Raw genomic sequence first — 116,335 nt, 5'->3', positions numbered from 1 at the left:
GACCTCCATGCATTTTCAATGAAAAAGGAGCAACAAAATTTCAGTCCAAGGGCAGAAGTACTTCCACCTTGGCTAGCTGGTGGCCCACCACCACATATGGATCTCACCTCATCAATCTTCACCACAAGGTCATTAGATCAAGAATTCACACCTACCCAAGACTTAAGAGTACTGAATCAAAACCCAAACCCTAACCCTAATCTTGGACCTAGCCTGCCACCTTACCATCCAACAGGCATCCCACACATGTCTGCAACTGCATTGCTGCAAAAAGCAACTCAGATGGGTGCAACCATGAGCAGCAATATTACTTGCTCACCACACTCACAGGCCATGATGAGGCCCCATCAAGGTCAACACATGTCTGCTGGTTCTGGCAACAATACAACTGGCTTTGGTCTAAATCTGTCTTCTTGTGAAGAGAATATGACAAGTGGGGTTGTACATGGCTTGGCTCCTTTTGGGAATAAGGCTGCAAGTATTGCAGGACCAACAGGTGCTTCAGGTTCAGGTTCAGGTGCACCCCCTTCTCTTCTTCAAGACATGATGATGAATTCTCTTTCTTCTGCAAATATTCATCACTTTGATGGGTCTTCCTTTGATGATGATGCATTTGGTGATATACTGAATTCAAAAAAAGATGGTGGTTTCCATGAAACTCTCTCAAAGACAACAACCCATCATCATTTTGGTAGGGCTGAGGAAGGTGGTGGTAATGGTGGTGGTGGTGGTGGTAATGGTGGTGGTGGTGGTGGTGGAAATGATGGTATGACAAGAGACTTCTTGGGACTAAGACCACTCTCTCATAGTGACATTCTCAAAATAACTGGTTTTGGTAATTGCATGAGCAGTCCTCATGAGAATGGAAATGATCAATCCCAAAAGTCATGGCAAGGTTAGCTAGCTAGTTCTTAATTAAGCACACCCTTTAATTTTGTTTTCTAAAACTTCTAGACATCTTTTGAAACCCTAATGTGTTAGCTATATATTCCATGAATGTTCTTTAAAAGTCCTTTCTTTTGAAAGTAATTATTTGTAGCTTTTCACCTGTGGTTAAACATAATAAAGAAACCAGGAAGGGGAACCCTAGCCTTTTTGTTACTTAAAGATAGTTAATATGTATAGTGACATTTTCATATGCTTTGGTGCTTTATTTGGATGAATTTTATTGCCTATATAATATGTTGTGTATCTTCTTGTTTTGGGGGTTATAAAACTATTCCTTACTTATTGAAAAATAAAAGTTTTATTGAGGTAGATAGATATCTTGATATAGCTTTTCATTTAATATATATATATTTTTGTCATCTTTATCTTTTTTTTTTATTTTTTTATTTTTATTGATATTGCTTTTATCCAATTGAATAATCACGCAATGGAAGTTGTGGTGAGTTTAATGAGAGTTCTACCTTCCCAAAGGTTCTGATGACTGGTATATATACACCATTTTGTTCGGGAAAGAATGGTTTACACTTCTTCTTTTTCACTATGTAATTTATTAATTGGGGTGAGTTTTATTTTTTAGTACTATACGTCAAATGCAATGCTTTATCACTATATAACTTGTTAATTGAAGTGGGTTTAATTTTTAGTACTACAAACGCAATGCTCTATGGTAATGGTGTACGTGGTTCAATTATTAGGCACATCTTCATCAATGCAAACATGTGTACTGTCAGTTCTTATCATCAGATAAAATAGTGTTTTAAAGTAATTAAAAGTTTGGATATACGAATATATATATATATATATATATATATATATATATATAATCTCTATATATATAATACGGATTACATTTTAGGTCGAAGTTGGGATATACGGTTGATGAGTATAAAAACATAGGATTCTCTCTCAAAGAAAGATATGGAACATAGATATCCAAATTAGCATGGTTGAATATGTTGTTTATTTGCAGATTAATTTTAATTTTTATTTTTAAAAAAAGATGCTGTACTTTGGCCTGTGATGCGGGTGGAAGTGGGATTCAATCCCGAGGAAAGATGAGTTTGATGTCGATGAGGCTGACTATACACTTGTGTCTGTAAGAAGGGGATGTCTAGTCTCTGTCTTTCTAATATATATTCCATTCTACCATTACTTATATATATATATACACATATGTATGTATAGTACTACCAAAAACTTTCCACATGTGATTCATTTTCTGATACGTACATACAATACAGTATAATATAAAGAGAGATTACACACACAGATATTAATGTAACATCAATGTCAATCTTTAGGAAATAGAGTTGGTTTTTCCACTGTTGATGAAATTTAATGATCAAGACTTTGGTTTAAGTGGTGTTTTTTCTCGCCTAAAAAGAGAGGCAATTGATGTAGCAGAGAAACTATCATGAACTTCTGTGCACTGTATATATAAAAGATGGAGTGAATAAGATAGCCAAATATATATCAGCGACCGAATCAGAAAATTAATTATTTGAGCGGGACGGCCTTGAACAATAATATATAAATAAAATTCAATTGGACCAAACCAAAAAAACTGCATGCATTATAGCAAAATGAAAAAAATTCAGTGGCGGTGTCCGCCCCCACTAAGCCCCACATGTAACTCAATCCCCGGCACATATAGATGAATTAGGTGCAGCAAACAGCCTTTGATTCCTCTCTCTCCAAATGAAATAATGCACGCGGAGAGAAAGTGAATTCACAAATAGTGATCATGCAAGAAATTCAATTTCATTTATATCATCAACCGATCATCCGCCAAATATGTCATTGTTGTGTAAGAATATTAGATTCCCATTAATTATTATTTTTGTCAACAAGTCGTGCGCATGTATGAATTTTATAATTTAATTTAGTTAATATATATATCTTCTCGGGATTTAGAATATTGAATCTTACATTAATTACTTTATCATAAAATCCTTGGAACTTGTAATGTATAGAAGACATTGTGAGAATAAGTAATCATATATTCATATGTAATGTTTTTTGGTAAGGTATGATTAGCCTATAGTCAAATAAAGTAGCTACTCCTATGTAAAACTTTAGAATCTCTGCAAATATTCCTGTGGTAGGTCAATTTAGATGTGTGTGTTATGTGTGGGCCTAACCTCAAAAGGTGGTATTAGGGCTTGTGTTTTTTATTTGAAAATTTGGTTTTTAACTATGAAAATGGAACATGCAAAAAATTCCTCTAAACCCACTACTGATCTGTTGATGTTACTATATTCTTAAGAGAGAGAGAGAGGAATGGACACATATCTTTTATTGCCATCTCCAAAGCTAGGAAATTAAGAATGCATGGCATGTTTGTCACTTGCTTTCTTTTTCCTCTCTCCAGGGAAATGTGTTTGATATTAATGTTGGTATATTTCTCTCTAAAGTGTGTGTATATATATATATATATATATTCATTTATATATAATATACATAGATAACAAGAATGGCATGCATGTTTGTGTTTGTATAAAGTATGTTTGCGGCACATGTGTGTGTAGTACGTGCACACACGAGTGGGGGAAAAGCCTAGCTTGCTAGACAGGCGGATGATCACAGAAAGGCTTAGAGAGAGAGAGGGAGATACAGAGAGAGAGAGAGAGAGAGAGAGAGAGAGCGCACGCTTCCCAAACCAACTAGTAGTGAGTTAGATCTTTTGGTGCTTTAATTTGTTGGGGTGCTTTTTGTCCCGTGGACTTAGAAAAAGAAAAACAATGTATGGTGGCATCTTCAAAAGCTGATTATGATCCATCACACTCTTGGAGCTTGCAGCTGGAATGAATGGATATTTTGTTGTGTTTGTGAAATTAATTACATGGTGCATGCCATGAATTCTTGATTTGCACTCACGTATTAGTTACGATAATGATCGCAGTGTAACAAATTCGATGAATATCGATATAAACTGGTTAAGTTAGTCAGTTTATGAGTGCGAAACGATATCAAACCATTGAAAAAAAATTACGAATTAAATAATACTAATTGAGCCGGTCAACCGATACCGCGAATCCGCTGCATAACAAGTTTTATGTTAGTGGACTTGTCATGTCCAAAAGCATTGTAAAGATGTTGGCCTCCCTTTGTGTTAATAATACCAACTTTTGTATTTGATACTCTCAGATCTCTCTCCAAGAAAATAATGGAAGAAAGAACATGCTAATGCTTCACAATTCATTATATTCCTTTCTGTACTTTTTTTTGTAGTATATTACCATCACATCTGCAGTTATATATCTATATATATATCTATATATATCAACAAATAAGCACCATAGCCATTAATTAACAAGTACAGCCAACACAAATTCCCAATTATTGTCCTTTAGTTGCACCATCAGTTAAAGAAATAGTAAGACAATCAATGCGTCCCTCATGCTCATGCATGTCGAGAGTGATATATTCGTTCTCTTTTATGGACCACTGAATTAAAACCAATTCTGATATTTGCCTTTAAAACCAATTCTGAGCTTATAACTATTATCAAAAGAGAACTCTTAATAATATTTTATATATTTAATTTATATATTAATTAACTAGTGTATCTACCGTGAAATCAAGAGTTATAATTTAGTAATAATTTCTAACCTTTCAAAATAAAAGATTGGGTAATCGAGTCTCTCCGTAGAAGACCTAATGGATGGTACTGCCATGGTTATGATGATGATATATATATGCTTTCAAGAATTGTATAACCTCAGAGTGGTACTTGTGTTTGAATCTCCTAACATCAATTTTTTTTTTTTTTTTGAAAGACAAAGCAAAGTAGAGAATAAAGAGTCACATAGGCTCAGCATATTGGACTAAGCCCAAAAACAAAACAAAACAAAACAATTTTCTAGAGTTTAGCCCAGAAACATATCAACAAAAGAAGATACATAGGCCTTGACTTGGCCCAATCCATTCCAACTTTAATCCCCATATAGCCCAAATGATGTAACGTTTGTGTGGAGTTGTGGATTAACAAACTGCAGTCACACCAAGACCTTTCTTTGATTGCCTGCCAAGCATTCTTGCTTACCGTGTACGTCGGAAAATAAGTGGAATACTTCTAAACTAACATCTTTAAATTCACGATACCACATCTTAAAATTATTTATGATTACGTAAATATATTAAATTATTAATTTAATAATGTTGCTTCTTTGATCCATTTTGTGTTAGGTGTTGTATATGTGATTTAAATGTGTTTTGTATGTAATGATGTAGTATATTGCACTGGTGATCATGAAAATGAAAGAAAATGATTTTATTTATTTATTTTTATTTAACAACAAATAAAAGAATTAAGGAAACATACAAGTCTAAGGCATTTTTTATTTTTTATTTTTTTATGGTAAAAAAGTTGAGGATTAGAAATAAAGGAAGAATGTAAGACTTAACTATTCAAATAATAAGAAACAACACAACACATATTATTTTAATCAGTTAAAACTCCAACTTGGTTTATAATATCATTGTATTGTAATTTTTTTTTTTTTTTTTTTCGGTAAATACAAATTTATTGAAAATCATGTTTACATCAGGAAATTTTTTTTTTTTTTTTTGAACTGTGACATTAGGAATTATTTTACTAACATATATATATGAATTATTTTAATATTCATCCAACTTCTTCTTCGCACGTTATGTTATTGGCTCCGAAAAAGCCGAATGATGTCCAAACAATGAGAACCGGACAGAAGAAGAAGAATAGTAATGGTCTGAGTGCAGTGACTGTTAGGAGATGGTCAACAATGGCGAGAAGGCGAAGCATCACAACAACGACGATCTTCATCTTCCTTCTCTCTCTAGTCGCCTTCGGATCTTTTGCTCATCTCCCTTCTTTCTCCTCACATTCTTCCCACCCCAAGAAAGTAAGCCATTTTTCTCTCTCTAAAACCCTAGTCTGAGTGGGAACTCCAATTGTAGTTTATTTATTGACTTGTTTTGGTTTTCGCTCCGTTTCTTGCATTACAGAATGCTTTTTCTGGAACATTAAATTGGAATGTAATTGTATGACTAATCATTTCCTTCTGGTGGATGGGAAAATTCAGCGAAAAAAAAAAAGCATAGTTTTTCCCCCTACTTATTTGAATTGGTTGAGCTGTACGAGTCATTTCCGATAGTTTGAAAACGTAAATGGTACAAATCATTGGATTCAGAATTCAGTGTGAACTCCACTTGTTGTTTCTTAATTGAATTACTTTTTTTCTTCCATTTCGGGAAGAATTCGGATGGATATGTGTTATGTATAAGTAATCATTTCAATCAGTGGCTGGGGAAATGTGGGAAAAGAAAAATGGAAGTATACATTATCGGGCTTATCTTCTCACTATTATTTAAATAAGTTGAGTGGAATGACTCTTTTCATTTCTTTGGAAACCTCACCATATGAATCTTTGGAATCAGAGTTGAGTGTTAATTTTTTTTTTTTTTTTTGGGGTCTGTTTTCATGACAATGAATTTGGCATTTGGTGAGCATTACAAGCAAATTTCGCAATCATAATCTTGATCACATGCTTTTCCCATGCAAGCCATGATGCTGATTCATATTTCATTTCTTAAAGCTGCCTTTGATCGTGTTAATGCTAGTTGCAGTTATTATGCTTACTTTTTTCTGGGTTTGAAGCATTTTCAAGTTTTATTTATTTATTTATTATATATATATATATATGGTGTCAATGGTTCTATTTGTTGATTGTAATCAGGTGCATGCTCAAAAATTTGAGATTGCTGATGACATGTTCTGGAAAGATGGTAAACCTTTCCAAATTATTGGTGGGGACTTGCATTATTTCCGGGTTCTTCCTGAGGTATTTCTTTTCAATGGTTTTTTAGTTGCTGTTCCAGTAGGTTGGATTCTAAAATATGGTTGGTCGTGGCCACATTATAATACTTTTATTGTGTAAATAACTGCCTAGTAACCTCCTATTTAAGAATATTTTAGAACAAGACATGTTGTGAATGAAGGAAAATACATCAAGTGCAATATGACATACAAGCTAATGCATCAGTAAAAAATATGAATAAGATTTTGCTTGATATTTCTTGATGACATTCAGTTATCTAAAATTATTCCAGAAAATAGTCAGTGAAATTAAAGAGAGCCGTAGATTGTTTCTATGAGCAAGATCTTTAAGAATTATATTATGATTTGTAGGATTTCAGAAAGAAGAAGGGACTTTGTAGGACTAACTCTTTAGAAATTTCCTGTTTGTACATAGAAAATGTAAATCGATCAATGATATACAGATGGCAGTTCCCCAGGCCTGTCATGCTTCCAAGCACTATGATGAATTTACTGAATTTTGATTATTGTACTTTATATAATTTTGTTAGTGATGTTGTGATGGGATGTTTATTTTTCATGAATGTAGTACTGGGAAGATAGGCTCTTAAGGGCAAAGGCATTAGGTTTGAACACCATTCAGACTTATGTTCCATGGAATCTGCATGAACCAAATCCGGGCCAAGTGGTTTTTGAGGGTATTGCAGATATTGTATCATTCTTAAAACTCTGTCAGAAGCTGGATTTCCTGGTTATGCTTCGACCTGGGCCATATATATGTGCAGGTGAGCCAAGAGTCAATCTCTTCCTTTCGGTACATGCTTTTGTTAATTAATTGTGACCCTGATCTGGTTTTTCAAAACAGTATGCATCATCTAAATTTTGTGGTTTAACAACATGCAATTTGTCTCCTCATATGTGTTGAGAAATAAATTCTAGTAAACTTTTTTTTTTTTTTTTTTTTTTTTTTTTTTCATTGGCAAGAAACACACACACACACACCCACTTTGCTCCTTTGGGGACTCGAACCCTCACCATCCACTTTGGGAGATAGAGGAGATGCCACTAGGCCACAAGACCTTTGGTAATTCTAGTAAACTTTGTTTTGCATGATAATAGACGAAACATTGGATAGTTGTAGAACTTTGGTTAGCTTCTTCTTCTAAATACATTTTCTTGTTCTGCACATTCTTAATGGAATTAATTCTTCTAAATACAATTTCTTATTTTGCACATCCTTGAGGAAAAATGTGCTATAGATAAACTTTATATTCATAATACATATATTATATTGTATAATGTACACACTTTCCAAGTAACCTCTGAGAAGCTGGTCAGGCCTTTTGCTCTTATTTATATGATGAGTATTATCACATGATCTAAACAAGAGTTAAAACATTACATATTCACTGTTGTTAATTTGATATTCCCCACTGAGAATTGCTTCTTGTTGCAGAGTGGGATCTTGGGGGTTTCCCTGCTTGGTTACTTGCCATACAACCAGCTCTCCGGCTAAGGTCATCAGACCCTGCTTTCCTTAACTTCGTATGTTTTCCAATCTGTATATGATTCATAAGTTGGCAATATTTCGTATACAAATCATTTGTTAAAAGATTGTCAATGTACTCCTTTAGGATGCCATTGATATCATTGAATAATAATAGTTGATCTTTCTGTTGAAAGGAGAGTCTACTTTTCTGAGAGCTGGGGAGAGAGAGAAATATCCTCTATAAGAAATGACACAAAATTCAATAGAAGGAAGAGAGAATGTAGTGAACTAAAAAATTTGGAGAATAAGATGTATACTTTAATCATGATTTTCCTTCTGTTCACGTAAAAATACAACAATTGAAAGACTAAAAAATTTGGAGAATAAGATGTATACTTTAAATCATGATTTTCCTTCTGTTCACGTAAAAATACAACAATTGAAAGTTAAATCATTACTTTTTATTTGGAAAAAATGATAGAAAGGAAGTTAATTCTGTCTGTTTTCTCCTCGTAGAGATTATTCAGTTCAGTTTCTCATCTAAACCGTTGGATGTACCTCTATGTATTTTGACTGTGAATTGAAAAATGCAGTCCATGTTGTTGGGTGAGATGCAATGTTCTGTCATGGTTTGCTTAGTCCCTGACTCCCAATTTGCTTGATATTATAGTGAAACACTTCTCCAAATGCACATACTTAGTGTTTCTTCTATTAATAAAGGGTAAAGGGTGATTAATAGTTTTATAATGAACTGTCACAGGTGGAAAGATGGTGGGGAAGCCTACTTCCAAAAGTAACTCCTCTTCTTTATGGGAATGGAGGTCCTATCATCATGGTTCAGGTGGGATGATTTATTGCTCATCTTCTATGAATATATTCTTTGATACTTAAGAATCCAAGAATATGAGAAATTACATAGTGCATAAAAAATAAATTTCCAATTTGGAACATATTTACCTCATATCACTTGTTAAGTTTTAAATTTTTTATAGTTCCTTGGTTGGAGGAGCACATTCTGAGACTCATTTTATGTATTTAACCATAACAGCATTTATAGTATGGAGTAATAACTTCTTAGTATTTAGTGCAGTAGGAAGAGCTGGGATTGTCATGCATGAAAATTGTGGGTTTGAATCTTAAGATCATCCACTTTGTGCAATTAATGCCAAATATTATGTTTTTTTATGGTCTACCCCTTCCAACACCCTCAATTATGAAAATGGCTGATGGTCCTTTCTCAAGTCTTATTAAGGAGCATATTATTCTACTTTATACAATTATTTCAACCAAACTGGATAATGATAGATCTTTGAAGTTATGTATTAGTCTTCTAGTTTCTAGCACAGTTCCAGAAAATCCTTTAAACTAATCCTTGGCCAACCATGTCGAGCTGGTGTTGGAGTAGGTGCCCTTCAGTCTCCTGCACTCCACTTATTAGAATGCCTCTCAGGATCGGACTGAAGATTATTATTATTGATTTTTCCCGAACCAAGTGTTTCACTTGCATGCTTTTATGTTTTGATAAAAATTTCATAGAACAATTATTCAAATTTTTTATGAAATGATACTGTTTTCCTTTTATCCTTGAAAATTGTATGCTGAGAGCAAGCTCGAACTTCTCTCTCTATTTTTGTATGTCTGACACCCGGACTGGGTGTGTTCTTTGGATTACCAACTGGGCTAAGGCTTCTCGTCTTTCATGTATGAGTTTGTGATATTCTCAAAAACTTTACTTTTGAGGGTGAGTCGAAGAAATTGTAGATATAATTGTGTATAAAATTTTGGATAAGGTTTCTAAACACCTGGTAATGTTTGAATTTCATAAGCATCTTGTTTATATCGAAAGATGCACACCCAGAAGACTCCTAATTTAATAGAAGGCATTATCACGTGTCATAACTCATGGAATATTGACTGAAATTCATTATATCCAAATAAATATGTGAAAATGATGCAAGTGGGAAGTGCCAGTATGCAGGTAATGTTTGAACCATCTCCTTTAAAAGTTTAAGCTATCAGAGACGATGGAACTGAAATGTCTTGTTGTCGACATGTCTCTCTCACATGTAGCCAGATTCCTTTTATGAGTGGACCAAATATACACTATAACTATTAAGTAGTCGGTCAAATACATAACCATCCTGAACTCTGTTAACAACTGACTCCTCGAAAAGCTTAAGATTCTGAGGAGGTGTAACTGGACTATTTTTATCGTCATTAAAATATGTCTAATTGCTAATCTTCATCATTTACATAATTTTTGTGTAACACTTGCCTAATTCTGGTAAAATAGTGCATTACGTATACGTGGTAGTGTTTGTGTCACCTGTCTGGATGCTAGAAGGGAAAGATTAGAGACAGGCTTGCCCTTTGGCATTATTTTGCACATAGTGGTTCTGTCATACTTGAACTTATGGCCTCATTTTAAAGAATTTTTACCCTTACACCAAGCAATTACACCTTATATATTTTTTATGATTCTACTATATATATCAATCTGAAGGCACAACATTTTGACTTTATATTTTCAGTTTCTTATTCACTCGGTATGTTTTCTAATCATGTAATACTATAAGTACATTTGTTTCCTTAAATCTGCAGTCATATATATTTTTATCTTATGCTAAATTATAGGGCAAACCCAGAGCATGAGGTTCCCACCCTCGCGTGGTCTGGGGAGGGTTAAATGTTACGTTTACAGAGTTTCAAGATTGCCTTATGTATAATTTTTGACTTAAAAATGATCGTACTGATGTTTCAGTGAGAAAAATTCGTGACCTACACTGTCCTGCAGCCATGACTAGTAATAATATCATCTCATCCATCAATAAGGCTTCATAATTTAAGACCGTCACTAATAGTTAATCAAATGGATGAGCCTGTTCTCTCTCAAACAAGAGTTACATGAATAAAGAGATGATGGGCCCTCCTCCTTGTATTTCCATTTTTAGATGCTTCCTTTTCTGATGATCTTAACGTCCCTATTTCACTGAAAAAGAAATTTTCAAAGGAAGTGCCTTGAAAAGATTTTGTTATGTAAAATTTCACCACTGCTCTCTTGGTTGCATCTGCTGTACTCGTCTCCAGTCAGCTTAAGGCTTACCAAGTAAGTCCATGTAAGGCGTTCTATATAATCTCTGAGGCATCTTAGCTCTCGTTAAAGGTATAATTGCAAATTCCAGACATGTTATTTTCGGAAGTGTCATATTTTCAATGTTCAGTGCTCAAGACGTTCTGCTTAAAGGAGTTCATATTGATAAAACCTTTTTGATTGAGCATTTACATTCAAAGGTTTAAACATTTTATTATTTTATTCTTTTTATATACTGTCAATATTCAACTTTAAACATATTCCTATAAATGGGAATTATTATGTCAGATTGAAAACGAGTATGGTTCATATGGAAATGACAAAGCTTATCTTCATTATCTGGTCAAATTAGCCAGAGGACACCTTGGAGATGATATAATTTTGTAAGTGGTTTTATGTCTGTTAATCTATGATTATTATTCTGTAGAGAATTATTTTTTATTTATTTATTTTATCTGATTGCATATTTGTTTCATGGAACGACTTCAGGCATGACAAATTAGTATAAACTGTTTTCTTCTTCTTTATTTTATTCATTATTGTTGAAGGATTTATATATTTAAGTTACACCATCTCTAACAGCTTAAGCTTTTGGAGTAGATGGTTGTTAACATGGTATCAAAGCCAAATGTTTCAAGTTCAAACCTCACCGTCACCCTAATTAAGAAATTGAAAAACACGTGTTGGACCAAAAGACGGCCACACATGAGGGGGCGTGTCGAAAGATTTATATATTTAAGTTTCTTAAGCTTTTGGAGTAGATGTTTGTTAACAATTATAATCTTTGAAGTATATTTGAGTTACGACTGATGCATTGTCACTTGCATATGAGATATTCTCAGTCTCATTGTTCTTTTCCAATTGACTTAACTACCCTTTTATTATATAAATTTATGAAACCATATCCGAATCAGCAGATATGGACTTGGATATAGTTGCAAACTTATGTGATTGGCCAAACTAATTGTTTCTCTTCCCCTTTTCTTTTCTGTGGGTAGGCAGGGGGCTTGTCAGATGATATGAATTATCTACCTGCTACTTGCAAACACCAGGATTTAAAAAATAAAACTCATTGTATAGAGAAGAAAAAAATTAATCCACTCGCTTCTCTTGCTAACTTATCAAGTGCCAAGCAGGTTTTTTGACAATTATTTTCTTTTCCTTTTTCCTTTTTCCTTTTCTTCTTGTGGGTATTTGTACCACATCTCCACATGTCTTCTAGATGGAAATCTACATGGCGTTTTTCATCCCACCAACTCACTACATGGCACTCCACATAAAGAAAAGTCTCCATTCTGCAGTTGATTCATGGAATTTTTTTTCCTCCATCATATTGGAAAAACATTATAATCCTAGGTTCCAGATTCTTAGTTGAGAATTTCCTTTGTTGATTTACCTCTGATTAAGTCTTACACCTAAACCTTGTCATAAAAAGTCTTGTAACTGTCTTGGTTAATGATTTTGCCCCCATGTAGTCTGTGTTTCTTGAAGTGATTGCCAGTGGACTGTTCCTTTTCTATGAGCCTTCCCTAGGCAGCAATGAGTCCACTGTATGACTTTGTTAGACAACGAATTGCTATAAAACCTTAAGTTGTGAAGGAATGGACTTAATAATGAATATCAAGCTTTAACAGCCTCCCTTACATATAACTATAGTCCTTTGCACTGACCAAGTCTCAACAACTACTTTGAGTTCCGCTCACTGAGATATCGGTGCAAATAGAATCACACGAGACTTGTCCGAGTCCTTGGGGAATTGGCCAAGTCTTGGCGCAGTCCCAAGAGAATTGGCCAAGGATCTTCCTAGTACCTAAGGACTCAGGTGAGTCAATATTTTATGGTGTGCAAGGTTTTTCTTAAAATTTCACAACCGCAATAACCGATATTGTTTCGTTTTGACTGCTATGACTCTGCTTCGGTGGTCACATCCATGTCTTTGAATCATGTGTATAATTCTATCTTGCACATGGAGATGCAAGCAGATAGACCAAATTGAACTGAGCATACGGTTTCACAACAGAAGGGGGAGCATATGCATAGGTGGAGACTTGAAGGCCTTTCGAAATCAAAAACTTTAATACCATGTTACACTACCAATTGTCTAAAAAGTTCTAGTTGTTAGAGAATGAGTCCAACAATGAAGATGAAGCTCTAAAACCCTGTCTCAAGTGCAATCATCCCGCTTGCACTTAGTGAGGCAAACAAACCAAACCAACAAGGTGCAACATGCCGCCAAATCAGGAAACAAATATGGACACTTAGCTCTGATACCAAGTTAGATTACCAATTGCCTCCCAAATTTAGGCTGTTAGAAAATGGACCCAACATTTTAAATTATGCTGCAACGTATGTTAGAACACCAATTGGCCTGAATGTTTAAGTTCTTAGAGAAGGAGCCCAGCAATAGAGATATCAAGTTCTAGCCTCTACCACATTGCCCCTCTATTACCCCCCTATATGGGAATCTAGCAACAGTCCAAATAAGTTGAGTCTTCACGATTTAGTGCAAAGACGTGATAAAAAGATTTGCTGTTTGTTGTTCTTCCTTTGTCACCAATCAAAGCACCTAGAATAACATAGGGAGCATACACAATTTCTCTAACAGTTCTCTCAGTCTTTCTCTTGAAGTCCTATTGAAGGAACACTTATGGTGTTTATATAATATTTAGACACATTTTTCTCTATTGAACATGGTTTTTAAAAACCTTTTTGTATTTGGAAAACATAATTTATTAGAAGTTGGTAGCTAACCATCAGAGCTAGGTAGTTGAGCATTAGTGCTCAAGCCCCCACCAAGGCAAGCAAATAATCATTTGAGCATTGGTGCCTCTTTCGAGTTGAGCAGCAGTACTCACCATTGATTCTATTTCACTAAAAGCATGATCGTAGCAACTAAAAAGCTTTAGGACGCGGTCTTAGGCCCTTGGCTGGTTAAAACTTTTGGAAACACTTTAAACAAAATTCTCTCCAATTAAGCCTAAGTCCAAGCAGTCGAATTTACAAGTCCTAAGTTGTGGATGATCCATCACGATGGTCAGTTCCTTATCCTCATGCAATCACAATAATATCTTCATGATCTTCAAGCAGTCATTTATAACAACTCAATTACTCATATAAATATGCGAATTAACACGACTGCCTGGCCTAGACGGACTCGAAAAACTAACATAAAGTTGATGCTTGCAACTCTTGTTTTGGCCACAGAAGTCTCAAAAACAATAACAATCGTTGGTAGATGGACCCACTTGTCGATGGTCATGGAAATTGTCGAATAGATTGGACCACAACATTCTTGTCATGGCGATATTAGATAAATAGTTGGTAGGTTTTTCATTACAGAACTTCAATATATTTCTATCTTTTGTCAATCTGAAAACTGTGAACTATACTTGTGAACTTAGAAGAAAGTCTGCAATTTGCTTTCATTATATAGAAGACAGATGCACATGTACTCTCTCATCTCATCCTTTCTTCACAATTAACTCTATGCATGCATGAACAATACATGAAATACATATCTCTACAATATTAGGCGTGCGGATATCTTTTTTTAATATAGTTCTTTTGTCTATGGTTTATCGGAGAGGTTTTTGAGGTCATAAGATGATAGCATCTCAAATGGAGGTTCTAGAGAAATATTTTTCTTTGATCACCAGTCCTTTTGTTGACTGGATAAGGATGATTTGCAGGTATACTACAGATGGAGGTTCTAGAGAAACTCTTGAGAAAGGAACGATTCGTGGAGATACTGTCTTTTCAGGTAATTGAAGGAACATTTATCACATGCAAAATCTGAGAAAATTTGACTCAAAATTCTACCATAGTAGGTATACAAGAAGCTGTACATGAAAGTTTAATGAATTTGAAAGAAATTATATTGAGAAGTAATCTGTTTGGAACTTGCGACACAATAATTTGTGTCAAATGGTCCTGGCTATGTAATTGCTCAAGCCAATTATTTTTCTTCATTTGTGTGTGTGTGTTGGTGGGGGGTGGTTGGTGTTCCCTTTATATGTACTTCTCCTTTTCTTTTATTGCTAAATTTATATTTGATTAGCATTTTGAAAGTATCATGTCATTTCTGAAATCTAGAATGATTTGAGTTTTTGCTTTCAAAACTGATAAGCTCAATCCCAACAGTGCCTCAAACTATGTAATTAGTATTTTGGAATTGTTTCACTTACTAAGGGGAAAAAAAGAAGAAGACAAAAAAAAAAGTCAAGGCAACGCATATATATATATATATATATATATATATTTGATAAGCAAGCAATTTTATTAATAAAGGAAACTAGCCATTAGATGGTGTTCAAAGAAATGACGTTAGAAACTAGAGGAGAAAAATACCCAGGCCCAGACCAAGAGAGAAACAGAGAGCCCCAAAAGGATCCAAGTACAGATGAAATGCATATATAAGAAACTAATACTTCTAAACCAAAAAACTACCGGGGGGTGGGGGGTTGTAGGTGTTCCCTTTATATGTACTTCTCCTTTTCTTTTATTGCTAAATTTATATTTGATTAGTATTTTGAAAGTATCATCTCATTTCTGAAATCTAGAATGATTTGGGATTTTGCTTTCAAAACTGATAAGCTCAATCCCAACAGTGCCTTGAACTATTTAATTAGTATTTTGGAATTGTTTCACTTACTATAGGGAAAAAAAGTAGAAGTAGAAAAAAAGTCAAGGCAACGCATATATATATATATATATATATATATATATATATATATATATTTGATAAGCAAGCAATTTTATTAATAAAGGAAACTAGCCATTAGATGGTGTTCAAAGAAATGACGTTAGAAACTAGAGGAGAAAAAAACCCAAGCCCAGACCAAAAGAGAAACAGAGAGCCCCAAAAGGATCCAAGTACAGATGAAATGCATATATAAGAAACCAATATTTCTAAACAAAAATACAACCAGTTAGTCAGTGCTTATGCTCATGTAAGGACTTTGATTCATAACTGCAATAATGATCAGAACAAATTTGCATAACCAGAAGTGCACTCCAATAGCAGTAGCAAGAATACAGAGAAGCAGATCACTTAGACTATACAAAAGTTTCCAAGACCCATGGAAATACAACAATCACAGCACCCTAAAGCAGATCACTCAAATTCTTATATTTTCCAAAGCTAGAAAAATGCTTTCAATCAATAAACTAACCAAACAGGCATCAATTGGAAGAAAAATAAAGTGATTATTGTTGTATTCATTGATATGAACTTATGACTGGGATTTACTGCTTTACTGATCTATGCTTTAGCTGGCAGAAGGTCAATATATATTCTATGCTTAACTGCTGCTTGTATATGGTGCCTAGATGTTTGTTGAAGTTTCATTGCCTTGTAAGATGATCTCACTCTCTTTTTTTTTTTTTTTTTGAATTGTAGACTTTATTTATCTGCACTGGAATTAACGAGAATATTGTACACATTCCGAGGTGCAGAGAGAGAGAGAGAGAGCATCAGTAATAGATCCATTTAAGAGTCTGCCTAAATCAGCATGACTGGAGGATTCCACGACATATGATTTATATATATGTAATATCTTTCTTTAAATGTTAAAAAATTAATGTGCATTACATGAAGGAGAAGAGTATCAAGTGGTCTATCTGATGCTTATATATTGTTGATGGGAGCATAGAATACAAATTTTATATCTCAACATGAGCTTAATTGATGGGCATGTTGTTTAATTCTGTCTTTATAAGGGCCTGCTGTTGTTGAGCCAAAGTAAGATGGCGTGTATCAACCATTGAAAAGATTAGCTATTATTCCAAGTTGTCTGTCTCCATGGTTACTAGTGGGGGCAATGTGTAGTAGTGTAAATGATTATCTAGGTGGTGAGAGTAGAACAGTTTCCATCATTAATAGTAGGTTTGCTTATGCTCATTGATGCGGTAAAAAAGATCCTTATATTTCAATTGTTGGGAAAAGTATTAAAAACCTTAAGCTTTTATATGCCAAGTATATTAGTGAACCTTTTTACCTAGGAAGTGTGAGGGAAGTTGTAGGATGTTACAAAGATTTAGCATCAGATTAATTTATACAATATTTTATGGTTGCATAGCATGTTTTGCTAGTTGAATTAACAATTTCTGACCTTGATTCTTAATTTGTAGCTGTTGACTTCTCAACTGGTGATGATCCGTGGCCTATCTTTAAGTTGCAAAAGGAGTTTAATGCCCCGGGGAAATCACCACCTCTTTCTGCGTCAGTGACTCATTTTGTTTTTTTAATTTTATCTGTTATCTGTGTGGTTTGATGATGCTCATAATATTTGTTATTTCAGGGAATTCTATACTGGTTGGCTTACACACTGGGGAGAGGATATTGCAAAGACAGATGCTGATTTTACAGCAGCTGCCCTTGAAAAGATATTGTCTCGGAATGGTTCTGCTGTGCTTTATGTATGTTCTAAATTTCAACATTTTTCCTGCTTGCAAGTGGTCACTAAGATGCAAATGGTATGAATTTTTATGCCTCTCTTTTTCTAGATGGCACATGGTGGAACTAACTTTGGATTTTATAATGGTGCAAATACTGGTGCAAATGAGTCTGATTACAAGCCTGACCTTACTTCCTATGATTATGTGAGGATGATCTAGACATGTTTCTCATAACTTATTTACAAAATTCATCTTACCTATCCAGTTCCCATATCAATCTTTCACCGTTTTATACTAGGATGCACCTATCAAGGAATCTGGTGATGTGGATAATGCAAAGTTCAAAGGTGTGCCTTTAATTATTTGATCTTTTGTGATACTTTTTTTTTTCGTCTTTTTCTTTCATGTTAAATTTGAATTGATAATATGTTTTTCAATTCTCTTTTTCTTCATCTGGTATGATAAATGATTTTATAGATGGATGCTAGTCCACTTTTCTAAATTGAAGTACACATGTAATTCTATGGCGCTGCTCCTGCTGCTGCTTAAGTTTCAAGAAATGTGTCGAATAAGGGCTTCAAATTTAGAAAATAATTTTTTTCTTTCTATCAGCATTTTAATTACCTGGTGCATGATCTTCTAGCATGCTCTAAATGTAGAATGGATCAGTGTATTCTACTTATTGCACTTGAATTTGGGTGTGTCTATAAGACTGTTATGCAGGACCTGTTGATTGAGGATTGTGAGATTTGGTTTCCTGGACAAAAAGTCCTTTTTATCTATAATGAAAGGTTTGATTCAATTAAAAATATCTCCGGAGATTCTATCTACTCCTTTTCAAAGTCAGTGACTGGTAAATTGAAACAAAATGGGGAGACTCGTTATGGTGACGTTGTGTGAGCAATATAATATTATTTACTGTGCTAGGAGTTGGTTTTGGGGGAAGACCCAAAAGGGTTGGAAAGACCAGAAAAGTTGGCAGTCTGACTTCTTAGCAGTTTATGAGGCTTCAGTGGTTTAGTGGCTTTGCTTAGTTGGGAAGCAAGATAGTTTGCAAAGGTCTATAATGGCATTGGAATATTGTTTTGATATGAAGGGTGGCAAAATGAGGATTTTGTATCGCCTTCTTGCTGTTGTCTGTGGAGAACATTTTTTATATGAGTGACAATTTTGAGTGGGTTAGTATGTATAGATAAGTTCCAAACCCTGGTCCAATATCAACTACTCATGCATTACAGAACTTAGCTAGCTGGCAAGGTTATTGTACATTTGATATAGCTACAAATATATGGTTTAATTCATCGCTGCTTTATGCAATATTATCTAACATATTGCCTATGATTTCATGAGGATTTGGTAGTTTATTGATTTCTTAAATTTTATATTGCAAGTTAAGATTGTAATTCACTAAAACGATCTACTAATGAATATGGTACTGGTTTCAGCATTGCGGAAGGTTATAAATCAATATAATGCGGCATCTCTTTCTTCAGTTCCATCCAATAATGAAAAGACAGGATATGGACTCATCCAGTTACAAAAAACTTCATTTTTATTCGATACATTTTACATCAAAGATCAAATTGACGTGGTTGAATCTGAAAACCCAATTTCAATGGAGTCTGCAGGCCAGGTATATAAATCATGGTCTTGTTTCTTGTAAAAGTTCATCGTTACGGCTGCTTTAAATAGTCAAAATGACTGAACAACTCATTCAGTCGCACTTGAATATCTCATTCCAGATGTTTGGATTTCTATTATATGTATCTGAATACACTGCAAAATACAATGGAAGCATTCTGTTTATACCGAAGGTACTCCCTTTCCTTTATATATATGTATTATATTTTAACTAATTCATTTGGTATCATTTGTGTGGCACCTTTTAATTTTGGGGTTGCAAATGCTTTGGACTTGAGTTTTTGTTCTGTAATAGGTGGGGCCCACAAGCATTGTAGTTCTTTTATTTGTCTAGAGATACTTTTATTTTATTTTATTTTTTTTTTTGGGGATGAGAGTACGATAAATTTGTATCTTAACTGGGCTTTAACCTTGGAGTTCCCCCTTTGGGGTGGCGGATATGCTACTCAAGTTAAGAGCTGGTGGTAAGGAGGATAAAAGACTTCAAGGAGTGTGTAAGCATTTACTGGTGTTGCCTGCCTGTACCCCCCTAATAACGTTGGTTGCTTTTCTGCTATGCATGAGAATGAGGGTTAGTGTCTGAGGGCAGCCACTTTTTGGAAAGTCGTGTTAAAGGTTAGATCTGTAAGCAGTACACTCCTCCCATTACCCTATGCATGTCCGACTCTCAAGTTTCCCTCATTTTCTCTTATGTGTCTTGTGGATGTAACGTGGAATCAAAGCCCACTAAACCCCCCAACCCTAGTATTTGTTTTTCCCTGGTAATTTCCCAACCCTAGTTTGCATCCTCACTTTCCTCACTTCTTCTTCCTATTTTTTTTTTCCTTATCTTTCCCTTTCTTCTTATCCTATAAAGCCAGAGAAGTGAATCTGGTTCTGGTAGGTCAGAGCAGCAAACAGAAGATCATCAGCACATGCTACAGATGTTTCCTGTACAGTCACATGTTTTGATTTATGGTCTGTATCCAGTTGAAGTGAACGTTGAAAGCCATAGATACATCTGGCCCCTGTCTTGGACAAAAAGTTCTATTTTCTACAAGCTCGAATGCTTAAGCCTAATGATATAAAAGATGCATGTGGCACTGTAAGATTAAAAAGAAAGTGCCACTGTGGTGGGCAACTGGAATTTTTTTTTTATAATAATTATTATTATTTTTTATTTTTATTTTTTCCCAGTTTGGATTTCTTAGTTTCAGTTTTCTACTTCATGTATCTAGTACCATCTGTTATGGCATGCATTTGTATCTTATGTTACATGCTGCACGTGTCTAGAAGTTCGATTTGTCTAACTCTCATACCTTACTAAGTAAGAAAACTTGGACACATCATTTAAAAGAAAAGCAGTATTTTCATGCAATAAACGAGAATGAGAGGAGAAGCATAACAACCTGGCAAATTGGAATGTCTGAGAATCACAAGGGACCATAACTGGACCCATGTTGTGCCATGTTGACATGGGTAAGATTGCAAATTGATCTGGATAATGAGACTTTCCATTTTGTGATCTTATGCTGATGTTCTGCTTTGTTGACATGCTTTAATTTCATTACCCACATCCTATTTGTCTTCATGTTTTCCATTTTCCATTCAATGGTAATGCTTTTATTCTGCGTGCTTATTTGATATTTCAAATAGTTCGCATTAAAGTCTCTCTATCTAATTGGTGTCATTTAATCTATATCTCAAAATTTTAAAAGTTTGTCTCTAAATACTACAAATTGCAGGTGCATGATAGGGCACAAGTATTTATTTCATGCCCTTCTGAAGAGTATGATAGAAGACCAAGATATGTTGGCACAGTTGAGAGATGGTCCAACAGACCACTCAGACTTCCCTACACTAAATGTGTTTCGGACATTAGCTTATATATTTTGGTACATTGCTCTCTCTTTTCCCTTTCTGACAAAATGACCTAGGGTTTTGGGTTACTCATTCTGTGTAGTTAGTTCCTTATCATGTATAAAAGGTAGAGAGCAATAAATCCTGGAAGAACAACCGATAACTGAAGTAGCACCTTCCTTAAAAATTCGTACTGAAATGTGATGTGACCTCAGCATTCCTTTCTGTGTTTTTTACATCTTAAACATCATTTATCTTATTCTTTTCTTTTTCCAAATCTTTTAACATATTCTGCTGATATCTTTTTTATTTAATGGTATTAAGCAATGGATTTTTTCTTTATTGTTAATCTCTTTTTCCTTTCTAACGAAATGCCTTGTGGTTTCTGGTTACTCATTCTGTTTAAATCTATATCAAGTATGAAAGATGGTAAGCTCAAAAGTCCCCGAAGGACAACTAATAATTGAAGCAGCTTCTTGTTTAAAAATTTGTAGTTGAATGTGATAAGACCTGAAGTTTCCTTATGTTGTTTTTACTATTTGAACATCATTTAACATAATCTGCACATGCCTATTTTGCTCAGTGTCACTTGTTTTTTCCTTATTAATTTCTTTTGAGGGGAATAAGCATTGGGATTTGTAAGGGAGCTTGGTTCAAGTTGGTATATAATATACTATTTTCAGTTTTCTTTTGGCTGGGGGGCAATGAAGGTTTATTGACTTGCGGATTTATGGTCCTTTGGAAGGAGGGAATAGTGGGAGGAAGGGAAATGGGGAAGGGAGGAGGGGAGGGAAGGATGAACTCTCCATGGTTTGATGGGAGGGGAAGGAATATAGGAGGAAAGGAAGAGAGTTTCTCTGGGACCACGATATTTCTTCCTCCAAAAAGTGTAAATAAAGGACAGAAAAGACTTCTCATTTTTATGAATTTTTTGACCTTTAGAAGAATCTTATTTTAAAAAGGGTAGGTTATAATGGAAAAATCAAATAATTCCCCTTCTCTTTCTCCTTGCTTTCTTACTCAACCAAACAAAAGATACAAAGGTCCCTTTCCCTTGTGAAACCCCTTCCATCTCTTGTACCTTTCTTTCTATATTCCTCCCTCATAATCAAATTTTGTTTCATTACATATATGGAAACACTTTTTAAGAATCCAAAATTATTTTGCTTCACATATGGCTCTGATATTACACTGGGTAACTGAAACTGCAAAAAGAACGACATGGACGTTTTTGAAAGCACTGATTTGGATATAGTTAAAGGTCTTAGGAATTCAATTCTAACTTCTTAAGATGAAATGTTCTACGAAAACAATGACTTGCATGTAACATTGGGTCCAGATTTTCATACCTACTAACATTTGGGCCTACTTCTTGTTTATTTTGGTTTTGGAGACAAGCAAGTGGACAATTGAAGTTACAAACTTTTTATCATTGGATTTGGTTGGCTGTATGATGTAGATTCTTGTTAACCAAACCTTTTTAATGATTAAGTAGGAAAAAGTTTCTTTTCTTTTCTTTTTTAGAGAATACGGTAAAAATATTTTATGCATCAGCTTAGCTTCAAAGTGGTGTGCATATTTCAGTCGAAGTACCCATGAAATTCTATGGATATTTAATTCTACCAGCATGCTAAGTATCTATTAGTATTATTGTAGTGTATAATGTTGTACTCTATAATACAGGGGATTAATACAGATTAATCCATAAAATTCTCTCAATATATGCAGATATAATTCTATAAATTTAACATACATAGCATCCAATTTTATTTCTTTAGTGCATCTAATAATTGTTCGGATCAACATAAGACAATTTGAAGGCAACTCTTATTCTTAAACACAACATAGTTTATATATATGTATGTATATTTTTCCTAGTTCTAGTTGCTATATCCAATTAGTGAGTGCAAATACTGTATAATAAGAGGTTATCTTCAATTTTTATTATTGTTAGTTCTTTTATCAGGGTTGTCAGTTTGGGTACTTTAAGGACTGAATGTAGTGTCCTTGTTTTTGATAGAATCCTTTTTTCTTCTGCTGTAGGTTGAAAACATGGGTCGAGTTAACTATGGACAATATATGTTTGACAGGAAGGTAAAGTTTCTAATTAAACAATTGCGCGCCCTCTGCATGTGTTTTTGTGTCCATATCCTCACATGCACATCCAAGTCTCATGTGTGATCTCTTAATTTCTCAGCATGTACATACTTATCATTTATATGCTCTTATTAAACAATCTTGGTGTTGCTTATTGTCAGCATTTGGTGGCCTTGATTAAAATTTTAATGCTCTTTTGGATGCCTAAGTGTATTACTGAAGGTTTTATGATTCCCATGTCTTAATTATGTTTTATTCACCGGTGTTAATTTTAATGTAAGTCAAATCGGTGTGTTTGACGGCTTGAGGCGTGCTTGTCATGTTGAACTTACTCTTAATTTTCCTGGTGCATCATGGTACTCACTTTTCTAGCCACACCTTAGTGTTTTTATATTTTATTTAACGTTTACCATTTATAATGTCATTTTTTTACAGTAAAAACTTAAAAAACAGTGAAATTTGTGACAAAGTGTAAAAAACATTAGTTGTGTGACCACCAAGTGTCTAGCCTAGTGATCTCTCTCTCTACTCTCAAATGGGAGGTTGAGGGTTCAACTTGATTAATTTCTTCCAGACATTTCAAACTCCATATTTATAGTGATAAGCACACTTTGTGCCATAACCTGTCATCTTATTAATTTATTGCTTCTTCATTTTAATGTTTAATGTTTTCCTTTTAAGATACGAACATGAGCTTCATACTTTGCTTAATAAACAAATATGCTTTTGCAAATTGATGAATGCATTTTGCAATACTTTGTGGGCTGACAGTTCTTTCCATGTCCAAGAATCTCAAGATATGGGATGAATATGGCTTCTAAAATTATACCTAGTCCATACACCCACACTGCCACACCCAAGCCCCAACCCTTTGTGCGTGGCTTTTGAGTGATTTGCCGCATGTATTCCCTCCTTTGTTTTTCATTTTTTTTCTCTATCTCCCTTTGATGATTCCGTCTCTGGTGCGTCGATTGATTTCTATTCAAACTCTGTTTCATATAATTTATGCAAAGAAAGGGCAAATAAGTAGTGATCTTCACCATCTTGATTGTTGATGTTCCAGTTGTGATTTGACAATACAAATCACAACTTGAATGGTTAGATCAATCATTTTACTTTTCTTGCACATAGACACATTAATTTCAAAAGTTCTAAAATGTGCTTTTTCAATCAATGAAAATCAACACAAACTTTACGCCCAAATTTGAAATGCCTGAATTTTAGAAGATTTTGTATTTTTGGCTTAATTTGTTCCGAATTTCAGCCTAGTTTGGAAAATTAGTCCAACATTTTGGCTGAATCAATAATAATAATACTCCCTTCGTCTCATATTAATTGTCCACCTTTCTATTTTTAGCTGTCCCAAAATAGTTGTTCCAATTGAAAAGTCAATGTACTATTTTTTGTAACATAACCAATTTAACCTTCTTGCATTGAACTTATAGAAACATCTAAAGGATAAAGCATCACATCACTATGGACCCACTATGGGTAGAATTGGTAATTCATTCACTCCCAATATGAAAGAAAAAAAAATACTAAAAAATATCATCTTAAAAAGTTAGGTTCCCAAATCAGGACAATTAAAATGGGATGGAGGGAGTAATGAATACTAGGTAGCCATCTTTTCCTAAAATTTGAATCAGAAATTTCCTGGATTTTGCCAAATATTCTGATCTCATGGCTAAATTTTGTTTTCCTGAGTTTGGTCAGTTAAGATTCCGACACCTAGTCTCCAAATTGAGCTAATATATGAGTTAGCTTGTTGAATTCTAAAACCATGTTATTATGTTTATAATAGTAGAATCTATATCTCATTTAGTCCTGAATTTAGAATATATCTCATTTAGTCCTGAATTTAGAATATAATCATGTAATTTATACATATGGTATTACCTCTATGAGGTAATTGGATGACTACATTTCCCACTTCAGGGTAGTATGCTTTTCATCCTTTCTACTTGAAGTTTGTAGAAGCTAGTGCATCCTTGGTGACAAATATTATTGATGGTCAATTATCTACTGTTTTCTTTTACAGGGTATTTTATCTTCTGTTTATTTAGATGGAAAGCTTCTACACGGGTGGAAAATGTTTTCAGTTCCTTTTCACAAGCTAAATGAGGTGCAGAAAATCAATCCGGTCATTGATGTTGCATATTCTGAGTTCACTAAAATTCATACCCGAAAAAAATTGAAAGATAGATCCGGTATGTTCTCAATTCTTAATAAAATACATTTAAGTAGCAGAAACTGTTTGAGAGGAGCATTATGTTCAGTATAGATTTATTTATTTTTTATTATTATTTATTTTTATCAATTATCTTTATTCCTGATCTACTTTTGGCTTTTCTATGGTCGAATTTTCATGTTCCTGTGACATGATGAGCTTAATTTCTCAATCAACAAGAAGATCATGAATAATGGGTAGCAAACAGTGATTAAATTCCATTGTTTTTTTTTATTTATTTATTTATTTTTTTTTTGGTGCAGGGAACTCGTCTAAAGAACCAGCTTTCTATGCTGGTCGTTTTGTTATTGACAAAATAAACCAAATTAATGACACATTCTTATCATTCCGTGGCTGGGGAAAAGGGATTGCATTTGTCAATGATTTCAATATAGGAAGATTTTGGCCGGTAAACTGTGCTGTGATATAATTTTCCCTCTAAAGATTGAGTTATTTGATATCATGTTAGTACACATCTTTATGAAACCGTTGTGTAACCTCTTTTTCTTTTTCTTTTTTTTCCCCTTAATGCAGTCATTTGGACCACAGTGCAACCTTTATGTTCCTGCCCCAGTCCTTAAGCATGGCGAAAATGTTGTGGTAGGAAACACCAAATGCTATATGCGTGTGGGTGCGCGAATGTTGTGTTATATATTAAAAGATTTTTAGTGTGCATCGGTTCTTCACATTTCAGGCCAAACTATGTAGACACACACAAATATAAATATGTTAGAATGTTTTATATATATATGTTGGGTCATTATGTAATTACATATAGTTGGTAGGGTCCTTGTGTTATTAAGTAAATCTTGTACACTTTATATAAGCCTACATAGGCTTATTAGGGTTTAGTGTGTTGAATATACAAGAAATATATATATGTCTGCTCTCTCTCTCTCACACATGATTTTGAACATGGTATCAGAGCTACACAATCATGGGTGTGAGAGTCTGTAATTAGGTTGTTCTTATATAAGATCGGAATCGCGATTGTGGTGTTGGTGTCTCTGCCGGCAGCTCCTCGTTCGTCGTCATCGGCAGCTTCTCATTCACCGTCGTCAGATCTGCAGCCTCGTTCATCGTCATCAGATCTGAAGCTTGTTCGTCGTCGCCGGCAGCTCCTCTTTGGTTGTCAGCGAGCTCGCCGACATCTGCCGTCTCGATTTGCAGAGGTGAGGTTAATCGATTCGCGTTTTTTAGCCGGAAGTTGCAGCTGTCGCTGCTTATTGATTCGGCCATTGCTTGTGATTGGGTTGCCGTCGCCTAAGCTGCATTATTCACCGGCGTTTGTGAAGGTGTGAAGAAGAAGACCCGTGTTTGGCTACACGGTTATGTTATTCCAACCCTGGGATAGTTATTCCAACCTTGGTTCACTAAACCTGGGATAGCCCAGATCCGGCTGGTTTGCCCAGATCCGGCCCGTTTTCAGGTTTGGCCGGAATACAAATTCTGCATTTTTTTTTTTTTTTTCTTCTTTGTTTTACTGGATTCAACATGACATCCAGTTCAGATTTGCTTTCTCCCACATCCAGTCTTCATTCTCCTATGACTTCAGTTAAACTCAATGGGAAGAATTACATACTGTGGGCTAAAACTGTTGCAATTTTTCTCAAAGGCAGAGGTCTTGGTACTCATCTGACTAAAGATAAACTCAAGGAAACTGATACTTCTTTTGATGCATGGGAAAAGGAAGATGCTCAGATCATCTCTGTAATGTTAAACAGTATTGAACCCCAAATCAGTTCAACTTTGCTTTATTTGGATACTGCCAAGGAGATATGGAACAAATTGCAACAATTGTATTATGGGACAGGTAATATCACTCGTGTTTATGAGCTTTGTAAGCAATACTTTAATCTTGAACAAGGTAATCACAGTACAGAAGAGTATTATTCCAAAGTTATGGGAGTCTGTGAGGAGCTGAATATGTATTAGCCCATTACTGCTGATGGTCGAAGTATGCAACAACAGCGTGAGGACTTTAATATTGTCCGTTTTCTTATTGGTTTGTCATCAGCATATGAGTCTTTTCGTGCACAGATTATGGGCAGTCCCATACTTCCATCTCTTGCTGAGATGTTTTCTCGACTTCAGCGCGCTACACTTGCAAGTGACACCTCAAATTTGAATACTAGGCAGAGTGGTGAGCGTTCAGCATTGAACATAATGCTTATCGTGGAGGTCGTGGGGGATGCTCCACACGTGGTAGTCGTGATTCACGGGGAGGACGTGGTCACGTGGCCGTGGCAGGGAATCACGAAAATGTACTCATTATGGCCTTTCTAATCATACTGTGAATTTTTGTTGGGACCTTCATGGCAAACCATCTAGTTATGCAAATCAAGTTTCCTCCTCTCCGAATGATGTTGATTCTGGATCTCACAACGTAGCTGAATCAGATACGGTCCCTGTTCTACGTGACGAGTATACTTAGTTTTTGTCTTATAAGCAAGCATCTAATTCATCTTCCACGGCTATCTTTGCCCAGTCAGGTACTGCACACACATGTCTATTGTCTTCCACTCGCAGTCCTTGGATCATAGACACTGGAGCATCCGATCATATGACTGGATGTTCTTCTCTCCTGTCTGATTTTAATTCTGTATCTCCTTCTCAAAGTGTTACTCTTGCTAATGGTTCATCCACTAAGGTTTCAAGTCTGGGGACAAATCAACTTAGTGATTCCTTGTCTCTCTCGTCTGTTTTATATGTTCCTCAGTTTCCCTTTAATTTAATGTCTATCAGTAAGCTTACTAAATCTCTTCAGTGCTCTATTACATTTTATCCTACTACTTGTGTGTTTCAGGATCTCAAGACGAAGAAGACGATTGGTATGGGGTATGAAGCTGGTGGCTTATATTTCTTTGATTTGGAACCTTATCCTGTGGCTCTTCAGTCTTCTCTGTCTCGATTCCAGTGGCACTGTCGTCTTGGTCACCTATCACTTCAAGTTTTGCAGGGTCAAGTTCCTAGTCCTAGTCATTTGAAATTCTTGTCATGTGAAGTTTGCCAACTTAGTAAGCACCATCGCATGTCTTTCAAGTCTAGGGTTAATAATCGTGTCTCTAGTCCTTTTCATTTGGTTCATTCAGATGTATGGGGTCCAATAAAGCATTCTTCAATCAATAAATTTCATTATTTTGTGACATTTGTGGATGATTATTCTCGCCTGACTTGGTTATTTCTAATGAAAGATCGTTCTGAGTTATTTTTAATTTTTCAAAAATTTCGAAAAGAAATCAAAACTCAGTTTGGATGCCCAATTTGTATTCTACGTTCTGATAATGCTAAGGAATATTCTTCAACTCCCTTTGATACATATCTTAGTGATAAAGGAATTATTCATCAAAATTCATGTGTTTATACTCCTCAACAGAATGGAGTTGCAGAACGTAAGAATCGACCCCTCTTAGAAGTAACCCGTGCTCTATTGTGTCATATGCGTATGCCTAAACGGTTTTGGGGTGATGCTGTTCTTACTGCCTGTCATCTTATTAACTGTATGCCGTCATCTGTATTAAATGGCAAATCTCCATATTCTATTTTATTTCCTGATTCTCCCTTGTTTTCTCTTCCTCCTAGAGTTTTTGGATGTGTATGTTATGTCCACAATCTTGGTCCTGGTTTTGATAAAATAGACCCACGTGCTACAAAGTGTGTATTTCTTGGATACTCTCGTTCTCATAAAGGTTATTGCTACTATAGTCCTGTTTCTCAACGGTACTTTATTAGCGCGGATGTAACCTTTTGTGAGTCCATCCCATATTTTTCAGATAGTGATTCACTTCTTAATATCACTCCTGAGTCGCCTCTTCCTGCGGTTCCTCTTCCCTCACTTTCTCTTCAACTTAGATCTCCTTCGCCTGCCCCGTTACAGGTGTACACTCGAAGACCAAAGCCATCTGTTGTCGTGCCTCCTCCATCATCTTTATAGTCTTTGGATCCAACACCATCTACTGTGTCTGATTCCTTGCCTATTGCACTTCGTAAAGGTACTCGCTCGTGTGTCACTAATCATCCTATTGCTAATTATGTCTCTAATAATTCCTTATCGCCATCATTCTCATGTTTTTCCTCTCAGTTGTCTACTACATTTGTTCTTAAGACTGTGCAGGATGCTTTGTCTAATTCGGGCCGGAGGAAAGCCATGCAAGATGAAATGGATGCTTTGCATCAGAATGACACGTGGAATCTTGTTCCATTACCTCCAGGTGCCAAACCTGTTGGTTGTCGCTGGGTATATACTGTAAAGTATCTTCCAGATGGGTTCGTTGAGCGTTTAAAAGCACATCTTATTGCCAAAGGTTATACTCAGACTTATGGTATTGACTATGATGAGACATTTGCCCCCGTTGCTAAGATTTCTTCTATTTGTGTTTGATTTCTCTTGCTGCTAATCGACATTGGCCTCTATTTCAGTTAGACGTTAAAAATGCCTTTTTGTATGGTGACTTAACAGAAGAGGTTTATATGGAGCAACCACCTGGGTTTGTTGCTCAGGGGGAGTATCTTCACACTGTTTGTCGCCTTAAAAAGGCCCTGTATGGATTGAAACAATCTCCACGTGCTTGGTTTGGAAAATTCTCTGAGGCGGCGTTAAAATTTGATCTTAATAGATGTCAGACCGACTATTCGGTATTTCACCAGCGTACTAAAGCTGGCTTCATATTTCTTGTGGTATATGTAGATGATATTGTGATCACAGGTGATGATTCTGAAGGCATTGCTAAGTTGAAGTTGTTTTTGCAATATTGATTCCACACTAAAGACTTGGGTAAACTTAGGTATTTCTTGGGTATTGAAGTTACTAGATCCAAGAAGGGTATAAGTTTATCCTAACGAAAATATGTGTTGGACTTATTAGAAGAAACAGGTATGTTAGGTGGTCATCTGGTTGATGCTCCTATGGATTCAAATGCAAAACTTGTGTCTGATGAGGGTGACCTATTTAATGACCCGGGCAGATTTCATCGCCTTGTTGGAAAATTAATTTATCTCACTATCACTCGACTTGATATTTCATATGCAGTTAGTGTTGTAAGTCAATTCATAGGAGCCCCTAGAATGCCACATTGGATTGCTGTTCTTCGGATTATCCGATATCTTAAGCAAGCTCCAAGTTTTGGGTTATTATATAAATCAAATGGTCATCTCAGGGTGGAAGGTTTTACAGATGCCGATTGGGCTGGTTCTCCTTCAGATAGGAGATCTACTACAGGCTACTGCACATTTGTAGGAGGAAATCTTGTTACATGGCAAAGTAAAAAGCAAACGGTGGTAGCTCGATCTAGTGCTGAAGCTGAGTATATGGCAATGGCCCATACCACTAGTGAGTTGACATGGATACAACATTTTCTAAAAGAACTTGGGTTGACAGTTGAAGCTCCTACTCCATTGTTCTGTGATAATCAAGCAGCAGTTCATATTGCATCAAATCATGTGTTTCATGAGAGGACCAAACATATTGAAGTTGATTGTCACTTCATTCGAGAAAAAATATTACGTGGGAGCATCTCTACTCCATTCATGAAGTCTGAAGATCAATTAGCTGATATGTTTACCAAAGCATTCGGTCATAACCGGTTAAGAACTATCTGTTCTAAGCTGGGATTATTTGATATATATTCTCCAGCTTGAGGGGGAGTGTTAGAATGTTATATATATATATATGTGTGTGTGTGTGTGTGTGTGTGTGTTGGGTCATTATGTAATTACATATAGTTGGTAGGGCCCTTGTGTTATTAAGTAAATCTTGTACACTTTATATAAGCCTACATAGGCTTATTAGGGTTTAGTGTGTTGAATATACAAGAAATATAAATATGTCTGCGCGCTCTCTCTCTCTCTCATGATTTTGAACCAAAAATAAAAAATAAAAATCCCTGAATAACAACATGGTAATTGTCCATCTTTATTTTCTTTATCGTTCATATGGACTAGGACTTATTAAGTCAGGTTCCTAAAGCAATTCTCTTTTCAGGTTTTAACTACTGAAGGACTTTTTGGAGTAATGCCTTGTGCTACCTTTTTGAGTTGTTTGGAAAAAACAATGTGGATTCTACTTCTTTCTGTGCCATTGTTTGCTTTTGGATTATACTTCTTTCTGGACCATTGTTAACCTATACATCTAACCTATTCTTCTTCTTGACATCCTGCATATTCGATTGATGCATCTACCTCGGAGCTTAGAAAATAGTGATTGTCTTCCTGGACTCCTTTCATTGGTCAATAGATAGCAGGAATTGAGAGTTGATAGATGATATCTTGGGGGTTTCTTTTCATACAGGAATTCAAAGATTTCTTGGGAGCTAGGGATCATAGCTGTTTTGTCTTTCACTGAGGTTTAGATTTTGATGCTTATTCAGGAGCTTATGGAATGCAAACACAATGAATTGGGAAGGATGCTGAGATGGCAATTCACTAATGCATGCTGGGTTTGACCGGTAGAAATGAATTGTGTTTAAACTTGTGGGATTTAGTTGGATTTTAAAGCTCATTATTTCACATTATATATAAGAAATTTAGCCATACTTAATAGGGAAAAATGTTCATCTAAAAATCAGCATATACATTAAATGAGCTGTTTTAAATGTCAATGATATGTGGCAATATAAGAAACAATAAATTTGTGTGAAAGCATTAATGAGACAGTTGAAGACTTGAAGTAGTACTAATTAGAGATGCATGAGAGAATCTATTAACATGGTTTGGTCATGTTCAGTGAAGAGAAGACCACTAACATTACCAGTGAGAAAGATGTGGTCCATACTGAGGGTAATGTTAGGGGAATAATACAAAAACTAACATGTGCTGAGATAGTAAGGAAAAGTATGAAAATATGTGGTTGATTGTGGTTATGACATGAACAAGTGGAATGGAATTCATGTAGCTGGCCGAAAATAGTTGGAGATGGCTTTATTGAGATCAGTTGAATTTATTGTTCATATAAATAAAGATATTTAATGGAAAACAAAAGAATAGTGTTATTTGGTCTTCCCCGAAAGTAGGACTCCTCCGGTTGGATACAGTAGAATATGTATTACGTGTAATTATCATGCTCCTGGATTGCTCTTTAACGTGATTCTATTATTTTCATATCATATATATTCTGTAGATTGTTACTAATGACTTCCCATTTGACGAATGATGTCTGTTTTAACTTCTTTCTGTTTATTGTTGCTTAGGTCATACTTGAGTTGGATTCTCCAAGCCATGACCTTGTGATTCGCTCAGTTGATCAGCCCAATTTCATGTGTGGTTCAAGCATTTCGAAGATCCACATGCTTTGACTGCACTCATTTATTGAAATCCTCTGAGTGATGCCTGAGGTTTGTTACATCATCATTTGAACCTCCTACACTTTCTCCCTGCATGATTGCTTCCAAGAAAAGAGTGTGTTTCAGATATTGCCTTAAGGAGAACAACTATGTGATAGAGAAAACAGAATGGAAACTTAATAAAATGACGGTGAAAAAAGAAATGGTGAGAGAGTTGGGGCAAGAGGAACAATTATGGCTTTCTCTTGGCTGGATTGCTTGAAGAAAAAGCATCAGGGGATTTTACATGGCACTGCTTACAATTTTCACATATGACTGCTTGTTTGCCATCCAACTAAGCAGGGTCCTTCCAACTTTGAAAAATATGCATGGTTGTTTGGCCATATCCTCCTGTTTGTTTTGTTTTTTCCTTCATTTTCTTCTATTTTTTTATTTTGTATTTAGTCGTGTCCTTTAAATCCTCACATTCAATCACTCCAAGTCAATAATTTTTTCTCCATTTATGTTGTTGTTACAGCTTTAAATAGTTTCTTAGCAATTCTGGAACATGTACATTCAATTGGTGTTGAAGGTACCTGTTATTCAACATAATAACGTATGTACCTCTTGGAAATTGGAAGTTATTTCTAATCACATGTTTTGGGATTGCAATTCAATGGGGCAATATGACTGGTCAAATTCGATATTTCAATAGTAAAGGTGAAATTCGACATTTCATAGCAAAATTAACCGGTTGGATAAGGATATTGGGATAATATGATCAGTTTTTTAAATGTATAGGGTTTTTTGAAACAGGTTGGAGATTTATGATCAAAATTTGAAAGTAGTGGGAAGTTTTTGAAATTAGCCCTTGTAATAATTGGGGTCTACAATGCAATTGGGAGAATTGAACCATTTCATTCTGAAAAAAGAGGTCATGTAATACCACTGGAGTCTGAAGTTGTTAAGTTGCCATAATGATAAAACTAATCGAATTAACTCAACAAAGCTAAAATTCTAACCCAAAAAAAACCGCTAAATCATTCTTAGCTCAACAAATCTAACAAATTCATTGTCAAAAACATTTCTTTTCTCCAAAGCTAAAACCTAATGTTAGGGATGGCTTAAAATGAAAGACAGGACAAGAGGGTGAGAGAAGGTGGAAAATTTTGGTATCAAACTGCAACACAAAAAAGTATGGAATATTAAAAAGTTAATCATTCTTACCTAAACAAATTTCTGTTGATCCTTGTTAAAGAATACAAAGAAATTGCATTGCATAATCCTTAATTCCCAAGTCCAAGTGTTTTTTTTTTTTTTTTTTTTTTTTTTTTTTGCCAAATTATGAGAACTCACTCTGGAAATAACAGCCCAATCCCAAAAATCCCCACTTAAATGGGCCATCCCAAGCCCAATTAAAGTAGTGTATGAACAGAACTAGATCACTAGGGCTCCAAACAAAGTTAGCACTAGTAACATTCATCGTGTCCGGTGGTTGCGCAGGGAAGGGAGATCCCAATTCCGGCACAATGCTATCTATGCTAGAAGCTTCTGGGCAGTCAAACTTCACAAAGGAGACCAATTTATTCCTAATCGCTGAAATGGTGGTTCTGTGCAATAGGGCATTTCCGGAAAGATGAGGTGCAAAAATCACATCTTTTAAAGGAAACCAAAGCTTAAAATTCCCATTGTTTTGATCATTGAATATTGATATTTATCATCCTCTGATTTATATACAATATAAAATTTCTTTTATTCCATTGTTGGTGCGTTAAAAAATCTAAATCTATTAGGAAGGATTGCTTAAAGTGAGAGAAAGAATGCAAGGAAGAGGAAAGTTGGAAAGTTTTTGTATCAAATTGCAGCACAAACAAGTAAGGAATATTAAAAAGTAAATTAATACCTGTAAAAGATCTTGGAAGTGTAATTTGAATACAAGTAAAGAATGGCTTACTCCAAATTCAACTTCTTTATAATCCTTTATTCAATTTTTGTTATTTCACATTTGCATCTTTCCTTAGACTTGTCTAAAGCTATTAACTTTTTCATTTGCTTTACTTGTGAATTACCAATATATTCTTTCTTGATACCTTTGAAGAAGATATTCTTATGCTTTAGTTTTACAATTAGAACAAGTTTTTAGAGGGACAGGTTGTGTATAAATATTGGCCATGGCTATTCATAGAGGCAGTGTGCCACTTACATACAACTTCCTTCTTCAAGAGTGCTTAATTAATTTTCTTCTAGCCTTGATCCACACCCACAGTACTAGCCACTAAAAAAGTAATGGCAGAAGCAATTGTTTCTGAAATTGTAATCCCATTATTGAAGAAATTGGGCCTTCCAGCTCTCCAGGAGTTTCAATTGGCGTATGGCATTGAAAGTGAGTCTCTCAAATTGGAGAGCACAATTTGCACGCTCAAAGAAGTACTTCTTGATGCAGAGCAGCAACAGGTGTCAAACAACGAGGTTAGAGTTTGGCTCGAAAATCTCAAAGACGTGGTCTATGATGCTGATGATTTGCTGGATGACTTCTCCACAGAAGCTTTGCGGCGAAAAGTGATGACTCAGAATAAACGCACCAAGAAGGTACGAATTTTTTTCTCAAACTCAAATCAGCTTGTTTTTAGTCTTAAGATGGGTCATAAAGTTAAGGTCATCCGTGAGAGACTAGATACCATAGCAGTAGATAAGAGCAAATTCCACTTTACTGATAGGGCTCTTGAGATGGGAGTTGAGAAAGAGAAGAGGGAGAGTCACTCTTTTGTGCGCGCGGAAAAAGTTATTGGGAGGGATGATGATAAAAAGGCAATTATGGGATTATTGATGGACAAAAATGTTCTAGAGAATGTGTCAATTATTGCAATAGTTGGAATCGGGGGACTAGGAAAGACCGAACTTACAAAATTGGTATACAATGATGAGAATGTCACTAAACATTTTGAGCGTAAGATGTGGGTGTGTGTTTCTGATGTCTTTGATGTAAAACAAATTGCAGAAAAGATGATAGAAAGTGCAATGGGCAGTAAACCAGGAAATCTTGAGACGGAAGGTGTGCAAAATCAGCTTAGGAGAGAAATAGATGGAATAAATTTTTGCCGTTGGATGACGTGTGGAATGAGAATCGGGACCTATGGATAGAACTGTGAGATCTTTTGATGGGTGGTGCTAAGGGAAGTAAGATTTTGATAACCACCCATAGTAAATTAGTGGCAGCTGTTTCTGGGACAAATTCATTGTATCCTTTAAAAGGCTTGTCTAACGAAGAGTCTTGGTCTCTATTTAAGCAAATGGCGTTTAAAGAAGGGATAGAGCCTGAGAATCCATGTCTAGTGGAAATAGGAAAGGAAATTGTGGAGAAGTGTGTAGGAGTTCCATTAGCCATAAGAGTTTTAGGAAGTCTATTATATTCTAGAGATACAGTGAAGGAATGGTTGATTTTTAAAGATAAAAATATGACCAAAATAGCTCAAGAGGAGAATGCTATTCTACCAATTTTGAGGTTGAGCTATGATCACCTTCCCTGGTATCTAAAGCAATGCTTCGCATTTTGTTGCTTATATCCTAAAGATCATGTAATTAATAAGCAACAACTGATCCAATTGTGGATGGCAAATGGATTTATTCAGCTGTCGGATAAAAATCAAGATATGGAGGATGTTGGAGATTCTTATTTTATGAATTTACTAAGGAGGTCATTTTTTCAAGATGATTTAACAGACGAATTTGGTAGTACAATAAGTTGTAAAATGCATGATCTTATGCATGACCTTGCACAATCGACTGCGGCAAGTGAGAGTTCCATGGTGAATTTAGATGCAAATGATGTTTCTACAAGAACCCGTCATGTGTCATTTGATGTGTCATTTGATTCATCTCTATGTACAGAGTTTTCATTAAAAATTCCTAACCCCTTGCTTGGAGCTGTCAAGGTAAGAACATTTTTTTTGCCAGCTGCAATACAATCCCCTCTGTTGAAATTGGAGGAATCAGTATTTGAAACGATTGTTTCTACTTTCAAAAGGTTACGCGTGTTGGATATGCATGCCTTGGGAGTGATGACTGTACCGAGTTGCATAAGTGAGCTAAGGCATTTAAGATATCTTGATCTTTCCAATAACCATAGAATTGTGACACTGCCAAATTCCATTACCAACTTGCAAAATTTACAAACTCTAAAAATTTGTGATTGTCCCTTTTTCAACCAATTGCCAAGAGATATTAGAAAATTGGTGAGCCTTAGACATTTGGAGATTGATGGTGGGAGTCATTTGAATGATATGCCGCGTGGAATGGGCCAGCTGACTTGTCTTCGGACATTAAATCAGTTCATTGTGGGTCCATTTAACAGGTTAAGCGAATTGAAAAATTTAAACACTTTTAAGGGGTAAGTTGCAGATTATAATACGTTCAGTGGGGCAAGCGGGTAATAAAAGAATAGGGGCAAGATTAAAAGAAGAAGCAGAGGAAGCGAACTTGAAGGGGAAACAATACCTTCAGTCTTTGGAATTGTATTTCGGTGACGATGAGTTAGTATTGGAAGCTCTCCGGCCATACGCAAATCTGAAGAAGCTCAGAATATATCACTATAGGGGTGTGAGATTACCAACATGGATGTCATTTACGTCCGTCCTCCCAAATCTTGTTCATATTAATATATGGAATTGTGAAGGATGTAAACATCTTCCAAAAATAGAGCAGCTTCCTTCTCTCCGAGAACTTCATCTTGGTGGATTAACTTCCATAGAGTACATAGATGACTACTTCAGTAGTGGTGGACCTACTGGTGGTGGTAATGAATTAGATAATGATGAGTCCTTAATGTCTTCTCCTTTTCCGTCTTCATCATCGAGAGGAGGTGGAGGAAGACGAGAGCGAGCACCACCACCACCAACAACATTCTTTCCATCACTGAAATATCTCACTCTAGAGTTCATGCCTAATTTGAAGGGATGGTGGAGGATGAGTAAGTTAGCAGCAGCAGAAGATCAGGAACTGTCACTGCTACCATCATTTCCCTGTCTTATTGAATCATTGATCAGGTACTGCCCTAAGCTAACATCAATGCCTCTGCAACCAACTGTTGTAAAACTAGAATTGTGGGAAGTCAGAGAGAAGCTAGTACAACAACAGTTATTGATGAAGACAAAGACAACAATGGTGGCAGCAACGCGATCTTCTTCTTCTTCACTCGTACTTCCTCTTTCCAACTTAGAGGAACTGGTTGTATCTGTGGATCAAGTTACACTGCCGGAGGCCGCATTCCAACGTCTCACTTCTATCCGGAAACTAGTCATTGGTGGTTGTCCAAGACGAACCTCTCTGTCCAGATGGATGCTACATCTCACTGCCCTCCGGTCTCTGCACATCAATGATTGCCAAGAGATTGATTTGTCAGATATTGGTGATGATAATGCAAACCTTACTTCTCTGACTATTGAACGAATACCCAAGTTGAAGTCTCTTCCTGCGGGGCTTCTACACTTTACCACTCTCCAACATCTGACCATTAAATATTGTGAAAATTTGATGAGTTTACCAGAGTGGATAGGCAGCCTCACATCACTTCAACAACTTTACATTTGCGATTCCCCAAGATTGAATTCACTGCCGGAAGGGGTGCAACGGCTAACCACATTACAACACCTGGAAATTGAATTTTCTTCACAGGAGCTATATGATAGATGCCAAGAGGAAACAGAGGAAGATTGGCCTAAGATTGCTCACATCCCAAAAGTTCTTATATACTAATACAAGGTATCCTTCTTAATCTGAATCCTTCATATATCTCTTTAATCAACATATATACTCAAACCCACAAAGCACTTCTCATTTCTCTTAAGGTAACTTACTATAACTAGATATAGAAGAATACTGTAAAATCACAATGCCATATCACTCAGGACAACCGTTGCAAATACACTCTTATGATTTTACATTGTATTATCTCTATGATTTCCAAACTCAACCAATATCGAATCTGCATTGTTGTCCTAGATTTGATCACCACGAGGGATAAAATGATCATTCAGGGGAAAAAAATGACTAATATCATACCCGAATTCTTTATTTTATTTTATTTTAATAAATGATTGATGAAACATGTTCTCATTGAAGAACCGAAAAATGTACACTTGCATATGGAATTCTCTATTTGGCAACAATATGATGTTGATATTTGTTTTTGTTGATTTTACAGTGTAGAGAGATAATCACTTTTTGCAGAAGGCGTCACTCGATTTAGCTATCTTTATTATTCATTTTGTTTTCAAAGATTGAAGGGATCAATATGGCTCGCTGTAAAGTTAGTAGATTATACATCTTTGTTGCACTGATGTCTATTAATTTGAAATTTGATCATAATTCCTCATTGTTTTGATGATATTGTAAGATTTTGAACGGAAGCAAAATGTCTCTCATTTATGTGCTTTGATGTATATATGAGCTTCTAATTTCCCTAATCATTGTTATTTCTTTTTCTAGAATAACTCTCGGACCGTTCCTTTCTCTCTGTAGTAGAAGTAACATTTCAAGAAGAAATAAATCCAGAATTTAGTGTTTAAAAGGACTGTTTGGTTGAAGTCAGGAGGGTAAGACTTTTGTCTTTGCATCCCAGTCATTAAGGTAAGACTTTCGTCTTTGCTCCCCCTTCTTATTAAATTCACTCTATATTGAAGAGATTGCAAATTATGAGCCTATGCTCAGCTAGTCCACATCAAGGATAATGCTAGAGGAAGGATATGACCAAAATTTCCATGGGTAATGTTATTAATAAAAGTTATAATAATACTTTTGACTTAGGTTATGGCCTTAGATTGAGTGGAATGGAAAAATAGGATTTATGTAACCAACCCCAAGTAGTTGGAAAAAAGGCTTTGTTGAGTTGAGTTGCGTTTAGACTCTCTACTAAACAAAAAAAAGGAAAATTATCTTCCACCAGTGTTACTTTGATGTATCAGTTTATATATTTTGCCGTAGGAATATCTCTTCTCCTACCACGTCTGATTATCAATTATTCGATCTGTGCCAGATGTTTTTTCTTGCTGAACATCACGAGTTCCCTAGGAATATGTTTTCTCCCATATAGTAATTGATTTCAAGTAACATCTGAAAACTCTCTCATGGTCGTGGATGCATCTCTGATGCACCGAGTTCTACATATAACAATCACAAAAAGCTTGGTAGAAAGTATTTGATTCTTTACTTGGTTGCCAAACTACATCTGTCTATATGCCAATTTGCTTGTTACAATAAATTGCAAGATTCTGAACTTTTAGCTTGATATGTGTTGGGAATCTGTTTTTTTTTTTTTTTTTCTTTTTTTCTTTTTATTTTTTTTACCTCAATGGCTTTGTATTAAAAGGATAAAACAACAGAGTACAAGGTTAAAGTGGAGGCATACATGTTGGGAATGTGGCTATACAACTCAGTAATAGGAATGTCACACACTCAACAATGAATGAATTACATATCATTTTTGTTAACCAAGTGGTCCAAGCCTTCTTATTGGTCAAGTAGGAAACAGTTTCTTTTTTGGAAAATACAGTAATATTATTTTATGCATCAGCTTAGCTTCAAAAATAGTGTGTATTTCAGTCGAAATACCCGTAAATTTTTTTTTTTAAAATTCTACCTACATTCTGTCTAAGTATCTATTATTATTATCGTAGTGTATAAAGTAGTTTTCTATACCATCGGGGATTTATAGAGAGATTAACAAAATTTTCTCAATTTATACAGAAATAATTCCATAATTGAATGTACATAGCATCCAATTTTATTTCTTTAGTGCATCTAACTGTCCGGATCAATATGAGACAATTTAAAGGCAACTCCTTACTCTTAAACACACAGTAGTTTCTATATCCAAATAGTGAGTTGCAAGCACTGAATAATAAAAGGTTATCTTCAAATTTTATCTTTACTGGTTATCAGGGTTGTCAGTATTGATACTTAGAGGACTGAATGTAGTGTCCTGCCTTGTTTTTGATAGAATCCTTTTTTCTTCTGATGTAGGTTTAAAACATGGGTGGTGTTAATTATGGACCATACGTGTTTGACAGGAAGGTAAAATTTCTAATTAAACAAATGCGCTTTGCACGTGATTTTGTGTGCACATGCTGACATGTATTCCCAGTCTTATGTGTGATCTCTTAATTTCTGGGCATTCCTGTGCTCTTATTAAAAAAACTACCTTGGTGGTGCTTCTTGTCTGGATTTGGTGGGCTTAAGTGTATTACTGAAGGTTTTATGATTCCCATGTCTTAATTTTGTTATATTCTTTGAGATCCTAAATTTTTATTTGGTTTTTTATTTGCTATTATGAGCTTATTAATGTGTATTTGAGTTTAAATCTGCATATTCAGTTGAGTTGGTTGAAAAAAATAATAAACAGAAAAGAAGAAAATTGAATTTAAATTTTGATTATTATAATGAGACGGTTGCTTAAGAAAATTTTGTTAATGCCATTATAGCATATGAATTTTGAGTAGCGTCGTCTTAACGAAATTTAATTAAAGAAATTGGGTTCGTGGGTTAGCACAACTTGTTATGTTCATGGGTTAAAACTTGAATTATATAATAATTCAATGTAAGATATAAAGTATAGAGTTTTGAAATATAAAAGAAAATAAGAAAATTTAGTTGTTAATGGTGCGAAAGTGTAAAATACGAAAAATAATTGGCATAAAACAAATTGTTCAAACCAGTTGATGAGGTGGGAAACTATAAATAAAGTTAGTTGTGGATTGAAAGTAAATAAAATGCAATTAAGAAGTGGGTCTATAGGATGGAGAAAAGTGTCAATAAAACAAATTAGAATAAATTAAATAATGAAAAAAGAAGAAGATGATGAGCCATGTTTGGTGTGACAAATGTCACACACTAAAGCTTAAGAATATCAAGAAGGCAAAGATATTGCACAGCACAACACTCACTCAAAAGACACGAGGGTATATACTATATGTATATTATATATCAATTGTACGAAAGCTTCATTTGGAGGCTAGCTTTTGGAACTCACGTAGAAAGCTGAAACAGTGAGCTTTAGGAATGGCCAGGAGAGAAGATTAAAATAATAATAAAAGAGAAATAGAAGAAAGAAAGGAAAAAAGAGAAAGAAATCTTACCTTGATCTTTGTAAGACTACGGTACAGGTAGGGAAGTTCGTATTTTAAATTATATATTAAAAGTTTATTATTTAAACTTTGAATTGATAACCTAATTAACTATTTATGTATAAATTCCATCTGTTCTATTTGTTTTGTTTAATTCAATTGTTAAGTCTTTTTGGTTGATATAATTGCTAGTCAACTGGAATTACTGAATTGATATACATTTTAGTGATTAGAAATTAAATTGAAATTTGGGCATATGATTTAGGAATTATTGTTGTAGTGAATGTATTGCTATTTATATTATATGATTGACCGGAAATGAAAACTTTATTGAGATTACTTACTTTAAAGACAGCTTTGAATCCTCTGTTGATGAGAAGCGGTGTTGGTGAGGTTATGTTGAGGTATTATTGTGGACGATTGTATTGAGAATTGGTATTAATATGATGAATCATTATGTCCTAATAGGGGGTACGAGAATCCCTAAAATGATTTATGCCCTAATAGGGGTACAGCCCCTGAGTGGGAGTCCCTAAAATCGTTCTGCATTAATTTGGGTACGGCCTCTGGGTGCAAGTCCCCAAAAAGATTTATGCATTACAGTTTAATAGAGGATCTTTAATAAAGTTCGTAAAGGTTTGAATCATAAGCTTGTTGAGATATTACCTTGAGGTACTGTTTTTTGTTTAAATTATTGTCTTGTATACTACTGACCTGGTCCATTAAAGTTTTATTGTTCTCTCCTTGTTTGTATGGTGATTACTTTAAAATCGTGTTGTTCTCCATCTATGTTTGTTTTACATATTAAGGTGATGTAGAATTTAGAATATTGTTTGTTCTCTGCTGAGCGGTATTGTTGATTTCAGGCTTGGGACATGATGCTTCCTACATACATGATCACTTGATTGACTTGTCTAGGCGTAAGAGGCTTCGGTGTATATTTCAGCATATGTACTATGTTGTGTGGCTTGTAATAGTTTGGTGATGTAAATATAAAAGTTTGTGAGGCTTGGGAGTGAACTGTGTAAAAGTTAAAAACTCATGTACTATAAGGTTTAAATCCTATGAACTGACATGTTTGGAGTATGAAAAAGTTATAAATGGAATTTGCTTTTATTCTAGAATTCGAATGAATTATTTAGAATGTGAATTGTGGAATTCCAGGATATTTGAAACAGGTTCCCAATTCCTTCCGAATGTTCAAATTTTATGGTGGCATGTTGCCGAAATTTGAATCAAATGAATTTTCTCAAGGAAAATGGACCTAACTCACAGGCGCAATATGACTATTTTACAAACTGGAACGATCTCCTTCATTATAGAAAACTAAGGCTTCCATTTCTAGGTAAAACATATATATTTTTTATTTTTGTTTTTTGATGTTTGATAAAGGTTTAGGTTGAGGTTGAGATCAAATTCATCGAATGGGACGTGTTAAATAGCTCGCCGATCAAACAAATGGAGCCTAAATTAACTTAATTATTATTTTATGTTCTGTTTACTTAGATGTAAAGCTTCTACACAGGTGGAAAATGCTTTCAGTTCCTTTTCACAACCTAAATGAGGTGCAGAAAATCAATCTGGTTATTGGTGTTGCAAATTCTGAATTCGCTAAAACACTTGCCCGCAAAAAGTTGAAAGATAGATATGGTATGTTGTAAATTCTTAATAAAATACTTTTTTAAATACTTCTCAAGCCTATGAAATGACAAAAGGTTTTTGATATCAATATGCAACCCATACAAGAAGTATGGAATATTTAAAAGTTAATATCATTATTGGCTCAACCTGCGACGCATATTCATTGAGAGGAAGGATGGAAAATTTTGGTATCAAATTGCAACACAAATAAGCAGGTAATATTGATCCTCACGAAAGAATATAAGGAAGTTGGAAAGCTTGTCATATGATTTGCCAGATGGTGATGATAATGGAGGCATGCATTTTCAAGGACTTACCAACCTAACTTCTCTGCAAATCCACGAAATGCGCGAGTTGGAGTCTCTTCCGGCGGGGCTTCAACACCTTACCACTACGGAATATCTAACCATTGGAGGTTGTGAAAATCTGAAAAGTTTACCAGTCTGGATGGCCAACCTCACATCACTTCAACAACTTCGCATTTCCTATTGCCGGATATTGAAGTCACTGCCTGAAGGGATGCGTCGGCTCACCACATTACAACAACTGCAAATTGAAATTTGTCCACAGGAGGTAAAAGATTGATGCCAAAAGGAAACACGGGAAGATTGGCCTAACATTGCTCACATCCCAAAACTTCAAATAAGTACATCCCGCATATACAAGGGTATCCTTCTTAACCTGAATCCTTTATATATCCACCTTAAAACTACTCTTCTTGTTCCTTCTTCCTCTCTTAATTTTTGTTCAAATTTTAGCTGAATATATATTTGATGTGGACGTTGATACAAATACAAATAAATAAATAAATATATATATATATATATATATATATATATATATTTGAATATCCATGTTTATGTATTGAACATAGGCAGACCCTCAGGTGACTTTATATCCTTCCCTAATTTTTTATTTTTTTTTCCCTTGCATTCTCATGTAGTATTCATGTCATTCTAGTTTTCGTGAGAGCTAGCTAGTCCTTTTTAAGATAACTTCGCACTTCTCATTTCCTTTAAGGTAACTTATTCTAATTATCGTTCAGGACAGCCAACAGTGCCTGCATTAATTTCATTGAACGACAGGAAAATATCCATTTACATGTGAAATTCTCTATTTGGCAACAATTCATTGCCTATGTATTAACACTCACGCCACGCCACGCCACGCCACACCCTTCCATTGGCATGTAATATATGAACCAACTTTCCATGACATGAATTTCATGTTTGTCTCTTTGAGTCGTTCCCACGTTCATAAACTTGATTTAAGAGAAGAGACAGAAAGTGGTGGCATCTTAGAGCAACCAGCGCATCACCAAAGTGTACAATATGTGAGACTGTGTGGAATGAGAGGCTCTACTATGCGGATTACACACTAATGGGACCCATCTCATATTACACACTCCACTCTTTACATATAAAGAATGAAGTAGCGCCTGAAAAATGAGCGGAACAAACAATTATAGCCGTTAGTATTATAGTTGTTGAGAATAAAACTGTTGGAAAAAAAAAACAATAAAAAAATTTATTTTATTATTTTAAAAATAATAATATAATAAAGTTTATAATGAAAAAATAAGTGCATAACAAGAATTTGGAGCCTCAAAGTAAGTACACAATCAATTGCTATTGCTAACGTGATGTATACTTTACATAAAATTGATGATGTGGCTATACACTTTGTATAAAGTGTGGAATGAAAAACAACCTCTGCGCTGGGGTTGCTCTTAGAGTGTAACAGGATATATAAACTTCATACCACATAAACCACATCTTACAGAATTACATTCAATCTATATACAGCAACATAAAAGAATTTAAAAAATGCATCCTAGCTGACTCTCAATCTTCATCATCAGAGCTTCCCACATCACTACTACTATAGTCACTACTACTGTCGTCATCAATGTCAAGCTGGACATGCCGAACCCGTATCGGAGGTAAAACTTTGGATGGTAGTGGTGGTTCATCTTCCATTCTACCACCAGGAATAGGCAATGGCAATGGCAATGGAAAAGTGGTTGGCAATTCACCAGATGGAAGCTGAAGATTGGCAAGTGGATTGGATTGTGCAGTTGGAGCTTTGATGAATGGTTCAATTAATGTTTTCTCCTTGGTTTTAGGTAAACCGACATCAAGGTCAGAGAAACTATATAACTGAGAAGCACGCAATTGCTCCTCTTGTGGGGAGGGTGGCAGTGCACCACGGACAAACTATTTGTTGTGTAATACTAGCAACACGTGTTTTTAATCGTTTGGTGCGGCGGCGATAATCAGAATAATCATCCACAAGGGTGCCAAGAACCCTCTCGGCTTCTCTCAGTTTGTTGGCAAAGGCGGCAAGAATTGCAGAATCACGAGAGAATTTCTGCTTAGCATCAAGAATTTCTTTAACAGCTTCAAAGAGCTGAGTTTGAAGGGATGTGAAGAGAGGTGGAGTTTGTGTCTGGGAAGATACAAGCGAGCCATGGAATGAAGGAAGGCAATTGGGCGAAACTTCCAACACTCTCGATGCCATTTGAAGGAGAAGAGAGAGGCGGTTGTGGCAATTGACGACGGACTGTTGATGATGAGATTGTGGGAGAAGAAGAGAGGCGGTTTTGGCGATTGACAGACGGGCACGGACTGTTGATGATGAGATTGTTGGATTTGGGAGGAGAGGGTAGGTTTTTGATTCTTGGAGTGAGGAGGGTGAAGAGGTTAGACCACCGTCCTATAGGAGTACCGTACTGGGCCTAGTGCATCTATCCTCGGGCCCTACGGCTATTCTGCTTGAACCTCTCTTGGGCCGGCCTAGTTGTCTAGAGAGTCTGACCCATTTCCTGCTTGGCCCCAAAATCTCCCACTGACGATTCCAGTGTCTGTGGATTTGATTTCTATTCAAACTCTGTTTCATATAATTTATGCAAAGAAACTAAGAAAGGGCAAATAAGTAAGGGATCTTCACCATCTTGATTGCTGATTTAACAGTACAAATCACAGCTTGAATCGTTAGATCAATCATTTTAGTTTTCTTTCTCTTATAGAAACATTAATTTCAAAAGTTTTAAAATGTGCTTTTTCAATCAACGAAAATCAACGCAAACTTTACGCCCAAATTTGAAATGCCTGAATTTTAGAAGATTTAGTATTTTTGGCTTAATTTGTCCAAATTTCAGCCTAGTTTCGAAAATTAGTCCACCAGCTTTGATGCAATCATTTATTGACATCTTCTGGGTTCCTACACTTTCTTCCTGCATGATTGCTTTCCAAGAAAGTAGTGTTTTTTACACCTTGCTTACGGAGGACCACTCTGTGGAGGAGAAAAGCTAGTTTAGAGGGAAATTTAAAGAAGAAGAAAATGATGGCATTCTCTTGGCTGGATTGTTTGAAGAAAAACCAATCATTAGCACTGGATTTTCTTATGGCACTGCTTACAATTTTCACATAACTCGGGAGACTGATATGACCTTGTTTGCCATCCAATTTAGGAGATGCCACAATTAAGCAGGGTTCTTCCAACTTTGAAAAATGCATAGTTTTTTTTGTAAATTACTTCTATTTTGCTCTGTTCTTGATTAGAATGATGCCTAAATTGCTAATAGAAGGGCATGACTTCATTGACCTGCTGCAACCGTTACCAATGAAACAGCAACAACTAGCAAGGCAAATCATAATCAACTAAAATTCTGTATTGCAGTTGTTTATAAGTGCCAAAGTGATACAAAAGCCTCGACAAAATCAACTATAACATCTTTTCCTTGGCGCTCAAAATCATCAGGCATTACAACATTGACACAACTATTTTACCACAGTTGGCTACGACGCCCAACCATTTTTATCCCGAGGTCACTTAGGACACTTTCAGCTTCAGATATCTACTGAACTACGGCTTTTATTTGGAACCGTTTTATACATACTACTACAATCAAGTTCACAATTCAGCAAAGCTAAAGAATTACCAGCAAGCTCACAGCAAACTGCAGCTCTGGTACATTTTCATAATTCATTCCTAAATCTGTAAAAGAGTCACTTCAAAGACTGCTTCGAAGCCTCCTTTGGTTCGTTATTTGATCCTGACATGGCTGCACTTGCCGCGGCTGTCATTGCCGCCGCTGCTGCACCCACCTTTGCACCACCTGCGGCCTTCACTGCACCAGCAATTTTCGCAAATGCGGCTACACCTCCTACAAAAATTGCCCTAAAAGCAACTGTTGGTTTTATCGTCATATCTTAATGTACCTGCAATCCACTGTACTTGTATCAGAACTGGAAGGCTATGTCTTACACACCAAATAACAAACAGATATTTGGTCATAATAAATGGGTTATAAAAAAGTCGTGACAGAAAACCTCATGAGCCAAAACCAATCAAGTGAATGATGATCAAATTAGTTCATATTTTAAAAAGTTTTCCACAGCTAATTTTCTTGCCTAGGCCCAAAAGAAAAGGTCAAAGCTGCCAAGCAACAAGATAACTCACCAGTTTCGACAGAGAGAATGATATCATCATATAATTTGTTTTTTGATGAGTCAGAGAGAATGATTTCATCATTAAGAAAACAATGTCAAAGCAGCTCAATTCTAAGGCTCTCAACCTTCTCAAGGGTTAAATATTTACCCGAACGCATAAAGAAGGAATAGTATTGACAAAAGGAACACACACACAAACAAGAAAATAAAAAATAAAAATAAAAATAAATATTAGAATTGCCACAATCCAACAATTTGTCTTTGTAAAATAAGTGTCTTAAAAGAAGAGGTTCCACCAACTCAGAATTGACACAACCAGTTATTTGTCCTCGCAAAATGATCTTTCAACACAAGGGAGTCTGAAACACTCCACCAACTTAGAATTGACTCAACCAGTTACTTTTCCTTGCAAAATGATCTTTTGACAGAAGAGTGTCTGAAACACCAATGCCAGGTCTTACACAAAGGAGGACTTTTAAAGCCTAAATTCACCTTCTTAATGCCAAGTCTTTTTAATCACAATAGATTAGTTTACCATGATAAATTTGGATTATATTATGTCATGACTCTTATTGATAGTGCTTCTTTAAATCATCTCCTCTACAAGGTAGTATATTCTATTTACGTTCATCTATGATCAGTCGTTTGGAAAACATGGCATTGCAGATTTACCATTTCAATGAACACAATTTTTGTTACTCTTTTCTTTTGTTCTATCTTCCTAGGTACATCTAAATTCCTAATAAGCAGTGCACTAGTGGTTGATCAGACTCGACTCTAGAACTAGATAGTCTAGATAGATATCGACAATTCAGAAATCACCAAAGCAAAGTTTGCTATAGCCTATAACGCTCCTATTGTCTAACAATTAAATACCCCATTATGTTCCCCGAGCTTGCAAAAGGTCCAACAACAGAATTTCAACATTGTGCTTCCCAAGTGGCACTTTTCAAGACCAAATCAATCTGGTTTCTTGCAAAATAAAAATATATTTCCAAATTTTATAATACTGGATAAAATCAATCACTTGTCGGTAATCCCATGGACAAACGTCCACCAACTCCAGGTCCTACCTGGAGAGAAGAGAATTTTTCATTTCCAATTTCACCTTTCCAAAGGGTTAACCTGTTTCGAACTGGATAGACGATGAAAATTCAGGAGTTAACATATCAGTGTTAAACACAAGTCTATATCCTGCATCATTAGAATTCCCTCTAACGTTACTTGAGCAGGTATCAGGACCAGTGACAAACCACAGCATCATCCTTCCCACAAACAATCACAAGAATTTTTCGTGTTAGTTTCTGCAGAGTCTTTATCATTTAATTTATACTTTTTTGGTTGCTTTCTTCTTTTTTCGTGTGGGCGGGCACCCCCGTGGGGGGTGGGTGGGTGGGGGGGGTGTGGTGTTAATAATTTCTGCAAAATCACAGTACCAATATTTCCTTCACCTAACAGCAGCACCTTGGTGAGAGCTAGGCTTTTTGTAAAGTAATTTTTGTTGCATTTGATTTGAAAGCTCAAGTCTAGATCTCAAAATGAGTCATGCCATCATCTTAAGGTCTCCAAAATAATTGACTTAAATGCTTTGACTTGGATGATTCACTCTATAAGGGCAAACAGTCAATTAACTTGATGGAAGTCACTTTGGACCCTAGAAAGTTCAAATTTAAATTTAGAAGGGACTTAGATGTCTATATGGCTTAGATAAACATCTATATGCCTAAATGGAAATGAATTTTTGTTTACTAAGGGCTCACAAAAATCCATATGGCTCTTACAGACATCTACATCTTTGTGATTTAATCATGTATTTGTAAGTGAGAATTTTTCTAAAAAATTCCTATAGATGTCTATACATCGATTCACAAATGTCTATCCAGCGAAGGTATTTTTGGGTTCATTTCTTATAGGCGTCTATCCAAAAAGCGAAAAGCACACATATATGTCTATAAAAAATCATAAAGATGTCTATATGAACACCGACTTTCGTAAAACGTAGAACCAAACAAGTCTTTAAATGCTATAAGCCTATAACAGATGCATTTCCCAAAAAGGCTATAAATTGAAGGTCCCTAGCTCACTTTACCAAATCCTTTATGTGCTTTACCATATTACTTATTGAAAATCTTATTGAGCATTCACACCTTCTTGGTCTAGAGTTGAGCTTCAACACTTAGTAACTTACTTCATCTATTACTCTAAAGTGAGCTTTGAATTGTATATCTATCCATTGAGGGATATTCATTGTTGTACTCAAATCTTTGTCCATCTTTGAGATTGATGTAAAAGGGTTGGTGTAACCGTTGAAGTTTAAGACTTGGCAAAGAGAGAAAAGGCTTTGTAAAGGTTTCCTCTCCACCCGTGAAGGAGAGTGGTATAGTGGATTTGGAATCCTTGAGAGGTGCTCTTGAGGCGTGGCCATGGTGCCGAACCACGTTACAATTCAGTGTTCTTTGTGTTTGCATCTCTACCCTCTATTTTTATCTTCAGCTTGTTTATTATTTGATTGCATAAACATTTGTTGAAATTTCATTAAAATGTAGTCAATCGAAAATTTTCCTATCATTTGCCAAAAGCCCAATTGAACCGTCATCGTTTGGGCAACACTAACCATCCTAGCCTCCCCTTCCATTTCCAGTCTTTAACTTATGCATCCCTTCATAATAATAACCTATGGGACAATGGATTTGCAAATCCTTAGAAATCCTTTTCGCCATAACTTAGCCCTTCCTCTTTTTTATCCTTTTCAATTCCTTCCTAACGAACTCTTTCACTTTCTTCACAAAACCTTTGAAAGGCTAACCAAACCAACAGCTAAATACCAGCATCCAATGTGGGACATCATTATTTGCACTGCTGCAGATCTACCTAGGTTTTTAATGATGACGTCCCCCAATTCAATCACAGCTAAATCTTCCACTGCCCTAGCAAACTTCTTCACAAAAGTATTGCAATCTACTTCTTTCAGTTTCCTACATGAACATACAAAACATCTGCACTTAATGTCTTTGTTATAATTAGAGGGACTGATCGATGCATGCTCAGTGGTCAAGTCTAATTATGCATTGCCTCACTGATAAGTGTCATACTTAGAGCTAGCCCTTGACTTCATCCCCTTGCTAACATGTATAAGTAGTGGAATAGTTCCTTCCTTTCATTTGACCGAGCTGTATGAGAAGGCAAAAAAAAGCAAAATAAAAATAAATAAATAAATGAGTAATTCATACACAAAGCATAACGGCAAGACCTAAGAATCATCCAAGTTCACCTTTGTGGTTCCTAATTTTCATTAATTAAGTTCTTGCCAAATTTAAGTACTTGTGAGTGCAGCACAACTATCAAAGCTAAAGGAATGGCTTAACATATCTCGAATAGGTGGACTAAATTAATACTACAATGAGACACATACAACTATATCTCTCTGACTGATACTTGTGTAAAAGGTGTATATTACAAGTTCAATAATTGAAAGATGTAATACAATATACTCAGAACTTTGAGCATTTAAGTGGACTTCAATGTAAAATGAAGACACAATACTCATACATCCTACCATCATGCGAGGCATTTAAGCTCTAAAATTATTCAAAACTGGAATTTGCAGATTATTGTAAATAACCTCCAAGATGAACTTTTCTCGTAGCAGTGACATTTTATGTTTTATTAACGAAAGAGTATTGTTTGGAAAATGTAAACAGATCCATTAAAAATTTGTTCACGCACCTTCATAATTCATAGAACAAAAAAAATTATTCGTTACAACACAAACACCCTAATATAATGTTCCAAAACATCTCATTCAACTTGATGAGTAAGTTGAACAAAAAGTAGAGTGAGGACTTAAAACCAATGGAGTGCATGCATGCAAACACATACAAAGTATCCAAATTAGGGTATTACCAAGGTTTTAAATTGGTAACTGCCACCATAATGGTACCAATGACAGTGACGCACACGCTTCCATAACCACACATCTATAGCCTTCTAGGGTCCAATTTGGTTCTTGGAAAGAATGATGAGAAGTGAAGGAAAATATAAAAACGAAATGAAGTCATTTCCAACATTTTCCTTTCCCTGCCACATAAATCTGAGAATAAAGTGTCCCATGATATCTGGGAAGGTCTTATTTGGCTTGAATCCAATACTCAGAATTTCTTTTCAATTTTTTTTTTTTTTTTTTTTTAACATTGTAGGAAAGTAAATTCCAAGCAACAGAAATAAGACTCTGGTAAACAAATATAAACAGAGCAGGCAAAACTGATTTAGATTTCAATGCATTATTGATAAACCACATTATATCCTTCACTCTCTTCCAAAACACATTATCACAATTCAATACAATCTATCCGTACTAATTCCAACAGTAATTAGATTCAAGAACAAAAAAACCCTAATTAATTCGTAAAACATCGATAAATTCATAAACAACATGTCCTCAATAATAAAGAAATGAACTTTACTCAAATTGAACAAGAAAAAAAAAGTAGAAATCGAACCTAAACCTCAAAAAGAAGAGCTCGATGTGTCAGCTAAGATAATGTTTATACAAATACATCTAGTTATATATAGAATCTGTTATCTTCTTCTCATAACGAAGATCATGTTCATATATATGTAGAGAGAGAAAGATGTAGAGAGAGAAATGTTAAAGCAAGGGCTCACCCTTTTTCCCTCTTGCCCGGAGCTAGAAATTAGGTCTGCAAATGTCAAAGTTGAATGGTGGTCAGTGATCACTGCAAATGGGTACTTACGAGCACAACGACACCGTTTCAAATCATCATATGATTCATATGTAATCTCAAAAAAAATACTAAGAAGAGAGCGAGTCCATAATAAGGAATATGAACTCCCTATACTGACCGTAGGATTACAAAAATAGTCGAAAAAATTGACTCAAAACTCGACATTAACAATCAACGGCTGTAAGCTACAGATCACGGTAAAACTCTCTTTCATAGCTTTTCTCTCTCCCCCAGTGTGACTCTGTGCCATTAGGGCGTAACCTGCGCCTCGCTGCGAACGTTAGCATAGATTTCTGTGGCGAGTTTCAGCGAGGAGGGCCTAATGGATCACTCGTACGGAGGAGGAAGCTGGTCGATGATTCCCAACATCCCGACCCACAGTAATCCCACTACACCTTCAAGTCAGGACCATCTGTATCTCCAACCACAACAGCAGTTTCATCATCAACAACAGCAATTTCAGCAACAACCACAACAGCAACAATTGCACTATCAACAACAGCAGCAGCAACAGCGTTTTCCGCAGCAGCCACAACAGCCGCAGCAGCAACACCATCACCACCAATCACTTGCTTCTCACTTCCATCTCCTCCATGTATGTAATTGAAACCATAACACTAACACTAAACCTAACCCTACCCCTATTTTTGTTGTGAGTAACCTTATTTTCCTATAATTCTTTGTTGTTTTAATCTTTTTTTTTGCGGTTTTAAGTTTTTGACGATGTTACAGTTGGTGGAGAATTTAGGGGACACCATCGAAAATGGGACTCGTGATCCACAATCTGATGCATTGGTTTGTATTTTCAGTTTCAATAATCTTAATTAATAATATATATTTGTATGTATGTGTGTATAGACATATATACATATTGTAATTTTTGTTTGATTAACAAATTATTGCTTATGAGGTTGCGATTTGAATTGGGTTTTATTGATATTTGTATTTATTTGTTTATTCGTTGTTTTGAAAGATAAATGAATTGAACAATCACTTTGAGAAGTGCCAGCAACTGTTAAACTCGATATCAGAATCAATCAACACGAAAGCCATGGTAAATTACTGCCTGCTCATCCCTGTTATATTACTGAATTTCTTATTATTGGAGTGTAAGTTGATTTGGGTTTTTTCTTACTAGAAAATTATGTTCTTTAGAAAAACACTGTCTTATTGGAGATAGTCATTTTGTTTTAAATGGTAATCGAACAGTAAACGAGCATCATAGCACACGCTTCATAATTTAGTTATTGCATTTGAATTCGTGACGCATTCGGATGCCCATGAAAGTTGATTGGTTTCACTACTTGTTTACATAAAACTGGAGTGGTGTAGTTAATCCAAAATAAGAGCAACAAAGAATCTGGAACTATCACCGTACTAGATGGTGTGTCGGTCAATTTTTGATTTGCATGACCTTGTAATTTTTTACTACAACAAAAAATTTGCTCGAACCAGCCAACTTAATATGTTAGGCCTAGTTTAGTGGTTTTCTTTCTTCTTTTCCTTGGAAGACTTGGATATCTATAGAACATCCAAAATTTGATTTTTTATTATTATTTTTTTTCCCCTTTGTTTAATCCCTTCAGGCCAAATGAAGCATTGGTTTCCATTATTTCATTTGATAATCGCATTTGCATTTAATTAGTTCTTTGTGTTCTGATAAATAATTCATTGGTTGTTGAGAATTCTTAGTGTTCTTAGAATAATTTGTGGTCTTTCTACATATTGCTTATAGACAGTGGAAGGACAAAAGCGCAAGCTGGAGGAAAGCGAACAATTACTAAATCAAAGGAGGTCTGTAGCATGTAGCTTAAGATGTGTTGTTCATGTTAAGTGCTTGTCTTGCTGAATCTGTGCATCATTATTGTATGATTTCAGGGAATTGATTGCCAATTATCGAAACTCTGTTGAAGACCTTATCAAGTCTGAGCCATAACAGCTTGTCACCTTTCTAAGCTGGGTAAGAATATCTCCTTTGACTCAAGTAAACAATGTATGAAGTTCGAAGAGTGTTGTTAAGTAGTCTCATAGATTGAAGAAGAGCATAATGGGCCAAAACTGGGATGTTTGCTTCCTTTTCGGGTGTTTTCCCCTTATTCTGTGTATTTTTTAGCAAATGAATTTTAATTTGTGCTTTTCTGGACAGTTTTATTCTGTATTTTTCTTGCATTTTCAGTATAATATAATCTCAAATCATAGGTTGTTTCAATTATTTTCTGAAGCACATAAAAAGAGCCAAATATGGCTAATCCCAACTAGTTGGCATATTGACATAGATATTGTTGAATGCCTGTCTTAAGGTTCATACTTCCATTTTCTGATTCCAATTCCTAACGTCTCTTATGTGGAAGTTATTGGAGTTTGAATATGTTTCTTCATGTATCTTCCGACGTCCTCTTTTTAGATTGGGAATAAATGCTCTCTGTATTCTATATTTCTCTTTATCTGAGAAAAATAAGAGGAGAGAGAGAGAGAGCGCTTCAGGAACAAAAGCTTTCTACTGCCAAAAGCTTTGGTGCTAGAGGGGCATAAGGTACTCTAGAGTCGCTCTTGTTGTGAAATTATCAACTTAGGAATTTGCAGATTTAAACATCTAAAAATAGTTTTTTAAGGATCTAATTTATTTTGTACAAAAAATGTCAGTTGTGCTCTTTGCGAAATTATCAACTTAGGAGTTTGCAGATTGCAGATTGCAGATTTAGACATCCAAAAATATATTTTAAGGATCTAATTTATTTTGTAGTAAATATTTCAGTTGTGCTCTGGCTTAAAAGGTAATTAACATATTCAAGATATACTTTACTTGAAATTCGCTTCTCTCGTGAGAACTTCTGGTTGGTTTGACCACTTCAATCAACAGTTTCTGGAGTACTTATGACTAGTTATGCCATTATAAAAATATTGAATATTGTAAAAGGGCCCATTTGATTCAATTCATGAATTAGCCCACACTATGAGTCTACTGCATTTATAAATCTATATAGCATGGCAATACATTTATACCCGAGCACACGCAATGGAGCTGTAGACAGTCAAGTGAAATCAAATCCGTGTATCATCTCGATTTGGTTCTGCTTCCTCATGAGTAATGACTAATCCCAACTAGTTGGCAAATTGACATCAATTCCTGATTCCGATTTTATGATTCCAATTCATATATGGAAATTATTGTGGTTTGGATCTCTTTCTTTATGTATCATCTGACATCCTCTTTTTACATTGGGAATAAAGGCACACTTCAGACTCTTTGTATTCTAGGCTTCTCTTTATTTGCTGAAACAAAATTTATTAAGAAAAAATAAGGGAGGGAGAGAGAGAGCTTCCAAAACCTTTGGGTCTAGAGGGGCTATTAAGGTACTCTAGAGTCACTCTTGTTGCGAAATTATCAACTTAGGAATTTTGCTGATGTAGACATTGAACGAAAATTTTTTAAGGATGTAATTTATTTTTTACTCTTTATGTCAGTTGTGCTCTTTGGCTTAAAAGTTAATTACCATATTCAAAATATACTTTTGACTTTTAGCTTCTCTCATGAAAACTTCTGGTTGGTTTGATCACTTCAATCAAGAGTCTCTGGAATGCTTAAAAAAATGTTGAAGCCAATTTGTGGTTTCTCTTCTTTGAATGGGTGCAGTTTTAGATTGACAGTGCAAAAGATTATCCATCATTTGATGTTTTAGATGACTTTTTTAGAACTGTAATCGAGTGAGTCTTTAAGGTACTTTTCTTAAGCCAGTATGTGGTGCACTGCACTGCAGTTAGAATTACTGTTACAGTGTGTTGCTTTAAATGGGTCATTGTGCATAGCCACTTTTAAAACACTTGATGTTTCTTTTAGTCTCATATCTCTAGATTGAAGATTGTCCATGATTCATTCATTTCTATTTTTGCAGATTGTCGCATAAGCGATATGGAGGAAGGTATCACTTGGAAGAGACAATGCAGCATCTTCTGAAGACCAACTTCTTCTTGTTGGTACCAATTGTAGCAGCAGTCTCAGTCTAACTCTTGTGAACTTCGCTTTGCCGGAATTACATTCTGATAAAATTCCCCAAGATGGTACATCTTTTTTTTTTTAATTATGTTAAATGGATAAATGTAAAGCTAAAGGGTTGTGAAGCAGCTTGGACCATCATTGTCATTATTTTTTGTTGAAATGAAGTATTTTAGCATCATTTTCGTTGATGACCCTTTGGATATGGAGACTCCCTCCCACTCTTTGGATGGTTCTTTATGTCATTTATATTTCCCCCAGATGGTGACTAATTTGTGTCAAGTTTTGTCCTTTTGAATAGGGTAAAGTGCAAAAAACCCCCCTTCAACTATTGGCCATGTGCAATTAACCCCCCTGATCTACTAATTTGACATATAACCCCTTTGAACTAATCAATTTAGTGTAATTAACCCCCTCCGGTGATAAGCCGGTTGACTTTGGCCGTGAAGACGCACGTGATGTGTCACGTGACAAACCAAATTTCTTTAAATGACCATACAACCCTTTACCTTTACACCCAAAACCACTTAAAACACCCAAACACGCCCTTATACTAAATACACACTGTTCATCGTCAATAAAACAGACGATACCATCACCACCGTCCCGTCCGTTCCCACAACTACACCTTCGAGGATGAAAATGGCCTGTGAGACAGATCCGGCTGTGAGGATCGAAATGACCGGCGAGATAGATCTGGGTCTTGGACTTAGATTTGCAACGCGGCAAGCTTGAGGATGTTGATGGCAGTGAAAAGCCGATGAGAATAGATCCGGCTATGGTGGATCGAGCTCGCGGCGGATCTGGAGGAGACAAGAAAAGAGCTGTGAGAATAGATCTGGCGGCTGTGTGATGAGCTCTTGGTCGGCGCGGAGCCAATGAAGGCAGGTAGTGTAGACGGCTGACTCTTGGCCGTGAGGTGCACAAGCTTGGACTCCGATGACCACAAATATCACAACTCAGAATTCGCTTAAGAGGATAAGGGTTTATTTTCCTCAATTTATTCGCACTCTCTCTCTCCTCTCCTCTTTCTCTCTCTATATCGTTTCTGTAATTCTATATACATATATATGCACAAACTGATGATTGTATAATTTTGTGTCTCTGTTTGTGTGCTTTGGTTGATCGGGAGGAATAGTGATTCGTCCGGTGGGGGGCCGGACGGCGATGGTGACTCTGGCGAGGAATGGACCGGCAGTGAAGTGGCGGCAGCGGCGAAATGCAACAGTGAGATTGGCGGGTTGGTTCAGCGATGGCTAGGCCGTGGATGACTCGGCGGCACTCAGATGAAGCGACGACTACAGGGATAAAGCTCGGATGGTGGAGAGGATCGACGAGCAAGGTGGGCTGAACGGCGATGGGCTGGTTCGGCCATGGTTGACTCGCGGCGATGGGCTAGTTACGGTTGAACGGCGATGAGCTGGTTGCGACTTCGGCTGTGAGCTTGCGGATGAAGAGACGGTAGTGGGGACGAGCTCGAATGGTGGGCTGAACAGTGATGGGCTGGTTCAGCCATGGTTGACTCACGGCGATGGCCTGATTTTTTTCTCTTTTTTTTTAGAATTTATTTTTTTTAGCTGGTGGTTGCTAAAATTTTCTGAAACGACGTGGCTTTATACAGGGGTAAAATTGTCTTTTACTATTTCCGTTTACACCAATTGGCCGGAGATGTCACATTGGGGGTCAATTGCACCAAATTTAATAGTTCAAGGAGGCAAATTGTAGTTCAGGGGGGTTAATTGCACATGGCCAATAGTTGAAGGGGGTTTTTTGCACTTTACCCTTTTGAATATCATAACTTAATGAATCCATAGGTTTAATTGTTCAAGATTTTCATTTAAATGTCTTGTAGCAGTTTGTGTAATGAGCTGAGTAAATCAAGAACACCTGGTATCCAAATTTTTATTTTGGTACCACTTCCTCCTAAAAGTACTCTAAATCGAATGGTGTAAACAGTTGACTTACATATACTATTATATTTACATAAAATATATTACCATAGAGGGTGTTTTCACGTAAGCTCGTGCATTCATAAATTGATCGGATTGAATATGTGACACCTTTAGCCGTGAAGATTAGCCATTGTCACACCTTTAATCGAACCCATGTTACATGCTCGATTCAACGAATTAGAGAGATATGAATTTGGTCACATACTTGATTGCTCCAACAAATTAAGATATGAACTCGCCATTAAGAGCACTCCGTAGCATTACTTTGTATATATTATCTTTCATCCACTAAAAAGGGATAAAAAATAATAGTTGGAATGAAATTTGACCAATTAGAGTATGCATAGAAAACAAATTGTCAAATAATCACTTAAATCAAATCTTAAATTCTCCATAATCACATCAAAACATTGGCAAAAAAAATATAAAAATTAAATTATCAACAAATTTGTGCTAGTGTATCATATCAAGCTTATGAATTTTGCTAAGTTAATTTTCATGATTTTTTTTTTCTCACTATATTTTTATGATTCCATTTTTTTTTTTTTTTTGGTTAGATAAATAGTTAAATACTCATTGTGTACTAGAGATTATCCCAATATTTACCAGACTCCTGTTCCATAGGCTTGAATATCGTTCATAGCACAACCAAAATTAGTTAAGATCTGTCTTCTCTCTCTACAACTTCTCTCTCTTAAATCCTGCCTGTCCTTCCTCCCATCTCTCCCCATCTCCCATTCCCTCCTTCATTTTCTTCCGAACGAGAAAAGAAAGGAGAAAACACCAGAAAACAAAGCCTAACCTCATCAAGCAAAAAAAAAATCACCATCTCCGCCTGAAACCCAGCCGAAAAAAAACCCATAAACATGAGCATTCCAAGGGGCAACGGCACCCAAGCCTGCGCTGCCTGTAAATACCAGCGCAGGAAGTGCGCACCCGACTGCATTCTCGCCCCTTATTTTCCTCACGATCGCCAACGACAGTTCCTCAATGCCCATAAATTGTTTGGAGTCAGTAACATCACCAAGATCATCCGAAACCTCCGACAACCCGACAAGGACGAGGCCATGAGAACCATTATCTTCCAATCCGACGTTCGAGCCAGTGATCCTGTTGGTGGCTGTTACAGAATCATACGTGAATTGCAGCGTCAGATCGATTATTGTGAGGCCGAGTTAGAGATTGTTCTTCATCAGCTCGCCATACACCGAGCTCAAGCTCATCATCAACAGACTGCCACTCTGCCGGATTTCACAGATTCGGCGTTGAATTGTGATGTTATAAATGTGGATACGTTGAGCTCGTATAATCTGATGGGTTATCATCAGCTTCAACCACAGCAAGAACAACAACAACATTATGTTATGCAGTTTAATAATCACGTACCATGGGCTTGCTTGCAGGAGAAGCAATCTTTTGTTAAGGAATGCATTGATGTGAAGTTGCCTCTTGATGTAGCGGAAGAGAGACATCATGAGCTCAATTTTGAGGGTGAAGAAACACTCGGGAAGAGGTTAACTAATTTGTGTCTTTCATGTTAATTTGTTTGAGATAAGGCAATTAATTAATTGGAATTTGAACAAAGGAATAATTTTTATTATTACATTAGGGAAATAATTATGTGATGTCTTTGCAAAAATTAAAACCAATTTCTGTTGAAATGGAAACAATTTTCCGAAGTGATTGATAATGCGACATACATTTTTAAGAAAGATGAAAATGGAAAAATTAAGTGGTTTCTTGATCTATTAATTTTGACCTTCCGATGCAAGAGACTACATAATCAGATATTATTTATTACGTTTGTGTGCGCGCGCGCAGTGTGCATGTATATACATTTTATGTATATATATATATATGTATAAATAACATATTATTTTTACATGAGTTACAATTTATGTGCACACAATAATAAAAATAAAAATAAAAAAATGTTAAGGAGTTGCAGGCCGGTGTTGGTCAAAAGTATAGAATTGCTATTCTTTTTAATCTTTTCCTCAAGTTGAGCTTTGCCTGTAATTCATTGCATGTGCTTTGAAGAATTTTAAACCTCACCTAGTTTAGATCTTCATTCAAGCTGTTTTTGGGAGTACCAGACCAGTAGTTCGGACTTGTGTTGTTTAGCTGCTCCCAAACACAACAATATGGTAATCCAATTTTGATTTGGCTCGCGTTCTTGTGATTCTCTTTAATCCGAACTAGAAGTGCCAAGAATTAGCCAATCACATTTGAATAATATTTTATATTTATGTTCCAAAATTCGTTTCTGTATTTACTAATAACTGGGAATTAACTTGACATTGCAGTGAAGAGTCCATATTAAGAGACGACAAGGCCATATTAAAAGAAGAGAATGAGTCCATCCAACATGTTCAAGATCATGACCTAAAGAGTGCTGCCACTTTGTTTACTCTCACAAACTGTAATTGTTGAATATAGAACCAACCCTTTGCAAAACAGATTGTAGTGAGTCTCTCTGCATTTCTGTTTTTTGCCATTAGACTTAGGAGACATATAGAGAAAGGCAGCAATGCTCTCTCTCTCCATTTCAACAAAAGTGTAGATAACTATTTTAAGACCAGTGATATAGATTGAAAAAAAAAAAAAAAAAAAAAATCAGGTGTCTAAAAATTTCTTCACAAATCTTATAAATCAACCAATTGAGACATCATCACTACTCTTTTATATCATGATAAAAAGTTATTCAAATCTAGCCTTCATGTAGCAAAGGAAAATGAATTCGTACGAGTTGGGAAAGATTTTCTTGGTCCATCAGGCACGGTCGCCAAATTGTTAACTTGCCTTCATCCATCAGACCAATGCCCTTGGCAGCCAAACTTCCCCTGATCTGATCAGCCCTCTAGTAATCTTTGTTTTTCCTTGCAGTAGCTCGCTCTTCAATTTGATGCAGCACTTTCTCTTCGGTCAAGTTGGCTCCCTTCAATGCCTTTTCTTTAAACTCCTGCAGAACCTGTCCCATGGAAATTTTTACCATTTTTTGTGATGAAATCAATTCAAGAGAAGATATACAAATACAGACAATACATATGCACAAAAATACAAAATAATGGATAATTTTAGTACCTGAGAGTAAGTCATTGATGGGGAGAACAATCCCAACACTTGCAGCACTTTCTCAACTTCATCTCTTACTTCAATAAGGGACTGGATATGAGATAATTCTTTCTGCCTCTGTTGCTTCTGCAATTATTACAAAGAAACATATACTACATGATTTCCTTCACAAACACAGACCCAAATGTAATGTGGCATGTTAGAGCAAATTCGGATACATACCTTAGGCAAGTTCAGGTAACGGTTTATGAACCTCAATGCATCTTGAAGGACAGCATTCAATACTTCTGGAGCGTGCAAGTCGTCGGACATATAAAACTGGAAATCACGCCTCAATTTATTTAGGCAATCTTGAGCATCAAAAGTAATTTGCGGTTTTGGCTCTGTTTCCTCTTTGTGACCTCTATATTTAGCAAGAACGTCTTCGCAATCTTGCAAAGTCTAGGAACCACAACCAATCGAAAATTATCACAAACAAGTTTGACAGATTAAACATGTTTGTAGCTTTTTACTCTGTTTTAATGTGTTTATTGGGGATACACTAATTCAAGACATAAAATATAAGATAATATGCGGCATATCAGCATAACAATGAAGGAAAAGATTCAGATTTACATTAAATTGTCATTTATATCCGTGCATTAAGGTTCCAAACTAGTCACTATTTTGTGATCTGATTTTTTAATACACAAGTGACCTGGAAAATTTGGTGAAATTTTTTACACCTATAACACCACCAACCCAGTCTGTGTTTTAAAAGTGTCAGCGATTTTTTCAAAGACAAAATCTTCAGGAGAGGGGAAAAAAATCCAGAGAAACGAATAACAGATATATCCATCAGAAAATAAAGGTTTTAGCAGTTCCACCAGGGAATTTATCAAGCAGTAGTTAGCCTAACATCCAGCTGAAGAAGACACCCAGTAACATACATCTACATATGCAATCCCCTTGACTGTGTTGGAGGACACAGCTAAATTTATTGTACCATTGCATCAAATTGACTAATTTAGAAGCCATTTTTTTTTTTTTCTTGACATGGCTTGCCAGCAAATCAGTACCTATCCAACAAAAATGCTTTTAGTTATCTATGAGTTTTACCTGATATATATGAAAAACAGCCTCTGATGATATAGTGAGCTGCAAGGTCATGTAATTGAAGGGAGACCGGTAATGCGTGCTCATCAAATATTATCTCAAAGCTAGTGGATGGAACACATTGGTAGCCTACAAGAAAATAGTAGAAACATAAATAGATAGCATTAAGAAGATGAAAGCAAATCTATGTCCCAGAACAGCGGAAAAACCTCAAATACCTCACGAATCGTGACATAATTCCCTTCTGATTTTGACATTTTTCTGCCATTTATATTGACAGTTCCATTATGCATCCAATAACCCACATCGCTATCTGCACAGAAAGCCGAGCTCTGGGCAACCTCATTTTCATGATGTGGGAAAATCAAAACCGATCCACCTCCATGAATATCAAATTTGGAGGTCAGATAATGGTAACTCATGGCACTGCATTCAATATGCCATCCTGGTCTTCCCTCACCCCAATCAGTATGCCAACTTATTTCACCAGGTTTTGCAGCCTGCAAGAAGTTGAATTTTTTGTTAAAATTATAAAGATATGAATCGGTATAAACATTAGACAATTTGTGAAGGTTTACTTCACCTTCCATAGCGCAAAGTCAGCAGGATCTCTCTTTCCTGGACCAGGTTCACCAACCCTGGTATCTTCCTTTTTATTTCCAGATAATTGGCCATAATTCGGGGATTTATCAACTTTGAAGTATACATTCCCATCAAATGTGTATGCAAATTCATTTTTAATAATCTGCAAGAAACCCCAAAAATAAAAGCAAGACCCACTCAGGCACTGGCATGTCTACCACAAGCGAAGAACAAATATCATCGTACTCCTATTTTTATCCATGACATGCATGTTTTCTATTAATCCTATCCTACAACACAAATCCTTTAAAAAAAAAAAAATTAAATTAAATTAAAAATATAATAATAATAATAATCAACGACAAGAAGGCATAAATCTGATATTAAGAATGTAACTAAGACATTCAGGTCATAAATGCTCGCTCTATTTTGTTCAAGTTAAGGCAGCAACAGTAGGCCGAATTAAAAGACACTGGTATATAAAAACCATCCAATTGAGCATATAGGTCGAGGGACCTAATTTAGTCACTGTTTCATCGTCTCAATGCCTCTCAAGAAGGTGAGTTTAACTTAATATAACTCGATCCAGTGTGCATCACGCGTCATTTGGTTGTGTTAAGACGTGCATTTTGCTCAAGTCCTTTGTGCCTTTTCTTCTCAGTGTCAATAATAGTTTAAAGAATAAATTAGAAAGAGTCAGCATGGTGGTATATTGAAATTTCCTGTGCTTCACTATATATATACCTTAATATACATGCAATTGGGTGCTGCAGATGTCAGTGGAGGAGTTCCCAGCGAATGCTGGACCTATTGGAAAGAGTTGGTCATGGAAGCTCTAGATGGACACGTTATGGATTTTCTTTGAAGGAATAACTGAGAGCTAGGCTGAATCATGAACCTGTGAGTGATCCCACCTGCAAGGTTAAAATTGGGGATGTGGTGGAGCTAACTCCATCCATACCTGACAAGTCATTGACGGATATTCATAATTTAAAACAGGAAAACCAAACTGGAAGAAGAGCTGCATAAACAATAGTATCAGTATAATCAAACTTTTTGCTCTTTGTTGAATTCAATTAGTCACTGTTACTCGCACCAGAGCCATAAAGCTGTTCTATACAAATATTTGTCAGGTATTTACAAGAATATCAGATGATCTCAATCTTGCTATTCAGTCTAAAGCCAAATCCAGTTTCTCCCAGCCCCCACCTAGAGAGGTAATTTCACTACGATAATTCTTAAAAGTTTCTGGATCTGTACAAATTATTTGAATGTTTTATACTAGTTTCCACCAGCATAACTGTTCTTCAGTTATAAGACTTGATGTTTTAGATTAGATACACTTTGTGGATGTGTTTTCATATTGTATGTTTGAATTCTTGGATATTATTTGATATAAAATGTACAAACATATCCAAGCAACCAATCATTTCGGGTCATGCTACAGTCGGCTCAGAGATAAAACAGGATCCCATTGCCAAAGCCACCTAAGCATGGAATCCCACTTCCGCCTGATCAGGAGATACAGGACACATTAATCAGCCCAGATTATCAACTTGGCATCCTAAAGAACCACGCCAACCAAGAAGAGGAAGAGGAAGAAGAAGAAGAAGAAGAAACTAAGGTAGGAGTGAGTGTTGATCCTAATCCAAAACCCTCCAAACAACAGAAGACCAACCCCTCCCAAGAACAGAAGTCTGCTAATAATGATCGTCAATGAGTATCATTCTGCCTTGGACCGAGTAGTCTCAGATGAGGGTTTTTCAAGTTTATCTTGTAGTGTTATGGTTTTGCATCAAATTACAATGATTTGAGAATGAACAAGAAAGTTACTAAGGTTTATAGATTTAGCAGATTTATACAGTTAAAAAAAGGATTTTGTTCAGCTGACAGTGCTCTTATTTCAAATATATTGACATCCTGTGTATTTCAGTTGGTTTACATACAATAATGAAGCCTAAAGCAATTTCTGCTTAATTGGAAAGGAATTCAAACAATAAATGCATTTGTAGACACAGTTAAAAATATAAACTTGCACAACCATGACAATCAATTAAGTCCAAGCATATATATACATATACTACATGCATTTATATATATAATGTCATATCACAAGCAAGACATTATATAATTTATATTTCCTTTCTTTGCTGTTGTTTCCATTGTCAGAATATGTAAACCAGTCATTCGTTAAACAATCAGTATACAATAATCAAGGCATCACTAATACTACATGTCTGACATTGGCGATTGATTCATCTAAATTTAAGTCCAGAACTCGAGAACAATTTAGTTCAAAGCAAAAGGAACATAATTAAAAAACCTGCAAAAAATAGAGTGAAAACAGGGGAATAGAAGGCTGCAAATAATCTAATGTATCATTTAAGTTCCAGCAGCAAATCCATCCTTTTAAACTTCAAATAGCATATAGTTAGATCTACAACTTTGTATAAAATATCAAGTCTTTAACCTGACTAAATAGCACATAGCTTGACCAAGATTACTGAAAATTAATTCTACCACTGCTGCGAACATTTTTACCACAATTCTGGCACATTAGCTTCAACACACAAAGTAATATGATATCTTAGATTGCTATTTTATTTTTAGAAAGACAAAGAAAGAATGATAGGAAGAGAATCACCTGATGGATCATGTTTTTTATCTGCTCTATATGATCAGTTACCCTTGCCTCTTCTGTAGGAGGAAGGCACTGAATTTGTTTCATGTTACCATGATACTCATTGATGTACCTGTCACCTACTTCTTTTGGTCCCACCCCAATTTCATTCGCTTTTCCTATGATCTGCAAAAGCCAGAAATAAATCAACAGTTAAGTATTTTTTACAATAAAATTATCAAAAAAAAATAGACTTGAAATAGTCATCAAAAAGTCATAGACGGATGTAGGAGATGAATATAAATAATTCTAAAAACTACAACATACATGCTTCTTTATGAGCTAAAGACTATTCAATACCACGAGAACTACAATTTCAGTAACAGCCCATGAGAATTTGATTGAAAGTTTGAACACCAAATCATGGTGAAAATTTACAAAATGAAGGGAAAAGCAGAAGATGTGAATATTGAATAGTTGCTATAGGAATCACATGGAGTAATATAGGAATACAGTTCTGAGAAACCAGCACCAATTGAGGACAAGAAGGGAAAGATTAAACTCTCAGTAGAGTTGAAGGGAATCAATTGCTCAAAAGAATGGACTATAATGCAAAACAACTTTCAGTGATGGTGGAAATATTGACATCAATAAGGGTGTTGGTGTTAATGGTTCCCAACAATTTATCAATTTACTGAAAATTCTAATAAATTGAATTCAACTTTTTAAGTTCAGAAAAGGTAATAAACAAAATACTAAATAATACTATGACAGTAATACCAACCTTGTCATCAATATCCGTGAAATTCCTAACGTATCTGACCTCGTACCCTTTTGATTTAAGGAATCTGCAAAATCCATATATAAAGCTTGATTAGATAACAAAATCACTCCTCTATGCCTCATTCATTTGTCAATATACCTCTAAATCTGTCATACACCATAACAAAAGAAATTGAAAAAATAAAATAAAATAAAACATATTCTTAAGTTGATAGTTATTGTTACACATGCCCTTTTTTCTATTATATAATCTTATTATCTTATGCATGAAAATAAAAAATAAAAATAAAAATAAAAATAAAAAAACACTCTTATTAATCAATTCCTCTGTCTGTGACTATTACATGTATATATGTATATATATACATATACACATGCACGTCTTTATACATATATACATATACACATGCACGTCTTTATATATATACAGTCACAGACAGAGGAATATATATATATATATATATATATATATATATATATATAATGCACATCTTTACGAGATTTTTTTGTCTGTTCTGTTATATATATATATATATATGGAAACCTAACGTAATAGCATCAATTTGAGGGTATTAATGTAATTTGATAAACCCCACATTAGGCAATTCATACCCGGGTTGCTCCTCATAACATATCCTGGAATTGCTGCTCGCCCCTAATCTTTCCATGGGTATAAACTACAGAAGATATATATATATATATATATATATATATATATATAATGCACGTCTTTACCGTTATGAACCCATTGGTGATTTTGTGAGATTTTTTGTCACGTCTTTACCGTTATGAACCCACTGGTGATTTTGTGAAATTTTTTGTCTGTTCTGTTATATATATATATAACGTAATAGCATCAATTTGAGGGTATTAATGTAATTTGATAAACCCCACGTTCGGCAATTCATACCCGGGTTGCTCCTCATAACATATCCTGGAATTGTTGCCGCCCCTAATCTTCCCACGGGTATAAACTACAGAAGATATATATATATATATAATGCACGTCTTTACCGTTATGAACCCACCGATGATTTTGTGAGATTTTTTATTTGTTCTGTTATATATATATATATGGAAACCTAACGTAATAGCATCAATTTGAGCGTATTAATGTAATTTGATAAACCCCACGTTAGGCAATTCATACCCGGGAGAAATTGCTGTCTGCCCCTAATCTTCCCACGAGTATAAACTATAGAAGATATATATATATATATATATATATATATATAATGCACGTCTTTACCGTTATGAACCCATTGGTGATTTTGTGAGATTTTTTCTCTGTTCTGTTATATATATATATATATATGGAAACCTAACCTAATAGCATCAATTTGAGGGTATTAATGTAATTTGATAAACCCCACGTTAGGCAATTCATACCCGGGTTGCTCCTCATAACATATCCTGGAATTGCTGCCCGCCCCTAATCTTCCCACGGGTATAAACTACAGAAGATAGATATGTCATCAATCTTTCACACTCAATTCCGTTTTTGAGATAATAAATACTATATTTCTGCGGCGAGGGGTTAGGGTAACAATACCGGCAACAACAATGGCATTGGAAGAGAGAAGTCGGTTTCACTTGTGTTAGACGCCCCATAAGCACCAGCAACAATGGCATTAGAGGTTCTCCTCTCTGTGTAGTAGAGGTTCTCTATTCATCGGAGGTTTTGGAGATTTCTCCATGGTGGTATGTCTTTCTCTAGGATGGATTCCTTGCAAGCTCAAGTTGCTGGTGCTTATGGGGCGTCTAACACAAGCGATGTGTGTGCGGTGATGGTGGTACCCAATGGTTTTTTGGGAGTTGGAAGTATTTCTATTGAGGAACAGCCGATCTCTACTTTTGATCCGGGTATTCATGCAGCTTGCTCTATTTATCTTCTAGTTTTTACTTTTATCTGTTTCCTTTTTGCTTCCTGGTGTCTTTGCTGGTGCTTCTCTCCCTCCTTCCCTCAGTATCAGTCAGTTGACGGAGAACACAAAGAAACGCAGAAAGGATCTCATACAGGCGATGCTATAAGCTCTTTGTTCTCTGTTACTTGTTCTATTATTTTGGTGGGTTTCCTTTTCTTAGTTTTTAGCTACTCCATCCTTTCATCCATGGATGAGCCTTATAGCCGCAACTGTCCAACGTTGGATTCCATGGCAATGGCGGAAGGAGTAGTATATGGTTTGTGGCTATCCAACTGTTCCAACAACGATACTAATGCTAAGGCGGTGTATCCGACTCACAATGGTATCTTTTTTGATAGTCCGGTTCGAAAATGGTTCTCAGTTCAGAAGGATCCAACCGCTAGTGCCTCGCCGGAGCGCTCACTTCTTCCACCGCTTCGGTAGCCGGCGACAAAGCGATCTCCTCGAGCCCAACGCCAACTGCTTGCCAGTCAGACAGACTTCCAAAGTCAATACGAATGATGGTATCTTTCAATCAGCGTAAAGAGCACGTCAATCCAGGTGGCTCTAAATGCTGCATCGTGAAGGTGGACCTTTGGGTTATGTTATGATGGATGAGGTTTTAGAGTGGCACGGCCCACTGAGCGATGACCAGGAGATAGTTATACTGGTGGATCTGGGCTTAGTGGATTTGGGCTTTGTTTCCTCACTTTCTGATGTCTTTGTGGGTAGCCCAATGATGAAGATTTTAACTGCCCTTAGCCCACCCTAGTGGGTCGCAGCCGTTTGCTAGCCAAACATGGGCTTTAATTTTAACAGGTGTGACCCAATCCTCACCTCTCTCTACGAAGGTTGTGTGTGTTGTTTCAGCTTTGGATTGTGTATCCTATGTTTGGTTTGTTGAGCTTTGGATTGATCTCCATGCCAGCGTCTTCGATCTCAAGTGGAGGCTTAGGAGATTTTCTGGGTTGGTTAGTCATGTTTGGAGACATGATGTTTGTAGCGTCTCTGTGTGCACCTATAATGGTTGTTTTGTGTTTTTGCTGTTGTTTGTATGTTCTAATCCCGGTGACCGCACCGGATGACCTTGTGTAGTGCTGTTTGTATGGCAGAAAAAAAAAAAAAAAAAATTTCTTTTCCTCCAATTTGTTTTCCATAATTTTTTTCATACACGTAATTAATATACAGCAAATAACATAAATAAACAAAAAATTAAATAAACAAATAATGATACTAATAAATTATTATATTGATCGGGTCAGCGTGTTCACCTGTAAAGCAGGTCGTAGACAACAGCGGAGCGAGCATGGCCTATATGACTGTGGTCGTAGGGCGTCACGCCGCAGACGTACATGCCCACCTTACTGGCCACGTTTGGCTTGAAAAGCTCCTTCTGTTTCGTCTTCGTGTTGTAAAACTTTAATTGAAACTCACTCTCCATATTTAGGGTGTAGACTATCCCTAATAGTAATTCGAAGACCTGAAACCTTGCGTTTTGACGGGGACCTTCACGATTTGACTAATATCCCTTTCTTTCTCGTGCTACCTGCCTCATCCACGACTACCTCTTCAGGAAATGGAGTTCGCTGACTGCAGCGAAACGAAAAACAGACGGGTTATAAATATGATATAGTTTCAATTGGGTTTATGATTTGTGTGTGATAAGAAGATGGAAACAAATTTTCTTCCTATTCTGAGTAGTATTCCTAGTAAGTTAATTTTGCCTTTTTTTTTTTTTTTTTTTTTATTCTTCCCAAACTGATCAAAACTCTTGGATATAAGTTCTCATTTCCATAAGGATTCTTCTTTCCTCGTGACAAAAAATAATAAATAAATAATAAAAATAAAAAAAAGGAGGCCAATATTAGCAACGAATTGATTTGATTTGATTTGATCTTGGGGTTTACGACAAGAGTCGGGTCCACAGGTCAGACCGCAATTGGCAGACACGTGCTTGCTAACTCCCCAGTGTCATAAGCTCGTGACGGATTCATCCAGGAGGTTTCATGCAGCCCTACATTTTGCCATTGGATCAACAACATCCAACGTGATTCTTGATCGAAAGTCAACTGTTTAGGTTACTTGAGCTGGTTTTTAGGAGTATTTATTTATAAAACTCTTGGATATAAATTCTCATTTCGGTAAGGATTCTTCTTTCCTCGCAGCAAGCGAGTGTCTTTTCACAATTATAATTACTTAAGTTTCTACTTTTATGAAATTCTACAAACATTATCCTTTATACAAAAATATCCTTTTAGATCATTTAGTATTTTTTCTTTTCTCCCTCCTCTTTTAATCAATTCATAATAGATGGATGGATTCTGAATATATATATAACAGGAAGGAGAAAAAATATAAAAAAGAGTTAAAATAAAATTCGAAAAGAATAAAATAAATAAAAAATAAAATAGAAGGAAGGAACATACCTACACATGCAAGTCTTACAAGATGGATTCTGAGATCAATTCTTTTAAAAAAATTAAAAAAAATAAAAAAAAAAATAGGTTATATATATATATATATATATATATATATATAAAACTATCTAGTCTATCTTAAGTGAATGAATTCTTTCTTCTTCTTTTTTTCTTATATATATATATATGTGTGTGTGTGTGTTTCTTTTTGTTTTTATTTTTTATTTTTACAACTATACTTTTATAAATGGAATTTTTTTTTTTTACAAAAAAAAAAGGAAAAAAAAAAAAATGATAAGGAAAAACTCATTCACCCAGGATAATTGTATAGTTTAATTTTGTATATTTTTTACAATTATCCTGGTTTAATTTTGTATATTTTTTTTCTTTTTCAGAATCTATTAACATAACACTAGTTATTTTTATATATATACAGACACACTTTCATATGAATTGATTATAGCACATCCAAATTATTTAAATGAATATTATCCTTGTAGGGTTATTTTTTTTTTCCAGCAAAGACCATTGAAGTTTCAATAGTGCAAAAGCAAAAACCGAACCTTTTAAAAAAATAATAATAATAAAATGTACTGTAACTTCTCACATTAAATATGGTAACAGTGAATTTCATATTCATAGTTTTGACCAACATAACTACCAGTCACCGACCAACGTCACATCTCTTCTAACTAGGATTAAATGAGCCAATGAATGCAATATTCAGTAACTCTTTTTTAAAAAATAAAATAAAATTCAACGGTGAATTTTTCTGTGTGAGATACTCACCCTTCGAAGAATCCTCCATCTCCCATTTGCAACATATGTATTTTGTAACAGTCTATAAATATCTCTTGCTCACTGAATAAAAAACTTTCTTCACATCTCATCATGTCCGTTGATTATGATCTAAATGTAAAAAAAAAAAAATAACAAATAAAAATCCAAAAACTGTAGTGATCATATCTAACGGTCTGGGTATACTTTTTCCGTGAGCGACAAATCATTTATGTATATTTAGCTCCCTGTAATATCAGATTTAAGAAAGAAAAAAAGTCAGAAAAATGTGTTTCTTTAGCATCACTTATAATTTAATACTCCTACAAGAATTCTGAAGAGCTTAAAAAACACGAGAATTAATAGGGGGGTTCCATCAACATTTTTTTCACAATGTTGGGTTGTTGCTTGCAGTTCTGGCCAGCGGGTTGGGGTGGAGTCAGGATTGTAAAGTAAAAGGGACTAAAAGTAATGGGAAAATTTGAAAATGAAGACAATAATTCTTATGATAAAAATATGTTATATATATCTAAAAATAAATCAAAAAAATGACAATGTTCTCATATATCAAATCAAGTTTTTTAGGAGATAAAATTAAAAATCACCTATATTTACTGATTTTTTATCTATATTTGTTAAAAAAATATATGAGAAATTAGACTCCCTCGCAAATCTCTACAATTTCCTTGCTAGACCCCCAAACAGGCCAAACCCTATGAGAGAAAATACCACCGCATGATGAGACGAAGTGGCTGAAAATTTATTACATATCACATATGGATTGAGCTGATAGAAAGAGAAAGAGTAACACTAAAAATTGATTATATATGAACTGAGCTGATAAGAATAGTAGTACTAATTTTTAAAAAAAATTGGACCTGGGATTAGCCCATTAAAAGCTCCGCCCATGCCAGCAGGCAACAAGATCACCAGGTCGTGAATCCACTGTCCACATTACGCAATCATCAAACTCCATGAGACTCGATCTTGAGCATCAATTTTCTCAGATACCGCATGATCTTCATTAATTCTTCCACATTTAAATGCATAATAATGAAGCCATTGCCGCCAAAATGTTGCATGGCCATGGATTTTCTGACCAAAACCCATTGCTTATAATCGTCCCTGAACAAATAAAACATCAGCAAATAAATTTAGAGAGCAGCATACATGGAAAGGGTTCTAAAGATTCCTCTCCAGACGGCCCTAGGAAGCTAATTTACTTATAACAATACCCAAACTTACCACGTTCATTATCTTACCCCCTGACTTCTCCAGCAACCAGTGGTGAACATCCAGCAAAAGGCCTGGTAACTTGTAAGGTAACCAGAATTACGCGTAAGTCAAAAGATTGTGTGTCCTAATCAGTGAAAAACTAACCTGCCAGAGCCTGTTTACAGCCAAACATATAATTAATGATATCTTTTAATTAAGAGTTTTGTCAATTCATGAACTCTTTCCTGAGATTTTGGATCATTTATAGAAGAGATTTTCATACATGTAATGATATCTTTTAATTTTTAGCTGAATGTTTACAGCCAAACATATCCATTGCAGATTCTTTTTTAGCAGAGGTTGGAAGGTTATTTGTGTTTTTATTTTATTTTATTTATTTCAGTACATAATTTCAACTATTTTTCATGACAAAAAGTGAAGAAGTTTTTCCTTCAATCCAAACAATGCTTAAATTAATGTCAAACTCCTTTTTCTCCCTAATCCAATATATCGAATTATCAATCTATAAGACATGCCAATTGTATTTTTTGCCAAACCTATAATTTTTAATAAAAATAATGTGAGTGGGATGTAAATTCCAATGTCATAGTCATATCATGCAATGAGTCCCACACCCCCACTTCACAAAAAAATCGAATCCTCCAATGGCATAAATTAATTTTTTTTGGTTCCCGAACATAAGTACACAACTATGTCCAACACGACACCTTCATAATAAATTTTGATTTATCTATGTGTTTTTTACACAACTATAGCAATAGGACACCTTTATAATAAATTTTAAACTATTATTATTTATCTAGTTTTTTCTTTTCTTTTTGTGCCCTTAAATATTACATATGATATAATGAGTCCTCAAATTTATACCAAGTTCTATTTATCCATATCCAATTTATTTACAAGGCCAAATTATTAACGTATCCAATTGACTCAACTGGTCAGAAAATCAACCTAATATACTCTCTAATTAATCAGTGAAAATATATATATATATATATATATATATATATATATTATTCCTTCCTTTCTTTCTTTCTTTTTCTAACTATTTGTTTTGCCTTGCCAATAAGGAAGGTGAAAGAAAGTAGGTTTTCACAAAGCAAAAAAAAAAAAAGCAGCATGTATTTGACCAATGTAAACAAAATATGTATAATAAGCATATGCTATAAATTTATAATATAGTAATCTTAACATGATTGACATAATATAATAATCTTAATATGGGTATTGACATTGCATAGCCCCAGCTTCACATTTCACTCAAACGCCTGTACATTCTCCCTACCAACCTCCTCTTCTTCCTCATGAGTAAAGTAATTTTTAATGTTAAAAGTGTTGCGAATCTCCTCTGGAGTCTTTCCTTTGATCATGTCCGCCACTTTTTGACATGTTAGGTCTAACAAACTCTTGTTGTCTAAATAAGTTGCAGCCAAGATGAGATCGAAGAGGGTGACCTGGTCGACTTCGACGAAGTTGGCATCGAAGCTTTTGATAACATCGTTGGAAGTATTGTCTTCGGATTTAAGGGTCTCGACATGCTTCTTGGAGTACTCGATGATCTTGGACAAGATGTTGCCGGTTACATTCGGTAGAGGAATGATGGAATCAGCACAATCATCTTCGATTATATGCTTGACAGTTTGTGACTCCAAAGCCACGGCCTCTTCCACCTCAAAGGTCTCACCATCTGAGCTTCTCAACACAATCGGCTTTGAAGTCGACATGATGAATTTTTAACCTTAATGAAAGAGAAAGTTGTGAGATATAGAGGGTGAAAGCTATTGAAACCACAGAAGTGAGAAAATTGCAGAGAAAATATGATATAGCACAACTTGTATTTATAATAAGGAACCCTACCACTTTAAGAAAACTAATTGCATCCGGAACTAAGTATTAAGGAAACAGATATAAAGAAATCCTAAACCCAATAGTATTAGAAACCTACCCTAATTGTTGTTGATGACCACGCCACGATAGCTGACTAAGTGGCTCCACCTCTGCAACTTAGGCACAACTGGCCAGTGATTACCTGGCGTGCCCACGGTGGATTAGGTATTCTCGAGCTACCTATCCAATAACGGAACTCACTGGCCGAGGGAGGGGTCACTACCCTTCCTCTACTAGCCCCCCAGCCCGCCCCCCCCCCCCCCCCCCTCCCGGGGGTCGCTCGAGGGTGCTCAACCCCGACTAACCTGTTTACATATTTCCCTTCTTGGCAAAGAAGACCTCGGGATAGAACTGGGATGGGAACCTGCGAGGTCATGAAGGCAGGACCTCGAAAGGGGTCTATCCCCACTGAAGCACGGGAATCTGAGGACAGGTGGATAGGTGGTTGAGATCTAAGGGGTCGCCTCAGTCCGAGGCCAACACAAGGGGGAAAGGATACTCGGTACCTAAGCTCGAGCGATGAAGGATAAGAAACGCATTAATTGCGAAAGACATTTGATAAGACCCGCATTAATTAGGGACAAAGCGTCGCGGCCCATCCATCAGTGTCTCATCCGTCAAACGAAGAGGCCATCGAACCTTTGGATAAGAACGAGCTCAACCAAAGGACTAAAAGGCATTGACCGAGGAAGTAAACACTATAAATAGGAGTGTTAATCAGCCTTTAAGAGGAACAACCACCACATTAACACTTATCCTCTGACAAGCTCGAGTTTGCATGGTACCGAGGTCGGCCTTCCCTTTCTTAATCTCCACACTTAGAGAATCTCTTGTGTTGCTTAGATTTCCACTTGGATACTGATCTCAGATCTCTTAACTTGCGTGGAACGATCTCCTCGTCCTGCTCACGAACTACCATCAACAATTGCATAATTTCCATAAACAAACTAAGGATACCTAATCGTCCATAAATCGTTTTTGAGTAGGATCACAATAGAATCGGTCCCACAAACTAGACTTATTTTGCTGTTTTTATTTTTCTATTTTTAAGCCATTCGGGCCAACTGTCAATTTATTACTAATAAGGAAGCCCGACTATTTTGGGCCATGCTATTCTATTTTTATTTTATTTTTTAAATAATAATAAAAAAATAGAGTATTTTCCTGTTGTTTTTGGTGGGATACATGATTGACACTTCTCCAAGTTCTAGATCAATATCAATTCCTGTATGTTGATTGTTGACAGTTCATAGAAAATCTGGAAAATAAATAAATTAAAATTCAAGAAATTAAAATTTTTCGACGGACGATTTTGTGCACAATCATCCATTCACAAATAAATGAAGTTTATCAAACACCAAAAGATTTACACACACACAAACCCGGACAAACACCCACACACGCACCCGGATAATGGAAGGCATTAAATTTGGTACTAGGGAGATTTTCAGTAGGATGTAATAATTGCAAAGTAGTTTATCAAACATGCTTTATATTTTCAAAGATAAAAGATTGGACAGTACTCTCCAGGAGCAATAATATCCAATGCAGCCATAATGCCACCGTCTTCGCCTCGTGTATTTCCTTTTCTCTCATATCAATTCTTTACAATATCTCTGCAGTGTTCCATGAAATGAATGTTCATTTTTCCATAAAGAATACAAAAATTACATTGAACTGCATCTCTGTCTCCAAGTGCAGTCAAGCGGCCGCCATTGCAGCTGGATTGCAGTTTCACATAGTTCTCGGAAGAAATGAAGTAGTTCTTCAGTCATTGTTTCTGTTGTCATGAAAAAGTGAATCTCTAGAGAAGTGAGAGGCCAGAGCCCGATGATGCATTTGCCGGGCTTGGTGGAACATCAGAAGCAGCACGATAAGCTTGTTGACATTTCTGCACCTGGACTTGCATGTGGAATGCCAGGGGTTTAGCATGTAGTTCTTGACAAATAGTATATGTTATAAATTGTGGTAATTTGGATATCCAATTAAAACATTTACACAGTATCTACTAAAGTTCTACAATAGTCTTTTCATCCTATTTTCGTGCCTGAATGACAGAGAGGGAAATGAATGATGCTGGAAAGAAACCTTTGATATCGTTGGAACTTTCAGAAAATCAGTGAAGTGATTTGCTGTCTATTCTTATGTTATAAAATCAAGTCATAATATATAAGACGCTAATGACCCCATGAGCAATCCAAACTCAGAATGGACACTCCAATGAATGGGCCATCATTTTAGTCCTTGCCTGTCTTATCAAGATGTATCTCAAGCTAATAATGTCTGATCAGAATGCTTTCCAAAGTACTAATGACCCTAGCAATGATATTGAGACACGTTGATCCGAATTTTCAGATTCCTAACACTATTGAAGCATCAAAACGAAAATAAAAATTTTACCTCTTCAGGACTGAATTGAAGAAGCATTCCAACCACAGTTAGCAAGGCCTCCACTTCACCTGTTTACAGAAAGTTTGATATACAATGGTTTTTAAAATAGCCAGAGAGATTTTACTATTTTGAAAATTGCAGTTCTCTAGGAAAAAAGGACAACAGAGAGCAACAAAAGTTTTAACTCCTGTATTCACAAGCTACATTATACAAGGTACCTGTTTCAAAGAGTTTCAAAATAACATTTTTAAGATAGGTCGCGTCCACCCCTTCCCTCTTTTGCGCTCTTTCCGTGTTCCAGAGCTCGTCCTTTAACATGGCTTCCTGCACTCGTGGTATTCAAACACTGAGTCAACAAACAAGAGGAAAGGAGGAAAGGGAAAGAAAAAACAGAAAGAACAAATCTTGAAACAGTTAAACCATCTTCTCACTGAAAAGGCCAATATGTAATCCATAAACACACAGATTCTTCATCACTCTCAGAAGGCATATTCTTCATCTACATCTTGCAGTCCAATGCTCGTGCCAGGTACATGGTTTTCAATCTCCATCTGAAGATGTAAATCCTGAAGCATCCTGTAAACTTCCTCCATCTCTGTTTGTAGTGCATTCCCTGCTGTGAACATATATACTTTCTTTTTCACCTCAATCCAACTTTGGCCAGGGATTTTCCTTAAACCCTTTGTCTTTGCTGAGATTCTCACCCTTGCAGAATCCTCCCATCTCCCAGTTGCAGCATATATATCTGAGAGCAGCATGTAGCTCCCAAAAGTTTCAGAGCCGAGGCTGAAAATATGAGAAGCAGTTTCTTCCGCGACATCGGTATTCTTGTACATCCTACAAGAGTTCAGAAGTGCTCCCCAAACACAAGCATTAGGTTCCATTGGCATGTTTTTCACTGTGTCACTTGCTTCTTGCAGCAACCCAGCACGGCCAAGAAGATCAACCATGCAAGCATAGTGTTCCATCCGGGGTTCAATCTTAAACTCTCTTACCATCAGATCAAAAAGCTTACGTCCCTGAACAACAAGCCCAGCATGACTACATGCAGAAAGAACAGCAACAAAAGTAACTTCATCTGGTGTATATCCATCTTTAATCATCTTCTCAAAAGTATTTAGAGCATTCTCACCAAGTCCATGCATCCCGTACCCTGCAATCATTGAGTTCCACGAGATTGAGTCTCTACCATCAATTTTCGTAAATACCAAATCCCCTTCCTTAAGACTTCCACATTTTGTATACATGTTAATCAACCCATTTCCCACCAAAATGTTACTATCCATTATAGCTCGAATTACATGACCATGGATTTCCCTACCAAGGCGCAGTGCTGATAACTCTCCACAAACTGACAAAACACAGGAAATTGTAACAGAATTGGCCATCACCTCAGTGAGCTGCATTCTCCGAAAGAGTTCTAGGGACTCCTCCCCACGCCCCTTTGAGGCAAATCCACTTATAACAGCACTCCAACTTATCACATTAGGTCTCACCATTGGATACCCGTCTGACTTCTCCAGCTGTGAAAATATAGCATAAGCCTCATCACATAAACCAAATTCTGCATACGATGATATCAAGGCATTCAGACTCACTATATTCTTTGAGCTCATTTCTGAAAACAAATTTTTAGCATCTTCTATGGCTCCATTTTTCCCATACATACATATAAGAGAGTTTTTGACAAATGAGTAATTCCCAAAACCACCCTTTATGACATATCCATGGAATACCTCACCCTCGTCACACACACCCAATTCAGCACAAACAGATATAACCACAGCAAGTGCTTCAGCTGTAGATCCAACTCCTCTTTTTCTCATGACACCATACAATCGCAAAGCTTTTTCATTTTTCCTACACCTGGCATGACTCGATAGCAATGCAGTCCATGTCACAGAGTTCGGTTCCAGCCCTTCAGCTTCCATTTGTTGGAACATCTCAAGAGCACCATCACAATCATAATTCAGCGAAAAGCCCGAAACAATCGTATTCCAAGAAATAAGGCTTCTAACAGTCATTCTATCAAACAGTCGACGCGCATCATCCATTCGCCCAAGCTTCCCATACATACCCACCAATTCATTCGCTACATGAACATGATGTTCAAATCCCATCTGCAAAACATGAGTATGAACATTCCTGCATATGTCAGAATCGCCCATCATTGCGCAAGCCTTTACAACCAAAGGGAAAGTAAACCCATCAGCCCCAAACCCATGTTTTCGCAACCGAAGATAAACTCTGAGACACTCATCATACTCTCCATGTGTGACATTAGCTCTCAAGATTGAATTCCATAAAAGCAAATTCGAATTGCATTCAATTGGGGTGGTTTCAAAAACTTTCCGGGCATCGTCAAGAAGCCCGAACCGGGCATAGACCGACACGAGCCTAGCGGCCAAGAACGCAGACCGATATGCTTCAGTGAGAACAATTTGGGTGTGTGTCTGTTTGGATTGTTGAATGGTAGTGCATTGCCGAAGAAGGTGATCAAAAAAATCGGAGATTTCATTGTGGGTGCTACAGAAGTGACCTGCCTTGATCTGGGTTCGATTATGGGGAGTTGTAATAGAGACCCAATTGCTGAAATTTGATGGGTAGGATAGTTTTTTTGGGTAGATAGAGATATTGTGGGTTCGAAATGAAAAGCCTTGAAGAACAACCATGAAGCATGAAGCTTATATACAGTAAGATTTTTCAATTTGGCTCTGTTGTCTCTGTTACTACAGAAGTGTTTTTCAAACTTCCAATTTTTTTTTTTCCTTTTTCTCTTTTTCCAAAGTGTCAAGAGTAAATTGTATATATGGTGCGCAAGTGTGCAACTTGGCTAACCTGAACGCCAGCTCCGTGTTCAGTCCAAATTTTCAGTGTTACAAATAATTAGAATCGAGCTGCAACTCAAAATTGAATTCTAATTCTTCTTTTTATATATTTAAAAATTGACATTAAGTTTTTAATCTAACCAAAACTAATCTCGAGTCAAAGGTCTTATATAAATTGCTCATAACTAATCTCTAATCTAATTTAATTTTATCATGATTGAACTAAATAATTTAATTTGACTAAATTAGATACCAATCTATGAATTGCTCACAACTCTTTCAGAAGATAGCCCAGGAAGACACCCGGTCATTTTGGATAGAGTAGTAGAGGCTCTTGAGGGATGATTCAACAAACAATTGAGGCCCAATTTCAAAAGTGGTCCAAACCGTTATTCCTTGGAGCCTAAGGGTTGATTCATATAGCAGAGATGGTATTGAGTGTTACCCGCGTAGGTACTTTCGAATAGTACATATTGTGTACGCACAGTTGCATGTTATGCAGATAAGCTGGTGCACTCGGCACAGCCCTATCTATTTCATATAATAGGAGTATGCTGGTGTTTTTGGCGATTAACTCAGAAAATGGGCGCCCGGTTATTAATACTGTTTAGTTTTTTTCAACACATTAAGAGGCTGTTTGTTACCTGCTTTGTTTTAGGGTGTGTTTGGATAGTATTAGTAATGAGAGAAAAGAAAAGAAAAGAAATGATAGTATTAGTGAGAAAAGAAAAGAAAAGAAAAGAAATGAAATGATAGTAATAATTTCTATTTGTGTTTGGATAGATAGGAGAGAAAAGAAAAGAAGTGATAGTTATTTTTGTTTGGATAAGATAGAGGAGAGAAAAGAAAAGAAAGGATAATAGACAAATTACTTTTTTACCCTTTCATAACCATGGGACTTGAATGGAATAATAAATCTGTCTATTGATTTGTGGAGGCTAATTTTGGTATTATCAAAATACCACTAAAATCACTATCCTTTCTCTCACTATCTCTCCCTATCTTCTCAATTTTGAGGAGAAATCAAATAAGAGATAGGGAGGGATAGCTATCCCTCCCTATCTCTCCTTATCCCTCCCTATCCCTCTACTTAAGTTACCCAAACACAAAGTTACACTATCCTCTCTTTTCTTTTCTCTCCCTATCCCTCCAAATCAACCCTACCAAACACACCTTAGTGTTTTTGTTGCAGGTTGGGTACCGTAGCTGAAAAAGTGGACTGCAACATGTTTGGTAGTGGGCTGATTGTTTTGCATAGTATCAAAACATTTTATGAATTAGGCCCAAAAATTGAAACAAGAAATTGGTGTTTTTATATGTTTCAATACTGTAGCGGGCCAAACACATCTGTAGCAATCGAAACAAAATTAAACTACTTGCAACATTTTGGCCCACATATAAAAGAAAAAGTTAAAATATTAAACTCATCGATCACCTGGAAATCACTTCTCGCCTTCTTCTCTGCTTCTTTGCTCAAGGTCTGTCCACTGGAACCGTCGACGCCGACACCCTCATCGTCGACTGCAAGCTCTCCAAACTCTGAACCAAGCGTGTGTTAGCCTTAGCCCTTACCATTTTCCAGCGTGTGTTTTTTTTATTTTTTATCTTTGCTGAGTTTGTTTGCATTAATTTTATATATATATATATGGTATCATGTTATTGTAATATAGGGGAATTTACTTTTTCTCTGGTTTTAGCTGAGGGAGAATGTTTGCAAAGAAAAGAAATTAGTACAATTTTGATATATAGTATGTGAATCTCAAACCGACACTTGACATTGACATAGTGTATGTAACACATTGCCAAAGACATGCACTCTAATGATTGAAACATATATACATATGCAAGGTTTTTGTTTGTGTGTATGAGAGAGAGAGTAAGTTTACATAAGACCCACTGTGCCAAAATGAGACTCAAACCCTTAACCTCCACGTGAGAAGGATGAGGAGATACAACTTGAGCTTAAGACTCAATGGTGTGTTTATATTTACATTTTTAATGTTAATGAACTCAGTAACTTGGTTGGATAAAATTTGATGTGAGAGCGAAGTGAGAAGAAAGAGAAGACAGAGTATGATATAGAATGCTTACATTGTTAAATCTGCCAGTGTATACCCATTATTGGGAAATTGGAAAGAGTTGCAGATGGGTTTGGTAATTAATAGATTAAATAACAATGGTATTTAATATATTAAACAACAAAGAAAACCTACAAATATAATACAAATTACATAAAAACATCTAATGTGAAGAGCTTCCTAAAAGCTTATTTCAAGGTGTAATTGAATTTCTTAAGTGAAGCATGCTTAAAGATAATTCTGATAGTGTCATTGTTGTTCAGTTGCCTTTCATATCAAAAATTATTATACTGAAAATTTGTTGTATGGAAGTCAAAATAGTGCCATCTTTGCTACAAAATAGACTTAATGCTTTTTCTACCAGAAACTCCATGGTTCTGTTCTTATTTAGGAATTTCAGGTCTTGAGAGTGATTTAAAGTTTGAGAATTCTCTTGATCTTAGTTTGAAGACATTAGACAAAATGAGAAATATAGAAGCACTAATACTTAATTTTCTTGCTAATTTGGAAATTATTTATATGAATTGTGTAGTGCAATCGAGGTAGATTTAGTGGGATAATTCACCACTTTTGGGTGCTATCGAATGGCTCTATTAGCAGGTTTGAAGAGTAATGGAGGTAGATTAAGAAACTTGTTCCTTTTGAAATTTTATTATTATTAAGAACAGATAAAAGATCTAACAAAAGAGGTGTAAGATTAGGAATCATGGCATGGACCACATGGCCAAGGTAAAAAAGGGACAACACTGCGTTCTAATGGAGACAAATTGAGGGCCTGTTTGAATGCCACGTAAAATGTGATTATGGCCATCCAAATTCAAGGGACAGTCAATCAGATTACCTGTTGGTTCTAAGGTTGCCTTATGGGGATTTTCTTGTTTGATCTTTTAATACTTGGGGAATATCTTGTCATTAATTTCATCATTCCACCTCTAACATTGTGATTTTATTCATTAATTATTTATACTTGTTCAAATTATATGTGAATCACAAATATTTAATGGTAATTTTCAAATGCTTCATAACCAGTGAAAATGGAAGAGAATATTTACAAAATGGTGGCATTTATCATACTTGGTATAATTCATTGTTGTCATAACTTTATGTGGACAATTGGGTAATATTGTTGTGCTCCTTTTTTGCATATGGTTGCTGCTGTGTAATGGGACTGCTATGATCAAATTCATTTTGAAGTCATCTTCTCAAAATACTGAGAAAGCTTCCGTACTGCAAGTTTCTAAAAATAGATGATGCATTTTGGTTGAAGAAAAGTCTTTGCTATTGTTGTGTATCAAGGATGTTATCTCAAGTTTTTCATCCTTGTATTTCCATAGCTAAAGACCTCATAAATGGCATTCTGGATTCTGCTCAGCTGTATCATCCTTGTAATCTTCATTCTGTATTTCTAGCGTCATACTTGTAATCAATGAGGCAAGCTCACTTGTATCATCGTTGTAATCTTCAAAAATGGCATTCTGCATTATGTATTTTCACTACTCAGTTGTATCATCCTTGTAATATTCATTTGTATAACTCAATAGAATTATGCATTTTGCTCTCTCCACAATGTCTGTAAGTGATTATTTACCTTGAGAGCTTTGTTGTTATTATATATATTAGAACAGGTGGTTATTATTTACCTTCATAGCATTGATGTTATTACCTTGGTATAATTGTAAAACAGGTGGTTGCAAATTAGTGTTTCAAATAGTGTCTTTGCATATTTCAACTTGTATTAATTCTTGTATTTCATCACTTTAAGAAGGCTAAAACAACAGTAAATGACTTGCAAGTTTAATAAATTTGTTGGTTGAATATTTAAGCATTTGTAAATGGTATACCCTTTATTTCACTTATGCTTGCAGGTGGGTTTTGTTTTTATTTTTAATGTTGTGTTCGACTATGCAGGTAATAGGATAACAAAATTGAAGCAAGTTATTGCAAACAACTTATAAATAGTTAATTGCAAAAAGTTTTATATATATATATATATATATATATATATATATATATATATGTTAGTGTTTAAATTACTCCACATCTATTAAAAATATGATGATTATTTATATAAAAATAAATTTATAAATATACTTAAATTTATAAAAACAAATTAAAAACAATAATAACTAAATATGTTTTTTTTGTTTCTTTTTTTTTTTTTTTTTGGTAACAATTGGAGTAACCAAACATGTTTTGTTTTCAAAATTCTCGAAACGCATGACCAACCAAACATGTTTTGCATGTTTCTATTTTCGACATTTTCACCGCAAAATATCATTCACAAACGTGCTTCCAATTTTTTTCGAAAACATCCTAAAGCAAAAACACTGTTTCTATTTTAGCCAAAAACAAAACGCCTAAAACAAAACGCATGCCAAACAGGCTCTAAAGGATAAAATTTAATCTCTTTTAGTTGTATTTGTATTATGTAATCTCAAGTTTTTAGCAAAACATTCCCATCTAAATAATTTGATTAACTTTGTTCGGAAAATATAATTTGATTTACTTTCATCTAAATAATTTGATTAACCTGCTTGACCTACCTAACAAAAACTCATAAAACTATATTTATTGATATGTTTTCGCTTAAATTTTATTGAAAATACCAAATAAATTGAATCTTTTGAGTCATATGTCAACCAATTATAAGGATTCACCATTTGTATAATCAAAAATAAGATTTTGCATTAATATTTTTCCTTGTTATTCTTAGAAACCAACCAAGCTATAAAGCAATATACTGTAATATTATTAGATCTAAAATTCCTATCAATTCCACACCCAGGAAAAATAAAATAAAATAAAAATAAAAATAAAATTCTTAATTCAACCACTACACACTCACAATTACTATCAATATTGTACGTAATAACTTTCTTAACCCTGGAATAATCATCCAAAAATCTTGAATTCACAACCATATTAATCAAAAAAAAAATACATTTATGACCAAAAAACCAAAAACGTACAAAAATCCAAAAGAAGAAGGAAAAAAAAAAAAAAAAACATTCATGAATACACACATTTTAAAAAATTGATCATATGGTCCATTTCCAGATCTTGATCCTGAAGTCAACCTCACACTTATCATCCGATGTGGTGGCTGTCGTGGCCGACTTTCCTGTAGGCACAGCAGCTCTAATGTCATCACATGAAACCCTAAGTCCAACCCTCATAGTCTTCAAACTTCCCACCTTCACTCTCACCTTGGTATCTAACTGAACCTTCAACTCTAAACTCTTCTTCATATCAGACTTCAATATACCAACCGACTTACTGTCCATACTTTGACCTGATCTTATCATAGGTGTTCTCAAAGTAGTAGTGTTCTTTTTGCCATGCACAAAGCCTGAAAACGACCCATTTCCAACGTCCACTCCGTCAACGGTGACAGAAACCGTGATGGGCTCGTATAGAAATACGAGTTCTTTATTAGGGTTTCGAGCAGTGACAGTGAGGTTGAACCTGGAGCTGAGTTGGGAAGATGTGGTGAGGTTGAACTGGGATATCTGTAAGGAGGAGAGAGAGAAGGCGGGGCGTTGGGGGCGGTAGATGAGCCAGAGGACCGTGCTGGCGATGGCGGTGATGAGGATGAGGAAGAGGATGATGGAAAGGATGGTCCAGCAGCAGCAGCAGCTTCGGCTGCGGCGGCGGCGAGGGGGTTGGGGACGGTAGGGTTGGCGAGTGGGGTTGTATAATCTGGCCTTGTTGGCTGCGGAGGACGGGGTGCCAGAGGGGGTGGCGGTGGGTGTGGTGCCGTTGGCTGCCGCCGGTTTGGAAGAAGGGTGCACCCTATCAGTCATGGTTCTTGGCTTAATATCTTGGTAAATGGGTAGTGCTTAGTGGTGTTTTTCTTCTATGTATGGAAATTGGAGAGAGAGAGGATGGTAGATGTTTAGGATTTTGGTTGTTTTGTTATTTATGGAAGTTGGGTTAGAGAGAGAGAGGATGGAAGGTGAAATGGCAAGGAGAAAGTGGACATACCACTTATTTTCAACCTCCAGAGATGTTTCCACCTTACCTATTACTTAGGACTCTCTCTCTCTCTCTCCAACCGGTTGGTTAGCCGAAGTGATGGGCCCATGTTAACTACCAAATGAAGAATCTATGGCTATGATTGGTGGACTGATTTTTAATGGGCTCCATCAAAGGGATCATAATTAATCAAAGTGATCAAGAGTTAACAGTTAGCGTTGTGATGATCGTCATTTATCAAGGGCTTGATCAGTGAGGATGGATGGAGAGAGACACAACAACAATCACTAATGAATTTTTTGGTCATAAACAATAACTACTGCCTTCTTCGTTTTCTTAATCATATAAAGACAGAATGAAAGCAAGTGACGAGATTAATTAATAAAATAAATAAGAAGAGTGAAAGTCAGACAACCAGCAAATTGATTTCATGTTTTGCTTTAATCTCTGTTGATTTTTTATTATTATCAACCTGACACGGTTTGATGCGATCGAATTAAGGTGGGTGAATAGAAAGTGAAAGTGAAAGTGATGGTTCAACGTACGAACTTCTGCTATATAAAATGAGCCTGAGTTTTAGGGAAATGCAATTATGCATATATAAATGTATAAACACAAACACACACACATATAAATATATATATTCCATCGATCCTTTGTGTGACTGTCATACTAATCTTGCTCAGACAGAATAAAGTTACAGAAAAGCTGTGTTGGATAAGATGGTAAAAACCATTAGCTATTTATCTCAGAAAGTGAATTGAATTAATGATATGTTTGGTTGGAATTGGTGACTCGAAATTAGAATTGAAGAAAATTTAGTTAAAATTTGGATAGAATTGATGCTTTGAAATTGAAATGGAAAAAAAATTAGTTCATTCAAGAATCATGCAGCCGAAAATAGCAGAATACTTTTATGCTACTGTTGAAGCAAATAAAGCTCAAAACGGTCTAAGTAAGAACAGAAAACATAAATCACACATGCACCATATAATAACACAAAATTTTATTTTGGTTTGATTTATAACTTATGTCCGTAAAGAGATTTTTTTTTTTTTTTTTTTTTTTTTTTTTTTTTTTTTTGGGTATGGTAAGCCAGTTTTATATATATACACACACACACTCTTATGACAACAACAAATGGATCTTTCTTTTGCATGCAGGTTGCAGTTGATCAGAGCTGTGTTGTTCTCCACACAAATGTACAGGAGATCAAAAGTTATCCTACCAAAGAGCATTATCACTGGAATGGACAGCATCTTCAAAGCTTTCTTCTAGTTTGGTCTATCTCTTAAGAAGACTGGAGCTTAAGTTAATTGGGAAACTTGCTGTCTTCCAAAAAGAGCTGGTGGTCTTGGCCTCCCCAACCTATCATCATAGAATGAAGTTCTATCATGAAACACTTTTGGCATATCATCAACACTAAGGAAATGTTTTGGGTCCAGTGGATCAATATATACTTACCTCCTAAAAGGAAAAGAATTTGGGAGGTTAAAATGTTGGGTTTAAGTAATAAATAACACCTAGAAATCAAAATTAATTTGAGAAGTTTTTGATACAATACCTGATTACAAGATTAAACTTTAGATACTTTTGAGAATTCCTTAGTGCCCATTGAGAGATCTGAAAAATTAGAGCGTTTTACCCCCTTCTGAAAGTTGTCGATACGATAAGATTGAATAAGGGTTTTAAAACCCTTGTATATAACAACAACAGGGGGGGGGACGGCTTCTCTACAAACAAGCATATCTAAGTCTCCCTTCCTATCATGGAAACTTAGATATTAGTTGTTAGAATTAAATCACACCAAATAAGTTGGAAAACCATAATCCAACGGTATAAAACTATACTCCCAATTAGACCACCAAATTGGAAAGTACAACCTAATCCATCAAGTATCAATAATCACATTGCAATCCTATTTTAGAAAACGTAGTGCACAGGACCATAAAATAATTTTTATTATTTAAATATATATATATAAATTCCAACAATCTCCCACTTGGTCCATGCACTCTAAGTTTTATAAAATGACATTATAGATTGCAACACACTTTATAAAAATCGAGTGGCCACTCATTTTTATTTAGAAAATGCAATTATCGAAATTGATGGATTGAAACTTTAGAACACTCTCCTCTATAAATTTCCTCAATAGTGGATCATGAATGTTTAAACAAGTAATATATTAGTCTAAACAGTTCCATGGTCTCAAAACTGATTCCATCTAGGATTCAAGCAAATATAGTGGTTTTTACTGTATTTCATGATATGTGCAAAATGCATATAGTCTAAACGCACGCCTCACTATCCGTCCCGCTTCATACCATCGCGGTATGTCACCTGAATATATTACAACAAACCGTCAACATTCTGTTCAGTGTGAGGATTTACCGATATGGAGCCAATCCCATATCTAGCCCAAGTTATCCTTATGGAGTGTGAAATACTCCCACAGCCAAACTTTAATATTAATGTTTGGATTTACCAATATGGTGTCAATCTCACATCTAGTCCAAACAACCTCATGAGTGAAATACCACTCCCAGACGAATCTTATATTTGGATTTACCAATATGGTGTCAATCTCATATCTAGCCCAAACAACTGTATAAGTGAAATATCACTCTTAGATAACCTTTAATAATTATTTTAGACTTACCGATGTGCTGTCAATCTCACATCTAACCCAAACAACCTCATGAGTGAAATACCACTCCCAGGCAAACATAATAGCACGTGCATAAACCATATATATTAAGATATTAATAATGATGCATCATAACTTTATTTTGGATGTAAATAACTGTCACCATAAGGTGTAAACTGGAGGAAATCATAACATAATAACTCTCGAACACCTATCCGAACCACGTGCTCTTTAAATACTTTATTATCTTCGGCCGAAGACTTTAGTAAGAGGATTAAACCTTAACTATATAGGAAAATCTTAATAACACTTAAACCTTAACCTTCTCACACTTGAAAATGTACTTTATGTTAATGGGTTTACTACACTTGGTCGCCCTTTAAATTATTTCCATACACTTAATTAATATAAGCCTTTAGAGAAAGTCTAAGTATTCGAGTAGCGCGATCTCTATGGATCCAAATGCCAAGGACATACTTTGCATACCCATATCCTTCATGTCAAAACTTTTCATAAAATTCTTAATATCATGTATCACATGAATGTCAATGCTACCTTGACATAAAACTCTAGAAGATCTCCTAAGCTAAACTGGCTTAGGAACTAGATTGGAAACTGAAAGAAAGGTCTGCAAAGGAGAAATAACTGAAAGAGTGGGAATATGAACTTTAACTGAAACCATTAAAGAAAGTGGAATGAAGCCTGGAATAAATAGAATAGATGCTGAAAATACTTTTCTGCAAAAAAAAAAAAAAAAAAAAAAAAAAAAAAAAAAAAAAAAAAACAAACTACAATATCTTAAACTCCCACTAGATTCACCACTCTCATTAAATATGCATGACATATTCCAATAATCTCCATAAGTCTACAGGAAAGTAAAATCTTGAATCCTTTAATCTTTCAAGATACCCAATAAAATAATCATTGACAGTGCTAGTATCAAGCTCCTTGATATCTGCATTATATAACTCTATCTCTATAAGACATCTCCTCACTTTATCTTTTCTGTAACTTTATTTTGCGCAAGAGAACGAGGAATGGTGTACTGTGGCACAATGCCCTACTTTTAAAGTATGTACTGAAAGTACTATGATTTACACCCTCATTACCATTCTCCCAATAAAACTTACCACCTTAGTCGGATCTTAAAACCATAATCACTATACCCAATTACTTTCAACTTTAGTCTGGTATATTTTACACACATCAAGTGCTTCGAACTTCTGATGAATTAAGTACACAATCATACCTTGAGAACCCATCAATGAAGATAATGAAATATCTTTAACGCAAATGAGCTACAATAAGAAATGGACCACAAAATTCGGTATAAATATAGTCTAAAAGACCAAATGACCGACTAGCTTCAAAATTGCGTTTCTCTGCATCTATCATTTGATACAACCAACACATAAAATTTGTGGTCCAATAATCTCATCCTTGACCAAGCGTTCAAGTCTCTTTTGAGACATTCCCCAATATTTTATGCATAACATAGATGAATCCTCTTTAACCAAAACACGATTTTATTCGAACTGTATCGAGTCAATAGAAAAACAAGAAACAAGTAGGATCATACCTGAATCTATCCACCATGTCTATACCTATACTTTTATCAAGTTAGGCTCAAATATTAACCTGACAATTTTCTTTCGAACTTTGTTTTCCTTTTTCACCACAATAGCCTTTTTCTTTTGATGTCCTTTTATTTCTATAGAACCAACATTTATAATTCCATGATCAATGTCTTTTCACGTATTGTTATGCCTTTCTTTATTCTTTTTAGCCTTATACACTTTCTTGTCGCCTAGTTTCTTCTTGAAACTATTCTTGATCACTACAAGAAAAAAGGTCTTTTACGAGTGCCCAAACACCTCGTGAAAACGCAAATGCCTTCCTCGTCTATTATGCCCTTGTAAATGCTCTTAGCTTTTTACGAGGACTAGCAGAGCTCGTAAAATAGTAAAGTACGAGATATCAGGCTTCTCGTTAATAACTAATTCACGAAGAATAACTGACCTCGTCAATAATTAATTTACGATGTAAGAAGCCTCTCATTAATAATTAATTTACGGTATAATTAACCTCTTGTTAATAATGAATTTACGGTGTAATTAGCCTCTCGTTAATAATTAATTTACAATGTAACTAGCCTCTCGTTAATAGATGCTGCAAACCGTAAAAAACTTTTCTACGAGAAGATTCTCTCTTTGTAAATAATGTAAAGACTTTTATTCAAGGATCATGAAGACCCCGTAAATAACATATTTATTTATATTTAATAAAAGCGCATTCAATTAATGCTATCCAATCATTCACATATAACCTATATATTGATCATAATTTTAAGTAAACAATACTTCATAAAGCTAACTCTTCCCACTTGATACCTGTTGGCCTAAAGATTTTTTCTAAAGGTCAATCTTATGTTTTGATAATTACATACCATTAATGATGTTTAAGAACTAATATTTTCATTAAGTGATGTATAGATGATTAATATCCAATCCTCAATGATAAGCTAAAAGATCAATTCAAGCATTTCAAGTACTCAAGCTATGGATTCAAAGAAGCTTCAACGTTGCAAGAAATCAAAGAAAATCTCGAGCTTCAAATATCACTCAAGCATTTCAAAGGAAGAAAGCAAGTCTTCATCAAGCCTAATCAATCATGTTCAAGAAATGAAGAAAAAGGTAGATAGAATGGTGAGAGCTTTAGACTTAATGTTAAAATTTATTTGAATATATTTTGAAGCTCAAGATTTTAGGTTTATGCATACTCATTCTAAATTCAGTTTTTAAAATACCTAAAATCTATTCTTGAACCTTATATATATGCAAGCTACAAATCAATAGGAAGTGCACAGGACTCGGTTAATTTTACTTTTAGTCTTGCACAGTATTGGAGCCGGGACTCGGTTAATTTTATTTTTAGTCTTGCACAGTATTGGAGCCAGCTCCACTCAAGGTAGAGCCTACTCTCTTCACTCCAGTAGCTTAAATTGGCTCGTAGAACAATTTTTTCTTAGAAAGAGCCGCCTCCCAAATATTGGAACCTGCTCTACTAATATTGGAGCCTCCTCTACTTAATATTGGAGCCTCCTCTACTCAATATTGGAGCCTCCTCCACTTTTACAAACAGCCGGCTCCTTTGAGAGATCTGAAATTCTAACGGCAATTTCTGCATTTAATTCCTCCAACCACTTCTAACAGATATATTGAGTTACGGATTTCTTTAAATACAGAGGGCTTCTCTGCTAAACCAATTACACCATTTGAAAGAACATTCAATAAGAGTATTCAAGAGCATTCAATAGCCATAAATTCTTTCTCTGAGCTTTCATTCATCAATCTCTACATTCTCTCATCCTAGAACTTGAGCTTCATTAATATTCTTATTAACTCTAGTTGTGAGCTTACATTTGTACATCTATTGAGAGAGATTCAATCTTGTATTTCATTTACAAACTTTGCTACAATCTTGTAAGGGTTGATGTGACCCAAAAGAAGCCTAGGAGAAAGGTGTTCTCCTAGCAAGGAAGAAGAAGCAAGGTTTTGCTTCAAATTGAAGGTTTGCTCTCCACCATTAAGGAGAAGCTCTAGTGAATTTGGGAAGTCTCAAGGGGGAACTTGAGTCGAGGAGTAGGAGTTTCCGAACCTCACTAAATCGCCGAGTTATAGTTTGCAATCTCTCATCTCTATCTCTCTTATACTTGTGCCATATACTGCTTGAATGTTTCAATTCCTCTGTACTTAACAGTTCGTTAGATTTAATATTTTATAAATTGCAAAAATTGGCCATTGACTCTATTCACCCCCCCCCCCCCTCTAGAGTCAATTAGTGACTAACAATTGGTATCAGAGCCTAATCTCTAGAAAAAGATTTAACCATCTTAGAGAACGACCATGGCCAATACAAATTTTCATCAAGAAGGTCAATCTAATAGTAAACCTCCTTGGTTTGATGGAAATGACTATAACTATTGGAAGATCAAAATGAGAGCATTCCTAAGAGGTGTTGATATAGATTTCAGGAAAGCCACAGAAAAAGGAGACCATGTTCCAACCAAAATAGTAAATGGTGAAACTGTTCCAACACCTGATATTGAATGGACCCTCAATGACCGTAGGCTTGTACAATGTAATGTCAAGGCTATCACTAATCTCTATTGTGCCTTAAACAAAGACGAATTCAATAGAATTTCGGATTGCGAGACGGCCAAAGAAATTTGGGATAAACTTGAAGTTACCTATGTAGGGACTAGTCATGTTAAAGAATCCAAAATGAATATGCTTGTCCATAAATATGAACTTTTCACCATGAGCAACAGAGAAACTATTAGTGAAATGTATTCTCGTTTTACTAACATTGTGAATCCTTTGAAGGCTCTTGGAAGATCATATACATCATCCGACAATGTGAGAAAAATTCTTAGGTCTTTGCCTAAAAATTGGGAAGCCAAGAAGACCGCCATCCAAGAGGCCAAAGATCTCAATACACTCCCCATAGATGAACTCATTGGTTCATTAATGGCCTATGAGTTAGAGATAAATGATAGAGATGAAGACAAAGAAGCTCAAAAGAAGGATATAACTCTTCAAGCTACTAACTAAGAAGTCACAATTGATAAAGCTTCCAATGATGAAGAAGAAGAAGAAGAAGTTGCTCTCATTTCCAAGACCATGAGAAGAGTCCTTCAAATGAAAAAGTTCCAAAAGAGTAACAACTTCAAAAAAAAATGGTTCATCAAGTGAGTAAGGAAAAAGAGAAGCACCTACATGTTTTCATTGTGGAAAACCGGGGCATTTCAAATCCGATTGCTATGCCTACAAAAATGAAAAGGAAAGGAAAAAGAAAGGCAAAGCCATGCGAGCTACATGGGAAAATGATGATTCAAATGGATCCGAAAGTGACGATAAACTCAATGAATTGGTCAATCTTTGTCTCATGGCCGATGAAGATGAGGTAAATTCTAATCATGACTCATTTGATTTAGAAATTTCATATGATGATTTAGTTGATACACATAACTATTTGCTAGATGTTTTTAAAGAATTACATGATGAATTAGGCAAAATGGTTCAAAAGTGTGCTAGCCTTAGAAGAGAAAAGCTTATCATCTCTCAAAACCTTAAAAAATCTCAACTTGAAAATGAAACTTTGAAAAAAGAAAAAGAATTCGCTAAAGAGGCGGCCTCAATTGAGTTAATTTCTGAAAATGAATCATTGAAAGTCATTATTGAGGATCAAGTTGAAACCTTAGCCAAATTTACAAAAGGTAGAGAGAATTTAGGCATCATTCTTGGAAAGCAACGAAATGCTTATGCTAAGGATGGGCTTGGATTTGATCCTCACAACAAAGACTCTTGTTTATTGAAAAAGAGAAAACCCTTGAACAATTACTTTGTTAAAAATTTCTCCTTTAGTCCAACATGCAATTATTGTAAAAAGGTAGGACACAAGATCAATCACTGTCCTATTAGACCATGTAGGACAAAAGAAGTTTGGGTTGTTAAAGGGACTTATGTGCTTCTTCCTAACTCTTATGGACCCAAAAGAATGTGGGTACCAAAAGAAGATTACTCAAATTCATTTTGTAGGTTTGCGTAAAGTCTTCATATTCATCCAAGGACAAATGGTTCCTTGATAGTGGATACTCAAGACATATGACGGGAGATCAATCAAAATTTCTCTCCATCAAACCTCACAAAGGAGGAAATGTTACATTCGGCGATAATTCAAAAGGTAAGGTTATTGGCATTGGAACTATTGGTATATCCTCTTCCTTATCTATTGATGACGTTTTACTTGTTAAAGGCTTGAAACACAACTTATTTAGTATTAGCCAACTATGTGATAAAGGATATGATGTTTTATTTAAATCGGATAAATGCATTGTCAAAAAGAATAATAATGAAGTTTTTCATGCTCTAAGAAATGGTAATGTGTACACTTTGTTTTTGTGTGAATTACATGATCAAGATGTCAAGTGCCTTGTATCCTCAAATGAAAATTGTTGGTTGTGGCATAGAAGGCTAGGTCATGCTAGTATGGATTTGATTTCAAAACTATCTAGAAATGAATTAGTCAAAGGCCTCCCAAAAACTAATTTTTCTAAAGATAAAACTTGTAGCGCATGCCAAATAGGCAAGCAAATCAAGACGTTATTTAAAAGGAAAAAGGACATAACAACTACAAGACCTCTTGAATGAATTCATATGGACTTATTCGGTCTAGAAAGAATTGCTAGTCTTGGTGGAAAACTCTATGCATTTGTTATTGTTAATGATTACTCTAGATTCTCTTGGGTATTTTTCCTTACACACAAAAATGAGGCTCATGAAACCTTTGCTAAATTTTGTAAGAGAGTCGAGAACGAGAAAGAGTGTAAGATTAAGTCCATTAGAAGTGATAGAGGAAGAGAGTTTGATAACCAAGATGTAAAAAGATTTTGTGATGAAAATGGATACAATCATAATCTTTCGGCTCCTAGAACTCCTCAACAAAATTGAGTTGTTGAAAGGAAAAATAGGTCTCTCCAAGAAATGACTAGGACTATGTTAAATGAACATATATCTCCTAGAACTCTTTGGGCCGAAGCCGTTATACCTCATGATATGTCATAAACAGGGTCATCATTAGAAAACTTCTTAATAAAACTCCTTATGAAATTTGGAATAATACTTTAAAGTTTTTGGGTGTAAATGCTTCGTGTTGAATGACAAAGATAGTCTAGGAAAATTTGAACCTAAATCGGATGAAGGTATTTTTCTAGGATATTCATCTCGTAGTAAAGCATTTAGAGTGTTCAACAAAAGAACACTAGTGGTTGTGGAATCCATACATGTTGTATTTGATGAATCACCATTACCCCCTCTTAGGTGCTCATTGGATGATAATGAAGATGTGATTGAGATTGAAAAGAACATTGAAAATCTTGATTTAAATGGTTCGTCTATTGAAGATCACTCCAAAGATGTTCCAAAAGATAGTCACTCTCATGAAGATACTCTTCCTAAGGCTTGGAAGCAAATGTCTAATCATCCAATAAATCAAATTATTGACGATCCATCTAAAGGAGTAAGCACTAGATCTCAAATAAATAATGTTTGCAACTATGTAGCTTTTGTTTCCCAACTTGAACCAAAAAATATTCTTGAAGCCGAAAATGATGAATCTTGGCTCTTGGCCATGCAAGAAGAACTTAATCAATTTGAAAGAAATGAAGTTTGGCATTTGGTTCCAAGACCTAAAGATAAACTGTCATTGGCACAAAGTGGGTGTTTAGAAATAAAAAGGATGAATCGGGAACAATTGTGAGAAATAAGGCAAGACTTGTTGCTCAAAGTTATAATCAAGAAGAAGGAATTGATTATGAGGAAACCTTTGCCCCCGTAGCTCGACTTGAAGCTATAAGAATGCTCCTTGCATTTGCATTTCATAAAAACTTCAAGTTATATCAAATGGATGTAAAAAGTGCTTTCTTAAATGGCTTCATTGAAGAAGAAGTGTATGTTGAACAACCACCTGGCTTTGAAAGCTATAATTGTCCAAACCATGTTTTCAAATTGACAAAAGCATTGTATGGTTTGAAACAAGCTCCAAGAGCTTGGTATGAAAGACTTAGTGGTTTTCTGCTTGCTAAAGGGTTCAGTCGAGAAAAAATTGACAATACTCTTTTCACTAAAACCATAGATTGCAACTTGTTGGTCATTCAAATTTATGTTGATGATATTATCTTTGGATCAACCAATAGTGTACTATGTGAAAAGTTTGCCTCTAGTATGCAAAATGAATTTGAAATGAGCATGATGGGTGAACTAACCTTCTTCCTAGGGTTGCAAATCAAACAAACACTTGATGGCATTTTTGTTTGCCAATCTAAGTATGTTAAAGATTTGTTAAAGAAATTTGGCTTGGAGGAAGTCAAACATGCCAATACTCCAATGAGCTCATCTTTGAAACTTAACAAAGATGAAAAGGGCACCAATGTAGATATTAAAAAATACAGAGGTATGATTGGGAGTCTCTTATATTTAACCGCAAGTAGACCGGATATCATGTTTAGTGTATGCTTATGTGCTCGTTTTCAATCCTGTCCTAAAGAATCTCATCTATGTGCCGTTAAACGGATCTTTCGTTATTTAAGCTATACTACATTCTTGAGACTTTGGTATCCTAGACATACATCATTTGATCTTGTTGGTTACTCGGATGCTGATTTTGGAGGATGCAAAGTTGATAGAAAAAGTACTAGCGGGACTTGTCACTTCATTGGACAATCATTAGTATCTTGGTCTTGCAAGAAACAAAATTCCGTAGCTCTATCAACGGCGGAAGCCGAGTATATTGCAGCCGGTAGTTGTTGTGCTCAAACAATTTACATTACGCAACAACTTGAAGATTTTGGTCTATACTTTGATCACATTCCTATTATGTGTGATAATACAAGTGCAATATGCATTTCTAAAAATCCTATTCAGCATTCAAGAACAAAGCATATTGAAATAAGGTACCATTTTCTTAGGGATCATGTTTCTAAGGGCGACATTGAACTTATATTTATAAATACGGAAAAACAATTGGGTGATATTTTCACTAAACCACTCTAAGAGGATAGATTTTGTCTGCTTAGAAGAGAAATTGGAATGATCACAGAGCAGAATGTCATGCAGTGAAGTAGCAGCAGCAGAGCCGGCTCTATCAAAATAAAAGCCGCCTCTATAGAGAATGAGAGCCGAATCAACTCACACAAAAGCCGGCTCCCCAACCTGCATACAAAATACTCAAAACTTCATGCTCTCGGCATCTCAAGAGCCAGCTCAACAAAACGGTAGAGCCGTCTCTAGAAATAGGAAGAGCCGCCTCTAGAAATAGGTAGAGCCGGCTCTTATACTGCCTTCAAGCATCAGCTCTCGGGATCTCACAAAAGCTCAAAAGAACCGGCTCCAAAACTACTTGAGCCGGCTCCAAAAAATTTAAGAGCCGGCTTCAAAACTACTTGAGCCGGCTCCAAAAACAGATAAGAGCCGGCTCCACAAACAATTGAGCCGGCTCCAATCCTGTATCCTCTCTTTTATTCTCAGCTGTAAGCAATTTGGGCATAAGAGTTGCCTTCCAAAGAGCTTGTTCCATGGACGCACCATTCTTCAAGTAATATCCTTCATGCGCTGGATCCTTCATCTCCAAGAGCACTGAAGGTTGTTATTTGCATTCTTCATTCTCGGCACTTCACTATTGGGCATAACAAAACTGCCTCTAGAAAGTATTTCGGCTACTGCCTCCTGAGAATATTTCAGCTAGGAAACTCCTTCATTTTCATTGGGGATCTTCACATGTAAGTTTCCTTCATCAAATTCTCTTCAAATTTCTTATGTTCTAGCCTTTTAGATAAATCTTTAGTAATTAATTTCTTTTAAATCCTCACTTTTAATCCTTCGTCCATGAAACCCTTGAAAACACTGTATCCATTTCACTCTCACAAATAATTTATTTGCTTATTCACTCTCTCAAATTTTTTTAAAACTTGAATTTGTTGATGCAGTTTTACTATAATGACTAAACAAAAAGAATTAATTTATTTAGAACTATATTTCATGAAACCAAGTTTGTAATTCTATCCAAATGGAAGCATCCGAACCATATGCTTTTATGTTGAACTGTGAAATTTTTTTTTTTTTTTTGTTCTTGGAAGGTTACATCACCTCCTATAATTCCATTTTGGGTTTCTATTTCTAGAACTAATTTTTATCATTTCCAAATCCATTGACCTTGTTGTTCAACAATCGTCTCAAGGGGTTTCAAGTATGCATTCTTTTTGCTCTCAAAATTATGACTGGATGGGCAAATTAATCTAGGCTTTTTCATTGGTTCAATTTATTTTCAAATTGACTCTAAATATTCAGTCAAATTAATTTGGTTTTGGAATTCTTATTGTGTTTTCATTAGGTTTCTACTCTGAGTATCCATGGCTTCATCCTCACGTAAAAAGAATCCTCCTCGTGGCCAAACTAGGAATACTCAACTTACCCATGATCATGAATCCGGCCCTAGTGAACCAAATCCTCCTCCAAGACCCATTCAAATCTCTGCAACAATGTTGTATAGAAATCCTACATACAAGAAGTCATATGATAAAGATTTTCTTCTTAGGAAAGTGGCCAAAGAAAAAGTTCTATCACACACAATTTGTGACGACCTTAACCTCAACACCTATAAACTCTTTGATGCTATTGGCCTTGGTTCATTTGTTGGGATGAACAACAAGTATTATCCCAGACTTGTGCAATTATTCTACACCCACTTTGAGAAAATGCCTGGTGTAGAGAAATTTCAATGCTATGTGGCTGGAATGGATTTCCATCTAGATGTTAGCAGCATTGCCAGAATTTTTCATCTTATGGATGGTATTAAATTCTACTCACCCCAAAGATGGTTCAATGGGAAAGGTTTTGACAAACTAGAAGCAATTCGTCAAATGAGCTATGATTCCCGCACTACCAATACCAAAGAGGTCAAATCTAAACAATTAACCATGGAAGCTCGCTTAATCCACAAAATCATTACCTACTCCATTCTTCCTAAAACCGGCAGTCGCTCAAAAGTCTCTCACATAGAAATCTTTTTGATTTGGTGTGTCTTGAATAGAAAAGTCTTTGATTTGGCATATATCATCTTTCATCACATGTTGGCATGCAAGAATAAGAAAAAGACTCCACTCTATTATGCCATGGCTCTCACTCACATTTTCATGGATAAAAACGTTCCACTTGACAAAACTGAATCAGCCAAACTAGGCCCAAGAGATATACTCGATGCCTTCAATCTGGACTCAATGGGGCTAAAAAGGGATTCAAATGGCATGTGGTTTTATCCAAGGCAAAGAAGGTTCGAAGAGGCTAGAGCTAGAGGAGAAGAGATTGAGGATGTTGATGATGGGGATGAAAAAGATCATGAAAGTGATGACAGTGCTGAAGATGAGGAAGTTCCTGCTCCGAATTGCACCAATCGTGATCTTTTATTGGATATTCTTAAAGGCACTCGTCAAAACCAAGCCACTTTTGAAAAACAACAAACTCAACTTGACGAAATGCACATGGCAATCACTCATCTTAATGAGGATTTTACAGAATTTCGAAACAAATATGGACCTTCCTCTCCTTAGATTAGTATCCCTCCGCTTCAAACTTTTTTTTATGTGCACTTATGTGCTATATTTGCTTTGGAGAAGCATTTTTTTTTGCTATGCTTTATTTACTTATGTCATTTACTTTTGAAGTCCTTATCATAAACTATGCTTTTGTCTAACATATGGTAGTTGTGTCCTAACTATCCTTCTGTATTGACTTCTGCCATTTATAAAATGTCATATTTGCTATTTATTTGCCCTTTATAGATGAAATTTTTTTTGAGATGACAAAGGGGGAGACAGATGTGTTATGTGTTACTATGCTATGTGTCTATTCTATTGCTTTTTAATATCTTGATAGATGCATATTGATAGGGGGAGACCTCTAAAAAGGTCTGTGAAATTTAAATGCTTTCAAATTGTCTAAAATAACTGCTGTAGAATCAAGCATGATATAATTTTCAAGATATGCTTATTGATAGGGGGAGCATTCTTTCAAATGCAACTCCACTTTGTCAATAAACACATCAATGTTTTGTCATCATCAAAAAGGGGAAGATTGTTGGCCTAAGGATTTTTTCTAAAGGTCAATCTTATGTTTTGATGATTACAAACCATTAATGATATTTAAGAACTAATATTTTCATTAAGTGATGTATAGATGATTAATATCCAATCCTCAATGATAAGCTAAAAGATCAATTCAAGCATTTCAAGTACTCAAGCTATGGATTCAAAGAAGCTTCAATGTTGCAAGAAATCAAAGAAAATCTCGGGCTTCAAATATCACTCAAGCATTTCAAAGGAAGAAAGCAAGTCTCCATCAAGCCTAATCAATCACGTTCAAGAAATGAATAAAAGGGTAGATAGGATAGTGAGAACTTTAGACTTAATGTTAAAATTTATTTGAATATATTTTGAAGCTCAAGATTTTAGGTTCATGCATACTCATTCTAAATTCAGTTTTTAAAATACGTAAAATCTATTCCTGAACTTTATATATATGCAAGCTACATATCAATAGGAAGTGCACAGGACTCGGTTAATTTTATTTTTAGTCTTGCACAGTATTGGAGCCGGGACTCGGTTAATTTTATTTTTAGTCTTGCACAGTATTAGAGCCAGCTCCACTCAAGGTAGAGCTTGCTCTCTTTACTCCAATAGCTTAAATTGGTTCGTAGAACAATTTTTTCTTGGAAAGAGCTGCCTCCCAAATATTGGAGCCTGCTCTACTAATATTGGAGCCTCCTCTACTTAATATTGGAGCCTCCTCTACTCAATATTGGAGCCTCCTCCACTTTTATAAAGAGCCGGCTCCTTTGAGAGATCTGAAATTCTAACGGCAATTTCTGCATTTAATTCCTCCAACCACTTCTAACAGATATATTAAGTTACGGATTTCTTTAAATACAGAAGGCTTCTCTGCTGAACCAATTACACCACTTGAAAGAACATTCAATAAGAGTATTCAAGAGCATTCAATAGCCATAAATTCTTTCTCTGAGCTTTCATTCATCAATCTCTACATTCTCTCATCCTAAAACTTGAGCTTCATTAATATTCTTATTAACTCTAGTTGTGAGCTTACATTTGTACATCTATTGAGAGAGATTCAATCTTGTATTTCATTTACAAACTTTGCTACAACCTTGTAAGGGTTGGTGTGACCCAAAAGAAGCCTAGGAGAAAAGTGTTCTCCTAGCAAGGAAGAAGAAGCAAGGTTTTGCTTCAAATTGAAGATTTGCTCTCCACCATTAAGGAGAAGCTCTAGTGAATTTGGAAAGTCTCAAGGGGGACCTTGAGCCGAGGAGTAGGAGTTTCCGAACCTCGCTAAATCGCCGAGTCATAGTTTGCAATCTCTCATCTCTATCTCTCTTATACTTGTGCCATATACTGCTTGAATGTTTCAATTCCTCTGTGCTTAACAGTTTGTTAGATTTAATATTTTATAGATTGTAAAAATTGGCCATTGACTCTATTCACCCCCCCTCTAGAGTCAATTAGTGACTAACAATACCAATAACCAAATATACCATTAAACATATCAAAAGATAATTCAACAATTCATATACCATTAAACATATCAAAAGACAATTCATCATAGTTCAATGTGCCAAATTGCAAAAGAAAATCCATTGTCTGTCAAAAATACATTAATAAGTCAATCTTCACATTGTTCTTTAATCATCAGCAGAAGTTGACTTTCAATTTTTCAGACACTTCCTTCACCTCATTGTCCATGGTACAAACCAAGCAGTTACCTGCATCACACACACAAAAAAAAAAAAAAAAAAAAAAAAAAAAAAAAAAAAAAAAAAAAAAAAAAAAACAGGAAGAAGAAGATGAATGAGGTGAAATTAGAAAAAGAGTATGATTACTACTACAATACAATCGCTGAAATGCCTATGATCAATAAAATGAGACATAAAATATATATATATATATATATATATATATATATATATATATATATATATATTCTCAATTTCATATCTTCAAAATATGGCCGCTAACAGTCTACTAACATAGCCTCGTGCCAATGTAGTTTGTAACACACTTGAACGTATCATTATTTCAATTTCCAAAGTAAAGACATGCTCATTAATATTATTCCTTCAACAATCTTTGTTCTTTAACTACTACCAGTCCAAGTAATACCACTAACCCTTTTTTAGTTATCAAAAGGAGAGGGCCTTGTCCATATATGCTCCGTATGTGTGTGTGTTTTTGTATTTATCTTAGAGAGAGAAATTAAAATTCTCTATTGCATGTTTTGTATTTATTTACGTACCACAAATAGCCCAAAAAATTTTAAAAAGGTAAAGTATAAAGTTGTTCTCTAGTTCTAAATTTTAATGCACAAGTTATTATACTTTACCTTGTTTCAACATTTTCTGCAGAATCTAGAACCATTCTGCCATGATTATTAATTACAAAAAATTTAATTGAAAGAAATTACTATTTCTTGTTAATTCTTCATGCAGGGGCTACAGAAGGTTGCACATTTAAGTGTAACAACCACTACTTAATTATAAGAAAGGTGTCCAAAATGAAAATAAGGGAGAGACAACTACATAAAATTGTCAATTACTGATCAATATATGCTGCTCAACTAGTTATATATGCTGATCAAAATGAAGGTGCATTGGCAGTGGTATAATTTGAACGTGGCTTCAGCAAACAACAAAATTTAATGAAAACAAGCCTTCCCTTAACTTTCAATAATCACCATGCATGTTCAAGAGAGTCAAGAGACGATACAAATTAAACAAAAATATGAAAGCATGTAACATGGATTTATCATTTGTTTTTCCCCATGTGAATTACTTAGGTATATAGAGAAAGAGAGAGAGGTGTTCATATGTGAAGTGGCAATACTTTAGTTGCCTGTATTTTCTCCAGTGGGTGATCCCTGAGATTTCTGGTGTCCCATTGACAGTTTTGATTTGTTTATATGAGTGTTAATTAATTATTTTTTGCCATTAGTAAGTACACCATTTACTATATAAAAGCAAGGACACAACTCGAATGCAAAACGGAGAATATTGACACTCCAAATTCTTATTTGATGAGAAAAATTGGTTAAGAACACATCAGATGAGACAACTGATTGGACATAGTTATCATGAAAAGCCATAATAGAAAATGAAAATTGCATGTCTGTAATATTCAAAGTATAAGCAGGTAAGGCAGTGGGCATGGTGGAAAAAAAATGTCTAAACGATACAAACAAATGTCATGTCAGGGAGATATGAGCATCTATATAATAAGGAGTGCAAGTGGTGGAAGAACATAATAGAACATACTTGATCCGTATCTTCTTCAAAGTCAAGAGATTCGTGTTTGAATGGTGTATGATTTCGTTAAGATTCCGAGAACAATTCTGCCCTGAAAAGTTTGCAGTGGCACAATAGGCAATGCATCATAATTTGAACAGAGAGATGCAAGTACACTTACATGTGAATCCAACATAAAGAAAACCATGTGTAGTACTGTAGTCTTATCCATGTGACATGTCTATATTGTGGATAAATATTTGATGACAATATAAAAGGGCAAGCGACAAGTTGATGAATGGCGAAACAATTACACAGTAAAGAGGTAACCTACCAGCCACAATTTACAAATATGAATTATTAAATCTGTGTTAAAATTCAAGGAATTATGTAAATGTGTGATTGGCTCTAGTTCGAAGGGAGCTAATAAATTGGATGATTACCATAAATGTCATTGCAGACTCACCCTTGTCGATCAAAATTACCCATGGCTTACGAGAAATATGTGCACTATACATGATAGATTCACACAGCTTCCAGAAATAAGTAAAAGTTTATCAATGGTGGTGTGAACATAAAATCTATACAAGTATCTATAACTGATTAAATATGTACACACCCCTTCTGCTTCCTTTAACCTTGGTGACATGTAATTAATATCAATCATGTGGACCAATAAAAGCTCGATCAATGAAAATTCTATCCATCAAATTAAATGCCACAATACTACAGTACAGTCAAGGTTCAATAAATTTTTTCTTCAAGCTAGCAAATCCAGTGACCAACCGATAAAAATATTTTTATCTATTCAGGCCATTTGTTGATAATTTTTTAAAACTAATTTGCCACATTTTTTAAAACTTTTAAGAAGTTTATTGTGGATTTGATAACACCTAAATATGTCCAAACTCCACTAAAGAGAAACATTAGACACCATTCCCTAATTATACCAAAAAGATTAGAAACTTAAATACCATATTGTTTCAGCAAGAAATCAGTAAACAATACCATATACCTCATCTATATCAAGGCCAAGCCCTTTTGAGACAACAATTATGGCCATGGTGGTGTCATGTGGAATTGAACAGACCCCCTCTAGGGATCAAAATGAAACCTTCGTGCAGAAGCAGAAACTCTCCTACATGACCATAGTTTTGTCCAAACTATTGATTCAATTTTTTATTTTTGTTAGGAAAAAAAAATAAATAAATAAATAAAAGAATGGATAAAAATCATTTGATTCAATTACCCTTGTACAAATAAATAAGAGCAATATTAAAACTTCTAATTGTTGAAAATATTCATGTTTCTTGCTACAGATAAAGCCATATGGGTCAAACAATCAACTTTTAAAATGAAATTTCTAATGCTAGTAAAGATATTTTCAAGTAACCATCACCATATGATACTTTCTTATTTGTGTCTTCCATTAGATATTGACATGGAACTGCATTTAAATATAGAAGCATTTGAAGTTAGATAGAAAGAATTAAACAATTTTCAGATCTTAGAACTGGTTCGACTAGAATTACTTTACTTTCTAGATCTTCATTTAAATTGAAAAAAAAAAACACTACACATTTTCACTTTTTATTTCTACAGCTTAAATGTCCATTTTATGATAAAATAAATTTTTTACCATGACTCTCTTGCTGTCATAGTTTAAACAATATCAAGATTAACAATAAAAAAATTAAAAATCAATTATGCCAACCAATCTTTTGTAATTGAACATTATTTTTTATGTTTTTTTTTTGGTGAGTGAAGTAACAAATGGGTATAATAGTGATACGAGGTTGCCAAAGGATTAAAACTAATAGACATACTATGTAATGCAGGAATATCACTGATGAATGCATTAACATCTATGAATATAACTAGAGAATGGGGCATGGGAAATAAACAAAGTATAAGAATCAAACAATTAAAGCAAAAGAGCTAGAAATAAAAAATTCAGAACTAATTTTCTATTTGCGCAACACAACTATCAGCTTAGATAGAAAAAAATTCCCTGTTCTACAACTTAGAGCTTGGCCATGTAGAGTAGCAGAATGCCCATAATGAGTTTTCATTGGAAATTGCCTGAAAATTATTTTGTGATTAAGTAATTTGTTTAGATTTTACTGTTAGTCTAATGTAGCTCAACTCCCTCTTAGCCCCATTTCAGCCTATTTGATAAATTCAACCATCAGTCAAGTAGGTCACATCAATAGTAGTTCATGGTTTGCATGGCAGAAACTATGAGATTAATTAAAAGGTGATACATGCAACACAATTACATGGTCGAGTATCTCTTATTCATTAAATATATATATATATATATATATATATACTGGCAATTATGTGTTGGATTTCTCCCATAGATATTGTCAATAGAGTCAACTTATTAACAAAAATAAAATGAGACATCAAATTTGTCCTTATGATTTCATTCTAACTTAATTTTTCAACTAAATTAAGTATATTATACAATTCCAGATGAACTAGGGAAAAGGATAAAATTACACTTCCCATTTTACAATGTCTAGAGATACGAGTATTCCATGTACAAGCATTTGCCTATTTGTTAAAGGGTCTGTAGCCCCTTTACAATATTGTTAAAGGGCAAACACTAGGCCCTTTAACAATATTGTTAAAAACTTGTGAACAAGAAGAAAACAAATTCATCTCTATTGTAGTTTTGAGAGAAAGTGTGGCTCTTATGTCACATAAAAAGCTTGAGGAATGCTTTGATAACTTTGACCCGTGTCACCAATAAAATCTAGCTTAGATGATATAAGCTTCTCTTTCATTTTGAGAGATCAAGTGTTCAATGACTCTTCGTAGGGGCAAAAATATATGGAAAGTGTGTGTATTTGCATTAACTTTTAGAAAGAATTTTTTTTTTTTTTTTTTAACAAAAAACTGACTTGTGTCTCATTATCGGACCAACTGGTTTGATATCAGATATACCGTTGGGATGAGGTTTGACAAATCACATTGAACATGAAGCTCAGTGAAGGCCACAATCATGACTTTTTGCAAAATCAAACTAGAGTAATTTACATGAACTCTTAAAAAGCACATGGCATATCCTTGTCAAACACACGACGCCTTGACATTAATGTGTGATATGTATCCAAAATGTGTGGTTGGACATACACCTAACAAGCATGTTAGATAATTCAAATTTATTATACAATTATGCATAAATTCTTTTATTATCTTCATTTTCAGGCAAAAATTGAAAAGCTACATTAGAATAACAGTAGATTTTTTTGTGATTAAGTAATTTATTTTCATTCAAAATGTAGATTCATTTTCCTGCATTAAGCTATATTTATCTTTTGACTATTTACTAATTCGTGTCATCATATCTCTTTTAAAACTTGTGACAATTATTTTGTGGTTAAGTTCTTTATTCGCAAGGAAAAAAAATAATCCATATATATATAGTTTCTATGTTCACAAATTTTGATAAGACGAATTCCTAATTCCGGAGAATAGCCTCTTCATTCTTTTTGGAATTCTAACATTCCATTTCCAGGTGGCAAATCCGGTCTCACTCATATGAAGGAAGTAAAGGCTCATGATTGTCAACTATTTTTGCTCTTGTGATACACTCAATATAAAGGTTTTCCAACACCATCCAAAATAAGTCGAATAAATAAAATAGTGAATCATAATGCTGGACTAGAATCAAAAGATGATTATATATAGCACAAACAATATATATCTATATATATAGTACATAATACAAATAAAAAGAGAAACACAATCAATTAGGAAATGGAAAATAATAAAACCCAAATCCAGCCAAAAACAAACCAAATTCAGCCAACACAATTTACCAAAAAACCAGAGAAAAAAAAATAAATAATAAAAAATAAAAAACCATGCGTTAATCCTAAAAATGTCTCAGAAAGAGAGATTGAAAAAAGCCCTAAAAATGTTAGAGAAAGAGAGATTGAAGAAACCCCTAAAATTTTTGAGAAAGAGAGATTGAAAAAAGCCCTAAAAATGTTAGAGAAAGAGGGATTGCATATTACCTGAAGAATTAATGTGCGTTCAGATCCTTAGAGGGTAGAGAGAGAGTTGAAGATATAGCTCTGCCTTGGTCTGGGTCGGAATAGTTTGAGATGGTTTCTCTCTCAACTCTCTGACTTCAACCTCGCAGAAATGAAGGAAGAAAGAAACTGATTAGAGCCTTGGTCTGGGTCGAATTTGTCAGCCAATAGGGAAATTTGAGTAGGAACCTTTGGGTTGAGTAGAAACTAAGTGTAGACTACTCCGTTGAAGCTCAATTTCTCCGATGGGTATGGTGGGTTCAGAAGCTGTTGCTGTGAAAAAGAGACAAAGGCCTTTGGTAATGGGGACTGGTTGCGCTGGAGAGCAAATACAGATAAAAGCCGCTAGGGTTCGTCTAAATGAAAAGGGAATTTTTTTTTTTTTTTCCACGCGGGCTTTGACTGATTATCAACTTTGGCGCGGGAGTTAGAATTTCTGTGGGCGGGAAAATGAGGCGCTTATTTCAAGTGATATTTTACCCTATTTTATCTCGTGAAACTGTGTGGGAAAGGTGAAATTTTAGCCTCCTTCGTTAACGAGGCATTTACATGCCGTTAAAATTGACTTTCATTAACGAGGCACTTACACCATGTTAAAATTAACCTTCATTAACGAGACGCTTACACCCTGTTAAAGTTGACATTCATTAACGAGGCACTTATATCCCGTTAAAGTTGACAACTGCCTCGTTAATATATGTATATATTAACGAGCACCTTCAACAACCCGTGAAAGCAATATTTTACGAGGATTCTATTCCTGACCCCGTAAAAGCGTGTAACAACTACAAGGAACTCCTTCTGAACCTCGTCAAATGCAGTTTTTACGGGGCAAAATAAATAAGCCTCGTAAATATTAGTCGTAAAAACACACTTTTCTTGTAGTGGATGTCACGGCAAAATGAGCTGACTCAGTTTTAACACCTTTGAGTCATTCCCCTTCAATCACATAAAGTGCTAACATCTGATTAATGCCACATTTAACTTCTTGTGAATTATAATTCACCTTGAAAAGCTGAAAAAACCTAAGCAGAGAATATATCACCATGTGGACTAATAACTTATCATCAAATATGATTCCCTACTACCTCAGATTATTAACCAGCTTGCACATATTAAAGATGTACTCCCTCACTGAACCATTGCTATCATATTTGACTAACAAAACCATGTTAGATAATAGTATCGTAGTTGCTTCTTAATGCCCATTAACTTTTTCTTGATTAAATCAAGAAGCTCCTTGGCAGTATCAAACCAGAATACCACCCTGAATAGTATAACCGATAGAAGCATAAATTAACCTAATGGCATGGTAGTACCTTTAGTCCTCTTAAAATGCAACAATTTGTCTACCTAAGAAGACTCCACACTGGGCATATGGGTTTCTTCCTAAAAAAAAAACAGACTCATAGTCTAAGAAACCCAATATAATATCAAAACCTGTCTTCTAGACAATATAATTTTAACCATTCAATGGTTTAATCCCTATGAGCTATCTTTAAATTGCGGAAGCGTCTGTGACCTAAATGAATGTTATATTGAATAACACCACGTAAACAACATATAAAATAATATGTCACAGCTTTAGGGATTATTATTTTAATTCGTGCTTGGAGTTTTAAGTCGAATTTCTCAAGGTGTTTTACTATGTGCAAAAACCATTCACCATGTGAGAACAAATAAAATACCATCTAAAAATCACCTTTTGGCAGAATTTTAGATTTTTACTTTACCCCCAAACCTGCAATAAAATCACACATAAACCTATTTGATTATACTTGAATTATTACTAAACACTTCCACTACCTTTTGGCAAGAGGGTTATTTAGTTATAATTTAAGCATTCTCAAATATTCTACTCACTTATCCCACACTAAGACATTGATCACCTTTTGACAGAACAAATGTCCTCATGTAGGTAAGTGTACCGTGAGACCTCAATAAGACCAATGTCTTAAAATTTCAAAAAATAATAACCTCCGTGAGCGTGTCACCTTTTGGCAGGCATCACCCACTTTGGCTACCATATTTGAAACGAGCACTTTACAGGTCTTCCTAAACCTCAAGGAATAACCTAAACTGCAAAAGTTCCATTTATTTAAGTTCAACAATTTCTTTATAATGCACATAAACTAAACCCAAATATTATGGAACACTTGATTAATTTCACTGTAATATAAATGACTTGAATACAAATAAAATAAAGTCTCCTCATACATCTTAAGAAATTACTGTGAATAATATAATAATAACATGCATATCAATCAAGATTTAAAAATCTCAATTATTTATACACTTTAATTAAAATAAAATAACAAAACCTTAATGCATGAATATTATATATCCGACAAACAATTTAAAGTACTTTGAATCTTTAAATCAATTAGGTTAATAATACTTACTTATGGCACGCAAGCTCCCATAAGTTTTTCAACTTAAAATTGAACAGGTATTATGAATTACTCAATAAACACTGGGCAGGGTGTGACTAAATAGCCACACAACCTCATATCACACTCAAAGGTCACTGACACATGTAATATAACATGAATTAAAATTTTCAACCTAACATCAACTAGGCAAAAACAAATCACACTTTAATACCCCACTGACCATTTATGCATTTGATGCATGTATGTATAAACACATTCAAATAAACAAGTCCACTTTAAATTCATGAAAGTAGAAATTTCATATATATATATTTTTTTTACTGTTAATCGCACTACTGAACATGCAATCTTGGAGCTATCAAAACCTTTAAGAAACATGTACACGCAAATCAAGACCTTTAATCTCATTACACTGTTTGAAGATAAATCACAAATTTTGATAATGGCCACTCAAGTAGTCAACACACAAATACCACAATGATAATAATAGATGAGTCACCAGAATATTGTGTATACATAAAATTCAAGTATCCATTCTTAGAGATAAAGTCCTCTCTAGTCATATCAAGTAGTATCCATTGACAACACATTTGCGATTTGTCATTTATAAATTGACAAATCCATTCCTAGAGATATGGTCTCACCAAGAGCAAGATGCAACACCAAATCCAGATAACTAAACCAAGGAGTAAAGCCATAAAGTGCAATAATCAGCATGATATAGTAGTCTGGGTTAGGCCAAAGTCCAACTAAGTAGATGGAAAATTTACTTCCAAACAATTTAAGCAATTTAACCCGATCCTTAACAGCTAATTACAAGAAGAAAAAAACACCAAAATATATTTTTGAAGTAGACAAATCATAATTTAAATCATAAGCAAGTATATTGCTCCATAATTTGGGTGATCTATTAGTGTTGGAAGGCTTATCTGCTGTCCTAATTTCATAGCTATTACCCATATGCAGCCCTCAAACACCACGGCATATGTTTGCTCAACTCGTCATGAAAATGAACGTACTTCAATCCATACATTACAAATTGATTTCTTGTGAGATGTTAGTTTTAAGAATTTCTGCTAGTGTATCATGCACCTAACTATATACATAGTATGCACACAGTTGTATAGGAAGAGTTAAATAATATTGCTTATTGAATTTATCTTAAAAGATGATGTCAACCAATACTCAATTGAATGACCCATACATACTTTAAAACCCAAATCATGTAAAACATAGACAACAGTGATTCACACATATATAAAATAATATATAAACATGGTGAAAGATATGCCCGGAAAGCAAAACCGATTTGCAATCATGGTACTTTAGTTTTTTTAAAAAAAAAAAAAAAAGACACCAATCTTTATATATATAAATCCATATTTGTGCATGCAAACAACAATTACACAATTTTCATTGGGACGTAAATAACAGTGCTTACATTGGAGACTGATTAACAACAACAGTTGGCACAATCAAGGAAGAAATCACTACCCAATCATGAATTGATGTATTTCATAATAAAAGAATAATGAATCCAAAACAGCGATTCAAATATTATAATTTTTGTGTTTATTAGATCTTAAATTAATTTTTATTATTTTGATTTCTACAAATTCTAACATTGCTCTAATACCAATTGTTGGGTTTAAGTAATAAATAACACGTAGAAATCAAAATTGATTTGAGAGGTTTTTGATATTATACCTGATTAGAAGATTAAACTTTAGATACCTTTGAGAATTCCTTAGTGCTCTTTGAGAAATCTGAAAAATTAGAGCGTTTTACCCCCTTCTGAAAGTTGTCGATACGATAGGATTGAATAAGGGTTTTAAAACCCTTATATATAACAACAACAGGGGAGACGGCTTCTCTACAAACAAGCGCATCTAAGTCTCCCTTCCTATCATGGAAACTTAGATATCAGTGGTTAGAATTAAATCACACCAAATAAGTTGGAAAACCACAATCCAACGGTATAAAACTATACTCTCAATTAGACCACCAAATTGGAAAGTACAACCTAATTCATCAAGTATCAATAATCATATTACAATCCTATTTTAGAAAACGTAGTGCATAGGATCATAAAATAATTTTTATTATTTAAATATATATATATATAAATTCCAACATAAAACACCTAGACAGTGCTCTTGGAATTGGAGGAGGCTTCTCAGCCTCAGGGAAACCATCCAACCCCTTGTCAAGGTTGAAATTGGAAATGGGAATCATTCCAATTTTCGGTTTGACAATTGGAGCCAATTAGGGCCTTTGTATCAATTTGTTTCTCCTCAACAGATCATTGACTCGAGCTATGATAGCAAGACCGAAATTTGCTCTTTCATTGTTAGCTCAGCATGGTCTTCCCACCTGTCATCACCACGTACACTAATTCCTCAGCTCTTGCCTACACTTAACTTACCAACACCAAACCCATAGAAATAGGATAAGGTCATTTGGTATCCATCATCTTCATGGACCTTCTTAATTGCTCAAATAATGAAACACCTCAACTGTAACAACCCAGATTCGGGGGGATCCAGATCGCTAGCCAGGTCCTACACGACCCGAGGACACCAAAGACAAAATGGTCATTACGTACCTTGCTAAGTGCAAAGAGTCATAATGAGCTCATACTAGTCATACATTTATGATCATATTAGATCGCTAAAGAATGGTAACTCGACTTCGGGTTCATGCCGGAACCCTAGGCTCATGAGGGGTAAAATAATCATTTTAAGTTAAATTATAGAATGAGACCCACGCCAATTAGAAGGATAACTAAAAAATGTGTAATTTAGACTCAAAAACGATCCTATTTAAGTTTAAAATGAACAAATTATAATTGTCCGAAGTTGGCACCCCCAAAAACCTCAATATGATGCACTTGGAAGGAGTAAGAATCTGTAGGTGTCCAAAATATGTTAGCCCACACGACCCACATAGCTTTGTCAAATAGTTAATGAATTATGCCACATCGTCAACAATGACCACATAACTTGGTCAAATAGTCAACAGACTACGCCACATTAGTAACGATGGCCCAATCAAATGGTCAACGGTCAAAGATATGTGCCATTTACCACGTTATCACTGTACCTCGAACAGAAGAGCGAAGACTTAAAGACCTGAGTTGGGAGCAGGACTCGGGATTACCTAGAATCCGAGGTGGACTGAGAGAGGTGGAAGCCCAAGCAAACTTGAGAGAGAGAGAAAGAGGATGGCAGTGTACTAAACACCATTGACTCCCTTGGTAAATGTTTAAGGGTTATAAAGACAACCTCTGAGAGAGAGGCTTAGAGCTCTCAATGTCTAGGAGGTGTTTTCCTCCCTGTTTTTCTCTACCCCTCTTGGCCTTGGAACACTTCCTTATATAGGCCAGGTGAGAGGTTGGATGATGTCATTGGATGACGTCACATATTAATTAATATAATAATTAAAAGAGAGAAATATCTCAAATAATTATAAAGCTATATTAAAATGAGGTTGATAATTTCGGGAGTCAAAATGGTATTTTTCTCTCTGCAAGTCAGGTTGAGGGTTAACTCGACGAGCCCTGAACTTCAGCCACCAAACTAAGTACCTCTCAGATCCCAGGTAATCCCGGGTCCTGCTCCCAACTCAAGTCTTTAAGTCTTCGCTCTTCTGTTCGAGGTATAGTAATAACGTGGTAAATGGCACATATCTTTGACCATTGACCATTTGATTTGTAAGCCATCGTTACTAATGTGGCGTAATCTGTTGACTATTTGACCAAGCTATGTGGTCATTATTGATGATGTGGCGTAATTCATTGACTATGTAGGCCGTGTGGGCTAACATATTTTGGACACCTACAGAATCATATCCAAGTATCATCATATTTGGTGTGGATAATTTATGTTCATTAATAAGCAATAAATTATTTCAGATAAAATATATAATCCGGATTCCGGAGTATTTAAAAAGAATTGAATACATATTAATTATTATAATTACAAATATATTTTTAAAATGCCAAACACTTACTTGCAAGTATCTAGAGATCGTGTATGATGACATGGACACCAAGTTGGGCCTATGACTATGTGAACGGTGCTATAGGAATGAGGACATTCGTTCCTCCAATTGTGAACATAAAAAAACTATCCAGAAAGCAAGTTGTTATCCTTCGACAAACAAAGTGGCCCTATACTTTAGTTGGGCCTGTTGGGGAAGTAGAGAATTCTGAGGGAGTTCTGTTGTGTCGGGTTTGGTCCATTAGCAGTGGGGTAACTCCCAACCCAACTATTTAATCCCCAAATCCAATCTGACCAGCCCACTTGGTAACCAAAGTTGGGCTAGACAAGTACCAAAATCATGCAGGATCTTATCTTTATTAGTTTTACTTTTTCTTTTTTCTAGTCAACAGTTAGATTAAGCCCCTAAGATAAGATTTAGAACCCATCTCGATATCACAACCTAAATAGTCTTTAATTAGGTTCTGCGTGACCTGCTAAGTCAATTTTAATATTAACTCCTTACTTTTGTTCCAACTTTTGATGTTTTGTTACCTGAAAAAAAGTTTAGGAATAATTAAAACATAAATTAATTTTTAGACAACAAGATGAAGGATTTATTTATTCTTTGTTTTCTACTTTTTAGAAAGCACTCAGTCAAATGATTTTTCAAACTATTTTTAAAATATTTAATTTTTTTGATAATTTATGACAGTTTAAATAAATTTAATAAAAACAAACAGTTATGATCATTCACACGTGTAAGCAATCACAGTTGTTCGGTGTAATACAACACCACGTTATTTCCTACTATTATTTTATCATTATGAATTAATTAATTGCCTTTCTACTTTATCAAAGTGATAGTCCCCGTCTTTATTCCATTCATTCAAAATTTCTCACCCCTTTTTCCTAAGATATATACAATATATTGAAAAGTTGGAAAGGAAGAGATAATGGCAAATAAAGTGGGGTTTATGGTAGCAAAACCTTTTTTCCTCGGCCTCTTATCTTTTCCTCTCTTCACTCATTACTCTTGCCAAAACACTTTTGAAGGGTCAATTAGTCGCACACGCGCGCGCACACGCACACACACTAGTTGATAAAAGAAAAGTAGGTAATGGGATTGAACCAATATTGAAAGTGGACTTAATCAATAGGCAAAGCAAAACTTTGTTTAAAGAATGCCTAATTTTGTTTAAAGAATGCCTAATTTTGTCACCGACACAAGCAGAAGGAGACATTGATTGTGTGACTGCGCCATACTTGAGCCCCCTAGTCAGCATTTCTTTGTCATTATGTATCAAAAAGACGGTGGCGGTGGTGACCACCACCACATCCCAAACTCCAAACCAACTATCAAACCAACCATGTTTTGGGTGATGAGGACAGTATATACCACCATAGATATATATGTCATTTATTATATTTCCATTCCAAAACAACGACCAAACATCATACTAGATCTCATATAGCCCATAAATATTAAATGTGTTGGTATAGCTGTCTAACAAGGTTGGTTGGTTCAAAGAATTTGGTTTAGCTTTCAATCGCATTAACATATACATAGACATGTATATGTATATATTCCTATTTAATAAAATAACTCTATAGAGTAGTTTCAATTAATCCAAAGTGCTGAAACATAATATGAGCATACAAGATTATTAGTCACTTAGGTAGTCCCTGTTACAAAAATATTGAAACAGTCAGTCTGACAAATAGGTACAAATTTGAAGTTAGCATCATTAATTCATGTGACTGTTAAACTCTAAATAATGTTTTCACTTAATGAGATTTAAATTTATCGGATAATGCTATCAAAAGAATTTTTAAAATCGTGAAATTTAACTACCAAATTGAAAGATGTATCAAATGATTCATTTACGTATGCATTTTTTCACCTTTCATAATAGAAGATGGATAGTTCAAGTCCTCATAAAGATAAATAAAATAAGTGCATGTGAGTGTGTTTTTTACTTAGATAAAAATAATAGCAATTTCAATTTAATGATTAAATATAAATAGCTCTCT

At 35.2% G+C, this 116,335-nt stretch overlaps 9 protein-coding genes, 2 long non-coding RNA genes and 1 pseudogene across 24 annotated transcripts in view; 5 read left to right on the top strand and 7 right to left on the bottom strand.

Annotated features, from left to right (window-relative positions):
• LOC132283693 (protein indeterminate-domain 7-like) overlaps window positions 1-1,101 on the top strand; it is a 2,799-nt gene extending 1,698 nt beyond the window's left edge. For all 3 annotated transcript variants that reach the window (XM_059785692.1, XM_059785691.1, XM_059785693.1), the window contains exon 4: window positions 1-1,101. This exon is cut by the window's left edge and continues 157 nt beyond it. In XM_059785692.1, coding sequence (XP_059641675.1) covers window positions 1-900 — 900 coding nt within the window. In that variant the 3' untranslated portion in view covers window positions 901-1,101.
• A 4,479-nt stretch (window positions 1,102-5,580) lies between these two features.
• On the top strand, window positions 5,581-33,298 carry LOC132282366 (beta-galactosidase 17). The gene is made up of 19 exons (XM_059784019.1): window positions 5,581-5,828; window positions 6,663-6,767; window positions 7,332-7,527; window positions 8,199-8,287; window positions 8,992-9,072; window positions 11,611-11,705; window positions 15,012-15,082; window positions 17,452-17,542; window positions 17,622-17,739; window positions 17,827-17,922; window positions 18,017-18,065; window positions 19,164-19,351; window positions 19,461-19,532; window positions 21,084-21,233; window positions 23,242-23,292; window positions 25,334-25,502; window positions 25,786-25,931; window positions 26,057-26,122; window positions 32,707-33,298. The coding sequence occupies exons 1-19, from the start codon at window positions 5,601-5,603 to the stop codon at window positions 32,809-32,811; spliced, it is 2,166 nt and encodes a 721-aa protein (XP_059640002.1). The 5' UTR covers window positions 5,581-5,600; the 3' UTR covers window positions 32,812-33,298.
• An 893-nt stretch (window positions 33,299-34,191) lies between these two features.
• LOC132283704 (putative disease resistance protein RGA3) lies at window positions 34,192-43,018 on the top strand. 9 transcript variants are annotated; one of them, XR_009472115.1, is made up of 5 exons: window positions 34,192-34,419; window positions 38,978-39,082; window positions 39,262-39,402; window positions 40,795-40,845; window positions 42,761-43,018. XR_009472115.1 is itself a non-coding variant. In XM_059785703.1 (4 exons), exon 1 carries the CDS (start codon window positions 35,937-35,939, stop codon window positions 37,167-37,169), a length of 1,233 nt encoding a protein of 410 aa, XP_059641686.1. In that variant the 5' UTR covers window positions 34,659-35,936; the 3' UTR covers window positions 37,170-38,535; window positions 39,295-39,402; window positions 40,795-40,845; window positions 42,761-43,018. The 9 variants fall into 7 exon arrangements, 5 of the variants coding, with proteins under 5 accessions (XP_059641686.1, XP_059641689.1, XP_059641685.1 ...); XR_009472114.1 differs by lacking the exon at window positions 38,978-39,082 and adding an exon at window positions 34,572-34,652 and having other exon boundaries at window positions 34,194-34,419; XM_059785703.1 differs by lacking the exons at window positions 34,192-34,419; window positions 38,978-39,082 and adding an exon at window positions 34,659-38,535 and having other exon boundaries at window positions 39,295-39,402.
• A 2,361-nt stretch (window positions 43,019-45,379) lies between these two features.
• On the bottom strand, window positions 45,380-46,055 carry LOC132281692 (mediator of RNA polymerase II transcription subunit 4-like). Its single transcript, XM_059783368.1, has 2 exons — window positions 45,843-46,055; window positions 45,380-45,751 (listed from the first exon to the last, which is right to left on the bottom strand). Exons 1-2 carry the CDS (start codon window positions 46,053-46,055, stop codon window positions 45,380-45,382), a joined length of 585 nt encoding a protein of 194 aa, XP_059639351.1.
• A 1,135-nt stretch (window positions 46,056-47,190) lies between these two features.
• Window positions 47,191-52,820, bottom strand: LOC132287109 (uncharacterized). The gene is made up of 2 exons (XR_009472933.1): window positions 52,655-52,820; window positions 47,191-47,758 (listed from the first exon to the last, which is right to left on the bottom strand). It is a non-coding gene; the product is annotated as an uncharacterized LOC132287109 (long non-coding RNA).
• Window positions 52,821-52,957: 137 nt separating this feature from the next.
• Window positions 52,958-56,919, top strand: LOC132287108 (mediator of RNA polymerase II transcription subunit 9). 2 transcript variants are annotated; one of them, XM_059789610.1, is made up of 6 exons: window positions 52,958-53,329; window positions 53,449-53,529; window positions 53,708-53,788; window positions 54,470-54,528; window positions 54,613-54,694; window positions 56,628-56,919. In XM_059789610.1, exons 1-5 carry the CDS (start codon window positions 53,057-53,059, stop codon window positions 54,668-54,670), a joined length of 552 nt encoding a protein of 183 aa, XP_059645593.1. In that variant the 5' UTR covers window positions 52,958-53,056; the 3' UTR covers window positions 54,671-54,694; window positions 56,628-56,919. The 2 variants fall into 2 exon arrangements, with proteins under 2 accessions (XP_059645593.1, XP_059645595.1); XM_059789612.1 differs by having other exon boundaries at window positions 52,959-53,329; window positions 53,467-53,529.
• A 2,270-nt stretch (window positions 56,920-59,189) lies between these two features.
• Window positions 59,190-61,113, top strand: LOC132281691 (LOB domain-containing protein 22-like). Its single transcript, XM_059783367.1, has 2 exons — window positions 59,190-60,193; window positions 60,987-61,113. Exons 1-2 carry the CDS (start codon window positions 59,547-59,549, stop codon window positions 61,111-61,113), a joined length of 774 nt encoding a protein of 257 aa, XP_059639350.1. The 5' UTR covers window positions 59,190-59,546.
• Window positions 61,114-61,390: 277 nt separating this feature from the next.
• Window positions 61,391-70,180, bottom strand: LOC132281690 (cysteine--tRNA ligase 2, cytoplasmic-like; annotated as a pseudogene).
• Window positions 70,181-74,222: 4,042 nt separating this feature from the next.
• Window positions 74,223-74,893, bottom strand: LOC132285605 (SKP1-like protein 1A). The gene has a single exon (XM_059787793.1). The coding sequence runs from the start codon at window positions 74,891-74,893 to the stop codon at window positions 74,426-74,428; it is 468 nt and encodes a 155-aa protein (XP_059643776.1). The 3' UTR covers window positions 74,223-74,425.
• Window positions 74,894-76,454: 1,561 nt separating this feature from the next.
• Window positions 76,455-80,577, bottom strand: LOC132285339 (putative pentatricopeptide repeat-containing protein At1g17630). Of its 3 annotated transcripts, none has more exons than XM_059787523.1 (4): window positions 77,868-80,577; window positions 77,666-77,771; window positions 77,457-77,515; window positions 76,455-76,953 (listed from the first exon to the last, which is right to left on the bottom strand). In XM_059787523.1, the coding sequence occupies exon 1, from the start codon at window positions 80,117-80,119 to the stop codon at window positions 77,927-77,929; it is 2,193 nt and encodes a 730-aa protein (XP_059643506.1). In that variant the 5' UTR covers window positions 80,120-80,577; the 3' UTR covers window positions 76,455-76,953; window positions 77,457-77,515; window positions 77,666-77,771; window positions 77,868-77,926. The 3 variants fall into 3 exon arrangements, with proteins under 3 accessions (XP_059643506.1, XP_059643507.1, XP_059643505.1); XM_059787524.1 differs by having other exon boundaries at window positions 77,879-80,577; XM_059787522.1 differs by having other exon boundaries at window positions 77,666-80,577.
• Window positions 80,578-85,137: 4,560 nt separating this feature from the next.
• On the bottom strand, window positions 85,138-86,291 carry LOC132285807 (NDR1/HIN1-like protein 10). Its single transcript, XM_059788033.1, has one exon. The coding sequence runs from the start codon at window positions 86,154-86,156 to the stop codon at window positions 85,392-85,394; it is 765 nt and encodes a 254-aa protein (XP_059644016.1). The 5' UTR covers window positions 86,157-86,291; the 3' UTR covers window positions 85,138-85,391.
• A 15,867-nt stretch (window positions 86,292-102,158) lies between these two features.
• Window positions 102,159-108,458, bottom strand: LOC132285513 (uncharacterized). Its single transcript, XR_009472565.1, has 3 exons — window positions 107,911-108,458; window positions 103,913-103,994; window positions 102,159-102,367 (listed from the first exon to the last, which is right to left on the bottom strand). It is a non-coding gene; the product is annotated as an uncharacterized LOC132285513 (long non-coding RNA).
• Between the last annotated feature and the right edge of the window lie 7,877 nt (window positions 108,459-116,335).

Source organism: Cornus florida, unplaced genomic scaffold (genome assembly GCF_030987335.1).
Source record: "Cornus florida cultivar Cherokee Brave unplaced genomic scaffold, ASM3098733v1 CherokeeBrave_3.0.0_Hap2_Chr11, whole genome shotgun sequence".
NCBI classification, from domain to species: domain Eukaryota; kingdom Viridiplantae; phylum Streptophyta; class Magnoliopsida; order Cornales; family Cornaceae; genus Cornus; species Cornus florida.
Note: the sequence above shows the minus strand (reverse complement) of the source record. Positions and strands in the feature narration are given on the sequence as shown.

Bases quoted from the DNA above. Each gene is read 5' to 3' on its own strand.
- LOC132285339 (XM_059787522.1), bottom strand. From the start codon at position 80,119: ATGGTTGTTCTTCAAGGCTTTTCATTTCGAACCCACAATATCTCTATC.
- LOC132287108 (XM_059789610.1), top strand. From the start codon at position 53,057: ATGGATCACTCGTACGGAGGAGGAAGCTGGTCGATGATTCCCAACATC. The intron at 53,330-53,448 runs GTATGTAATTGA...TGCGGTTTTAAG, and splicing joins CTCACTTCCATCTCCTCCAT to TTTTTGACGATGTTACAGTT. The intron at 53,530-53,707 runs GTTTGTATTTTC...TTGTTTTGAAAG, and splicing joins ATCCACAATCTGATGCATTG to ATAAATGAATTGAACAATCA.
- LOC132283704 (XM_059785703.1), top strand. From the start codon at position 35,937: ATGGGTGGTGCTAAGGGAAGTAAGATTTTGATAACCACCCATAGTAAA.
- LOC132285605 (XM_059787793.1), bottom strand. From the start codon at position 74,893: ATGTCGACTTCAAAGCCGATTGTGTTGAGAAGCTCAGATGGTGAGACC.
- LOC132282366 (XM_059784019.1), top strand. From the start codon at position 5,601: ATGTTATTGGCTCCGAAAAAGCCGAATGATGTCCAAACAATGAGAACC. The intron at 9,073-11,610 runs GTGGGATGATTT...TTATTATGTCAG, and splicing joins GTCCTATCATCATGGTTCAG to ATTGAAAACGAGTATGGTTC. The intron at 26,123-32,706 runs GTAGGAAACACC...ATTGTTGCTTAG, and splicing joins AGCATGGCGAAAATGTTGTG to GTCATACTTGAGTTGGATTC.
- LOC132281691 (XM_059783367.1), top strand. From the start codon at position 59,547: ATGAGCATTCCAAGGGGCAACGGCACCCAAGCCTGCGCTGCCTGTAAA. The intron at 60,194-60,986 runs GTTAACTAATTT...TTGACATTGCAG, and splicing joins GAAGAAACACTCGGGAAGAG to TGAAGAGTCCATATTAAGAG.
- LOC132281692 (XM_059783368.1), bottom strand. From the start codon at position 46,055: ATGGCATCGAGAGTGTTGGAAGTTTCGCCCAATTGCCTTCCTTCATTC. The intron at 45,752-45,842 runs GTTCTTGGCACC...CACAACAAATAG, and splicing joins AACTGAGAGAAGCCGAGAGG to TTTGTCCGTGGTGCACTGCC.
- LOC132285807 (XM_059788033.1), bottom strand. From the start codon at position 86,156: ATGACTGATAGGGTGCACCCTTCTTCCAAACCGGCGGCAGCCAACGGC.